We start from the raw sequence: 123,843 nt of genomic DNA on the forward strand, positions 1-123,843 counted from the left end.
TCCACGTTATCTCCAACACTTGTGTATTACTTGTCTTACTGATACTAGCCATTTTAACAGATGTGAGGTGGTGTCTCATAGTGATTTTGATTTGCATTTCCCTGATCAGTGATGCTGAGAATATTTTCTTCTTGGCCATCTGTATGTCTTCTTTGGAAAATTGTCTGTTCAGAGTTTCTGCCCATTTTTTAGAAAGAGTAGATATGGGTGATAAGATGAAGAGCATAATCTAAACACCTAAAGGTGTATTGGGACTTTGGTATATTTCCAGACTCGGTCAAAAAAGCTAATAGAGCAGGGAACGGTGAGATAAGAAAGAAGCGGTAATTGATGGGCCAAGAACTCACCCGAGACACTATTAAATGGAAGGGTTGCTGTTGCAAATAAGTTGGAATGGTTTTTCTGCAGAAACAAAAGGGAACAGTCAGAGGATAGCTGAAGATATGGAAACATTTTAGACTAGAAGGGAGAGGAATTGGAGGAAGTTCATGTAGGACAAAGTGAAATCGCTTAGAGGAGAAGGAGGCAGAGGTGGATTTACCATGAACCTAATGAAACTTAAAGCTTCAGAACCCCTTACTTTCATGGACCCCTGTATTTCCTAGCAATATGCTCACATGTTTCTATAAAATTTGCAAAAGTACGACATTTAAGCTGCAGTTAAGATTGCTGTCTCTTGTAACACTTTTTCTTCATGTGGATTGACCATGGAGTAGTGAGGACATTTTTGGGATCTGGCAAACAGGAAATTGAGTTGGAGACACATTTAATTTGGGTTTAGTGGGTTATGTTTATTTTGTTATCAGTCACTTCTGCATATAGTCAAGTCATTTCTAGCCAACTTGCTATAGGAATTGCTTCTGGGAACACTCTACTGCTCACTGAGCTTGACTTCACCTGGCATCGTGACGTGAAGGAACAGGGCAAAAGTCCATAACTCAACATGCACATTTTCTACAATGCTTGGCATCAGAAGTGTGTGAATAGTGGAGCAGAAACAAATTTGAAAAATAAGGAGTTATAAGCTAATCTGTGGGAATTTCTACCTTACAGCTTATAGATGAAAAAACTTAATAGTGGTTTTCCTAAATTTGACAATGGTCCTGAAAATTTACATGACATCACCAATAACAGAATTGGGAAATCGAAAAGAACTTTTCTAAAATATCAATGTAAAAAAACCTACAAATTTTGATCAACCATGCTAAGCGAGAGACAGAATTATCTCTCTGTTCTCTGTACAGAAAAATAATTATGATATTATAAAACCATTGTCATGTGAAGAGTTGATTAAAGGGTATGTAGTCAAAAAATGGTAAGAAAAAATATTATAGAGGTAGAGGTATGTCAGGCAGCTCATTACTAAAAATATTGTGCAATTTTTTTTTCTGTATATTATGACATTGTGGTATTTTCTAGCTACAAAATGTTTGTGCTTTGTGTTATTTCTTATGGATATAAAATATTGTATCATGATTTTGTATTTCTTTCCTTAAGGAATTTCTCTCCCCAAATTGTGTAAACTTCAGGCTTCACAAAACCTCCTAATAGGATGTTAGCTTATCTGTGCATTTGGAGGTGAGGGTGTGGGAGAGTGTGGTTTCTATTTGAGGGTGTGGGAGAGTGTGGTTTCTATTTGAGGGCTTAAGGAGAGTGGAAAAAGTCTGGCATGGTGATTGTAGAACTGGGCTGGAGAGTCAATCAAGGAAGAGAGTGAAGGGGCAGGAGAGCTGCCCTGGGGGTTCAACTGACGCTAGGTACCATGTCTTCATTTTTGATATGGAGAGCACTGGACAGGAATCCCTTGTAAAAAAGCATGGCACCATCATTATAGATTTTTGACTGAGCAGTGAAGATCAGTGTCATATTGAACATTTAAGAAAAGGATCTGACAGCTGATAGAATGACTATAGCTAACTCCTCTGGCAGAGTCTCATGAATCCTTTGATGACTTATGTGATCCTGAGATGATCTCATATTACATTGGGCTTTTCCTTGTCCATCTGATTTATCTCTTGTTGACGCACCTGTCCTTCGGTGATGGGATTCACAGTTTGTGAGCCATTCACCAATGTGTCCTCTGACACACATCTGTGTATAGCCTCCTCCAGGAGATAGGTCTCTTTTTTTCTCTTGGGATAATCTGAAGGCAGACTTGTGGTCTGACCTCGATTAGTGTTCTTGAAGCAATCTCATAGCTCGGGCAGCTTCTCTGTACTTGGACAGTTTCTCATCAAGTGTTTGGGACAAGACCTGAAGTGCTGATACTAGTGAGTAGAGAGGAAACAGTGTAGCCAGGCCTTTGCAGCTAGGCCTTTCCGACATCTAGGAAACTAACCCAGTGGATGGTCAAGTGGATAAGTGGCCTTTAAATGCAGAGGGGAGCTACTGCTTCAACAAGGCACCAATGAAGACTGATGACTGAACTCACAATCCATCCCTATTATTAATACATCTCTTGATATGGTAAACCCAGCTAATTCAGGATGGCTGGGTTCCAGGAGAAATTATATAAATGTTGCTTGATTTGATTAGGCTTCCATTCTAATTCTGTTTATACTATCTTACAGGTTTTCGTTTTTATTTTTTAACCAGAGAATTCAGAACATAAGCTGCTCTCCATACAGGCCCATGAAAACTTGACAGAAAGGAGAGTGGAAGAATTGGGTTGGATAAATATGGGATAAAGTAATAAAAGCATAGTTAAGATTTATTCAGTGGTTAATGCGTGCCAGACATTATGATAACTTGAATACTCTATCTATCTATCTATCTATCTATCTATCTATCTATCTATCTATCTATCTATCTATCATCTATCTATCTATCATCTATCTATCTATCATCTATCATTTCTACTTAATTTTTACAATGGCATATGAGGTGAATACTCTTATTATCTCCCTTTTACATATGAGAAAATTGAGTCTTAGAGAAACTTGGTAACCTGCCAAGGTCACACATTTAGTAAGTGGTAGAGCCAGGATGCAAATCCAAGTACGTCTGACTCTAGATTCCAGGCTCTTTACCCCAATGAGATGGGGAGAGGTTGGGAGATGAAGCAAGTGAGACTGGTTGTGGATAATAAACAATAGTAGTTGTGAAAAAGAACAAGTAGTCCTCATAGGGATGGAACAACAGGTATTGCTTCTGGTGACAGTTTGATATTAATTGCAAGTGATTTATGTTACTAATAATCTGCTATTAATAATGGCATGTTTGTGAATGACTTACATGAAAATAAATTAGAGCAAATTTTAATATCACTCTTACCTGGATTTTGCTGTGCTTCTCTTTAGTGAAAAAGAACGAAGTGGAGTTACAGATGGCTGCATTCCTACGGTGAGGAAGAGACCTAGGTGTGTACATCACTATCATGGGGGTGAGGTAGAAACAAGGTAAGAACCACTAAACTGAAGATGTTATGTACAGAAGGACGTCGCAACTCTTGTGTATACTACTCTTAAATTTCCTCTCCTTTGGTTCCCAGGCTGTTTGAATAGAGGTGGGAGATATTTATATCTGGGAGCAAACCTCTGTGCAGAAGGTAGGTGGGCCCGTATATAGGACTAAAGTAGACGCGGAGATCAGAAACAACCAAGTCAAACTGCTGCTCAGTAAGCTGTATGGCCCTGAGCAAATCACTTAGCTTTTGCCAGCTTTAGTTCCCCATCTATAAAGTGGGGATTGTCATATGTGGTATACGCACTTCACAGGCTTATTGTGACAACCAAAGGAGATTGTGCGTTGAGCTGTGATTACTATTTTGATAAATCAAAATAGTAACCAAGCAAGCAAGATCTTTAGTTTCAGTGCGCCAAAGGCCCTGGAAAGTGGCATCCTAATAGCATACCGGAATGCCCGTAACTCCTGTGTCCATTACTCCATCCTGTCACATCCAGACACACACTCTCGGTGACCCTTCCAGTCCTCCATTGCCCAAGCCTCTGCTTCTCAAGTGCTTGAACACACCACGTTCCAAACTATTAGGAACACTTAGAGATGCTGAGATCCCTGGGCCCCATTTTTGGTAAAATGTTGATAGAATGTTTGAGAATTAGTTCTGAAAGTCATTACTTTTCCCCTAAATGGATTTTTTCCTGAAAGGCCATAAAAATAGAAGGGATTAAAAACTTTACTAGGTTGATCGGGTTACACACAGCCTCTGGCCTGATACATCACAAACAAGAAAATAATAAAAGGCATTTAATCACAGTCTTTTTGCCAGGGGTCTTCTCAACACATCATAAAACATTAGGACATGACAAATAAGAGATTGGAATCAGCTGTGCTTATAAACTAGTGCTTGCTCAGCCTGTGCATTCAAGATGGAAGAAAACTTGAAGGGCACAAGGTATTGCCTAAACAGGAATTGTGAGCCAGCAGTAATGTACTCTGGACCCTCCTTCTTCCCTCAGCCTCTCTGGCTCTTTCAATGGCCTCCTATCAAGGAAAATTGGAGCCTAGTTTGATCATGGTTGCTCTGACCAGCAGCTGCAGGTCTCATTTCTTCCTAATACTGAGGGTATCCCAAATGCTGGGCATGACATTTTACCCAGGGCCTAAAGCTTTTTAAATTCAGTCGTTGAGAAGACAAGCCTAGAAGAGTGATGTTATAAATAAAAATAATGATTTCCAGGCGGCCGGTTGGCTCAGTGGTTAGAGCCCAGTGCTTATAACACCAATGTCGCTGGTTCGATTCCCACATGGGCCAGTGAGAGACAACGGCTTCAGCTTGGTGCTGAGCCCTGGTGGGCGGCCGGTTGGCTCAATAGTTAGAGCGCAGTGCTCATAACATCAAAGTCACAGGTTTGATTGCCACATGGGCCAGTGAGCTGCGCCCTCCACAGCTAGACTGAAGACAATGACTTGACCTGGAGCTGAGCTGCGTCCTCCACAACTAGCCTGAAAAAACAACGACTTGATGTGGAGCTGATGGGTTCTGGAAAAACACACTGTTCCCCAGTATTCCCCAATTAAAAGAAAATGTCAATTTCCTTTGGAGGAAGTTGAAAAGTTCAGATTGTGGCAATATTTCAGACATCATTCAGTTCCCATTTGCTGACTCTTATTCACAGTCCTTCCCTCTGTAACTGGATGGGGAGCTAGGACAGAGAGGGATCCTGCCTCCCATGCCCACTCAACTCTACTTTGCCCATATTTTTATCACAGAATTTACCATTGACTTGTCTCCTCCATCTAGACTGTAAATCTATTGAGTGAAAGATATATTAGGGTTCAATAAATATTTGCCTTTATATTCTCTACTTGACTAGGCTTATTAATTCCTCTAGATTTAAAAACCATCTTTTCATCGATGTAATTTCATTGCAAATTATATGAGCGCTTCTTGGCAATTATCCATTTGACATATTCATGGATCTCTCAAAGAAATCTCAAAGTCAAAATGTAAAATATGCCAACAGAATTTTATTCCCCACCAACCTGCCCTTCCCGACACCCATCTGCAAGTTTTCTCCATCTCAGTAAGTGACACCACATTTACTCAGTTATTCAAACTGGAAATGACAAAGCCACCTTTGGTTCTTCCCTTTCCTTGACCCAGACATTCTATTCACCATAGAGGCCATCCCCAAATACATCTCCAGTTCTTCCACTTTGCTTCATTGCTTTAATCTGGGTCACCATCACCTCTCATCTGAACATGGCAGTGGGGAGACCAAATGGTCTCCTTGTCTGCATTCTTGTTCCCACCAACTCATTCTCTCTTTCTCTACACAATAATCTGTTTTTCCCCTGCATCTATACTCACATCCATTTCTTACTTTCCTGTGTTAGCTTTAAGCAAATCTCAGACATCTTAGTATCTTTATCCATAACTATTGTACTCTATGTGTGTGTATATATAATATAGACATATTATATATGTAGATACATATGTACCTATGTATCTAAGTATATATTTGTTTGTACATGCATGTGCATATGTATATATTTACATGTATATGTATACATATGCACATACATATAGACACACTCCTTTTTGTTAAACATAACCACAACAGTATTAGTGTACTTTGTAATAATATTTAAAAATATCAAATTCTTTTGAGTCAGTATTCAAATTCTCAATTGTATCATAAATTTCATAGCTTAACAGTTTTTAAAATATCAGGATCCAAAAATATTCTTTGTGATTCTTTGATATGTCTCATAAGTCTATTTTAATTTATTTAATTAAATCTATTTTAATCTCTAGAGCCTTCCAACCTTTTTTTCCCCCCTTGAAATTTGTTAAAGAAATCAAGTTGTTTTTCATGAATGTCTCACAGTGTAGATTTTTGCTTATTGCATCTTTAGGATATATTTTGACATGTCCCTTTGTCCTTAGTATTTCTTGTAGATTGGTAGATGGATTAGAGCAGGGGTGTGCAAAATTTTTTCAACATTGTTTACCAAGGACCATATGCGGTAAAATACACAAACAGCCGGGCCACTCACTCGAGGCGAAGTACATATTTCCTCAGCTGGTTTATTTAAGTAAACTAAATATATTTTTGGAATTTGCTGCGGGCCAATTAACAATGGATTGCGGACCACAGTCGGCTGCAGTTTTGACACCCTTGGATTAGAGGCTTGATTAGGTTCAGATTTAAATTTTTTTTTTTTGACATGACTACTTCATAGTGGCATATGGTTTTCTATTAAGAGGCTTGTGATGTCTGGTCGTCTGTCCCTCTTTTCGTAATGTTGACAGCTATTAATTCAACACTTAGATTCATTACTTCATTAGGTGTTACACAACAATGATATTCTAGTTTTGTCATTCTTCATTAGTTAGATGGGCTACATCTATAAAGAGAAATATCCTCTCATCTACAATTTGGACAGCAATATTACTAAAAGGGAAAGGAATCTTCTGGCTTTGGTAATAACCCTCCCTCTGATGATAAGTTAAAAAGCTGGACAGAAAAAAAAAATAGCCTTAAAAGTAATAGTAAGGAAAAATAATAGTGAATAATTATGAGGTTGTGATCAGCTTGAGAAAGATAGTTCGGAGACATGAGCCTCAGTGGTTTTTGCACTGGAAGTGTTCAATGATTGGAACAGCTATACTTTTGGCAGGTTAGTGTGGGAAGGAGACTAGAATTGGAGTCTGGAGGTTGAGACCTTGAAGAATTGCACCATTCAAACCTATTTCTGCCCTGGAAGCATGCCTAGTCCAGGAAGAAGGATGAATGGTAGAACTATACTTTACCTTGGCAAGGGCAAAGAGTGGAGTCCAGCATAGTCTAAGGGAGGAAAAAGTGTTGAAACACTTTTGCTCAGATCTAAGACCACAACAGGACATGCCTTGAGAATTGGGAACTATACTTTGGTAGGTCATTTTGGTGACTCAGAAAACCCAAGAGCTAGGATCCTTAGGTTCCTGGTAGAAGGGAAAATAAATATCCCCCCTGAAGGAAGATAACACCATCTAAGGCCTCAAATTATTTCTGTAAGCAATTTAAAAAGAAAATGATCTGAAAACTATCAGAAACAATGAGATGCACCAAGAGATAAAACAACATAATCCGGAACCAGCAGAAAAAGTAGATCCACAGAGATATCAGATGTTAGAATTATCAGATATAAACTGGAGAACTATTATGCTTACTACATTCATGAAGATAAATTTGGAGCTTAAAAATTTCATCAGGGAACTAGATACTGTGAAGAGTGACATGTCAGGAACAAGAAAAAGATATTTACTCTTGTCACTCCTACTTATCATTGTACTGGAGGTTATAGCAAGGACTATTAGGAAAAATAAAGAAATAAATAAAAGGCATTCAGATTGGAAAGGAAAAAGCAAAACTATTTACAGATGGCATTGTTTATAGAAAATCCTAAGTAATTCACCAAGAAACTATTGGGACTAATAAACAAATTCAGCAAGGTTGCAGGCTATACTTGCAAAGGAAAAAAAAAAAAAAGACAGTTGAAGGGGCTAGAAATTAAAATAGATTTAATTAAAGAAATTAAAATGAGACAAAATTTGATATCAAAGCATCACAAAAATCCATTGCATTTTTATACAGAGCATTCTGAAAATGAAACTGAGAAAGGAATTCAATTTATAATGGCATAAAGAAGAATAAAATAATTGGATATAAATATAACAAAAGAAGTGTGAGAATTATACGTTGAAAACTATGACATCGGTGAAAGAAATGAAACAAAAATCTAAATAAATAGAAAAATATCCCATGTTCCTGGATTACAATACTTAATGTTGTCAGGATGGCAATATTCCCTAAATTTATATACAAATTTCCCCAAAACTTATCTACAAATTTGACACAACCCCTCTCAAAATCCTAGGCAACTTTTTTCCAGAAATGGATAAATTGATCTTAAAGTTCATGTGGGAATGCAAGGGACTCAGAAGAACCAAAAATAATGTTGAAAAAGAACAAAGTTGTAGGATTTATAGCTTTTCATTTTAAAACTTACTACAAAGCTATAGTTATTAAAATACTAGCACAAGATAGTGTGGTGTGGTACTAGCACAGGATAGACATATAGATCAATGGAATAGAATTGAAAGTACAAAAATAATACCTTACATTAGGATAAATTGATTTTGACAAGAGTCTCAAGACAATTCAATGGTAAAAGAATAGTCTTTTCAAAAAATGTTTTTGGGGCCATTGGAAATCCACAATCAAAAGAATGAATTTGAACCCTTACCTCACACCATACATGAATATTAACTTAAAATGGATCGTAAACCTCAATGTAAGAGCTAAAACTATAATACTCTTTGAAATAATAGGAATGAGTCTTCGTGGTTTTGAATTAAGCAATGTTTTTTTTAGACGTGACACTAAAACACAAGCAACAACAGAGAAAATGAGGGAAAAGGGGATCAAATACATGGTGATGGAAGGAGAAGTGACTCTGGGTAGTGAATACACGATGTAATATATAGATAATGTATTATAGAAATGTACACGTGAAACCTATATAATTTTACTAACCAATGTCACCCCAATAAATTTAATCATGTGTGAGTATGTACGTGGAAGTGATAGGGGAGGGAGAAAAGGGGGAACAGAGACAGATCTACTCACGAGAAACTCTGATATACGGCGAATTAAGAGAGGTGCTACTGAAAAAATAATAAAATGGGATGGAGAGGAGAGAAGGAGAGAGTAACTTGGGGAACATCAAGAGAAGCCCCAGGACAGAGATGCGCTAATGCTGGCTTTGGCTGATGAAAAAGACTGTAAGAGTGCCCATAGAGCTTTGAGGAGGGAGGGTAAAGAAAAGGCAGTATTGATAAGGGCATGAGCAAAAGTGGAAGGAAACAGGGAAGGTTCCAGAAATGGTCTGGACGTCAATATGGCCAAAACATCGGGGGGACAGGGAGCATTCTTCTCTGAGATAAGGTTGTAGAAAGCTAAGACATTTGGATTTTATTCTCTGTGATACTGAAGATTTATTGAGCAGGGCTATGATATGATTATTAATGTCTGTTGATAAAGAAAAACGGTTGAACAGAAGTTTGGAAGGAGTACAGAGTCAAGACAGAAATGATCTTATAGCATAGAGGAATCTCCCCACCAATCATCAATAAATAACTATTGCTGACAGAGGAGAGGAAAACAGAGCAGCATGTTTGAAAGACAAGAGGTGAATTGCTTTTAATACACTCTTGAGGCCTACTGTGTGCCTGGAGCCCAACTAATCCCTCTTTAGTAAAGATCTAGACTAGGGCAAACTTTCACTTTAATACTTTATTCATTGTTCCTGGGTTGCCTTTGTGACACTGTGAGTGGGACTCGGATGGGTTGGGTGGAGGTACATGCTTGTAGAGTATTTTGAGTTACACTCTCTATACACTGGAACAAGGTGATGAAGGCCCAGCTTATTCCTTTTTCCACTAGGTTGCAATGGTACAGAGGTATTTCGGAATCTCCTGCCTTTGTTGACTTTCGTAATTCAGGGCTCTCAGGGACTCAACACTTTCAGAACTAAAAGAAAGGAAGTGAGATTTAAAAGCAATCTAAAAGCAGTCTTTACATTGGTGTGTGTGTGTGTGTGTGTGTGTGTGTGTGTGTGTGTATGTGTGTGTGTGGTGTATAGAGAAACTCAGTTGGTAAGACTGTCAAGCACTGGAAAGGTTTTCTGTTTTGTCTTTCGTATGTTCCTGCCATGTTCTTATCTCTTGGATGATATTCCTCAGTTCACTGGTACTTGTTTTTCTGCCCACCTCCTAAGTGTTCCGCCATCAACATCTCTTCCTGCTTCCAAATTTTTCTGGTAGCCTCCATGGCTTCAAATTCCAATTACAGACTGATGACTCATAGATCTTTATTTTCAGCCATGACCCTCTCTGAAGCTTTACACCCCCCTTTTGCAACTGTATGCTCAGTATCTCCACCTGTGATTTTCCCTTAGGCACCTTGAAGCTAAGATGTCTCAAACACAATTCCTTATATCCCCTAAATCTGTGTCTTCTCCGTATTTCCATGAATGACACTGTCAACTTTATCCACCAATATAGAAACTTAAGACATATCTTTAGCTGTTGTTTTCCTCAACACAGTGGCAATGTGATGGAAAAGACGTGGGGAGAAATAGAGATGGGAAGTTTGACCGTTAAATCTTTCAGTAAGATTTACTGCAAAGGGAAGCAGGGAGGTGCTGAGTGGTGAGAGAAGTAGGCAGGGGCCAGTTCTCAAAGGGCCACATAAGAAATTTGGACTAGATTCTGGAGACATCAACAATCCATCCATTGGAGGGTTTTAGGATGGGGCATATATAAGTTTGGCGTTTTAGGAGACTTAATATGACTGCAGTGTGAAGAATGGATTGTAGGGGCTCACATTTGAGTCAGGAAGAATGTCAGGACCTGTATGCAGATGGGGAAATGATGAGAAGACAAAGAGGAGAAGATGAGGTCCAGAACAAGGACCAGGTGTGGGGGCCACAAGGTAAAGTTGGAGTTTTAGCTGAAGAAGAATCCTTGGAGGATGGCCACTTGGAGGGCTAGTCCTACCTCAGCTGGGAGACAGTGAAGTGGCCTGAGAGGGGAAGTCTGTGTGAGTGTGAGAACATTCAGGGATGAATAAACTGGCCCATGAGGATGAGGGCTGGTCTGGGCTCTGACTCATCTTTTCCCCTTAGCATGGTTAGAGTTTATTTTGTGTGCTGAGAATACAAGAGAAATAATTAGGGAATGATGAATAAAAGTAATTTTGGAATAAACTGCAGAGGACAGAACTTAAATATTACAAATTGGTGCACAACAGTTGAAATAGGAACTGAAAGCAAAGGATTATTTCCTTATGAAGTATAGTTGATTATTCACAAATCCTCAATGTCCTCTTCAAGAAAGTGGATCAATTTGGATTTCCAGCTGTTGTTTATGGCCCAGTTACACTGTACGTGGATACAAGTTGTTTTGTATTGCTCCCAAGCCTGTCTGTGAATCATTCCTTGAAGATAAAGGGTTTTTCCAAAGAGGTAATGTTAATAAATTCAGAATCCTCTTCTGCTTATAAAAGTGTGAAAGGAGAAACTGAAAAGTCAGGAAAGAGAAGTTGGTCATATAGAGTGTCTCTGCTATCAGAGACTTGGAATTACACCAACCAAGCAAAATGTGTCATTTTTGTTGGAATAATTAGAATAAGGGAGGAGAGAAAAGTTGATCTCTTTTTCAGTGTGATGTTGGGACTGATAAAGGAAAGTGTGATGTGGCAGAGAGTGCAAAGGTCAGTTTCCATTACGCTCTTTTATGTTCTAGAAAAAGTTTCTATATTACTATTTTTTTTTTTTGTGTTAACTAACTTTATTGTTGTTGTCATTTGCAATATATACATATGTCAGATCATTTGGGTTTATGCCTTAAACTTACACAATGTTATATGTCAATTATATCCCAATAAAGCTGGAAAACTTTAAAAAGAAATGTAGAGTTGAGAAGAGATGCACACAATTAGCTGTCATGAGAAAGTGCACAGGCTCCTTCACACAACTGATTCCAAAAACTTGGAATCTCCGCACATGTTATTTCCCAGATTTTAAATCTTAAATGCCCTTACATCATTCACCAGCTTTAAGAAGGTTGTTTTGCATTGTCGTTAGAAAAAACTTAGAAATCCGTACTTCTATTACCCTAACAATGTCTTCTGCCTACCTTGCCAACTTAGTCTTTTAATACCCTTTATCCTCTTTGATTCAATAGCACAAGCATTCTGATAGGTCCAGTAATTCATCAAACAATTCTTCCCTTATGCTTATGATATATCTGTTTCTTCTACCTGCATTAATTTCCTGAGGTTCTTCTCATAGTTGTCCCCTTCTTCGCCTTCAGGTCTAAACTTCATTGTCACCTCCTCAGAAACACCTTCTCTGACCTTGTTATACAAAGTTGAATTCTCCAGAGTACCTTTCTCAATCTATAATTATTATTATTTTTAATTTATTAAATTTATTGGTTAGTAAAATTATATAGGCTTCAAGTGTACATCTCTATAACAGATCATCTATATGTTGCATTGTGTGTTCACCATCCAAAGTCAGTTCTCCTTTTATCATCATATCTATATTACTATTTATGAAATTTAGATTACTGGGGTAGAGTTTGGAATATCTGCCCTCCTACTTTGTGTAGTAAAGTGGAGGCATTCCCCATTATCTTGGTTAAACAACAAGTTTTTCCTTAAAAAAAATCAATATAAAATTTAGCAACTTCTTTCTCCTCATAAAAAAACAACTCATTGAGGATTAAACTTCCTTTACAAACTCTTCCTCCTCACATACACGTATGATCCTCATCAGTGAACATCCAGACACATTTGCTTTGTTACATAGTTTCAGGCACTGAATTTAAGAATAATTTAGTCACTGAGCTCTTTATTGCCTCACCTGCTTTGCAGGTGCACTGCAAGAAATGGATCCTTAGTCTTAGGTGGTCGAGTCATTTCAGTAGCTGAGGTTGCTGCTTAAATTGCCCATAGGTATAAGCATTTAAAGGCAGCATTTTCATTTTTATATATTTGGTGCAATTGTTCAGAAGTATTCTTCTTAAGCAACCAAGCTTTCTATTTATTGACATGCCTTCCATAAATGCATCTAAGCAAACAGAAAAATAGATCTCAAAATTGTTTAGTCAGATGCTCTTGCTGTTTTTTTTTTTTTAAGTTTTTTTTTTTTTTTTTTTTATTGGGGAAGGGGTACAGGACTTTATTGGGGAACAGTGTGTACTTCCAGGACTTTTTTCCAAATCAAGTTGTTGTTCTTTCAGTCTTAGTTGTGGAGGGTGCCTTTCAGCTTCAAGTTGTTGTCCTTTCAGTTTTTTTTAGTTGTGGAGGGCGCAGCTCGGTTCCAGGTCCAGTTGCTGTTTCTAGTTGCAGGGGGCACAGCCCACCTGTAGGAGTCGAACTGGCAACCTTGTGGTTGAGAGTATGCGCTCCAACCAACTGAGCCATCTGGGAGCCAGTGGCAGCTGAGCTCAAGGTGCCGTGTTCAATCTTAGTTGCAGGGGGCACAGCCCACCATCCCTTGTGGGACTCGAGGAATTGAACTGGCAACCTTGTGGCTGAGAGCCCACTGGGCCATGTGGGAATCAAACTGGCAGCCTTCGGAGTTAGGAGCATGGGGCTCTAACCGCCTGAGCCACCGGGCCGGCCCTAGTCAGATGCTGTTGGATAACAAAAGAACACAATGATTTCCTAAGACGCAGAGGACCTAGGCTATAGCTAAATTTAAAGAGAGGATGGAATATCATTTAAAATGGGATCTTGACAGCTTCACTGAAGTACATAATTATGCTCACTATCATGCAGGGTGTCATGCGGGGTGTCAGCTCCCACTCCCCACATAAGAATGCAGGATATGGTGAGGCCAAAAAAGGAACACCCACGGAGCCATAAGTAGGTGAATCATATCACTATAGTCTCACTGTCGGCTGGGTTGGAGACACACTGTTCGCAACCCTCACTGCGCCGCTTGCAGGCTCAGCCACCATCTTCTTGCTAGCCCCCATTTTTTCTGCTAGCGTAGCCACAGCAGTTATATTAGTGGCCAATGGCTCACTGGTTACAGCTGACGGCCAACTAGCCACAGCTGATGGCCATCCAATCACAGTTGATGGCCTTTTACTACCCGAGCCAGCACCTTTCCACTTGAGGCCGAGAGCTGGGAAACTGCACTCCTGGCTCTGTCCCCACACTCACTTTTAAGTGAAGACTCATTTTATCGTATTAATGTCACAAATGTGGACAAAGTGTTCTCGAGATCTAGCCATCAAGCATTGCAAAGATCTAAATCTTAATGACTATATCTCTGAAATTCAGTTAAAAAAATCAATGATTGTCATTAACTTTGGGAGAGCAGGCCCTCAAATGTGTCTTCCCTGTACTTCTAAATCCTATTGCCGAGCCGTCTCAATTCTACTAATGTCTCATCCTAACATCGGAATTGCCCTTCATACATTTTTGTTCCTTCCCTTCCTAGTGTTCTAAAATTAATGAAAAAAGAAAAACTAAAGAAATGACCCTGAGTCAACAGGGCTGCTAGGTCTTGTTATTTTGTTAATTGAGAACCTAGCAGCTGGTACTGTTGCCTTTCATGGAAAGATCAGCAGGCTTAGGTGCAAATTTCCATTTCAAATACAATTTTCTAACATGAAAGTGGGATAATTTTTAACTTAATAAACTGTATTTTGTTTGAATGAAAGGAATATTGACACCCAGTTAATACTTTAAATCATGTCAGTACAATGAATAAGTCAGAGGGACGGTGTGAATTTTAATTTATGGTTTATTCCTGTAAGAATGGAAATTACTGCTTGTGTTGCTGAAATAAAGGAAAAAGGAAATGGCCTTCCTACCATTGGAAAATGTGGCGGCTCCCACAAGTTGCAGGTAGTGTAGTCAGTCTAGTGGATTTCAAGCTGGTGGATTTCAAGCTGGTTTGTTCCAGATGTTTGGTGGGTTGTTCAGTCTGTGTCAAAAGGTCAGATACAGGGAATCTTTTTGACCATTGTATTATTTTTGTATTATTACTATAACAAATTACTGCAAACTTGATATCTTAAGACAACACACATTTATTCTCTTACATTTCTGGAGGCAAAAATCTGAAATCAGTTTCACTGGCCCAAATCAAGCTGTTGTCAGGGCTGTACTCCACTCCCTCCAGAGGCTCATGGAATACTTTTCCTTGACTTTTCCAGCTTCTAGAGTGGCATTGCTTTCATTCCTTGGCAGGTGGTCCTTTCGTCTTTCTTGAAAGCCCACAGAGTAACATCAAATCTCTCTCTCTCTCTCTCTCTCTTTCACTCTCCTGAGGCCATCACCTTGCCTTTTCTGTAATAGAATCTCCCTCTGCCTGTCTCTTATAAGGATACATGTCATTATATTTAGAGCCCATGTCGTGCAGGAGACCCTGCTCACTGCGCCATTTGTCGCACAGGGTGGCCTGTGGGGTCTCTGGTCCCGCTTCCCACATAAGAACGCAGGACATGGTGAGGCCAAAAAGCAACACCTACAGAGCCATAGATGGGGAGTCACACCACTATAGTCTCTCTGGCGGCTGGGTTGGAGAAACAGGAAATAGGAGCCACGCAATCCACAACCCCCACTCTGCCGCTTGCTGGCTCAGCCACCATCTTCTTGCTAGTCCCCCATTGTTTGTTAGTGTAGCCACAGCAGTTATATTAGTGGCCAATGGCTCACTGGTTACAGCTGACGGCCAACTAGCCACAGCTGACGGTTATCTACTACTACCCGAGCCAGCACCTCTTCACATGAGGCCAAGAGCCTGGAAACTGCTCTCTGGGGCTCTGTCCCCACAGCCCACCTAAATAATCCAGGATAATCTCCCCATCTCAAGATTCTTAATCACATCTGCAAAGTCGCTGTTACCTTTTAAGGTAACATTCTAGGTTTAAGGAATTAGGACCTGTATTTCTTTGGGGTCATTTTGCAGTCTACTACAGTCACGAATCCTTCTGTCCTTCCTTTCCTTGACTGCCTATAATGTACCCAATGCTATGATGGTCCCTAAAGGCATATAGATTAATGAGAGTTTATCTCTACCCTCAAGAACGTCAGTTTAGATGGGGAGACATATATACATATAATAATGGCTGTAAGGCATAGACACCACTAGAGAGGTTTACAAGTAGGATTTTCATAATTTTGAGGAGGGATGATTAATTCTCAGTGAGAAACTGGGAAAGCTTTAGAGATTGTCCTATGAGAATATTTTAAGTGGAACACTGGCTCTGTAATCCAGAGAACGGTGATGAGGATGATAACATGAAAACTGCCATCTGAGGAATGATGAAATAACCTAGAAAAAAGAAAACTTGTTAGAGGATATTTATGGAAGGAGAATTGTTCTTACTTTCAGTTGCATGGGAGAGAAGAATCAGGATTAATGGGCAGAAACAATAGGGAAGCAGATTTGGCTCCACTTTAGAAAGTACTTCACAGCACTTCCCCACAAGATAGTGCATGCCCATCATCGAGGCAGGGCAGGGTGGTTGTCTGCCGGGATTGGGGCAGAGTGCACTTGTATTTTTTAAGGGAGTTTAGGATGGACATCCTCCAAGGAAGCTTTCTGAAATTACACAAATTAAGAAGATTTCAAAATAACCTGGAGCTCTCATAGGAATACTAAATCAGTCATGATATGCTACGATAACACAAACACTGCAAAATAGGTTTATTTCTTGCTCACGTTACGTATCCTTTCTAAGTTGATAAGTGGCTGATTTATATTGTCCCCAATCAGGAACCCAAGGTGACAGAGGCTCCGTTTGGAATGTTGCTGGTTGCTGAAGCAGGGAAGGGGTTTTATAGTGCCTCACACTGGCAAGCAATTAAATACTCCAGCCTTACGTCATTGCCCTATATTACATATGCTCCAAATTATTACCCAGAACCTACTGTATATCCTACCATATATCTTGAAGGGAGATAATTAGAAATATAGGTGAATAAAACTAATGTCTAATGTCTAAGTGTCCCACTTTCCGGACACTACATATTTGGTTCACTTTCTTCCTCCCCCACACAGAATGCCTCCATCCACTCCACAAGACACATTACCTCCAAACCAAGACTAGAGCCTCTGCAGGTAATCCTTATGTGGCTCTTGAGTGTGAAATTTATGAGCTAAAAACACAACTAATCTTCCGCCTGCCGCCTGCAACTTGACCTGAGTCCAGTGGTGGAATAGGGATAGCATAACCACAATAAACATTTCCATTCAGAAAAAGAAAAAAAAATGGGAACAGTAGATATTGATATGTAGCAATTCTGAAATCCACGTGGGTAGATATTTCTGAGAGCCCTTTACACAGTGGTCCGTAAAGACACAGAGATGAATGAGAGTTTGCACTTACCCTCAAGAAACTCAGTTTAGATGGGGAGACATGCACGCATATAGATGGCTGGCATGCAAGGGAGGTTTAAAAATAGTGTTTTGACAACCTCAAGGAAGAATGGTTAATTCTCAGTGAGAAACTTCGGAAAGCCTTAAAGATGTGTCTTATGAGACTGTTTTACGTGGAACATTCCTAGATTAGGCCCTAGTTAGGCTCTCTGGGAGGGCTGCATAGTCCAGTCACTGTAGCCCGTGGCCCCACCTGCAGGGAAGGTTCTTCCCTTGACATTAGTTTCATTGGCCACAGGTGAAATGAGCATTGGGAAAGGGTGTGACGGTTTTCTCAGACCACTTGCTGTCTCTCGCTATGTGGAGTCCTAGGGTTGTTATAAGCTATATATACACAATGAAATACTATTCTCCACAAGAAAAGATGAAATAGTACCATTTGAGACAATATGGATAGATCTTGAGATTATATTGCTAAGCGAAATAAGTCAGACAGAAAAAGTCAAGAACCATATGATTTCACTGATGTGTGGTATATAAAACCGAAAACAACAAAAGAAAAACAAATGAAGAAACAAAGCTCATAGACACAGATAATAGTCTACTGGTTACCAGAGGGTAAGGGGGGAGAGGGGTGGTAGATGAGGGTAAAGGGGATCAAATATATGATGATGGAAAGAGAACTGACTCTGGGTGGAACACACAATGTGATATATAGATGATGTAATACAGAATTGTACACCTGAGAGCTATGTAACTTTACTAACAATTGTCACCCCAATAAATTTTAACTTAAGAAAAATTTTTTACACAGTCAGTGACTCCTTCAGTCCAAGCCCATACTTCCTTTGATAGTTCAGATATCTCAAAAACATAGTAGTCTATCAATTTGATTAAAATGAGTCTCAAGTGCTAAATAGGCATATCTGTAGTTCCTTTTAAGATATAATTCTCAGATTTTCTATATTTGCTTTCTTATCCCGATATCTTAATTGCAATGGCATATACCTTGAGTTTCTTGGACTTCAGAGGGAGAACAACACTTTTAGCATATTTTCCCTGAGTTATTTTATCTAAATGAAAGAATTTCCTTGGTGGAACACCTATAATAGGATTATTTTGTTTGGGGTGCCTTAATCCATTCATAAGTGTTAACTCTCAGGTGTATGGCTCTTGATGTGATTCTTTCTTCGAGCCAGATTTTAATTGTTTGTTTCTCAAATTTTTCTTTACTGTTGGATTTGAGAAGCAGGTACCTTTTTCAATCCTGCTAGATTTCCAATATTTCCTTTTGTTCCAGTTTTGGGGAAAAAAGCCAATTCTTTCATGAGCTCATCTTTTTTGTTCTTTTTAAATTAAATGTATTGGGGTGACAGTGGTTAGTAAAATTATAGACGTTTCAAGTTTATATTTCTACAATGTGTCATCTATATATCACATTGTGTGTTCACCACCCAGAGTCAGTTCTCCTTCCATCACCTTATATTTGACCCTGTTTGTCCTCTTCTACCATCCTCCTCCCCACTTACCCTCTGGTAACCACTAAACTATTGTCTATGTCTACGGGTTTTTGTTTCTTTACTTGTGTGTCTTGTTCCTTTGTTGCTTTCAATTTTATATCCCACATATGAGTGACGTCATATGGCTCTTGACTTTTTCTGTCTGACTTATTTTGCTTAGCATAATAATCTCAAGATCCATTCATGTTGTCACAAATGACAATATTTTATCTTCTCTTATGGCTGAGTAGTATTCCACTGTGCATATATACCACATCTTCTTTATCCAGTCATCTAACAAAGGACACTTTAGTTGTTTCCATGTCTTGGCCACCATAAATAATGGTGCAATGAACATCAGGGTACATATATCTTTATAGATAAATGTCTTCAGATTTTTTGGGTGGATACCCAGGAGAGGGATTGCTGGGTTATATGGTAATTATATTTTTAATTTTTTGAGGAACCTCCATACTGTTTTTCATAGTGGCTATACCAATTTATATTCCCACCAACAGTGTATGAGGGTTCCTTTTTCTACACAACCTCTACAACACTTACTATTTGTCTTGTTGATGATAATCATTCTAACAGGTGTGAGGTGATGTCTCATTGTGGTTTTGATTTGCATTTCTCTAATAGCTAATGAAGTTGGAGCTTGTCTTTTTTTTGTAATTCTTTGTCAAAGCAGCAATAAACACATTCAATTCTTGTTCTGTTTTCAAATTCTACATACAAATTCACCAAGTACATGATTGCCTCCCAAGTTACTGTTAGCTACAGTTTTACCAAATGGTACACCACTAGGTAACTGAAGTCCCATCTTTCCAGCCTCCAGTATCAGTTTCCTCACTTCCCACTGCATGCTGTTTCACTCAAGGCCACAAATTTTAGATTATTGTTTAGTAACAACGTTTATCCCTTCTGTAATCAATATCTGTATCAGTCAAAATAGGTAGATTATGTTACAGCAATAAACTAGCCCTGAATCTCTGTGGCTTAAATCTATAAAAATTTACTTCTTGTTCTAGCAAAGTCCATTATGGGTTGGGAACTCTCCAGAACATGTCTTCTGTATGATGATTCAGCAACTCACCTCCATATCAACATTTGCCTCTATGATTACTCCACTAGTGGAACAATAGGGTGGAGTGTTGAGCCTTAGCAATTAAAAGCTTCCATGTGAAATTAAAATGTGTGACTTCTACTCTACATTTTTTTTGACTAAAGTAAGCCACATTTCACCTTAAGGAACTCAAGAAACATTTCTAGCTGAGAATAATGGGAACATGGAATGGATAGTGGAAGAAGGAAGGATCGGTTGTAGAAACTAGGACTCTAGTAGCTATGGATATTTTCTTCCGAAGTACCTCCAAAGTAGCTTCCATATCAGTTTCATTTTACAGATGAGGAAACTAAGGTAAACAGAATTTCAGTAACATGCCGAAATTCACAAAGCTGGCAAGTTGCTGAGCCACGCTCAAACAAGATCTAGCAGACTCCAAAGCCCATGTTTCTTCAATTATACTTAGAGGAAGACAAAGCAGGAATATAATTTCAAGGAAAGTGGGTAAATGATTGGTGTAAGGAAATGATGATATAAGAAAAAGTATTCATGTAGAGTTTCAGTTACCTGGAAAAATCAAGACAAAACTCAGTAGGATGATTTTGCCATAATTTCAAATCCTGTGGCAAGGAACACAGAAGTACTGCAAGGAAGGAGACTTTTAGCTGAGGAGCCTTCTAGCTTGAAGGGCAAATGAACCCATCACCCTTCCCTCCTCAGAAAACCATTTCTGTGCCTGTGGTTGTTAGGTAGGTAATGCTAGCATTGAGCCCAGCACCAATCCCACAGAACAACAAAGCCATGTGTCTTTCATGCACTTGGCAATACTCAAGTGTCATGCCGTTGCTAAGTGAGCAGGAGGCTAAATGCTTACTTGGGATATTGTGGGGTAAGAGACTTCAAGGGAATCTTAGGCACAATTTTGAAGTCTCTTCAATCTAGGATGGTGCTCAAAATGATCCAAGACCACAAAGAGCATTTTTGGGTCTCAGCCTAATCTGTTTGGAATTAAGGATGCTCCTGGTGCTCTGGAGAAGTTGGAGGGCACATCTGGAGGGTTGCCTGGCTGCTCAAAATGCCCAAGAAAGCTCTGCTGTTTTATCTTCCGAAAGCACTGCAGAAGAAGTTCCCAAGCTTGTGAACGGAGTGTCAATTCTAGGCTTTGTCCCTTTGGGACGGCGGAAATCTTTGAGCCTTCTTTAAAAACAGAAGATTCAGAGTCAAGAAACAGAAAAGCTTTAATATGTGAGGGAACTTCTCACAAAACGCCTCTTTCAGAATGGGAGACACTGGGTATTAACAATACTGAGGTGTTCTCATCAAACTCCTGTTGCTTTGTGTAAGGCCATATTTTGGTAGGTGCTCAGAGGAACTGGATAGAGTTAAGACAAGTATAAAAGGGAGTGCTCCAGGCCAGAAGACAGCAGCACCCACCGCTTTCCATCTCTCCTTCTGGGCTTTGCCCTTACAAATTGCCCCCGGGTTTTCAATTGGCTTGGGGAACTGCCACCATTGCATATATTCTCAGGACAGGGTTCCCTATAGAACACTCTTGGACCACCTGCATCACTGTCACCTGGAGGGGCACTCAAAAGGCAGATTCCTCATATCTAATCCAGACTCCCCATATCTAATCCAGACTCCCCTGGCATCTGTATTTAAAGAAGCTTCCCTGATGATATTACACATTAAAGTTGAGACCCACCTCTGCAGAGGCTTCTCCTTGTCACCCAGTAGTAGCAGTTACCATTTACTGAATGCTTATTATTATTATTATTATTTTAAATTTATTAGTTTCAGGTGTACACGACAAGGTAATACTTAGACATTCATCATTTATATCCCTCACACTGTGAACCCCCCTCCCCCCATCCATTATCCCTCCGACCTCGCACCGAGCCATCACATTATATATATAAAATTATAGTTGGCATTCATTATTGTTTAGCTTCTGGTGTACAATGCCATGATCAGGCATCTACAGTATCCCTGAGGTGGTCTCCCAAATGGGACACGTGTCCATCGAATACACAACAAAATCTTTACAACATTATTGATTACGTTCCCCAAGTTAATTTTCAAAAACCCTGAGGCCATCTTGTGGTTACCAACTGTTTCCTAATCCCTTCACCTTTCCCCTTATCCCCACCCCCCCGCCCATCTAAAAACTCTCAGTTTTTCCTTTTTGTCCCCCAAACTGTTTCTGATTAGTTCATTCACTTATTCTTTTTTTTAGATTCCGCATATTAGTGAGATCATATGGTACTTGTCTTTCTCTTTCTGACTTATTTCACTTAACATAATGTTCTCTAGATCCATCCATGTTGTTGCAAATGATAAGATTTCTTTTTTCTTTATGGCTGCGTAATATTCCATTGTATAAATGTACCACAGTTTCTTAATCCAGTCATCTACCAATGGGCATTTCGGTTGTTTCCATATCTTGTCTATTGTGTAAAGTGCTGCAATAAACATAGGAGTGCATACTGATTTTTGAATTGGAGTTTTGGATTTCTCCGGGTAGATGCCTAGGAGTGGAATTACTGGATCATAGGGTAGGTCCATTTTCAGATTCCTGAGATTCCTCCATACTGTTTTCCATAGTGGCTGCACTAATCTGCGATCCCACCAACACTATACTAGCGTTCCCTTTTCTCCACATCCGCACCAGCATTTGTTGTTTGTTGATTTATTGATGATAGCCACTGAATGCTTATTATTATTCTAAGAGCTTTATTCTAAGAGCTTTATCTGTATTATTTTATTTAATCTTGACTCTGTTCCTCAAGGTAAGAGCTATTATTACCTCCAGAATTATTATAGAAGCCAAACCTGAGGCACAGGGGAAATAATAAATAACGTGTTCCAGGTCACACAGTAATTAATGGAGTCAGGATTTGGACCCAGGGAGTCTAACGACAGAAAGCATGTTCTTAGTTATACCCTGTGAATTTATCCTTCTTTTCCTTACTTTGGGCAAGGCAAATAAAATGTTTTAAATATGAGCTTTTTTAAGAGATGAAGGGATACTGCATTTCCGAGGGGAATTTCTTTATCCTTACAAGACTGGGCATGGTTGGTTTGGTTGGCATAGCTTCCCTGGCACAAAGTCCCCATTCACTTCCTGCCCCTAACTTGGGAGGAGACGGGTTGCCCCCACTCTGCTCCAACCTGCCTTCCACCCTGACTTCCTGCTCCCTTGCAGGGACCCCAGCTCCAGGTTGGCAGGTCCACGTATCTCCTCATACGTACATCTTGGCCCAGTGTTTGCTTTGGTTTTCCCACCTAATGAAGGACAGTGGGTCCTTAGACAACCTTCAAGGACTGGCCAGCTCAAATCCTCCTTTCTCAGAGAAGCTACCAGGAAACCCACGAAGGACATTTCTCCTGAAAGTGTCAGGCCCACTTTTCAGCCCTGGACCAGCTTTCTGAGTTCTTCTTTTCTCTCCTGTGGCAGGTGGCAGCACTTAGTTACCTCTCTCTTAGAGCTTCTCTAACTGGAGAGGTTCAGTTCTCTTTATGACAAGTGGGGTGTAAGACTCAGTTTCCTCATTGGCCTAAAAGCAGAAACACAGCCCTTTTTCTCTGAAGAGTTTTAGTGCCAGTTGTTACACAAGCAGGGCAAAACGTGCGGTTAAGGAACCTTACTCTTATGTTGTTGTGCCTGGGGCACAGCTGTTCGTTCTCTTCCTGAGGTGGACTTCCGGCTCCCTGTTTCCCCTGAGGGTGAAGTCTCATCAGCCTCTCTCCAGCTCTTGTCAATATCAACAAGGTAAACACAGTGCAGGCTCCTTGCCAGGCAGTGCTCTGTGTCCCAAGCAGGGTGCTTGCATTCCAACTACTTTAAATCACGTTACCAAGCCGGTGTCCCACTCAGGAAGGACTGCTCTTGGACATTTGCTCTCAAAAGTCTTCCCTGCCCATTTCTTCCTGAGATGAACTTCTCAACTCTTAGGTCAGGTACGAGAGAACAGCCCTATTCTACTTTATCATCACTGTTACTGTAAGTGGGAGAGCTTCACTTAAATATTGTGATACTCTCATAATTAAAATTCTACAAAATTAAATAAGATAAATTTAATTAACCAATTAATTAAATTAATTCATTAAAATGAATAAAATTAAATTAAATTCTGTAAAATTAAAATCCTGACTATTTCCCTGAAAGAAGGCCAAGAGTACGGGAGAGGCTGGTGAGGCCACACCAGGGCTCATGATTGAGCCTTAGTGTCTTAACGGAAATTTCTCCAGGAAGGACAAGGGGGGAAACCTGCTACTGTTCTGGCTTGGGAGGTTAGTGAGTGGTGTGCGGTAGCAAAATCCTGGGGAAGATGGCGTGGGCCTTGGGGGGCACTGCAGCGTAGGGGCTAAAGAATGGACTCTGGAGTCAGACAAGCTGGATTTGAATCTGGCTGTCCCATTTAACTAGCTGTGGAAACTTAATGTGGACAAGTTCATGAATTGATGTGTCTCAGTGTTCTTATCTGTCGAAGGATAAAAATCATACCTACTTTGTCGGGTTATTGTAAAGACTAATGAGTTAATAGACGGGAAGTGCAAAGGGCGGTGCTTGGCATGTAGGAAGTGCTGCATGAATGCTAGCTGCCCGAAGGCCCCAGGGCCGGAGAGACGGATGCAACTGGAGAAGAAGACAGAACCTCTACAGTGGAAGGGCTTGTAGGACGATCGAAAAGCATCTGCTCAGCTGCTAGTGCGGAAAGCAGGAAAGGGTGCTTGGAGTCAGGGAGGAAAATGTCTATCTGGAGGAAGAAGGGGGCCAGGGACTCCTCTGAAAGGAATAAATGGACAGAGAAGTCATGTTGTACACCTTGCTGGTCCTGGAGGAGTATTGGGAGACCTACCAAAGAGAGAAAGGAGATACTGAGGATCTCATCAGACTTGCGTTTAAGTCAGCCAGAGCCCCTTTGGCTTGGGTATCCAGACACTTGCCCGAGGGTTCAAATTGATGGAGTGACAGAGCCTTAGGTGCCCAGGACACTGTGCCAGCCATGCCGAGTTTCAACCAGATTTATTACTTTAAGATGAAGAAACTCTGTTCAATAACATCTTTAGCATTTAGGAAGATATTTAAAATTTCCTCTTTTCCCTGGCAAATGAAAAAATTGCAGTCTGGTCTCAGCCAAAGTTCAGATTGTGAAGAGAAGCCACCTTGGTAGTGTTTCTTAGGTTTTGATATGCCCCAGAAACACCACTTCATCTGGGGTGGAACCTGGCAGCTGCATGTTTAAGGTGGTCCCACATGATTTGGCATTTACCAAAAAGTTTGGGAAACACCTCTCTCAGTGCTTCTCACTCTTGAGTGGACACATAAATCACCTAGGGGATCTTGTTAAAGTGCAGATTCTGGGGGTTTGAGGTGGGACCTGGGATTCTGCATTTCTAATGAGCAGGTGAGGCTGCTGTCTCTGGTCTGACAACCGAGTTTTGAATAACAAACTGAGGGCAGGTACCAAAGTCCAGGGAACATGCAAGGAAATCCTGAAAAGGTTGCAAGAGGAAATGAGGAATGGGAGAATTGGATGAGCTGCAGCTGCAAAATCACCTGACATACACAGATAGTTACAGAGTCCTGGTCCCACACTGGATTCACTGAATCAGAATGTCCAGGAGAGGATTTTGGGAGTCTGTGTTTTTTATAAGCATCCTAAGTGATCCGTGTCATTAGACAAGTTTAAACAATTAATTTTAATTAGACAATTAAAAACTAGTAAAAAAGATTCAGACTTTGATTTTATAATGGAAATCTGAAATATCAGGGAGGTTTTTCCAGTCACCTGTAATTGTTTTATTCATTGCCTGAAGGAATTTTCAATTTTACTGAATACTTGCTGAACAGTTTACAAGCAAATTCACATTGTATTATGGCTTTAAGTTCAGAAGATGATAGGAAAACTTTGGAGATGAGAGAAAGTGGTAACAAAATATTGGGACAAAATACCTTGGAAAAATGAGAGTTCCTGAGAAATGTGAGTTCCCAGAAAGAAAAGTGGCACTAACAAATGAAACATTAAATGCCTAGAGCGTGTTATATTAGGGAATCATTGAAACCCTGGGACGCTTTCAAAGTTGTGGCCTTTGAAAATCAGTGTTAAACGTTAAACACCAGGAAAATGTCTCCAGGGATGTTTTGCAAAGTTGAAAGCCTTGGTTAATGGGGTAGCCAATTACATCATGTTAGGGGCCACAGAGATGTTTATAAATGTGGTCCTGAGAAAAAATAAGGGAAAGGGAGGTTCTACATCAAAGAAGCTCCTCCACACCCAAGCTTAGAATGGAGAGTTGATCTGGTGAGGAAACGTGACTTTGAGTCTTCTGAGAATACTTGGTGTAGCTCAGTAAAGCTCAGCTAATGGTGTAGGCTCAAAGTTTCCAAACATTATCATCTTCCACTTTTTTTTTCTTATTTTGGTAAAATACACATAACATTTACTATCTTAACCATGTTTAAGTGTGTAATTCAGTGATAGTAAGTACATTTATACAGTAGTACAACCATCACCACCATCCATTTCCAGAACTCTTTGCCTCTTGCAATACTGAAACTGTTTCCATTAAACAATAACTCCTCATTTCCCCCTCCTTCCAGCCCCTGGCAACCACTATCCAACTTTCCATCTCTGTGATTTTTACTACTCTAAGTACCTCATATAAGTGGAATCATACAGTATTGGTCTTTGTGTGTCATCTTCATTTTTAAAAAAATTTGTCTTAACCCTAGTTTCTCTCTCTCGTGCTTCCCCCTCATGTATATGCTCCATGCTCTCACATATTCTTCTTTTTCATCTTACCACTCTTTTCTCTTCTGCAAAACTTTTCAGAATGTTGATACAAAACACACATTAAACACATTTTTGTTCTCACTAAACTGTCAAGGATTATCAATTGTAATGGATATTTTCTTAGTGGCCTGTTAATTTTTTTTTTAAGTTTCTGTTTTTTTTTTTTATTAGTTTCAGGCATACAAAACAATGTACTAGTTAGACATTTACCCTCCTCACAAAGTGATAATCCCCCTCCCCCAGTATACTACCCCTCTGACATCGTATATAACTGTTACAATTCCATTGACTCTACTCCATATGTACTCCACATCCTGTGACTATATATGTATTAAATTATAGTTGACATTCAGTATTATTCAGCATCAGCTTCAGGTGTACACTGCAGTGGCCAGGCATCTACACCACCCATGAAAAATATGGAATACTTCACAAATTTGCGTGTCATCATGGCTCAGGGGCCATGCTAAACTTCTCTGTATCGTTCCAATTTTAGTATATATGTGCTGCCGAAACAAGCACGGGAGGGGGAGAGGGGTGTTAATATTTTAACAGAAACAAATTCTTAGCAAAGAAATAAATCTCAGAGTTCAGTGAGTAAATGAAAGATATTTATGTTGGATGGGGAAATAAGGGTAAGGGTAACAATTCCAAGGCCCAGGCCACAACCCAGACCAATTAAATGAGAATCTTGAGAGTGGGTTCCAGGTATCAGTGTTTTTCCAGTTCCCTCAGTGACTTCAATGCGCAGCCAAGGTTGAGAGTCGCTGTCCAAAGTAGGCTCTAAGACAGTGACTCTCAGTGATGCCTGCACATAAGAATCAATTGGGGAGCTAAAAATATGCCCAGTACCTGAGCCTGTCTCAGACTAATTAAATCAGAATCTTTGGGGAACAGAGGCTGGACAATAGTATCTTTTTAAGAGTTCCCAAGTGATACTAATATATAGCCAGGATTGAGAACTACTGAAATAAAAGGTGGACATTTTGAGAAGTTAGTAATACATTCATCAATGTCTTTAAAGCAAGCCCTATAATTTAGTTTATGCATTAAAGTTTTCAACCTTAAAACAAAAAATAATTTTCATGCTTCATGTATAGTTTCTGCTTGTGGAAAAAAATGGAATGCTACTATAAAGCAAAGTGGTGAAAACAGTGTAATACTGGATTATAAAGGAAATATGGAGAAGTATCAGACTAGAAAACTCAGAAATCAGCCATATTTTATGTTAAAATTTTAGAAGTTCTTATTACAAAAGTAATTTGCTTTTAGTGCAGATCAAAAAATGGAAATAAACAAATGATAATAAAAGTGATCGTATATAACCATGGTTAATTTTTGGATGTGTATAATTTATTTCTTTCTAATTTTTATTTCCATATTTAAATGCATTAATATTGTACATAGTTAAAAAGAACTTTTTTGTGGGAATTTTGAACTCATACAAAAGCAGTCTGAATAGTATAATAATCCCCCATTTCCCAATCACTTCATTTCTAAAATTTTCAACTCATGGTCCATCTGGTTTTATCTAAACTGTCCCCACTTCATCCTCGCTTGTTTTTAAAGCAAATCCAAGACATTTTATCATTTAATCTATCAATAATCTTTTTCAGTTAAAATATTATAAATATTTTTTCATGTCACTAATTATTTTTCTATTACTCACTTTTAATGCCAGTATAGTATTTTATCCTATGACTGTATCATTATTTATTTGGACAAGCCCTTATTGTTGGACATTAAAATTGTTTCTAATGTTTTATTATTAAACAAACCTTTAATGAATATCCTAGTAAGTGAATCTTAGTGTACATTCTTGATTATTTAGCAAAATCAATTCTTAGAAGGGGAACTGGTGGCTCAAAAATTTTGCATGTTTTAAACATTTTTTGGCACATTTAATCAAATTGCCATATTCTGTTTGTTAGAAGTGAGTCATTAGGTCCAGCCTACACTCAGTGGAAAGGTATTACACAAGGAAAAGAATAATAGGAAGTGGGAATTATTGGGAGTCAATTTAGAAACTATCCATCACAAGTTCCATGTCAAAGTTTGAAGCTTGACTTATCTCTATGAACATGGTAAACATAGTTATTTTATAGTCTGTATCTAATATTTCTAAAATTTCTGTGGACCTTTTTATGTTGACTATTATTTCTGCTGGTTCCATCTCATGGCATCTTTTTTCCTTGCATGTCTGATTATCTTTGATTAAGTGGATTATCCTATTATTAAAAAAATATTTGTAGAAAGAATTTGAGGTCCAGGAAGATATTGTCATTTTCTAAAGAGAATTTTTAAAAATTTGGTTTTGTTACATTATGGTGGTATGGGGGAGAAATAGCAATTTGGATTCACCTTGATCGTAGTTCAGGGCTTGAGATTGTCATATTATCTAGATAGCTTGAAGCTGTTTTGCAGTCCATGTAAAGGCTTCTTTATTTCTAGTTTATTCTTCCTCCTAAAATGTAAGCTTTCAAGGTTTCAGTACAAGATGGGGGGTTGTTTCCCAAGGTCCTACTCCTTCTGTTCTAGATTCTGACATTTTTATTCTATTCTCTAAGGCATGACTCTGCCTTTCACTTACCACTTCCAGAGAGATGAATGTCCCCCGGACAAAAACAGTCCCAATTGCAGGAATCACCTTCTTAGATTTCTGTCTTCCTAGATCTTGGTCCAGTAATTACTCTACTCTCATGTTAGCTCTTTGATACTTAAAAAAAATAAATAAAAATATTTCACTACTTTTTAAAATCTGTCATCAGTGGAAGGGTTAGTCTGAATAATCCAGTCCATCATTCAGAAGTTGAGGTCCCAGGTTGCTTTTCTTTAAGTTTTACCACACAGGTTTGTATTTCTAAACAATGTATTAGTTAGGTTCCTTTTTTGAACTTATAAAAACTTTTCATATGGCATGTATTGTTCTGAACCTTGCTTTTTTTTACTCAGAATTGTTTCTCAACTGTCATCCATGTTGATGTGTGTAGCTCTAGTTCATTCATCTTCACCAAGGTACAGAGTTCTGTTGGGTTATTTTTTATTTTTTTCTATTATGAACAGGGCTACCGTCAAATTTATAACATTCAATGAAAATACTTTTAAAAGGATTTAAATAAATGGAGAGATATGTCGTGTTCATGGATAAGGCGATTCCATATTTGCAAACATGTCATTTTTCCCTGAATTGATTTTTTTAATAGATTCAATTTACTTCTAAAACCAACTAACAAATGAAAATCTCAACAAGCTCCCTCATTATTTAAAAGGGGCAGAGCATTTAAAATGGGCATCCTGAATTTAAAAGGGGCAGACCTAAGATTTCTTTGAACACTCTTTGGTTGACTTTAAAGTCCTTAGTTTTTCTTTGAGAAATAGTGGCTACATTGCGTTTGATATCAGCAAGCCACTTCATCTTGGGGAGAAGGAAACTGAAGCACTAAGGCAAGAAGTGAGTTGCTGAAAGCCATACAGAGAGTGATGGTGGGTCCAGGATGGATCCCAGCACCCTTAGGTCCTGTTTTGGGGTTCATTCTATCAAGCCATGCAGATGCTTGATTATGGTAGGAAAGAAAGATGCTCTGAGCCCATCGAGGTCTCCCGCACAGAGTTCTTCCTGGTGGAAATGCCCCCTGCGGAGGTTTGCACTCTGGACGGTTATGCACTTTTTGGCTGGCTTCCCTGACCAAACTCAAGCCCGAGTCTCTCTGCCATGATCTCAGATCTTTATATTACCCATCTCTTGTTTGCTACCTCTTACATGAGAATGACTAAGATAACTACACCAAAGCACACATTTATGAGTCAGCTCTTTACAGGAGGTTTTTAAAGAAGTTTCCCTTGAAATAGAAGTCAGGCTTTTTGTTTTAATGACTGACTATAAACACTTAGCTTGTACTCATTAATAAAGCAAAAGAGGGAGGTTGCCAGGCCAGGGCAGGGAATGTGGAGAGGTGACCACAGGTGACAAACGATTCAGTGGGCAGCAGGCTGTGTTCTTTGATCTGGTGAACCAAGGCAGTTCTCTTGGAGTCACGGTTGGTGCCCAGCAGCCTCAGGACACTGAAGGGAGCATGAATCTGCACAGTCCTCTTTCTCCTCCTCATCCCTGTTCCACAACCTCACAATGTTCTGGGAATATGCTCCGAGCTTTCTTCTTTCCACACCTTCTCTCATGAAGTCCCCTCTGTCAGGGATGCTTTTCCTGATTTTTCTCTGTAGTCAATTCCTATTCCTTCTCTAAAGTCAAGTTCAAATTCTCCTTCCTTTAAGACCAACTTTTCATCCCTCACATGGAGAATACCGCTCTCCTACTTCAGACCTCCCAGTGCTTGGTGTCTTACAATGTTCCACTAAACGTTGCCCTGTTTTGCATTGAGTTCTATGTCTGTCTTAGCTGCGGATCAGAAGTTCCTTAAGGACATGGGATCCTGTCATCTCACTTATCTTCCTCTAGTGCCCAGTACAATATTTTCCAGGGCAACATCAGTGGTTAAGGAACACCATGATGAACTCCCACAACTGGATCTCCAAACATTGGGCCCAGAATTAAAAACGCTTGGATGGCTTTCCACTACCTAATTTCTGAGTGCCTTCTATCTGAATAACATTATACTCTCCTCACAGTGCTCAGCTTCTTCCCTTCTTTCTATGGTTCTGCTTGAGGGAGAACCTTTTCATCTAGTGGCCATTTTATTTAAATGTTTTAAAATTGTATTTATTTTTATTATTTTTTTTCAATTACAGTTGGCATTCAATATTAGTTTCAGGTGTACAGCATAGTGATTAGACATTTATATAATTTACGAAGTGATCCCCCCTCAATAAGTCTAGTACCTACCTAGAACTATACATAGTGATTATTATTGACTATATTCCCTATGCTGTACTTTACATCTCCATGACTATTCTGCAACTGCCAATTTGTACTTCTTAATCCACTCACCTTTTTCACCCAGGCTCTCTAGTGGTCATTTTAGAGCACACGGCTGGTGCTGGAGCATAAAGAAATCCTTTTTCTTTCTTGGTCAAGATCTATCTGGGATCCTGGAAGAGTAACTTCTGTTCTCTGTTGACTTCAGGGTACTTGAACTTGTTTCTCACAGGGGGTTGTAGGATAACTGTATTTCTATGCCTGAAGCTATGGAACTGACCAACTTGGAGGGGAAGCAAAGACAACAGAATAAAGCACAAGAGGAGAGGAAAGAGAAGGGCTAGGTGCTCCTCCATCTTTCCTCCCTGAGGACAGTAGAATGGAGTCCTTGGAGACATGGTTGCAATGGGCTTCACCTGAAGCTGAAGCTGAACAGTAATGAATGTCAACTACAAGTTTATATATATGTGTATATATGTGTACATATACACATATATACATATATACATACATATATATGTTTACAAGAAGCGGAGTACAACATTAGGAATAGAGACAGTGGAAATGTAATGGCTCTGTGCGATGTCAGAGGGATAGTGGATGGGGGGAGGGGGGTTCACACAGTGTGAGGGATATAAATGATAAACGTCTAAGTATTACTTTGTCTTGTGCACCTGAAACTAATAAAAAAAATTAAAAAAAGAAAGAGTTCAGGAACTAGAGGATCCAGTTTAGAATAGCACTAATGGGAAGTCCCCAAATTATAGCTGTGCAGCAGTCCTAGTGAAGCAACCTATGCAGAGAAGCAAGAGGTTGGGAGACTCTGGAATGGTTGGGTGTGCTTGAAAGAGAGAGAGAGAATGGTACATATACAAGAGAGGCAAAGAAAATTCACTGTTTATGTAATTGGAGACCCTGAAAAAGAAAAACAAAACAATGAAGTAGATCTAATATATAAAAATTACAATTCAAGAAAAATCACTTGAAATAAAAGAAAACCTCCATTTATATATTAAAAGGACACGCCAGGACTTTGGGAAAATTTTTCCAATTATAATTAACTCTAGACATATCCTAATAAAACTGCTATATCTTAAAGATAAAGAAAAAAGTCCTCTGGGCCTCCAGGTAAGCAACCAAATCACTTACAAAGGGAATATTAGGGCTTCATCAGACTTCTCAACAGCCACATTCAATGCAGAAGTTGTTGAGGAACTTCTACATGAGGAAAGAAAGTGTGAGCTTGTGATTTTTATAGCTATCCAATTTATTCTTCAAGTATCAAGGATACATAAAAGCTGTTCTGAACTTGCAAGTACTTGTTATCTTATCCTCTGCAATCTACTAGAAGATAAGCTTCAGCCAACCAAGAGATGATTGGAGAAACTTAGGCCAAAGAATGGATCAGATGAGCATTGAATATATTCAATAGTAGACCTAAGACTAAATCAAAGGAGGAAATAAGAGTGGGAGAATGATATATAAATGTTATGTGTCTGATAAAGTATAAAAATAAAAGCAACCACAGGGATGTAAAGTACAGCATAGGGAATATAGTCAATAATATTGTAATAACTACGGAGGTCTGACAGTTCAGTTCACAAACTTGTTGCAATGATGTTGCTAACCTTTTTTTGATATCAGAGGGATTATTCATTATGAATTTGTACCAACCGGACAAACAGTTAACCAAGTTTACTATTTAGAAGTGCTGAAAAGGCTGCATGAAAAAGTTAGATGACTTGAACTTTTCACCAACAATTCATGGCTCTTGCATCACGACAACACATGGCACTGTCTGTGTTTTTAGGGAGTCTATTTTTAGTGTGTTTACTGGGAGTTTTTAGCCGGCAAACAAATAACTGTATTGGAACACCTTCCCTATTCACCTGATTTGGCCCCCAATGACTTCTTTCTTTACCTGAAGATAAAGGAAATATGGAAAGGAAGACATTTTGATAACTCAGGATATCAAGGGTAATATGACGACAGCTCTGATGGCCATTGCAGAAAAAGAGTTCCAAAATTGCTTTGAAGAGTGGGCTAGGTGGTGGCGTCGGTGCATAGCTTCCCAAAGGGAGTACTTCTAAGGTGACCGTGGTGATATTCAGCAATGAGGTACATAGCACTTTTTCTCGCATGAGATCATGAACTTAATTGTCAGACCTAGAATGTATAGTGTCAGATGGGTACTAAACTTACCGGGGGAATCAATTCATAAGTTATATAAACATCTAATCATTACGAGTATGTTGTACACCTGAAACTAATATAGTATTGTATGTCAACTATAATTGAAAAAAATATATATAAAAAAATGAAAACTATAAGAAACTATGAAAAGAAAGAGGAAAGAAGAGGGGAAGTAAAACAAGCTAAATGATTGCCACACAGTTTTAATTAAAGAATGTAATGTAAAGCTGTCAAATCCAATAGTAGAAGCCAAAATAATGTAAGCATGCTAAAATATGTACTAAAAATAGTCAATGCTCTCCTAGTAGAAGAGTTTCCCTAGTTTCCAGATTTTGGTTTCTTAGTACCATTTCTCACAAAAAGGCCAAAGACACCTTGGGGAGATGGCTGGTCTCAGGTCTGGAGCAGAGAATGTATAAGATAAGCTCAAAATAACTTATTTTGGGAAACCAAGTGAGCACTCGAAGAGTAATGGGATCGTGTCAAAAGGATACAGGCGCCTGGAGGGCTTCCACTGGCCAAAGTTGGGGCAATTTGAAAAACCAAAAAGTACAATGACTATAAATGATTAAAACATATTAAACATATACAAATCACTGAATCTCTAATCAAATTGAGAAAAATCCCAAACAAAGAAAACCTTGCTTACTAGCCATTGGAGTGGCTATGACAGCAACTTCTTACTCTGGACATTAGTCATGAGAGGGAAAGAGTCAAGCACAGATATAAGGGGCTTATATCAGGAAAACAACACTGATTGAGGTTTAAGGGGAAGAGCTTTCTTACTGAAGAATGCCTGCTAAAAAACACAATGAGTTGGGGAACTGGAGAGTCACAGAGGATCACTGCCCAGACTGGTTCCAAAGGGAAAAATATGAATTTACAGAGGTGGGATCTGGTAACCACCACCTTGCCCCAATGAGGAAATCAACATCCCAGTGGTGGGATAATCAGAGGCCATGTGCTCTCTCCAGATTTGATGCAGGTTGATGCACAATGTTTAATCTAATTAGATCTAAGAAATACAGGAAATAGAGAGGATACAAGAAAAAAATTTAAATAAAACCACAAGGAAACATAGACAAATCCAGAATGTGGCTGTTCTACAAGACAATTACTTTGGTCTCTTTAGTAAGAGGGAAAAAAAGGGAGGGGGTGGCTGTTCTCACTTAGAAGAGATTTCAGAGATACATTCACCAAATGCAATGTGTGGTACTTGACATTGGTGTGAATAAACCAGTTATATAAGGTTATTTTTTGGGGGGGGGTATAACTGGGGAATTTAAATATAGATTAGGTATTAGGTCATATTAGAGAATTATGAATTTTATTAGGTGTGAAAAATGCTATTGTGATTATGTAGAAACAGGTTCTTACTTTCCAGAGTTGCCCACTGAGATATTTAGGGGTGAGATAGTGAAATGTCTGTTATTTACTCGAAAATACTTTAGCAGAAGAAAACTAAAGGAAGCAAATATTGCAAAATATTAACAATTTAAAAATCTAGGTGATGGGTGTATGAGAGTTCATTATACCATTTTCTCTGCTCTTCTATATATTTGAAAGTTGCTATAATAAAATCTTTAAAAAATGTTTTGTAGCTAAGGGTGTCTGACAACTGAAATGTCTGGCTGCCTGAGCACGTTCCTGGTTTGTCTTTGAAATTAGTGGAGAGTTAACTTGAAGTTATTGACTTGAGTGATGGAATTGCTCCATCCCCAGCTGTGAGCTTGAGGCCCTTAATCACAAGGTTCAAAGGTGGCCAGCAGGACAGCTGGTTAGGACACAGGTCACAGGCTGGGACCAGGTGTTCAAGGACTTCTTCCTCTATTCCATCCTACCCTGAAGCTTCAAGTTCTGTCTCAGTGGGGGTCAAACTGTCCTGGACAGAGTTCCAGAAGCAGTGGAGCAGTCATTCAGATGGCATTTCACAGCTTGTGGCCCCTCCCTCTAGCCCATTAGGGAGATTCAACTGGGATCAATTATTTGTCTGTTACCCTGAGCCCCAAGAGTCATTTACCCTCCCATACTATGTCTCTGGCCCAATAGAAACTTGGGAGAAAGCATGGTGCCTTTATAGAACTAAATCACTCTCTTTCCCTGAAAACACTAGATTTGAGGGAAATAAAGACTTTGATATTTAAATAATTGACACTAATTTTTAACCTTAGTGGATTATATACAGATTCGCTGTAGTGTATACCTGAAAACTTGAGGTGATCCTTCCATTTAGAGATGAAGGTACGGAGAAAGTAAGAAGTTCATTGGTAGAGCTAGGGCCAGAACCCAGGTCTCTTCATTTTGAGTTCAAACTCTTCAACTTATCATACTTCCTACTCAGTTGCTTCAAATTCTTTGCCTCCCTCCAAATCCTTTCCTGGTGCTACAGAAATTTTTTTTAGATGTTTCTGTCCTCTTGTGCCTTGCAACCTACTTTGATAAACATTTAAAAGACCAGGCTGTGCTTTACTTGGAAAATTGGGGGAGTCACAACACCTGTAACTTGGGGCAGTGTATAGAGAGGGGTATGGGTGCTGATGTCAAAGAATGCTGCTGCAAAAAGGCACAGCGAGGCTGGTGGAGCCCTCGGGCAGTATCTTGGTGGGGTCCTCGAATTGTAGTCAGTCTTGTAGGGCAAGACATTTGGTTTTGTCCGTGTTTCCGAGAGTGCAAATGTGTCCAGGCCCAATCGACCCAACTGAAATTAGCAGTGTAGAACATTCTGTGTAAACCAGAATGCCATTTTTTTTTTTTTTTTTTTTTTTTTGTCAGAGGACGTGCCTATGTAGAGGCCCAAATATTTGTGTCTGCATTCAGGGCATTCTCTCCCAAAGGGACATAGAATCACAACAATCACCAGCATTTTGCCTGGTGAATTTTGAATCAGAGCACAGGATGTTGGGTAGCCTAGGAGGGCAGAGTAACTAATGTGACTGCGTCATCAACCCATCAAGTTCAATGCATTCACTCCTTTGAACCAGGTGGGATTAACATTTATCAAAACTTGCTCTTTGGTTCCTTTTGTTCACATATGTTAATACAATTGATTAGATAATAGTTTCCCCCCCCCCTTAAGTTTATTCATACTTTGATTTGATTTCTAGGTCATTCTTTCTGCTTTGATCAAGCAATCATCATGCCCCTTTAGGTAGAGATATCCATTTCATGAGACTTGCTAGTTCATCTTCTAGATCGTAACTTAGTTCAAATGCCAGGGGCATTTCACTGTAGTTGCCAGCCAGGCACCAAGAAAATGGGAAGGGCTCTAGGTTAGTGGTTCCCAGACAGGGACCCCAATTTGGACTACGAATATGAGAAAGTTCTCCCCAGTCAGAAGTCATTTAGGAAGGTCTGTCAAAGGCCTTGATGGCTCTGTCAGTCATTTCTCCATCACTGCTGCCAGTACTTCCATCTCTGAAGGACAATTTTGAATAGGACTCGCATGTCACCCATCACCTTGGCAGAGCTGTCTTCTCTCTAGGAGCCCATGTGGAGTAAAATGACCTATAAAAGGCCCATAGAATGTCATGCACATTTGGAGTAATGGCTATACCACCAGCAGGATTCTAGGTTTATTACTCCTACTGTATAGACAGCAAACTTGAGGCATGTAGATGTGAAGTGAGGTGAGATGGTGTGAGGTGATGATATCCAAATATAATATTATCACAAATCAATGGAGGAGCTGACACTAGAACTTAGAAACATATGCTACCATGTTTTCAACTCTAAATTACATTCCCAGAAGCTAGAAATAGCAAAGGAAAGAGTTGACAATTTTAAAGATTTCTCATGGTTAGTTTGCAGTCAGGAAGACGAAAGTTGAGGGCCAAAGCAGACCTATGTGAATTCAACTAAATAAACACCTGGGGAAGAGGAAAAACACCTCAATTTTGGCACAACAATGGCTTCCTCTTGTCTTCCCCATCCTGTTGCCCAGTGTCAGAGCCCACACAGCCTCTCAGGGGCTGTGCCAAAACTTCTGTTGGTCTGGCTGCCTCGCAAGCGGGTTCAATGAGATGCCAAAGAGTATTTGAAACAACCTTCAGCTTGTGGCCTCTGCAGATGCTCTCTCTGACTTGTCTTTCCCACCAGTCTATTGGCGGTATTTTGAAATCTTGCTTTCTGACAGAATCGCACTGTGAGACAATAGCTGCCTTTATGCTTTGATTGTACATTCCCTCTGGGTCCAAACTGGGCTATCTCTTTGGGGAGAGGAAGAGAGCATGAGTTACTTTCCAGGTAAGAACCATCTGACATCAAGCCCTTTCTGTGTCAGGTTCCACTTGAGGTTTGATCACACCCTGGATCCACAAATTCTGATTCACATCAAAGGTGGAAGGTTTAAGGAAATGACAGCACAACGAGGCCTACTGTTGAGGTCCAAAATGGCCACAGGCTTTTGTTTGAAGTAGCCAGAGACTTCTCCTGATGATAAAGCTAGTTCAGATTCCTGGTGTCAACCATGGCCCTGGGGCAATGAGCCAAGAATTTGAACTTGGTTCTGGAGCAAAGGTTCCAGCTGCTCACTTCCACCGTGCTAGTCCACGGTCACGTTTCCCTGGGCGGCCATGAAATGTCAGTGTCAGGTCATCAACTGTTCTTTATAGAATTGGAAAGACTTTTTAAATTCTATAATGGTATGTTCCATTATACTTTCTTGATTTCAAAATATTATTTTCTTGTATGAAATAGTTATGATGGAAAACGTTAGTTAACAAAATTGTATTCAATTAGCAAAGTAAAAATTCTTGGCTCGCAATTAAAAAAAATTAAGTATAGCTTGTGAAATTTTAAAGTGTAAGAACACTGTTTTTGTTCTTCCAATGAAAAATCATTTCCCCAGAAACTTGGGACTGGGAGTGCTTTTTAGAAGAGGTGGGTTTAAAGCTCATTGCTTCTAGATTCATTCAGCTCCTACTCCCCACATGAACTGTTCCTTTATTAGACTTTATCTGCCTGCAGCCTTGACCCAGATTTTTCCTTGCATGAACCTTCTTCTCCAAGAACACAATGAACTTGGCCCAGAAGAACTATGGTCTGTGTCCACCCCCATAGCGTATATCCTTTGATGTTTGTACTTCCCTTACTAATGGCCTGTCCATTCTCCTTCAGGACACAGAAGAGGATGTGTCCTGTTCTTTCTGATGATGCTTTTGGCTGATGACTAGGGAAAAGGATCACATTAATACATAAAATGTCCCATGAACAGAATCTAATTTGATGATATGATTTGATATGATTTGAATCAACCCTCAAATATCTTCCAAAAGGACCTGCTACCAGGTCTAAAATCCTCACCGAATCATTGTTTAGGGGTTTTCCAGGAAGAAAGTTAAAATTTTTTTGATGTTTGATATTACCTGGGAGTAGTAGCACATTTGCATAATTTAATAGAGCTCAATAGCCCACTATCATAAAAGAATTTACTTGATCAACACTTTCATATCTCATCTAGAATATCACAGGGCCCTGAGAGAATAGGATAGGGGCAGGTAGGTTCTGACGTAGGTTTGAGATGAAAAGTGCATCAGAGTTTTCTTTTCTAACTAGCTTATCTTTCCATTCTGGGTAGAGTAGTTTGCTGAAGAGGTGTATGTTATTCTGTGTGTGTGTATGTGTGTGTGTGTGTGTGTGTGTGTGTGTGTGTGTGTGTGTGTGTGAGAGAGAGAGAGAGAGACAGAGAGAGAGAGAGAGAGAGAGAGATGATTCATGAATAAAAGGACAGGAGCTGAAAGAAGTATTACATGCCCCCAAATGTATGGATTCAAAGCATTAGCTGCAAACTCTGCTTGCCTCACAATTCTGTCTGGGGCGTCCCTCGGGATGAGGAGCATTCCTAGTCCGAATATCTGTGGGGGTGGGTAGAGTCAAATTGAAGCACCAATTTTATATACCTAAATATTTAAAAGTTATAAATCAAGCCAATTGACTATTCAATAAAATATGTTCTTTCTTTCTAACTTGACAAATATATAGTTGATCCTCATTATTGTGGATTCTGTATTTTCAAATTTGCTTCCTCTCTGAACTTCACTTGTAATGTCCAAATCAATACTTGCAGCACTTTCACAATCATTTACAAACATGCACAGATGGTGAAAAATTTATGTTGCCCAATGTGTATGCTCCCAACTGAGGTCAAACAAGTCAACACTCTCCCCCCCTTTTTTTTAAATTGAGATATAATTGACTTATGGCATTATATTAGTTTCAGGTGTACAACGTTAGTGATTCCATATTTGTATATATTGTGATATGATTGTCATAAGTCTAGTTAACATCCATCACCACACATAGTTACAATTTTTTCTTGTAATGAGAATTTTTAAGATGTACTCTCTTAGTAACTTTCAAATATACAATGTAGTATTAACTATTGTGACCATACTGGACATTATATCCTTAGGAGTTATTTACTTATAACCGGAAGTTTGTACCTTTTGACCCCCTTCACCCATTTCACTCACCTTCCATCCCCTTTCCTCCAGCAATCACCAATCTGTTCTCTGTATCCATGAGTTCAGTTTTTCGTTTGTTTGTTTTTTAGATTCAACATATAAGTGAGATCATATGGTATTTGTCTTTCTCTGACTGACTTCACTAACTAGTGAAATTAATAATGCCCTCAAGGTCCATCAATGTTGTCACAATGGCAAGATTTCCTTTTTTCCCCTCTATCACTAAATAAAATTCCATTGTACCTATGTATGTATCACATTTTCCTTATCCATTTATCCATTGATACTTGAGTTGTTTCCATTATCATTCTTTTTAACATTATATACATTGTTTTAATTATAGAAAATTTCAAACATACAAAAAGGTAGCAGAGTATAATGAATTTCTATATTAATTAGTTATCAAGATTTTGGTAAGGGGGGAGGGGGCTGGTAGATGAGGGCAAATGGGGTCAAGTATATGGTAATGAAAGGAGAATTGACTCTGGGTGGTGAACATACAATTTGATATATAGATGATGTATTACAGAATTGTACATTTGAAACCTATGTAATTTTACTAACCATTGTCACCCCAATAAATTTTAATTGAAAAAAAGATTTTGTGACAGGTTTTAAAACAATCACTCTGTTTGCTGTCTTGAAACAGACCTTATGCAAAGGAGTAGACTCATGAACTCTAGAATGAGAGAAACCAGTTGGGAGGCTGTTGTGATAATCCATGCAAGAAAAATAGTGATGGTGGCTTTCCTTGGTGTTCTGGTGAAGGTTATAAGAATAGAGTTTCATTCTGATAGTAGAGGCCACAGGATTTGCTGAGTTGAGTGACTGTATATAGAGTGTGAGAGTACTCAGGATGATTTGTAGTCACTGTTTAGGTTATCTTGTTTTTTTGCTCTTACTCTCTCTTTGGTCTTAGTGTTGATTTATATGCATTAAATACATATGCTGCAACACTGCTTTACTTGAAAATTTCTGGGGGAAAGCTCTGAGGTTAAGGTCAGAGTGAGAGTTTTCATCTTCAAAATTGAAGAATGCTTAATTGAAGAATAGTCTGGTTCTTAGCCTCTCTCTGGAACTCTGCCTAGCTTGATTCCTTTCGATAGTGGGGATTTACTTTTATATTGCAGAGCATTGGTTAACTATGTGAAATGTTTGAAGTCAGTCTGGCTGTGCAGCAAGCGTAAAGGGTGGAGGCATGCTTTGTCCCATTTTTACCATGTAATCCATTTTATTTGGCTTTTGTCTTTCAAAGTTCAGGTGTTGAAATGATCTCTTGTGCTTTATTTATAGTTCCATGGGTGGCATGATCTTCCTCACTGTATTGTGGCTTTAGATTTCTGACATAGTGACCCAGAGGTCCAAGGGCAGTTGTTTCAAGTCCTGGAAGCAATATCACTTTTTATGATCTAGTCTCAGAAGTCACACAGGTTCCCTTATTCACACCATATTCTGTTGATTACCATTTAGCACAAATTCTTCCCAAATTCAAGACTTTGGGAGTAGCAAGATTCTTAGAAGAACACATGGAATGGGAGATACCACCATGGTCATCTTTAGAAAAGACAATCTGCTACAATCTCTTTGTAGAAAAGAATGATGTAATAAACATATTAAACACAACTTAATGGTTTGATAAGAGATGTGGATTTTGTGAACTTTAATTTTTTTCTCATTGTTTTCCCTTTTTGTATGTATGGCACTTAAATAGCAATTTCACTGAAAACCGTAGCACTTATTTTTCATTATTCTTCATAGGATCTCAGATTTCTTTTTTTTAAAGATTTTTATTAAAATATAGCTAACATACAATAATACTATACTATATACTATATACTATATATACTATATGCTATACTATATACTATATACTATAATATATACTATATGTATAACTAATATAAATACTATATTAGTTTCAGGTGTACATCATAGTTATTGAACAGTACCCACTTAGCACTATACAGAGTTATTACCCCATTATTGATTATATTCCCTACGCTAAAGAAGTGATCACCATGAGTCCAGCAATGATCTTACATTGTATCACTCTATTACAATATTATTGATCTTTTCCCCCCTTTTTTAAATTTTTCAAGTAGAGTTGACATTCAATATTAGTTTTTATTAGTTTAAAGTGTATAGCATAGTGGCTAGACATTTATGTAATTTAGGAAGTGATTCCCCTGACTACTGTGTTTCCCTGAAAATAAGACCTAGCCGGACCATCAGCTCTAATGCATCTTTTGGAGCAAAAATTAATATAAGACCTAGTCTTATTTTACTATAATATAAGACCGGGTCTTTAAAATAATATAATATAATATAATACTGGGTCTTATATTAATTTTTGCTCCAAAAGACTCATTAGAGCTGATGGTCCAGCTAAGTCTTATTTTCAGGGAAACACGGTAGTACCACCTGGCACTGTATATAGTTATTACCATATTATTGATTATATTCCCTATGCTTTACATCCCCATGACTATTTTGTAACTACCAATTTGTACTTTTTCATCCTGCCCCCAACCCCCCTCCCATCTATCACCCCAATAGATCTAGTACCCATCTGACACCATACATAGTTATTACAATATTATTGACTATATTCCTTATGCTATACCTTACATCCCCATGACAACTGTGTAACAACCAATTTGTACTTCTTAATCCCTTCTCCTTTTCACCCACCCCCAACCCCCTTCCATCTGGCAACCATCAAAATGTTCTCTATATCCATGAGTTTGTTTCTGTTTCGTTTGTTTATTTTGTTCTTTAGATTTCACTTATAAGTGAAATCATATGACATTTGTCTTTTGCTGTCTGACTTATGACACTCAGCAAAGTACCCTCTAGGTCCATGCATGTTGCATGTGGCAAGATTTCCTTCTTTTTTACAACTGAGTATTATTCCATTGTATATATGTACCACCTCTTCTTTATCCATTCATCCATTCAGGGACACCCAGGTTGCCTTCATATCTTGCCTTATGTAAATAATGCTGCGATGATCATATGAGTGAGCATGCCTCCTCGAAGTAGCATTTTGGGTTTGTTTGGATAAATACCCAGAAGTGGGATTACTGGGTCTCTTGTTATAGTCTTGTTTTAAAGTCTATTTTGTCTAAGTATTACTGTTACTACCCCAGCTTTTTGTTTATTTATTTCCATTTTCACAAAATATTTTTTTCCATCCCTTTACTTTCAGTCTGTGTGTGTCTTTTGATCTGAAGTGCATCTCTTATAGGCAGCATATGTAAGGGGCTGGTTTTCTTATCTATTCAGCTCCCCTATCTTTTGATTGGAGAATTTAATCCATTTCCATTGAAAGTAATTGTTGATAGGTATGTAGTTATTGCTATTTTATTATTCATATTTTTGATTTTTTTTTTATCTTAAAGAAGCACTTCTAAGATTCCTTCTAATACTGGTTTGGTGGTGATTAACTCCTTTAGCTTTTTCTTGTCTGGAAAGCTCTTTATCTGTCCTTTGACTCTAAAGATAGCTTTGCTGGGTAAAGTAGTCTTGGTTGTATGTTCTTGCTTTGGATCACTTTGAATATTTCATGCCACTCCCTTCTGGCCTGCAAAGTTTCTGTTGAGAAAACAGCTGACAGACTTATGGGAGCTCCCTTGTAGGTAACTATCTGCTTTTCTCTTGCTGCTTTTAAGATTCGCTCTTTGTATTTAACCTTTGGCATTTTAATTATGATGTGTCTTGGTTTGGACCTGTTTGGGTTCATGTTGTTTGGGACCGCAGTGCTTCCTGAGCTATTTCCTTATCTTGTTTGGGCCTCTGTGCTTCCTGGGCTTGTATTTCCATTTCCTTCACCAGGTTAGGGAAGTTTTCTGTCATTATTTCTTCAAGCAGGTTTCAATTCCTTGCTCTCTCTCTTCTCCTTCTGGTCTCCTATAATGTGAATGTTGCTATGTTTGACATTGTTCCATGAGCCCCTTAAATACTCCTCATTTTTGTGGATTCTTTTTTCTTTTTTTCTGGTTGGGTTGTTTCTGCTACCTTATCTTTTACAACGCTGGTTTGATTCTCTGCTTCATCTAATTTACTACTGATTCTTTGTAATATATTCTTCATTTCCATTATTGTATTCTTTATTTCTGACTGGTTCTTTTACATGTTTTCTATCTCCATTTTTATGTTTCCTACCTCTTTGTTGACGTTCTCCCTGAGATCATTGAGCCTCCTTATGTTTGGAACTCTGTGTCTGGTAGGTTGCTTGTCTCCATTTTGTTTAGTTCTTTCTCTGGAGCTTTGTTCTGTTCTTTTATTTGGGACATGTTTCTTTGTCTCCCCATTTTGGCTGCCTCCCTGTGTTTGTTTCCATGTATTAGGTAGGGCTGCTATGTCTTCTAGTCTTAGTAGAATGGCCTTGTATAGTAGGTGTTCAGTGGGGCTCAGGGGCACAGTCTTTCTGGTCATTTGAGCCATGTACTCCAGGTGTGTCCTGTATGTGTGTTGTGTTTGCCCTCTTCTTGTAGTTGAGCCTTGGTTGCTATTTGAACATCAATTGGAGGGATTGACCCTCAGTCTCATTGGTTGTGAGGACTGGCTGTGACTACAGTGAAGGAGTTGTGGTGCAGGGTCTGACCCTACAGAGCAGGATCTGTCTCATCAAGACTTTGGTGCCTTTCTAGTCTGCCCCTTGGGTGTATTCTTGGAGGTGGCTGAGTGATGTTCCAGCTCCTTTTGAAGCTGTCCAGTAGGGGTGCCAGCCCCAGGACCACCTTGGAGAGGATCTGCTGCAGATGAAATTCAGCGGCAGCCTGTGGCCCACCTGGGCCACAAATGGCTGCCAACTGTGCTGTGCTTGGAAGTGCCTCAGGAGGCCAAGCTGCAAACCAAGGCTGACTGTCATTAGTGCCAGACTTAGGGCTGCTCAACCAGAGGTACAGGACATGCTCAAGCCAGGTGCTGCTTGTCTGGGTGCCATGAACTTATGAGAGTCTTTGGGAAAATCTGTAGTATGAGCTAAGGCAGTCGGTTTGTTCAAAAAAGCCACTGGAAACAGCTTGGGTATGCCTGAAAGTTGTTGGGTGGGTTCTTGAATCACCAGGGTGTGGGAACAAATGGCTGAGACTCAGATATGGCAGCTGCCTGCGTCTACACACTGGGAGAAGGGAGGGATCAACAGAGAAACAATGGCCTTTGCCAGTTCTTCCATTCAGGAGAAAGCTGCCATGCCAGCTCCCATCCCAGGCCAGACAACGAAGTTCCCCATCATATGTCCCTGCTGTCTTTCCAGCTGTTGCCCCAGTACTGGAGCTCAGAGCAAGTCCTTGTGCGATACCTTTAAGAGAAGTGGCTGGGAATCCAGCTGCCCTCTGTCTCACTCAGTCACGTTCTCCACTGGTTTTCACAACCAGAAGTTATGGGGACTTCTCTCCCTGGCCCTGGAACCCTGGGCTAGGGTGGGACTGGGACCTCTTACTCCTGGGGGAAGGGACCTCCACAGCTGAGATACCCCTCTGAATTTTTAATGGTTACACACGGGTGTGGGACCAGCCTGTTCTGCATCTCTGCCCCTCCTACAAGTCTCAAGGTGGCTTCTACTGCATGTCCTTAATTGTAGGGCTTCGATTCAGCAAGATTTTAGGCGATTCTCAATGACAGTTGTTTTGTAGTTTAGCTGTAATTTTGATGTGGTAAGAGAAGGTATGCACAGCATTTACCTACTCTGCCATTTTGACTGCTGTTTCCATTATCTTGACAATTGTAAATAATGCTGCACTGAACATGGGGGTGCAGACATATATTCAATTTAGTGTTTTGGTTTTCTTTGAATAAATACCCAAAAGTGGAAATGCTGGATCATATGGTAGTTCTATTTTTTAAATTTTGAGAAATGTCCATGCTGTTTTCCATAGTGGTATCACCAATTTATATTCCCATCAACAGTGCGCAAGTGTTCCCTTTTCTTCACATCCTTGCTATCTCTTATCTTTTTTATAATAACCATTCCATCAGATGTGAGGTGATATCTCATATTGTGGTTTTGATTTACATTTCCCTGATGATTAGTGATGTTGAGCACCTTTGCATGTACCTGTTGTCCATCTGTATGCCTTCTTTGAAAAAATGTTTATTCAGATTCTTTGCTTAGATTTTAATCTGATTGTTTTATTTATTTATTTATTTATTTATTTATTTATTTATTTATTTATTTGCTATCGAGTTGTATGGGTTTTTACATATTTTGAATATTAACCCCTTCTTAGGTATACGATTTGCAAATATTTTCTCTCATTCAGTAGACTGCCTTTTTATTTTGTTGATGGTTTCCTTTGCTATGCAGAAGCTTTTTAGTTTTATGTAGTCCCTCCTTTTTATTTTTGCTTTAGCTGCCTTTGCTTTGGTGTCAGATCAAAAAAATTATTACCAATACTGATGTCAAGGAGATTACCATTATATTTTCCTCGAGGAGTTTTATGGCCTTAGGTATTACATTCAAGTTTTTAATCCATTTTGACTTAATTTTTATGTATGGTATAAGATAGAGGTCCAGTTTTATTCTTTTGCATGTGACTGTCCAGTTATTCCAACTGTCTGAGATTGTCTTTACCCCATTGTATATTCTTGGCTCCTTTCTTATAAATGAATTGACCATGTATGTATGGATTTATATCTGGACTCTCTATTTTATTGCCTTGATCTATGTGTCTATTTTTATACCAATACCGTACTACAACTTTGATTACTACAGCTTTGATTACTACAGCTTTGAGCATTATACCGCCAGCTTTGTTCTTCTTTTGTGGTTCCATAGAAATTTTAGGATTGTTTATTTCTTTGAAAAATACCATTGGAATTTTGGTAGAGATTGCGTTTAATCTGTAGATTGCTTTGGCTAGTATAGACAGTTTAACAATACTAATTCTTCCAATCTATACCCATGAAATATTTTTCCATTTAGTCTTGTCTTCTTCATTTTCTTTCATTAATGTCTTACAGTTTTCAGTGTACAGGTCTTTAAAATCCTTGGTTAAATTTGTTCCTAGGTATTTTATTATTTTGATGCAATTCTAAATGGTATTGTTTTCTTAATTTCTCTTCTTGATAGTTCATTATTAGTATATAGAAATGCAACTATTTTTTTGTATATTGATTCTATATCCTGCAACTTTACTGAATTCATTTATTAGTTCTAACAGTATTTTGGGTAGTTTTTAAGGTTTACTATATATAATAACATGTCAAATGAAAATAGTGACAGTTTTATTTCTTTCTTTCCAATTTGAATGCCTTGTATTTCTTTTTCTTGTCTAACTGTTCTGACTAGGACTTCCAATACTATGTTGCGTAAAAGTGTAGAAAGTGGGCATCCTTTTCTCATTCCTGATCGTAGAGGAAATGCTTTTAGTTTTTCACTGTTGAGTATGATGTTAGTTATGAACTTGTCATGTACGGCCTTTATTATGTTGAGGTACATTTTCTTCATACCCGCTTTGTTGACTTTTTCTCATAAGTGGATTTTGAATTTTGTCAGATGCTTTTTCTCCATCTATTGAGATGTTCATATGATTTAAAAAAAATTTAAATTAAAGTTTATTAGGTTGACAATTGTTAGTAAAGTTATATAGGGTGGTATATAAAACTGAAAACAACAAACGAACAAGACAAACAAATGAAGAAACAAAAATTCATAGGCACAGACAATAGTTTAGTGTTGACCATATGATTTTTATCCTTCATTTTATTAATGTGATTTATCACATTGATTGATTTGTGGATATTGTACCATCTTTGCTCCCTGGTATAAATCCCTCTTGATCATGGTGTGTGATCCTTTTACTATATCATTGAATTTTGCTTGCTAATATTTTTACATCTCTATTCAGCAGAGATATTGGCCTGTAATTTTCTTTTCTTGTGGCATTCTTATCTGGTTTTGGTATCAGGGTAATAATGCTGGCCTCATTAAATGTGTTTGGAAGTGTTCCTTCCTCTTCTATTTTTTATTAGAGTTTGAGAAAAATTGGTATTAATTCTTCTTTAAATGTTTGGTAGAATTCATCAGTGAAGCTATCTGGTCCTGGACTTTGTTTGTTGGGAAGTTTTTGATTATTAATTCAATCTTTTTACTAGTAATTGGTCTGTTCAGATTTTTTATTTTTATTCAATATTGGTAGGTTGTATGTCTCCAGGAATTGATTCTTTCTCTCAAAGTTATATAATTTGTTTGTATATAATTGTTCGTAGTAGTTTCTTATGGTCCTTTGTATATCTGTGATATTACTTGTAACACCTTCTCTTTCATTTCTGTTTATTTATTTGAATTTCCTCTTTTTTCTCTTGAGTCTAGATAAAGGTTGTCAGTTTTGTTTATCTTCTCAAAGAACAAGTTCTTAGTTTCATCGATCTCTTCTATTGTCTTTTCAGTCTCTATTTGATTTATTTCCACTCTGATCTTATTATTTCCTTCCTTCTACTAACTTTGTGCTTCTTTTATTAGTTTTCCAGTTTCTTGAAGCATAAAGTTAGATAGTTTATTTGAGATCTTTCTTGTTTCTTTTTTTCCCCAATTACAATCGACATACAATATTATGTTAATTTCAGGGGTACAACATAGTGATTAGATATTTATATACCTTAAAAAGTAATCACCCGGGGTGGCTGGATGGCTCAGTTGATAAGAGCATGAGCTCTTAACAACAAGGTTGCCAGTTCAATTCCCACATGGAATGGTGGGCTCCACAACTAGATTGAAAACGGTGACCGGCCTTGGAGCTGACCTGCTCCCTCCACAAGTAGGTTGAAGGACAACGACTTGACTTGGAGCTGATGGGTCCTGGATAAAACACACTGTTACCCCCCCCCCAAAAAAAAGTGATCACCCCATAAGTCCATTAGCCATCTGACACAATACATAGTTATTACAATGCCATTGACTATATTCCCTGTGTTGTACATTACATCCCCTTGACTATTTCTATAACTGGCAAGTTGTACTTCTTATCCCTTCACCTTTTCACCCATCCCCCAACCACCCTCCCATCTGGTGACCATCAATTTGTTTTCTGTATCTTGGTCCCTGCAGCCCCATGTCTTTCTTCTGTGTAATCCTTGCTGGTTTTCACAGCCAGATGATCTGGGGACTCATCTTCCTGACATTGGTGCCTCAAGCTGGGGAGCTCGGTGTGGGGCTGGAACACCTTGCTCATCGGGGAGACCTTTGCAGCCACGATATCCTTCCCAATTCTTAATCACCACACCATGGGTGTGGAACCTGCCATTCCCTGTCTGCCCCTCCTAGCAGTCTCAGTGTGGCTTCTTTTTATACTTCATTATAGAACTTTTGTTCAGCTAGTCTTCAGGTGGTTCTCAATGATGGTTGTTCCATAATTTAACTGTAATTTTGACATGATCATGAGAGGAGGCGAGCACAGAGTTTACCTACTCAGCCATCTTGACCAGCGGTCCAGCCTGTGTTATTCTTTAGCTATACATGGTGGTTGGCACTAATTCTAAAGAATTTCTTTAATTTTTAGCAGGGTAGTCATGACTTGTGCTTTCTTGTTAGCTTTGCAAATAGTTATTTTAAAGAAAATGTTGGTTCAGCCCAGTCCATTGGTTATTTTTCCCAGTTCAAGCATTCCAAAGATTTAAGGAATAAGATGTGCAAGGAAATTTCTCTAGGATGGCAGCTCCGGAAGTCCATTTTGAAATGGTTCTGTTTATATTATTTTTTACACCTTACACAGGTGAACCATTTTTTATCTTTTATACTATAATTTTACTGTACCATTTCTATGTTTAGATATGTTTAGATACACAAGTACAATTGTGTTACAATTACCTACAGCATTTAGTACAGTAATATGCAGTACAGATTTGTAACCTAGGAGCCATAGGCTATAACATTAATGCTTAAGTGTGTAGTAGCCTGTACCATTTAGATTTGTGAAAGTGTACACTATGATGTATGCACAGTGACAAAATTGCCTAATGACACATTTCTCAGAATCTATCTCTGCCGATAAGTGACACATGACTGAAATGGACTTGAGTGATTTTCTTTTCTCTTGAGAATGTGTTTCACTTCATTGATGCTTCCTATGCCAGGTAATTTTGGATTGGGTCCTGAACATTGTGAATGTTGAGTCATGGAGGTTATATGTTGTATTTGTATATTGTTTCCTTTGTTTTAGCAGGTAATTTCCTTGGCTGGGCTTGAACTTGAAACTCTGTTCTTATGTCTCTTATGTTCATAAACTTTGTGTTAAGCTGAATTACTTTCTGTCTGTTTTGCACATGTGCCATTCAGGATGTGGGTAGACAGAATTTGGGGGTTTTCCTCTTTGGCTTTTTCCTTTTCAGGAATATGGTAGCTTTTGTTGCCTTTTTTTTTTTTTTTAAACATGTGCCTCTGCTGCTGCTGTATGCACTATTCAGGCTGCACTTAGCCCAGGGTTAAAGTCTCCAAAAAGAGAAAATTATGCTTATAGCTGTCCATTTCCTCCCTCTGTGTGAATGTGAACTCCTCATCAGTATCTCCTTGTTGATGTTAATTTTCTAGTTCCTCCAGGTAACTTTTTTCCTCCCAGGTTTTATCAGTACTCTCTGCAGTGTGTGTGTGTGTGTGTGTGTGTGTGTGTGTGTGTGTGTGTGTTTGGAAGGGGGATCAGAATTTTAAACCATCATGCCTGGAAACAAAACTCACCTTTATTTTTGAAGGATATTTTCATTGGATATGAAATTCTTGGTTGAAAAAAATCTTCTTTCAGCACTTTAAATATATCATTTCATCGTCTTCTGGCTTGCATAGTTTCTGAGAAATCTGTTTTACTTACTATGTTTTTACCTCTGTCTTTTCTTTCCTGGCTGCTTTTAAGATTTTCTTCTTTTTTACCGGTTCTCAGCAATTTGATTATGATATGCCTTGGTGTGATTTGAGTATGTATGTTCTTTTTGCCTGGGGTTTATCAAAGTTCTTGGATCTGTAAGATGAAATTTTCTTCAAATTTGAAAAGTTTCCAAATATTCTTTCTTTGTGTGCTTTCTTTTGGATAGTTTTGATTACTATGTCTTCAAATTTCTAATCTTCTCTTGTACAGTGTCTAATCTATTGTTAATCAAATCTAGTGAATTTTTCATTTCAAACTTTTTTCATTGTTAGAGGCTCCATGTTTATATATTCCATTTCTTTCATTATGTTCAGTTTTTAATCTTTAAGCATATGGAGCATACTTAAAATAGGTATTTTAGAGTATTTGTCTGTTAATTCATCATCTCTGTCATTTCTAGTCGGTTTCTAGTGATTGATTTTCCTCTTGGTTATGTGTCACATTCTTCTGCTTCTTGATGTGTGTGGTGAAGAATTTACTTTAGCCAATGGGAGTTCAGGTTTTGTCCCAGCAACTTGAAGGATAGCCTGTAAACTGTTAGGATAAAGAATTTGTTGACCTTATCCCTAGTTCCTGGGAAATTGCTTCTAAATCCGTGGAATTTCCTGAGTTACAGGAGTATCTTGCTATTCATGGGATCCCTGATAGTTTATACTAACTAGATGACCCAGAATGGGAACTGGCTCTGCTGGAATGACAAACTATGTGATTAGAGGTTGGGGCTTTGACCAGTGTGATATCAACCTGGCCTATGGGGAGCAGAAGGATGCTGGAGATTGAGTTTAATCAGATGACCAATGATTCAATCAATTGTGCTTACATAATGAAACCTTAATAAAAACTCTAGGCGAGCTTTTCTGGTAGACAATACACTGCAAATTGCCACATATGACATGCTAGTGGATCCTGATTCCATAGGGAGAGGACAAGGAAGCTTCATGTTTGGAACCCTCCCAGACCTTACCTTATGCGTCTTTTCTTTTGGTTGGTTCTGATATGTTTCTTTTTTTGCTATAATAAAACTAATCATAAGTATAATGCTTTCTTGAGTTCTGTGAGTTGTTCTAATGAATTATTGAAACTGAAGTGTTACTGGGGTCCTTCAAATTTATAACCAGCTGTTTAGATGTGTATGTGGTCTGAAGACCCCTGAATTTGCTGGTGTCTGAAGTGAGAGCAATCTTGTGGAGGGCTGTGTCTTAAACCTGTGAAATTTGGCTCAACTACAGTAGCTGGTGTCAGAAGTCAATGCAACGTGTTTAGTAATTTGGGGGATGTTGGATACTGTAAAGGCTACATTGTTACTTGTCTGGTTTTAATTGTCTTCCTCTCAAGAGGGTTTGGCGTTGTTAAATCACTTGTGAATCATTTCAACCTCTTTGGGGGATTGATTTAACATTTTGTTAGGGGGCTAGCCTTCACTCTAAAAATTCCTACCACTAAAGCATGGCCTTCTGGGCTCGTTACTGAATGTTCCAGGTAAGTTCTCAATCTCTCTCTCTCTCTCTCTCTCTCTCTCTCTCTCTCTCTCTCTCTCTCTCTCTCTCTCGCACACACACACACACACACACACACACCACCACCATACCACAACACCTCTTGTACTGTTTCCCCAAAAATAAGACCTAGCCAGACTATCAGCTCTAATTCATTTTTTAGAGCAAAAATTAATATAAGACCTGGTCTTATTTTAATATAAGACCAGGTATAATATAATATAATACCATACCATTCCATACCATACAATATAATATAAATCAGTCTTATATTAATTTTTGCTCCAAAAGATACATTAGAGCTGATGGTCCAGCTAGGTCTTATTTTCGGGGAAATACAGTATCAATCCCCTACACACTGGACCACTATTCACCTGCCCTTATCCCAGAGCCAGGTCCCAGACAGCTGGAAATAGTCCCTAAAGTCAACAGCACATTGAAATTATTCAAACTAGCCAATCCTAAGCCTGCTGATCCTGCCTTGTCCATTTCTTCTGGTGGAAACCACAATAAAAGCTTTTGTCCATGTTTTCTTCTCACTCCCTCTGCCTCCTGACTGAGCCTGGTTCTTCCCTATGTGGGCTTACGTAGTGTACTATGCCTCCTATTTTAGGGATATGTGAGTTTAAACTTCATGACAGTCATTTCTGTGTCTGAATGTCTCACCACACCTGATTAAAACAAATCTCAGGCACCATTAAAACACACACAAAGAGTAAATACTATGTGATTAAATTTACACAAAGTTCAAAAGCAGGCATAACAAATTATGGTGTTAGAAAGCAGAGTAGTGGTTATTCTGGGAGGAGATGTAAGGAGGCATGAGGGGAGCTTTTGGTATGCTAACACACTAAGTGTTGGTGATAACATGTTCAGTTTGTGTAAATCAATCAAGTAATATGTTACAATTTGGGCGCTTTTTCTCTATATGTAATAAAAGTTGCATTATTGGTTCCTGTTCTCTCTCTCCCTTTATCCTGTCCTTTGCCCTGGAACTTCACAATACCTTCCCACTGTGATTCTGGAATCTCCCATGTAACTTAATTTGGCCAATAAAATGAACAGGAAGTAAGAGTGTACTAGTTCTTGATCTGAGCCTCCAGAGGTCTCCTGTGTTTCTTGTACTCTTGTGCATCTATTATCGAAATTATATAGACATGTTGACCAGCTCACTCATCCTAGGATAAGAGCCATGCGGAACAGAGCTGCCTCCGCTAAGATTCCCTGTCGAAACGCAGCCTGGAGTCGGGCTCTCAGTTACTCCCCAGATGAATGAGTGAGCAGTGAAGATAAGCCAAACCCAGCCCAGCTCAGCTGACGCCCATCTGATGCACAGATGCGTGAGCTGAAGGTCATCGGTCCTAGTAAGCTACTGACTTCTGGGGCAGTTCGTTATGTTGCCAAAGCTAACTGGAGCATTAGTGAAAAGTGATAATGAGGCCCCAATTGGGCAAAGTGAGGGGAAAGGAGAGGAGGGAGTTGAGACAGGAGAAATTTCATTTAAAAAGTTATTCCAGGGCCGGCCCGGTGGCTCAGGCGGTTAGAGCTCCATGCTCCTAACTCCGAAGGCTGCCGGTTCGATTCCCACATGGGCCAGTGGGCTCTCACCCACAAGGTTGCCGGTTCAATTCCTCCAGTCCTGCAAGGGATGGTGGGCTCCGCCCCCTGCAACTAAGATTGATCACGGCACTTTGGAATGGCTCAGTTGGTTGGAGCACATACTCTCAACCACAAGGTTGCCAGTTCGACTCCCACAAGGGATGGTGGGCAGCGCCCCCTGCAACTAAAATTGAACACAGCATCTTGAGCTGAGCTGCCGCTGAGCTCCCGGATAGCTTAGTTGGTTGGAGTGCATCCTCTCAACAACAAGGTTGCCGGTTCGACTCCCGCAAGGAATGGTGGGTTGTGCCCCCCTGCAACTCACAATGGCAACTGGACCTGGAGCTGAGCTGCGCCCTCCACAACTAAGACTGAAAGGACAACAACTTAAAGCTGAACAGCACCCTCCACAACTAGGATTGAAAGGACAACAACTGGACTTGGAAAAAAGGCCTGGAAGTACACACTGTTCACCAATAAAGTCCTGTTCCCCTTTCCCAATAAAATCTTTAAATAAATAAATAAATAAATAAATAAATAAATAAATAAATAAATAAATAAATAAAGAGTTATTCCATTGAGTTGGGTTTGAAATGTCACACTCCTCATTCTCCTGATATACATGGCATCAAGAACTCTATAGTTTCCTGCATCTACACGCCAGTGTCCCAGACTACGGCTACTGATGACAGAGAAGAGGTCACAACCAGGAATGCCAGAGAGAGGATGTGGATGGGGCATGGAGGGGAAGATAAGTTGGTTTAGCTTTGGGCAGGGTTGAATTGGAGGTCTCTGAAGGACATCCAGGTGGAGTTGTTCAGCAGGGAGGAAATGCAGATGAGAAGCTCAGGTCTTTGCTGGAGATCTAGATTTCGGCATTCTCAGCTGGCCGATGGTCACTGAGGAAGCCACACTGTAGAGCCAGGACAAAAACAACTTCAGGAAGCTGTGAGAGCCAATCCCTGGGGTTACTCCATGAAAAGTGCTTCAGTCAGTAGAGGTGTTTCTTCTATGGTCATCAATTGAACATTGAAGCATGATTACTATTCAATTTATAACTTAACGGGGAGACGATAACTACCTCTTGGTCAGCAAGCAGAGGATGCCCTGTTGCACTAACAGGTCACCAAACACCACATGTCCCAGAAATCAGTCATAATCCAAAACTGGGCAGATGGGGCAGCGGGCCTTTCATTGGAACAGCCAGCATAACAGGGCAGGAGTAACGGGGGACATATTGAGTGGGGTTCCAGAGAGACAGTGAGTTGGAACTAAGGGGGAAGAATGAAGAAGGCGCCCAAGAAAGGGGAGGGAGAGGACGGGAAGGACTGGAGTGGAGTCCGAAGTAGGGACCAGAGGAAAAAATTAATAGGGATAAAGTAATCAAGGGAGAAGAGACAAGATGTACAACAGCAGGTGGGCAAAGGAGGCCACCACTAAGGAGGAAGCCAGGTTAAAGAACGAAGGACGAGGGGAAAAGGAGCATAAACCACTGCAGGAGGGCAGCCAAAGAAATCTGGAGGCTGAATCAGAGAAGGCAAGAGGAAATAATGAACGAGGTAGGAAAGCGACGGGGTCGAGGATGAGAGAAGAGCGGCGAACAGAAGGAAGAGGGAAAGAACCACGTCTGGGTGTTTAGAGCGCAGCGGCATATCCAATGGCACCATCATATGGAACTCGTCTCAACCGCTTAGACGCTGGGAGAGGGCGTCTCACCGGAGAAGCCCTAGACGTCAGCCTGAACCCGGCCAGCTCCAGGAGTCCGCAGAGCAGAGGTTAGGGCGGGCGACAGGGTCACTATCTGGGCGGGAATCTGGGCTTCCACGCTCGCGCTCAGCGGACGAGCCTCTGTAACAGAGGCTGGAGGCCCAGGGGCGCGCTCAGCGATGCAGAGAGCGGAGGAATTCAAGCCCTGGAGAGGTTGATACCTGTCTGAGGGCAGGGTGGTGCACCGATGGCAGTAATGCTGAGAGTGGGAGTGCGGCTCCCCCTTCACGGGGCTGGTGGACACGGGAAGTGCCTAGAATCAGGGCCCCGGGTCGAAGGAAGAATGCAGAGTTGGGGGGAGGGAGCGGGCGGGGAGCGGCGGAGCACCAGGAACCGGAGGGTTGGGGCGATCCTGGCTTGGGGTTGTCGAGGGTAGGGGCTGCCTAGCGGGGGCGCGGAGGATAAGTATGGGGCGGGAGAAAGACCCCGGCTAAACCATCCCTGTGGTTTCTCTCTTGATTTCCTAGTCCCAGAAGTTGCAGCTTCAGAGGCTGATGGGTGAGGAACAAGTTTTTGACAGGCAGTCAAAGAGGGGACCAGTGGCAGGCGGCGGAGAGGGTGGCCTCGTGGGTGGAGGCGCCGATATGGGTTAGTCAAAGGCTCGGGGGCCCAGAACAGGTTTTCGAGCCCACGAAAGCTTCATCCTTCGCTCCACCCTGGCTGCTTCCCGAAGTGCCAGCCCCGCGAAAGGGGCTTTGCCATTGAAACGAGACAGGGCTGGCCGCGCCCAGGTGGGAGGCAGGATGGAGGGCGGGAGCCAGAGCTGAAGGGGCGGACACAGGGTGGTGTCTCGCGCTCCATAAAGGGGCCGTGGGGGCCGCGCTCTCCTCTGCTCACTGGTGGGGAACACGGCGCGATGCCCCTTCAGTGCCAGCAGAGCCCGGTGCTGGCAGGCAGTGTCGCATTGGCCGCCCTGGGGGCCCTGCTACTGTACTTGGGAGAGCCCTCCGGCTACGGGAAGTACACAGGGAGCCCCATGCCCACGGCTACCCATCTGCCCGCCCGCGCCGCCTGGTTCCTGCAGGAGCTGCCCTCCTTCGTGGTACCGGCGGGGATCCTCGTCGGGCAGCCCCGCGCTCTCTTTGGCCCGCCTGAGACTGCGCTTCTGGGCCTCTTCTGCGCGCATTACTTCCACAGGTAGCGTTTCCCCCGTGCTGACGCGGACTGCTGTGCACCGCCGGGCTCCGCAGGGCCCGGAGCGGGGAGCGGGGAGCGGGGAGCGGGGCTGCGGGCGGAAGGCGCGCGACTGGAGAAGCGCTCTCCGGGCAGACGCCTCCTTCACTGCCCGCGGCCGGTCGGCGTCCCGTTTCCCCTCCAAATCCTCTGACCGCTCCGGGGAAGGAGGTCGAGCGGGGCGGGAGGCGAGCCGGGAGCGCAGGCTGGGCAGAGCCGTTGACCTGGACAGTTCCCTCTCCTGGTCCGCGCTGCGCCGAGTCACCTGTGGCTTCTCTCCGCTCCTCCTACCTCCCACGCCGTCGCTTTCTTCTTTCCCCTTTCCTGGGCAGGGCAGGGGCAGGGACAGGCTGGTTCTGAGATCTTGAGAGGGTTTAAGTGTTGGCACCTCTCAAAAGAAACTCGGCTCAAAGGGACGGATCAACTTAATCTCTGCGAGTCTGAGGAGGGAGGTGGGCAGAGCCAGACGCGGACTTCATTGCGGGGAAAGAGAACTGATGGGAACCCACTGGTCTGAGCAAGAGACCCACTTCTCAGGCTCCACCCGAAAGGGACAGCTCTCACCACAAGCTCATCTACCTTTCCAGTTCCCCTGGGACATAAGTGTGCGTGGGCAGAAGTTAATTTAGAGCTCAAATGCTCTTCTAAGTTAAAAACCCCAAGTTGGGGAGAACTTTGCCATCTGGTCTGAGAAGGAAAGACAGGAAATAAACCAAGGGCTTTTAGGATTCAAATGACTGCCAACTGCCCCCCTCCCCCACACCCAAAGACGTACAGGGGAAGGGAGGAACACACAATGAAGTTACCTACCACGCCCAATCTTTCAGCATCTATTGTCTCATCTAACCCCAGTGGTAATTTTGTGAGATATGCGTTTATTACGTCTGATTTACAGACAAAGACAGTGAGGCTGAGTAAGGTTAAGTGACCGAATGAAGATGATAGATACCGTTAGTGTTCAGCCAGATTCAAATCTAAGCCTGTGAAACTCCATGGTTCAACACCTTTTCACCATGTTAAGCAGGCAGATACTCCATGCAAGGAGAAAGCAGAGTCCATAGACAGAGAAAGGTTACCAAACAAGGTCAAGAACTTATCTTTGGGTAGAGAATTACTAGGATCCAAAGAGCAAGGAAATCTAGATTAGAAATCAGGGTAAAGAATGTCTCTGGAAGCTGAAAGGCGAGCTTCTCTCTCTCTCTCTCTCTCTCTCTCTCTCTCTCTCTCTCTCACTCACAGGCGAAAAGTTGATGCCCCATCTCAGGAGAAGGAAGTATTAGAGAAACAATTTTCAACCTGTCTTTCCTTATAATCCTTTCTTATCCTCTGGATCTTTTTTATTGGTCACGATTTAATATTTGTGCAATTTTAACTGAATTCTCACTCTTTTAAAAAACAAGTTTTGGCAAGCAATAAAAACCACAATTTCATAAATGGGTGTCCTTTACAGATATTTACCAAAAGCCTATTATGGACAAAGTGTATGTCCAGTTATTAACCACTTTATTTTACCCAGATTGAGATGTTTTAATTTGCTCAGAAAGAAGGATGTTGGGTGCTGGCGATAAGAGGCCAGCTTTTTTTTTTTTTTTTTAATTACCACAGTTTATTCAGATTTCCTTAGTGTCTACATAATGTCTTTTTTTTTTCTGTTCTAAGATCCCATGTAGAATGCATTGTTAAATTTAGTCATGCTGTCTCCTGAGGTTTCTCTCCACTGGCAGTTTCTCAGAATCTTCTTGCTCTGGATGACTTTGTCCACACTTTCTGAGAGGGAATTACTCCTGATATCCTTCAGGAGATGCGTTTGCATATGTGACTTGAAATTCTTCTGCATGGGAATGGGTCTCTTCTCTCTCCATTTGTTTATTTATAATTTTTATTAGTTTCAGGTGTACAAAACAACATAATAGTTAGACAATTACACTCCTCACAAAGTGATAACCCCACTACCCAATCTACTACCCCTCTGATATCGTACATAGTTGTTACAATTCCATTGTCTCTATTCCCTATGTTGTACTGCACATCCTGTGACCATATATATATATATACATATGAAATTATAGTTGACATTCAGTATTATTCAGCTTCAGCTTTAGGTGTATAGTGCAGTGGTCAGGCATGTACACCGTCCATGAAGAAACCAACTTTTGATTTCACTGTTTTTGGAACAGACATTTGACAGAAAAATATGATTCCATCAGACAATTACTTTTATCTTCAAATTTACTACTGCCTGTTAGCACTATAAATAATATTTTTATGAAATCATTTCATCTTAATGATTAGTATTTTCTGAGAATCTTATTAACATAGTTTTTTTTTTTTTTTTTTTTTTTTTTTTTTTTTTTTAGTTTCAGGTGTACAAAAGAAGGTAATACTTAGACGTTCATCATTTATATCCCTCACACTGTGAACCCCCCTCCCCCCATCCATTATCCCTCCGACCTCACACCGAGCCATCACATTATATATATAAAATTATAGTTGGCATTCATTAATGTTTAGCTTCTGGTGTATAATGCCATGGTCAGGCATCCACATTATCTCTGAGGTGGTCTCCCAAATAGGACGCATGTCCATCGGATACCCAACAAAATCTTTACAGCATTATTGAATATTAACATAGTTTTTAGACTTGTTTTTAAAACCAAAAGGCACTTTGCACAATAAATTATGACTGGCACTTTAAAAATCCAAAGAAGTAATTATTACTTATGAAATGAATGTCAACATACGCTTCATCTTCTTCTGGGGAAAATCTGAAATATCAGAAAAGGATTTGCCTGAGGGAAATTGCCTGAGGGAAAATTGCCTACTGAAAACTCAACTCTGAGTTGTCCCTGAGGCATGAAGATATGATGTTTGCTCACCTTTCCATTTCTGTGAACTTTTCTTTTTTGTATGAAAGCACTGTAGTATTGGATCTGTTATCATTTTGAGTGCTTACGAGGTATTCTGCTCTGTGCTAAAGCTAAACACTCTACATGGATGACCTACTCATCCTAATTTTCACCCATTTAGGTGGGCACCAGCATCACTCCCCATTTTGCAGTTGGGAAACTGGGGCAAGCAAAAGTCACACAGTAACTTGGGAACCAGGATTCAGACCCAGAGAGTTTGATTCTAGAATTGAGGATCTTAGCTACCATGATAAACCGTTTTATACTTGTACTTGCTACCTTGTCCTTGCCTTTCAAAAACTGTACTTAGGCTTAAAATCTTTTTTTTTTTAATTCTAAAAATAATGAATGTTCACTAAGAATACAAAAAGTATAAAAACACCATAATTTCAACACCTAAGTTTATCAATGGTTAATGTTTGGAAACATTTCCATCAAGGCTTTTCTTTTTCTTTTTTAAACTTTATTTTTCAATTACGGTTGACATACAATATTATATTTTCAGGTGTACAACAATGATTAGGCATTTATATAATTCAAGAAGTGATCCCCCCAATTAGTCTAGCACCCCTCTGACACCACACATACCATGTTTCCCTGAAAATAAGACCTAGCTGGGCCATCAACTCTAATGAGTCTTTTGGAGCAAAAATTAATATAAGACCCAGTCTTATGTTACACTATATAAGACCGGGTCTGATATGATAGTAAAATAAGACCAGGTATTATTTTATATTATATTTATTATCCATATTATATTATGTTATGTTATATTATATTTATTATATTATATTTATTATATTACATTATATTACATTACATTATATTATATTGAAGACCAGGTCTTATATTATAGTAAAATAGGACCAGGTCTCATATTAATTTTTGCTCCAAAAGATACATTAGAGCTGACGGTCCGGCTAGGTCTTATTTTCGGGGAAACACAGTAGTTATTACAATATTATTTGACAATATTCTTTATGTTGTACTTTACATCCCCATGACTATTTTTATAACTGGCAATTTGTACTTTTAAATCCCTTTTACCTTTCTTACTCATCCTCCAATCCCCCTCCCATCTGTCAACCATCAGAAAGTTCTATGTATCTATGAGTTTGATTCTGTTTTGTTTGTTCATTTGTTTATTTATTTTTTTAGATTCCACCTATAAGTTAAAAATCATATGGTATTTGTCTTTCTCTGTCTGATTTATTTCATTTAGTATAATACCCACTAGGTCTATCCATGTTGTAATAAATGGTAAGATTTTATTCTTTTTTTATGACCATTTACTATTCCATTGAATATGTATATGTACCACATCTTCTTTATCCATTTGTTTATCACTGGACACTGAGGTTGCTTTCATATCTTGGCTATTGTAAATAATGCTGCTGTGAACATAGGGATGTGTACATCTTTTTAAATTTTTTTTTTTTGGATTTCTTCAGATGAATGCACAAAGGTAGAATTGCTGGGTTATAAGGTAGTTCTATTTTTAATTTTTTGAGGAAACTCCATACTGTTTTCCATAGTGGTTGCACCACTTTATAAACCCACCAACAGTGCATGAGGGTTCCATTTTCTTCACATCCTTGCAATACTTGTTTGTTGATTTATAAATGATAACATTCTGACAGGCATGAGGTTCGATCTTGTGGTTTCAATTTGCATTTCCCTGATGGTAAGTGATGTTGAGCATCCTTTCATATGCCTGTTGGCCATCTGTATGTCCTCTTTGGAGAAATGTCTGTTCAGGTCCTCTGCTGATTTTTTTTTAATGTCGTCACATTTTTATTTTAAAAATCATCACCGTATCTATCTATCTATCTATCTATCTATCTATCTATCTATCTATCTATCTAGATAGACTCTATAATAATATACACCATTATGACTGAATCAAAAAGTGATTCAGAGGAAATGGACTGTGAATGTGAAACAGTTTTATAAATATCTTTATAAATATCTACCAATGTATCTTGTTGATATTTTCCTTTTACGTATATACAAAGAATAACATAATAAAAACTGATGGCTAAAAGCCTCTAAAATTATCTTTTCAATAAGTATAAAAATAAAATTCTACACGACATTGTATGATAGTTCAATGGCAGTTTTGTTTTTGCTTTTGTGTTCTTTAGAGATACATAAAAATTAGTGTCTAATAATTGATAATTTTGTACGTTTCATGAAATACGGTACATCTAGATTGAACAACTGCAGCAATATATATATATTTTGAAAGCTCATAAGAGTTTATTTGAGCTGTACTGACAATAATTGTCGGGAAGCAAAGTCTCAACAGATTGAGAAAATACTCCGCAAAAAATGCAGCAATATTTTAACTGGTCTCTTTATCTCCTTCCAATTCATCTCATCTATTCACTGCAGATTTACCTTCTAAAGCACCAACCTAGTAATTCTATTTGCCTTTTCAGAGAATGTCAGGGCTTCTCCTTTAAGTACAGGTTGAGATCTGTTATGGACTGAATGTTTGCATTCCCCTAAAATGTGTATATTGAAGCCCTAACCCTCAATCTCAATGTGATGGTATTCAGCAGTGGGGCCTTTGGTAGGTAATTAGATTTAGATGAGGTCTTGAGGGTGAGGTCCCCAAGATGGGATTAGCGTTTTTATAAGAAAGAGGAGAGGCACCAGAGCGCGCTCTCTCCCTTCCTTTCTCTCTCTTTCTCTCTTTCTCTCTCTCTCTCCCATGTAAGGGTACAGCAAGAATATGGCTGCAAATAAGGAAGAGGGCTCTCACCAGGGAATTGGCTGGCACCTTCATATTGGAATGCCCAGCCTCCAGAACTGTGAGGAATAAATTCTGTTGTTTAAGCCATCCAGTCAATGGTACTTTATTATAGCAGCATGAGCTAAAATGAGATTATGAACTCTTTCAACAGGACAGAAGGGGCCCTCCGAGATGGAAACTTTATGAATTCCATTCAACACGTACCCAGCACACCTACCATTCTGTATCCAATTCCCTCAACATCCGCTGCACCCATCCACCTCTATTCCTTTATTTATATTACTCTGTCTACTCAGATTGTTCCTCTTGACCTACACCCTGGTCTTTGCCTGAGGAAATCCCACTCCTGTTTCAAAATCACCACCTCCATGAGGCTTTTAAGATTGTCTTATTTATAAATGAATTGTCATTTTACTGGGAAAACATCATCAGACATTGATTATAGCACTTATAAAAATTAGTCACATCCAATTGTTCATTTTGAACACATCTGTGTCTAAATCATAGCTTATTTAGTTATCTCTTCTCTACCTTTTCACCTGTCCAGGATATTGTGTACAACACCAAGCAGGTACATAAGAAATTTTGTTAAATAAGTATTGGATTTATTAAACTCTTCTATCAGAGTTCAAAACCCAATGTTAAAATATATTTAAATATATTTAGAAACAGTTTTCTCCACAAAGCTAACACAGTTTGAACCTTCAAACTCCTTCATTTCAACATGAGAATCTCTGAACTTGGTTGGATACAGGTTACTAACAACAAAACCACAATAGCAATCATAACGACTAACTGTGTACCAGGCCCTGAGCTGAACATTTTACAGGCATCAGGGCATGTAATCCAATAAGAATTCTATTCTGTATATTAGGACTTGCATTTTATTGGTGAGGAAACAGGCTTTGAGGGGTCAAGAAATTGACCCATGGTCACCTAGAGAGAAGTAACAGAGTCAGCTGTCAAACCCAAATCTGTTTGAATTTAGTTTGTACTCTCAGCCTCCAAACTATATTGCCTCTTAATACATGTTTTTCTTTAATGTTTTACTCAGCCTTTATGAAACATAAAAATAAAAAAACAAATGGCCACATTTGGAGCTAGGCATTACAGAAGCACAATCCTCATTATATCTATTTGATTAGACTTGGCCCTTCTTGGATTATGAGTGTCTCTGACTATAGCATGGAATGATTTTTCCGCAATGCTGTGATGTTCTCTGATTAAATATACCATCATAAGAAAGATACATAGGCATGTCTTCACTTTCTGCAATTATTGCATAAATCCGATTTCCCACTGATTTCAACTTCCTTAAAAATGTTTCACCTAAGACTGTTTCATGTAGATAATTGTGAAATTTTCAGGTGAAAAAATCAAAACTTAAATCTTAGACTTGGATGACAGTGCCTTTAAAGATATTTAAAGACCGAAAAAAAAAAGTCCATGTACCATTAAACTAAATCAGATGAAATTTAAACAAATGAATAACACATTCCACAATAGAGAGGAAAATGTAGGAGTTTCTGTAAAGGCATATTCAGAGAAGCAGGGTGATGCCCAGCACTTTTGCAAAAGCATCTCACCTGCACAGGTATGTCGATGCCTGCACCTCCACCCTAACACTCAGGTTCACCCTGTACCTCAGGGCTGAACTACTATGCTGTACACCTGAAACTAACATAATATTGTATATCAACTGCAATTGAAAAATAAATAAAAATTAAATTAGAAAAAAAAGACCAGGGTGTCTTTGTCTCCCGCAGCCCTTCGTCTTTCTTGGAGACAATCCCTTCTGGATTCACAGCCAGATGTTGCGGGGACTCTTCTTCCCAGCACTGGTGCTTGGGGCTGGAGAGCTTGGTGTGGGGCTGGGCCCCGTCACCCCTCAGGGGGGACCTCCGCCGTCAAGATATCCAGCTTGATTCTTTTTTTAAAAAATCTTTTTGTGTTTTATTTTTATTTTTTATTAGTTTCATGTGTACAAAACACTGTAATAGACATTTCTCATTTATACCCCTCACAAAGTGGTAACCCCCCTCCCCCAATCTACTACCCCTCTGACATCTCACACAGTCGTTACAATTCCACTGTCTCTATACCTTATGCTGTACTCCACTTCTTGTGACTATATATTAAATTATAGTTGACATTCATTATTATTCAGCTTCAGCTTCAGGTATACACTGCAGTGATCAGGCATCTACATCATCCCTGAGGTGGTCTCCCTAATGAGACAAGTGTCCATTGGATACCCTACAAAATCTCTACAACATTATTGGTTATGTTCCCCAAATTGACTTTCGTATCCCCGTGGCAATCCCTCTTGACTCTTAATTGCCATACCATGGATGTGGGACCTGCCCCTTCCACGTCTCCACCCCTCCTACCAGTCTCGTGTGACTTCTTCTTTATATCTTTAGTTATAGGACTTCTATTTAGCTAGACTTCAGGTGGTTCTCAGTGATAGTTGTTCTATAATTCAGTTGTATTTTCAATATGATCATAGGGGAGGCGAGCACAGAGTTTACCCACTCCACTATCTTGACTTGAAGTCAAGGCTTTTAGATGTTTTTTTTAAAGTGGATTTTCACACATGCTTGTTATATTGAATGTATATAGGCTTTCTTTCTGCTTGATTACAAAACAGTTTATAATAAGTATTTTCACACATTATCATAGAGTTTTGCTAAATATAATCTTAACGGCTGCTTGTGATTTCATCTCATGAAAAAATGATAACTTAACCTGCCCATTAATTTATAGTTTGACATTCAATTTTCCCCTTTTTTTGGTAGGAGAGGAGGAGCTTGGTTAAATCAACCCATGGTGTGCATTTTTGCCCCTAAATTATTTTCAGAAGTCTCACTATCTTCTTAGTCTTGATTCCCAGAAGTGGTTCCAAGTCTATGAGCATTTTTGCTTTGAGGCCTTAGGAGTCATGTGGCTTGATAATGAGGGTATGTTAAGGAAACAGCATCAGGCTGCCTTGGCTTTACCCTGTCCTGTACATAGCTATGACACAGAATCAGATGGAGGGACAAGGGCTCAGGAAGAAAGTTGGCACAGGTGTGGTTTAGACGAGACTCTTTTGCAAAATGTCCTCTGGGGACTGTTCAGAACAACAACGTATCCTGTTAGATAGAAGTTAAAACTCTTTCCACTTTTCTCCATACAAGGGTGGTAAACTGGAATGCAAGTTCCACAAGGGAAAAGGATTTTGTCTTATTTTTTGGCTGTGTCCTGAGTGTACAGAAAAGTGCTTATACATAATTCATCCTCACTAAAATTTGTTGAATGCATGAATGATTGCTGCTTCTGACATCAGTCCAAGCAGTTAGAACTGTGGGAGAGCTGGCAATTACTTAGGAGTCAGTGCTGAGGCTGCATCGCAGAGTCAACTCAGATAATTCCCCTCCCTTCAGAATCTATTGTTGTGGATGTCTGAATGGTTTAGCCACATGAAAAACGATAGCTGGAAGCATGTTGCCTAATCCTACTGCCAAGATAGTTTGAAGTTCGAGTTATCTCACCTCTCATTGACCTTGATTACAATCCTGGAATGATCCTTTGTCCACTGTCTCTGACTATTTTCATTTCCCCCAGAAAGCTTCGTGTCCCATGCAATGGTTGTCATATCACCTATACCTATAGCAGCTGACGTTTATTCAAGACTTGACTATAACCTTGGTATTTGCATGAAAAAGAAAAAGAAATCTCTTTTCACCAAAAGGTGATTGTATTGTGAAAGGTTGCTGGGCAGTGTGGCCTTCCATAATATACATGCAGAAGCAGAGTGGAATACATATGTTAGAATTTGTTTGAATTTAGAGAGATCTTTCTTGGGCTTTAGATGCTTGAACCTGACGACATTTTCTAATCAGCTACATAAAACAATGGCTTCAATAAGATACCTTCTGCTTTATTCATCAGTTCATTCTCCAGCAGCATGAATTCTTTCCCATCCTTCAAGACTCAGATCAGGTACCACTTCCTCCAAGAAGCTTTCCCTGAATCGTTTTTCCTCTGTAGATCCCACTGTGATGCTTTTCCTTGGGCTTGTATAGCAGCAAGGTGGCCTTCCATGAGCTGCTTCACACACTGGATCATAATGATCTATTTTAAGGAACGTTATCCTCATCTGTCCAGCCTGCCCATTTTACAGAAGCAAAGCACCAAAAGGTTTAATCAATTAGAGGCAAAGAGGGGCCTGGAACTTCAGTCTCCTGATGTGCCCTGCCAATGTTTTCCCAATTTCATAAGAGGTGAAAAAAATCTCAAACATTCAGAAATAATCAAACATCACAAAGGAAATTACTCATTGGCTGAGAACCAAAATGATGATTAACGCCACCATTGGAAATCATCTAGACAAATCACCCATCCTACCGATTGAGAGGAAAGGCCCAGGCAGGGTAAGCCAAATTGTTCTGGTCACTTAATCATGTGTTAAGGACATTCATGAGGCATCATTTTGATTAATGAAGATTAACTGAAGGCTCCTTTGGAATGGAGGTCAGCAAATTTTGTAAAAAGCCAAATAGTAACCATTTTAGGCTTTGCAGCCATAGAATCTCTGTCACAACTACTAAAATCTGCTTTTATAGCATGAAAGCAATCACAGATGATATGTAAAAAATGAGTGTGATTGTGTTGCAATAAAACTTTATTTATAAAAACAGGCAGAGGGCCATAGTTTGCCAGCCCCTCCTTAAGAAAACTACAAATAATATAGCTTTATATTCAGTGCTCTGGTAATTCTATAATAAAATTTTGTTAAATTCTATAGTAAAGCAGTGGGCATATTTTCAAAAATTTCAGCTACATTTAAGTAGGAATTTGGTAGTAGACATAATTTTTTGGGAATTTGTGGGTTCCAAGTCCTTTATTTGAACATTGTGGGAAACAGTAGGCATCTTGGGGTTTACATTGTAAATAGGATAACATCTTAAGCACATCTGAAAAATATAGAGCTATGTTTGCCAAAAATGCAAACAAGCGTTAGAGATCTTGACCATTTCACTTTTACCACATTGAAGAAGGAATCAACTTATTGCTCATTTAAAATATACCTCAATGTCTCTTAAAAAGAACAAACAGGATAAGGAAACAGTGATCCAAACTGGCCAAGTGATATGTACAAATTCACATGGCAAGGAAGGGGCAGAGTTCAGAGGGGCTTGAACCCAGGTGTCCTGATTCTTTTTCAGAACTCCACACGTTCAGAATTGTGCTAAGTCCTGTGGGAGACACAAAAGAAGGACAACACCTAGTGCTAGCACTGCTGGAGGAAGGCAGAAAGCACCATCATTGCGTCTCTATCACTCTTTCTGGTGTGAAAGTTGGGTGGCAGCAATGTCAGTCTGAGAGGCCCAGAATGGTGGGAAAATGCAGACTGAGGGACACGAGGACATATGGGAGACTGCAGTCATGCCATTGAACATGCTAAAGTCTTTGGTGCCTGTCTGTGTGTGAGTATGCATGGCAAATGGGTGGGTGGGCTTTGAGGGAGCCCAATAAATGGCATCCCTCTTCCCCACCCAAGTTCAGAATCAACTGAGAGATAGACCTAGGAATTAGACAATTAGAGACAAATGACTACCCTTATTAGTAGTGAAGCTGGTTTGGGAGAATGTGTATTGCATTTCAGATCATGTGGGCCTCCTAACACTGTACCTCAAAAATACTCATCAGCAGCCATGGTTGAACAACCTACAGGCCTTTCCCATGGGGCCTACCTGTCTGAAAAGAGCAGAATGAGAAAAGGGCTGAGCTGTGCCTTTGAGAGGCCATGCTTTCAAACTTACCCATCAGGCAATTAATTTACTGCTTCCCTGAGGAGGAATGGGTGAGGGATGGTGGAAAGGCCAAGAGGGGTGCTCTAATGAGGGACCCTCAACAAGCAGGAAGGGGAGCATAAATGTATTCTGATAGAGATAGGATACAAATGTGGTCTACCTATTGATTTTTTTCAGAGCCTGGCGACTGGGTTCTGGCAGCTCCCTGTTCTGCTTTTTGACTCCCCACGCATGGCAATGGGGACATCCAAGTTCGGACTCAAGTTGTTTTAAAAGTTTCTATGCTCAACCCAGGAGTCTTGAATGAGCGTCAGTTCAGCATACAAGCTCTAAATTTTAAAACCCTCTGAACTGGGGCCAACAGTGCAATTTGCCTTCCATTTGGTAATGGAAGGGAATAAAGGAAGGGGGAACCATGATTTATTGAGCTCTGGGTGTTCCAGGAATTATGTTACGTGTTTTACATTGGTTATTTCACTTTGCCCTTGACACAATTGCTAATATTAATCCTACTTCACAAGTGACGTACTGTATCTCATTCCTGTGATTAGTGGCACTGAGTGGGAATGATGGGCAAGCACTTGAATTGGTCCTCAGGAGATGGTCTGTTCCAAGATTAGTGGGTGGGAATGTGATATTCAGTCAGTTTAGCCTGTTTGGTGGTCTGTGACTCTATATGCTCTGTTTTGGAATCTTTCCTCTTTAATTTCAAAGAATCTTTTGTATCTATGCCATAACATTCAATTCTACAAGCCATAAATCAAGCTCGGGCCATTTTCTAAATTCTTCCGTTATGTTGACCCTTTGAGTTATGATGTTGAAGATCCCTTAAAATGCAATCATGTTACTTGGTAAAGTGTCAACACACAGATGTGTGTATCCTTTAAGTATCTGTAGAATCCATGGGGATGTCACCTGCCTCATTCTTGGTAATGGTATTTTATGTCTTCTAACTTATTTTCCTGATCTGTCTAGCTAGAGCTTTATCAATTTTATTGATCTCAAGGAACCAGATTTTTGTTTTAATGAGCTTCTCTATTGGGTTTTCTGTTTCCTATTTATTGTCTCTCTATTTAATCTTTATTATTTCCTTCCTTCTGCTTATTTTGGTTTTGCTTTCCATTTTCTGTTTCTTGAGGTAGAAGCTCATGCTATAAATTGAGACCTTTTCCTTTTTCTAACGTAGGCATTTATTGCTATAAATTTCACCCTAAATACTGCTTTATGGCACTCGAAAATTTTATGTTGTTTTCATTTTACTTCGTTTAAAATATTCTAATTTCTCTTTTGGATATTAGATTCTTCTAATGGATTAGATTGGACATGGATTAGATTCTTCTCTAATCCCTGGGTTATTTGGAAAGGTGTTAGTTTCCAAATATTTGGGGATTTTTCAGATATTTTCTGTTATTAATTTCTGATTTAATTCCATTGTGGACAGAGAACCTATTTTGTATGACTTAAGTCCTTTTAAACATTTGGAATTAAAACTTGTTTTGTGATCCAGAGCTAGGCCTATGTAATATATCCCTTATAAACTAGAAAAGAATGTATATTCTGCTGTAAGAGTGTGCTAAAAATACCCAAAGGTTAATTTGACTGAGTGCTTTTCAAATCTTCTATATCCTGATGATTTTTCTGTCTAATTGTAGTATCAATTATTGAGAAAGGAGTATTGCAATGTGTGATTAAAACTGTGGACTTGCCCATTTCTCCTTATAATTCTATCAGCTTTTGCTTCATGTATTTTGAAGCTCTGTTATTAGGTACATACACATTTAGGATTTTTATGTCTTCAATGAATTGGTCATTTTATCATGATGAAATAATCTTTATCCTGGTTATATTCTCTGCTGTGAAATCTACTTTTGTCTGATATTAATTCAGTCAATTTAGCTTTTTTTTTATTAGGGTCAACATGGTATATATATTATAACATTTTACTATTAATCTTTTTCTGTCTTTAAATTTAATATGTGTTTTCTGAAGGCAGCATGTAGTTGAGTTTTGCTTTTTGCTCAACTTTGACAATCTCTGCTTTATAATTGGGGATGTTAGAATGTTTATTACATAGTTTGGTTTAAATCTATCATATTGCTATTTGTTTCTATTTGTCCCTCTGTTATTTGTTTCCATTTTCTCCTTATCTTCCATCTTTTGGATTGAGTGTTATTTTATTCCATTTTATATCTTTTGTTAGCTTATTAGCTATAATTCTTTCCTTTGCTAACTTGCTTAGAGTTTTATAGAATGCATACTAAATATACCACATTCTACCTTCAAGTGATATTACACTACGTCATCTATAGTATAGGAATATGAAGTAATATACTTCCATTTCTCCCCTCTTGATGTTTATGTTTTTGTCATTTGTTTTATTTATACACATGCTATAAAACCTTTAAAATATTGCCATTATTTTTGTTAATAGTTAATTATCTTTTAAAGAGATTTAAGTAATAATAAACATATTTACCTATGTAGTTGCCATTTCTGATGTCCTTCACTTTTAAGGGTTAATCTATATTTTTCTCTGGTATTATTTTTTTCTTTTACCGGAAGAACTTTACTTCTTTTAGAACACTTCTTTCAATTATTGCATATCTAAAAATATCGTTATGTCGCCTTTGTTTTTGAAGATACGTAATAGAGTATAGTATTCTAGATTGACAGCTGCTTTCCTTCAGTACTTTAAAGATGTTGCTCCACTCTCACCTTGAGTGCATTATTTCTAACAAGAAAACTGCTGTCCTCTTTTTCTTTGTTCCTCTGTACATCTATCTTCTCTCACTACTTTTAACATTTTCTTATCAATGGTTTTGAGCAATTTGATTATTATATTCCTTGGTGTAATTTTTTTTTCACATTTCTTATGCTGAGGTTCTTTAAACTTCTTGGATATGTGGGTTTAAGATTTTCATCAACTTTGGATTGTTTGGTACATTAGTCCTGATTTTCCCCCCTTTTCTTCTATTGTTCAGAGACTTTATTTACATATTTTTGAGGCCAATGTACATATGAAGCTGTCTCACAGCTCACTGATGTTCTTTTCATTTCTTCAGATTCTTCTTTTTTTTTCTGTGTGTTTCATTTTGGATAGCTTCTATTGCTATGTCTTCAAGTTCACCATCTTTTCTTCTGCAATGTCCTACTTATCTATTGTTAATTTAATCTGGAGTCTTTTCATCTCAGACATTGTAGTTTTCAATCTCTAGAAATTTGATTTTTTTTGATATCTGCGATGTCTCTATGTAATTTATGAATATATGGAAGGCAGTTATAATAGCTATTTTCATGTCATTGTTTTCTAATTCTAACATCTGTGTCATTTCTATGTCAGTTTTGATTGATTAGTTTTCTCAAATGGACAGTGTTTTTCTTCTTCTTTGCATGCCTAGTAATCATTGATTGGATGATCAGACCTGTACTTTGTTAGGTGTTGGATATTTTTGTATTCCTATAAATATTCTTGAGCTTTGTTCTAGAATAAAGTTTCTTGCAAATAATTCGATCCTTTTAGGTCTAGATCTGATTGGTTGGGTGGTTCCCGAAGAGTGCTAGTGCGAAGCTAATTAGTCCCCTCTTTTTGAGGTAAGGCCTTTCTGAGTATTCTACCCAATGCCCCATATTTTATGAGTTTTCCTGTCTGGTGGGAACAGGCTGTATTCCTAGCCACATGTGAGCACTGGGCACTGTTCCTTTTAGTCATTTTGAGTGATCCTTTTCTCACATAAGAGCACTAAGTAATACTTTGCTGAATATGTGGGGAGGACCCTCTGCAGGTCTCTGTACAGCTCGCTTTTTTTCAGTACTCTGTCCTGATAATTCTAGATGTTTTGATCTACTGAAATCTAAGTTCTGTTTACTCAGCTCAGGAAATCTTCTACCTTCTGTCTGGGATCTCCTTCTATGGAAAGGAAAATTCTCTCAAAACACTAAGCTAGGATATCTATAAGGCTCACTTATTTATTTTTTAAATTTTCTGTCAGGGATACTTGTCCTTCATTGCTTGATGTCTAGTGTCTTGTAAATCATTATTTCATGTAATTTGTCTTGTTGTTTTATATTTTTGTTTTTCACCCTGGAGGGTTAATATCTAGTCCCTGTTATTCTATCTTGACTGGAAGCAACAAGGTCTGGTTCTGGTGAGGTACCTCTTCTGGGTTGCAGATGTCTGACTTTTTGTTATATTCTCACAGGGTGAAATGAGAATGAGTTAGCTTTCTGGCCTCTTCTTATAAGGGTATTGATTCCATTCGTGAAGGCTCCACCCTCATGACCTAATTACTTCCCCAAAACCCTACCTCCAAATACATTGGGGATTAGATTTCAACACATAAATTTTGGGGGGACACAGCCATTCATTCCATAATAGTCTCCTTTTTTGCATTGTAACCCTATTACCTTTTCCATTCTCAGCCTTAATATGCAATGACCTTTGGGTTCCATGTTACAAGTTCTACTTGTGGAGAGCTAAGCAGGATAGGAGAATGGTAGCTTCCTTTACTCAAGTCCTGTGGCTCCATGTAGCTATGGCTGGCAAGGTGGTCCTAAGGTTATATAGTAGGGGATAGAGTGTGGGAGATATCAGCAGATGCTTATGAATGACAGGTCTGAAAATTTCATATAGCAAATTCTGCTACAGTGACCTCAGAAAATGCTTTTCCTTTCTCTCTCTCTCTCTCTCTCTCTCTCTCTCTCTCTCTCTCTCTCTCTGTCAAAGTGAACAATGGAATAGTGATATAGGAGGGAGATATGCTGAGGCAGATCTATCTTTGAATGTTGTGCCCATTCATTAAGGCTACTGAGTTCAGGACAATATTTAAATGAAGATAGAAACGTCTTAAAAGTTCTCAGAATAATGGCAACATGTAGGCCTCATTGCTGCATAGCTGTACAGAGCTGTTAGTTTCCAAATGCAATCAGAAGCCATGAAAACCTGGGATAGAATATGAAGCCAAACAGCTGGAATTAGGAAGCCATGACTTTTTTGCAAACAATAAGAAATAAAGGAGACAAAATTGCAGGTTAGAGAAATGATGTGTTTGCATTCCACAGTGAATGTGCCTTCTCCTCAGCCTGCGTTAATAGGCTTGCTGAACTTGGTACTTCGAGCTAAAAACCACCCATGTCGCCATTTATAATTTATTAGCTTGGTCATGACCAGTTAGCATGAATGGCTGGAGCAGGTATGCTTACACAATACCAAAACCCACAACAAATGTATCAACTTAAAGAAAAAGAAAAGAAACTAGTTAATCAAATGAATTCATAGTTACTTAGGCCAAGAGGTTGACCAATCTTCTTTTTATACTCAGATTTTGATCTTCTAGGGTATGTATAAACAAGCAAAGAAGTAAATAAATAAATACATAAATAAGGTCAGCGGTCAGTAGCCTGTTTTAGGTAGAAAGTAGTATCTCAATGATGATTACATTTCCATTACTCAGAGAAATCCTGTTTTTTTTTTAATTATTTTTTTATTATTATTATTTTTTATTTATTAGTTTTAGGTGTACAAGACAAGGTAATACTTAGACGTTCATCATTTATATCCCTCACACTGTGAACCCCCCTCCCCCCATCCACTATCCCTCCGACCTCACACTGAACCATCACATTATATATATAAAATTATAGTTGGCATTCATTAATGTTTAGCTTCTGGTGTACAATGCCATGATCAGGTATCCACAGTATCCCTGAGAAATCCTCTGTTTCTTAAAACCTTGGTAACTCATTAGATGTTCAGATTGAACTTTTATTTTGAGATAGAAGCAGGAAGAAAAAGGATAAATGAGTGAGTGAGCAGTTTCAGGGTGTCCCAATACTACCAGAACACAACATCCGATCAAACAAACATCCGATCAAAGCCAATTTGAAAAAATTAGTTAAATCTGCCATTGGAGGTTATTATGTCTGTTGTTTTTAACTCCGCACATTTGAATCATGTGGGGGAACTTTTAAATGCTACTAAGGCTCAACATCCAATGTCTAAAATTCTGATTAACTTGTCTTCAGTGTGCTTCTTTTCTTTTAGTGTTTCTAAAGCCCCTCAGGTGATTTGATTGTGCAAGCAGTGGTGAGAGCCTGTGATGTAGACAAACGCCCATGCAACCGCTTCGTTTTTCTCACACAGTGACTCAATAACATCACCTCTGGCAGTAGCAGCTCCACCCGGACTTGAATCCCAGCTTTGATATTTCATAGCTGTGTGACCTTGGGCCAAGTTAATCTCACTGTGCCTCAGTTTCTTATTTGTAAAATGGGGATGATAATAATACCTATTGCCTAGGGTTATTATAAAGATTAAATGACCTAACATATGCAGAATACTTAGCATATTACTTGGAACACAGTAAACACTATATAAATATTAGCTTTCTATGGTCCTTTGCTGGTATTTCCTTTACTGGGCGTCTGAACTAAAATTAATATTTCAATGGTGCAATATTACTCTAAGGAGGTATATTAGTTCCCTGCAGATGCTGTAATTCATTACCACAAACTGGGTGGCTTAAAACAACAGAACATTTTCTCTCATCATTCTGGAGGCCCAACGTCTCAAATCAAGTTGTCCGTAAGACTGTGCTCCCTCTGGAAACTCTAAAGGAAAATCTGTCCCTTTCCTCTGTCAGCTCTGGTGGCCCTTAGCCTTCCTTGCCTTGTGGTTGTATCTCTGTGCTGTTTTCATCTTGCTTTTTCCTCTGTAGGTCTTTCGTCCCCTCTTCTGTCCCTTTCCTGTGTAAGGAAACATGTGACTGCGTCTAGGGCCCACCCACAGGACCCAGGACAACTTCTTTTCAAGATCCTTGATTTAATCACACCTTTTGTCATATAATAGTCACTTTTTTGCTATAATAAAGTGATATTCACAAATTCTTGGGAGTAGAGTGTGGGCATATCTTGTTTGAGGGCCACCTCGCCACCGACCACCCGAGGTCATAACACACAGTAAGCAGATGGGTTCATTCTGTGTTTAATCACCTGTGCATTGGCCTGTGCACCCCACTCTCTAATGTGTCCAGAGCCATTATTTACAACAGATATGATCTGAGCATACAAACAGGGGACTCAGTGTTTGTTATTTCTTGGGGAGGACTCAGGAAAGTGGGCCAAGGGCTCAGAGGACTCGGTTGGCCCAGTGCCCTTTGGCATACAGAGAGGCTCCTACCAGGAAAGACATCTTGATGGGTTCTGCTCCAAAGGGAATAATTTGGGGGAAACTCTATTTTATGATTAAATGCAACCTAAAACCCTCACCAATTCTGGCTTTAAACTTGGAAAAGTTTGATGCTTATTTCAAAAGAGAGCAGTATGATAGTGCATTTCATCAGGACTCTCATACCAAGTGACAGAAAAATCAATTCAGATAGGCTTAAGTAAAACCTGAACTTATTAACTCTTATATCTGGAAAATTACGACTTCAGGTCCAGATTGCTGCTTTGGTTCCAAAGATACCATCAGGGCCTGGCTTTTTCTCCAAGTCTTGGCTCTACTTTTTTACTGGCTCTATTCTCAGAAAGGCTAACCTTTGGTTGTAGTAAGACAACTGTAGCATCTAAGAGCTTACTCGCATGTCCTGTGGGCATTTGAAAAGAATGTTGTGTATTCTGCTGTTGTTGAGTAGAGTGTAATATAAATGTGGATCATATCCTGTTGATTGATGATGTTGTTTAGTTTTCTATATCCTGATTTTATAGCTTTTCTAGTTGTCCAATATATTGTTGAGAGAGGGGTGTTGAAGTCTTCAACTATAATTGTGGATTTGTCTGTTTTTTCCTTTCAGTTCTCTCAGTTTTGCTTCACATAACTTGCAGCTTTGTTTTCTGGCAATACACATTGAGGATTACTATATCTTCATGGTGGATTTACACTCCCTTATCATTATATAATGTCTCTCTTGGCTTCTAGTAATTTTCTATACTTTGAAGTACGTTTTATTTAAAATTAGTAGAGCTATTGCTGCTTTCTTTGAATTTATGTTTACATGATATATCTTTTTCTACCTTTTTACTTTCAACCTATCTATGTTGTTATATTTGGAGTGATTTGTTGTAGATAGCATATAGGTTAGTCATACTCTAGCCAATTCTGTCTTTTTTTATTTTTAATTAAAGTTTACTGGGGTGACAATTGTTAATAAAGTTACATAGATTTCAGGTGTACAATTCGTAATGCATCATCTATCATCACATTTGTGTTCACCACCCAGAGTCAGTTCTCTTTTCATCACCATACATTTGATCCCTTTTACCCTCATCTACCACACCACTCCCCCCTTACCCTCTGGTAACCACTAAACTACTGTCTGTACCTATGAGTTTTTCTTTCTTCATTTGTTTGTCATGTTCCTTAGTTGTTTTCAGTTTTATATGCCACATATCAGTGAAATCATAGGGCTCTTGACTTTTTTGTTTGACTTATTTTGCTTAGCATTATAATCTCAAGATCCATCCATGTTGTTGCAAATGGTACTATTTCATCTTTTCTTACGGCAGAATAGTATTCTGTTGTCTATATATACCACAACTTTTTTATCCATTCATATATCGAAGGACATTTTGGTTGTTTCCATGTCTTGACCACCGTAAATACAGCTGCAATGAACATTGGAGCACACGTGTCTTTATGTATAAATGTTTTCAGATTTTTTTGGTAGATACCTAGGAGAGGAATTGCTGGATCATAAGGTAATTCTATTCTTAATTTTTTTTTTATTTATTTATTTATTTTTTTTTATTAATTAATTTATTTATTAGTTCTATTCTTAATTTTTTGAGGAACCTCCACACTGCCTTCCATAGTGGCTGCACCAGTCTGCATTCCCACTAACAGTGTATGAGGGTTCCTTTTTCTCCACAGCCTCTCCAACACTTGTTACTATTTGTCTTGTTGATGATAGCCATTCTGACTGGGGTGAGGTGATATCTCATTGTGGTTTTTATTTGCATTTCTCTGATGATTAGCGATGTTGAGCATTTTTTCATATGACAATTTGCCATTTGTATGTCCTCTTTTGAGAAATGTCTCTTCAGATCCTCTGCCCATTTTTCAACTGGATTGTTTATTTTGTTGTTGTTGTTGAGTTGTATGAGTTCCTTATAATTTTGGATATTATCCCTTTATCAGAGGCATTGTTTGCAAAAATCTTTTCCCATTCTGTTGGTTGCCTCTTTATTTTGTTGATGGTTTCTTTTGCTGTGCAGAAGCTTTTTAGTTTGATATAGTCCCATTAATTTATTTTAGCTTTTACTTTCCTTGCCTTTGGAGCAACTCTGTCTTTTAACTGGTATATTTAGATGATTTAAATTTAATGTAATTACTGATATATTAAAGCTTAAGCCTGACATTTTATTTTGTTTGTTCTATTTTCCATCTCTGCTTTCTTTTCCCTGCTTCTTGTAGATTACTTGAATTTTTAAAAAAATCCAACTTGACTTTTCAATTACATTTATTATTTATTTTTATTTAAAAATACACAGAGCATGTCCCAAAAATGTATACACATTTTAAGATAGGAAAACTGTATTAAAATTTTAATACTCAACATATACTGATAACAAAAGATAAATAAAAGTCACGTTTGACTTCTGCAATTACAAGAGGTGCTCAAAGTGGTTTCCATCACTGTCCAGACACTTCTGATTACGGCAAACTACTGCTTGAGCAACATTGACCAAAGTGTCCACTGGTATATATATTTTTGGCACCCCCAGTATTCCCAGCTTTATTGAAATATAATTGACACATAACATTGTACAATTTTAGGATGTACAATGTGATTATTTAATATATGCATATATTGTGAAATAATGACCACAATAAAATTAGTTAGCACATCTATCACTTCACATAGTTGCCATTTTTTTGTGTGTGTGGTGAGAACTTCTAAGATCAACTCTTTTAGTAATTTTCTGTAATATGGTATAATATTGTTAACTGTAGTCACCATGCTGTACATTAGATCCCCAGAACTCCTTCATCTTATAATAGGAAGTTTGTAGCCTTTGACCACCTTCACCTATTCCTTCCCCCACCCACATCCCCAGCAAGCACCAATATTTTCTCTTTTTCTATGAGTTCTTTTTTTTTTTAAGCGTCTACATATAAATAAGATCATACAGTATTTGTCTTTTTCTGTCTGACTTACGAGGTTGGACAATTCGCAATTCGCAATTCGCAAACTCATCCTAGAAAAAGTGCTACATAGCTCATTGCTGAATATCACTATGGTCACCTTTGAAGTGCTCCCTTTGGGAAGCTATGCACTGAAGCCAGTGCCTAGTCCACCCTTCAAAGCAATTCTGGAGCTCTTTTTCTGGAATGGCCATCAGAGTTGTTGTCATAATACCCTTGATGTCCTGAATGTCTTCAAAATGTCTTCCTTTCAATATTTCCTTTATCTTTGAATAAAGAAAGAAGTCATTGGGGACCAGATCAGGTGAGAAGGGTGGGTGTTCCAGTACAGTTATTTGTTTACTGCCTTAAAATTCCTTCACAGACAGTGCTGTGTGAGCTGGTGCATTGTCATGATGCAAGAGCTATGAATTGTTGGTGAAAAGTTCAGGTAATCTCTTTCACGCAGTTTTTTCAGCACTTCTAAATAGTAAACATGGTTAACTATTTGCCCAGTTGATATGAATTCATAATGAATAATCCCTCTGATATCAAAAAAGGTTAGCAACATCATTGCAATAAGTTTGAGAACATAATTGTCAGAACTTGTATTTCACTTAATATAATACTCTCAAGGTTCATCCATATTGTCAAAAATGTCAGGGTTTCCTTTTTTCTCATGGCTGGAAAAAATATATATATACATACATACATATATATATATATATATATATATATATATATATATATATATATAAAACACATATCACCTTTTTAAAAAATCTTCCAAGATCAGACGAGATCGGGCGCGTTCAGGCTGGTATGGCCGTAGACCTTTTTAAAAAATCTATTCCACCATCAGTGGATATGTAGATTGCTTTCATATCTTGGCTATTGTAAATAATGCTGCAATAGCAATAAACATGAGGGTGCATATATCTTTTGATAGCCTGTTTACATTTCCTTTGAATGTATACTCCAAAGTGGGAATGCTGGATCATAAAGTAATTATACTTTTAATTTTGGGGGGACCTCCATAGTGTTTTCCATAGTGGCTGCACCAATTTACATTCCTATCAATAGTGCACAAGGGTTCCCCTTGTTCTACATCATTGCCAACACTTATCAATTATCTTTTTTGACAATAGCCAAATGAGGTGATAGCCAGTGAGGTGATATGTCATTGTGATTTTGACTTTCATTTTCCTGAAGATTAGTTATATTGAGCACCTTTCCCTCTACCTGTTGGCCATTTGGATATCTTTGGAAAAATGTGTATTCAGTTCCTCTGCCCATTTTTAAATTGGATTATTATTATTATTAGCTGTTGAGTTATATGAATTCCTTATGTACTTTAGATATTAACCTCTTATGAAATATATAGTTTGCAAATATTTTTTTCCTATTCTGTAGATTACCCTGTGCAGATGACGTTTAGTTTGATGTAGTCCCACTTGTTGATATTTGCTTTTGTTGCTTGAGCTTTTGATACATATCCAAAACATTATTGCCAATATCTCATGTCAAGGAGCTTTTTTTCCCTTGTGTGTGTGTGTGTGTGTTTAAGGAGTTTTAAGTTTTTAATTCTTACATTTAAGTCTTTAGTCCAGTTTGAGTTGATTTTTGTGAGTGGTATAAGATAGGTGTCCAGTTTTACTGCTTTGGACGTGGATATACAGTTTACCCAAACCATTTATTGAAGAGACTATCTTTTCCCCATTGAATATTCTTGGATTATCTGATATTAGTTGGTGTATACATGTGAATTTATTTCTGGGTTCTAGATTCTGTTCCATTGGTCTACATATCTGTTTTTATGACAGTACCATACTGTTTTTATTACTATAGCTTTGTAATATAGTTTGAAATCAGTAAATGTGATGCCTCCAGCTTTGTTCTTTTTGAGGATTGCTTTGGCTCTTCAGGGTCTTTTGTGGTTTCATACAAATTTATATGCTCTTTTTTCTATTTCTATAAAAATGACATTGGAATTTTGATAGGGATTGAATTGAATTTAAAGATGGCTCTGGATATTATGCACATTTTAACAATAGGAATTCTTATCCATGAATATGGAATATCTTCCCATTTGTTTGTCTTCTTCAATTTCTTTCATCTTACAGTTTTCAGCATATAGCTCTTTCTCCTCATTGATTAAATTTATTTTTATGTATTTTTTTAAAGATTTTATTGGGGAATGGGAACAGAACTTTATTGGGGAACAGTGTGTACTTCCAGGACTTCTTTTTCCAAGTCAAATTGTTGTCCTTTCAATCTTAGTTGTAGAGGGTGCCGTTCAGCTTCAAGTGTTGTCCTTTCAATCTTAGTTGTGGAGGGTGCAACTCAGCTCCAGGTCCAGTTGCCATTGTGAGTTGCAGGGGGGCACAACCCACCATTCCTTGCGGGAGTCGAACCGGCAACCTTGTTGTTGAGAGGATGCACTCCAACCAACTAAGCTATCCGGGAGCTCAGCGGCAGCTCAGCTCAAGATGCTGTGTTCAATTTTAGTTGCAGGGGGCGCTGCCCACCATCCCTTCGAGGAATTGAACTGGCAACCTTGTGGTTGAGAGCCTGTGCTCCAACCAACTGAGCCATCTGGGAGCTCAGCGGCAGCTCGGCTCCAGGTGCCGTGTTCAATCTTAGTTGCAGGGGGCGCTGCCCACCATCCCTTGCGGGACTCGAGTAGTTGAACTGGCAACCTTATGATTGAGAGTCCACTGGCCCATGTGGGAATCGAATCGGCAGCCTTCGGAGTTAGGAGCACGGAGCTCTAATCGCCTGAGCCATTGGGCCGGCCCCTGTATTTTATTTTTTTGATGGTATTGTAAATTATGTTGTTTTCTTTATTTCTTTTCCAGATAGTTCATTGTTAGTGTATAGAAGTACATCTGACTTTTGTATGTTGATATTGCATCCTGCAACATTACTGAATTCATTTGTAGTTCTCACTTATTAGGCTCCCTATTGATCTTTGCTGGTATGTGTATGGGGTGGGATGGGGCTGGTGTCACTGATTTTTTTCTGTGGTGTTTGGCTGTAGTAGAACAGATATTTTCTTAAAGTTTTCATCTTGCCATGTTGCTCCTTTTCCTGGTTACTAGACTAGAGAAAGTAGGCTTTGTTGGGGTTTTGTGTGTGTGTGTCCGTTGGCACTTAGTGGTTGCCAGCTTCTTCAGCTCCAACTCTAGGATATATGAGGCAAAAAGAAAACCCAGAAAACTGACTGCCAGATTGTTCTTCAAAGTCCAAGATCTCTAGTCTGTGTGACATCTTTTCTCTACCTTTTGCAGTCTTCTTATGTTTATTTTACAGACAATGTGCAGGGAATTAGTTGTATTCCTGTAAATGAAGTTATGATGCATATTTTATATGCATGGTATAGTATCTGAAGATTTGTATGACATAATATAAACTGTTTAAAGCATATGATAGATTCTTTCATTCATTCAATATTTATTCTAGGCCTACTCTGTGCCAGGCACTGTTCAAGGCACTGAAGATACAGTGGTGAACAGAATAGATAACATTCTTTTCCTTAGGTAGAGCATGCATTCTTGTGAGAGGGGACAGACAATTAGGGAACAAAACATAGTTTGTTACATTTGAATAGTGCTATTGGAATAAGGAAAATGGGTTTAGTAGGACAATGAGTGCTAGAGGCATTGGAGGTTTGGAGGGTGGTCAGTAAAAATAACATTTGAACAGAGACATGAGAAAAAAAAGTGAGACCTGTGTATATCTGGGGAAGAGCTCTTCAAGTAAGTGACAATGATCTAAGGTGGCACATGCTAGTCCTGTTCAGGTAACAGCAGGGAGGCCAGAGTGGCTGGAGTGACGTGGGCAAAGGGAAAAGTGAAATGAGGTCAGAGATATAGTTGGGGAACCAGACTGTAGGCCCTTAAAGGCAATCATAAGGATTTGGGCTTTTCCTTAGCTATGAGGGGGGTTTTCAGAGAAAAATAGTTTGATCTAGCATACAGCTTTACTTTATCTGCTTTGTGGAGGACAGGCTACAATGAAGGAAGTACAGGTCAAGTGAGGCAGCTTTTGCAATTATCCAGGAGAGGTTTAACGATGGCTTGGACACAGTTGGTGAGATGTGGCCAGATTCTGGAAATATTTTGAAGGTAGAGCTGAGCTTCAAAAGAATTTGCTAACAGATTTTATGTGGAGGATGAGAAATAGATAGATAGAAAAGTCAATGATGGTTTAAGGTCCTTGGTGTGAGTAATTGGAAGAATGAAATTGCCATTTTCTGAGATGGGGTGGACTCAGGGAGGTACAGGTTTTGGGGAGTATGGGCAATGAGGGGCTTGGGTTTGGATGTAAAAAATTGAAGATATTCTTTAAACTGGACGTCTAGTAGGAAGTCGGCCATAAGAGTCTGAGTTCAAGCACTGCAGACATCCTGACTGGAGACAAAAATTTGGGAGTTGTCATTCTACACATGATATTTAAAGATATGAGACTAGACATGATTATATATACAGTGGCTATAAATAAAGAAGAAAAAAGAGTCCTGAACCCTGGGGCACTCCAATGTTTAGAGATCAAGGGAATGAAGAGAAACCAGCAAAGGAAAATGAGGAGAAATCAGTGAAGTAGGAGAAGAACCAATGGAAAGTGGTGTGCTGGACGCTGGACAAAGACAGTGTTTCCAGAAGGATGGAGTGATTACCTTGTCAAATGAAAAGAGAGCTGAAAATTGACTCTTGGATTTGGAAATGTGGAGGTCTCTGGTGGTCTCCCCAAGATGAGTTTTTATGTGGAGGAGGGAGGGAGGAAAGAAGAAGAGGAGAAGACTTAGAAATGGCAGGGGTAGACAACTCTTTAGAGACATTTTGCTGTAATGGAAAAAAGAAAAAAGGGGGGAGGTGGATGAATGTGGAGATAGGGCTGAGGAAGGAGTTATTACTATATGTAACAAGTAAATATATACATAGAAACCTTGCATTTAGATATAGACTTTTTTTGATTGACAAGCCTAACATTTCATATAGTGGAAAGTCTTCAATAGGCTCGATAATCTTAGTAATAGCATTTCTATTTGAAGAAGACTTAGTTAAATATGAGTTGGTCTATGCAAGAAGTGTAATTTTAAAGGTTGTTTCTTTGGTTTAAATTGGATTTGCAATTTCAGTTAACCCTTTCCAATGAGTCCCACCCCTCCATGAATATTTACTTAGCAGTGATAGAAAAGTTTAGATCGACAGAGTACTTATTAGTCTCTGTATCAGAACAAACACAAAAGAATGAAAATTTACATTAGAAATGTAAGAGGGATTAAAGCGAAGTGGTCTCAAATCAGGGAAACTGAGGCTCAGGTGCTATGTTGGCCATGGGATCTGAAGGTGTAACTCACCTACAACCCTTCACAGTACTAATTTCAGCCTCCTGGGCTACTTTACTCTCTTCCCCTTCCTCTTCATTGTTTGTATTGCTTTTTACATTGAAACATTGATTTTGAACTGCTTCCAGCTTTCCAACATCAAAATCATTCAGGTCAGAAGAATTTTATTTGTTTTCCAGGACGCCTGGCTTTCCAGAGCCTTGCCCCTGTGCTGTGTGTTCACTAACCTCCTCTTTTTCCTGCTGGGAAATCCAGCAAGGCTGCATTTCCTAGGCTCCTCTGCAGTTGGGTGGGGCCAAAGGAATGAGGGTGGGAGTGATGCACGCCCCTTCCAGCCAGCAGCCGGCCCTTAAGATAACCTCACACAATCCTCTATGCTCTCTCTCTTCCTTTGTCTGCCCGCCAGAGGGTGGAAGGTACCCTGGAAGAGCCTGGCTCCGGAATGATGGAATGATTGCGGGGCAGATTGATAAGCACATCTAAACAGCTGTGTACTGTGGCCCGAGCAGGAAATGAGCTTTTATTACGCGTAGCCTCTGATACTTGGAGTTGTTTATTATACTCGCGAGCCTGTCCTGATTAATACCTACTCTTTTGGATGAGACACGATAAGTATTGACTCTGTATTCAGATTTAGACAGTCCAGAGGGTGGGAGTGGGGTGGATTCATGATTTAATTTGAAAGCATGGCTACATGCACTATGTCGTGGGTTTTTGGAATGCAGGGACTTTATCGTTTGGGCATGTTTTGGGGCATTGTTGGCATGAACAGGGCCACATTGGGAGGTAAGCAACTATTTTATAATAGCCTTTCTGTAGTCTTTCCCTCAAGGAACTTAAACCACTTTTAGGCCCTCAAAACTCTCATAGAGTATAAGTGGGAGGAGAAACAAATTATTCGGCAATTATCCTGTGTCAGGCATTTTTTTTTCTTGCATTATCTTATTAAATTTTACAAGAATCCAATGAGGTAGTCACAATTAACCTTAGTTTATAGATGTTTATAATCAACTATAGTCATTATTCTTTTTGACACTCAGTCACAAATTTGGCCAGTGGAACTCCTTTCCAGTTGACATTTATGGAAATTTGACAACCCCTGTCTGCGCTTTAATCTTCAGTTGTTGCTTTGCTTTCCAACACAACAAACTGACTCACATTGGACTTTTCCTGTCTCTGATCTGAAATGAGCTATTTCTCCATGGTTCCCACTTCCTTTAGGGAATGGTATTGGCAAAAGACCGGGTTGCCCAGTGTTCTTGTTGCTACCATGTGTCATGATGCCTCTGTCTTTGAGTGGGCCAGTTTTAAAAGTCATGAATCCATCTTGGTATTTTCAATTCAAATTTAACATTACAACTTTTCATTTGATTTTATGGTTGTATCTTTTTCTTTTACGCTGAAAATCTTAGTTCTTCATCACAATAGCATGTTTACTTGTTTGCTCTATGGCTAATACTCATTAAATAATGTGTAAGCTACAATACCATTATTACTGATAAAGAAAAAATAAAGTTTATTATTTCTATACCAATCTTTCTTTCTTTAGAATGTGTTCCTCTAGGATATATAATCAGAATACTGTGTTCAAAAGTCACTTGAAAGATTGTTTGTGTGTGTGTGCTGGTGTTACCAATTTTACATACAATTGGGTTCATGTTTCAGTTCATTTTCAATTTTACAACTTGCTCTTTCTTCTCTTTTTGATATGGTTTTATTTTTTAAATATGTAAAGGCGTTTACATATGGTCCATATTTCAAAACCATATAAAAAGGTAAGTTCAGTGAGGTTTTACTCCATCTCAAGCTAATATTTTCCACCCTTTATCTTCGCCCCTCCTTCTGCCCTCTATAGCGAACATCCTTTAAAATTAGTTTCTCATTTATCCTCTTAGTGTTTTCTTTTTGGCAAAAGTAAGCAAGTATGGCCACTTTGGTAAACAGTTTGTCCACAGTGTGCCAATACCTTAAAATGTTAACATAACTGTAAGACCCAGAAATTCCACTCCCAGGTATCTTCCCAAGAGAAATGAAAGCATACATTCACATAAACCTTAGACATGAATGTTCATAGCAGCATTATCATAGTAGCTAAAAAGTCGAAACAATCCAAATTTCTACCAACTGACAAATGGGTAAATGTGGCGTACCCATGCAATTGAATATTATTCAGGGATAAGAAGCAATGAAGTACTAATGGATACTGGAATATGAATGAACCTTGAAAACATTATGCTAAGTGAAAGAAGTCAGTCACAAAAGACCACATATTATGTGATTCCATTAGTAAGAAATCTTCAGAATAGGCAAATACTTATAGACAGAAAGTAGATTAGTGTTTGCTAGGGACTGGGGGACAGGTGACATTGGGAACTACATATGAAGTTTCTTTCTGGAGTGATGAAAATGTTCTGGAATTGGATAGTGGTGATGGCTGCACAACTTTGTAAATATACTAAAAACCACTGCATTGTGCACTTTTAAAAGGGTGAATTTTACCTCAATAAAGCAAATGATACATGTATATATGTATACATATATTCTTATTTCCTTTTCTTGATTACGAGAAGGTGGCAAATTATAGATAACTATTTTGCAGCTTTCTTTTTTCACTTACAAATATATCTTGGAATGTGGGTGAATCTTGATGGAATTAAGCTGAGTGAGAAAAACCAATTTCAAAAGATTACGTATATATTATTTTATTTGCACAATCTTTTTGAAATGACAAAACTGTGGAAAGGGAGACCAGATCAGTGATTACCAGGGACGGGGAGAGGGTAGGCATATGGCTATGGCTGTGAAAGGACAGCACAGAGGGCTCTGATGATGTTGTAATAAGAAAATATACTGAGTTTAAAAGTTTCATAAAGTATTGTCTTCTCAGCCTTATACAAATACATTTAAACACTCGAATGATATTTGTGATTTTCTATAAAAACTTAAATTTTACAGAATTTATCAGGAAGCCACAGAAGGCATCTAAATAAATTCATTACCATGAGAGAAATAGAGATATTATCAATAATACTAACAACCCCTCCTTTCAATAATGCAATCCTAGATAGATTTCACAAAGGGCTTCTACCAAATGTTTAAAGGCTGGGTAACTACTAATGCTATTTATGCCATTCTAGAGCATGGTCAAAGAATGAAGTCTTCCAGATTTACATAAGGAGAGTGTAACATTATTTGCAGATGCTGATATACCTGGTATGTCCAGGAAAATGTACTGAAAAACTATTATAAATAATAAGGGAATTCAGGAGATGGCTAGGAACAAAATTAATATTTAAAAAAAAATCAAAGGCCTTCTAAATTAGGAGATGTAATTAAAAAATAGTCATGGGGATGTGTAGTACAGCATGGGAAATACAGTCAATAATGTTTTAATAACTATGTATAGTGTTGGGTGGGTAGTAGACTTGTTGGGGTTATCACATTGTGAGTTCTGTAAATGTCTGATCACTATGTTCTATATGCCTGAAACAAAACAAAAACAAAAACAAAAAAAGAAAGAAGACTCTGTGTGTGTATGTGTGTGTGTGTGTGTGTATGAAAAAAAGATGTAAATGGAAAAATCCCATTTATAGTAACACACACAGATTTTTAAAAACCTTTGGATTAAATGAATAAAAAATGTGCAAAATCTATAAGAAGAAACTTAAAAATCTACTGAGGGACACACACAAAAATACCTGAATGAGTGGAAAGGAACCACCTGCACCTGAATATAAAGGTAATGTTAACAACAACTTTATAAAGATAATGTTAACAAAAACACATTTACTGAATTCTTATCATTTGTCCTGTTCTAAGCACTTTGTATAATACTTGTACTGACTCACTTAATCCTCACACCCCTATGAGATGGGCAGATAAGGAAACAAACACAGCCACACTACTTAAGTGACAAGGTCATACCGCTAGTCAGTGGAAGAGGCCTGCAATTTAACCTCTATGCAACACAGTCTGAATTCTTCTTAATGAACTTAAAAAAATATTAAAGTATACAATTCAGTGGTTTTTAGTATATCGAAAAAGTTGTGCACTATCACCACTGTTTAATTCTAGAATATTCTTATGATGCCACTCCCCCCTCTCCAAAAAAATCCTGTGTCTAATAATAGTCACTCCCCACTCTTCCATCTCCCATCTGCTGGCAACCACCAATCTACTTTCTGTTGCTAAGGATTTGCCTGTTCTGGACATTTCATATAAATAGAATCATGTGATATGAGGCCTTGTGTCACTAGCTTCTTTCACCTAAGATATTGTTTTTAAGGTTCATCCATGTTGTAGCATATATCACTACTTCATTCCATTTTATGGTTTAATAATATGCCATTGTATAGATCTACAACATTTTGTTTATCCATTGGTTGATGGACATTGGGTTGTTTCCATTTTTTTGGCAGATATGAATAATGTTCTATGCACATTTGTGTATAAGTTTTTGTATTAACATATGTTTTCATTTCTCTTGGGTAGATAGATACCTAGGAGTGGGATTTCTGGGTCATATGGCAACTCTGTTTAACTTTCTGAGGAACTGCCAGACTGTCTTTCATAGTGGCTGCACCATTTTATATTCCCACCAGCAATGTATAACGGTTCTAATTTCTCCACATTCTTACCAACACTTGTCATTGTTTTTATGATAGTCTTCTAGTTGGCTTGAAGTAGTGTATCATTATAGTTTTGATTGACATTATTGATGCTGAATATCTTTTCATGGGCTTATTGGACATTTGTTTATCTTTTTAGGAGTAATGTCTATTAAAGTCCATTTCCCTTTTAATTGGGTTCTTTGTTTCTTTGTTGTTGAGTTGTAGGAGTTCTTTATATATTTGGATATTAAATTGTTATCACAAATGATTTGCAAATATTTTCTCCCATTCTGTAGATTGTCTGTTTACTTTCTTGATAGTGTTCTTTTTGCACTAAAGTTCTGAATTTTGAAAAAAGTCTAACATATCTATTTTTCTCTCTCCATAACTAATGAAGGAGTCCCTCTAGTGAGTTTTTCATTTCAGTTATACCTTTCAACTCCAGATTTCCATTTGGTTCTATTAACCTAAAAATAAATAGCCAAATGAGAGGCAATAAGTGTTTATTTGAGATTCAAAGAATAGCTATTTAAGAAGCAGATTCAGGCAGAAACCCAAATAGTCTCCCAATTAAGGGGTGAAAGCAGGGTTTTTTACGAGAAAGGGAAGAGGAATAATTACATGAATAGGAGGAAGGAATTTCTATTGGTGTTAATAAGTCAAGGAAGGAACTTCTGTAGATGCAAATAAAGAAGTTATTCTTTACCTGTGCATGGTGGTGCTAATTCTAACGACTATCTTTAATTTTCAATTTGGTAGCCAGGATGTCTACTTTCCTGTTAGCTTTGGAATTTATTTGCAAGTACAGACAAAAATATTTGCAGTGGTTGAAATACAATGTTGGTTTTGCCCAGTTCAAGTTGTTTTGCCCAATTCAAACATTCCAAAGGTTTGAGGAGTAAGATGTGCAAAGCAGTTCCTCTGGAATGGCTGCCCTAGGTCTATTTTAAAATGGCTCCACTTAGGTCAACTTTTCACAGTTCCTTTATATAATTTCTAACTCTGCATTGATATTTTCTACTTGATGAGACATCATTCTTATACTTTAGTTCTTTAGACAGGGTTTAAACTCTTTGAACATATATTCTTTGAATATATTTAATGTAGTTCATTTGAAGTTTTTGTCTAGTAAATCCAATGTCTGGGGTTCTCAAGCACAGTGTCTATTGATTGCGTTTTTCCTGATATGTGAGTCATACATACTCTTTTGTTTCTTTGCATGTCCCATAGTTGTTTAAACTAAGTGTTTCAAATAATATAATGTGGCAACTCTGAGAATCATATTCTCGCTGATTCCCAGGATTTGTTGTTGTTGCTGCCTGTTGTAGTTTGCTTAGTGACTTTTCTGATCTCATTCTGTGACGTCTGTGTCTTTGTTGTTGTAGCCCCTGAAGTCTCTACTTGGTTAGCTTAATGATCAGTTAATGATTGGACAGAGATTTCCTTAAACACCTGGGACCAATACGTCCCCCAGTCTTTGCCAACGGCCTTTGTGTGCATGTTAGGGAACTCCTTCAACAACCACCTTGTAGTTTACAACTCTGCTATATGCTCACTTGCTACCTGTGCAGACCTCAAGGTGAACCAGAGATGAGAGCTTAGGACATTTTCAGGTCCTTTTGGAGCATGTGCATGGCTATCTAGATTCCCAGGAATATATTTGACCTTTTCAAAGCTTCTGTGTGCATCTCATTCCTCAGCCTTTCCTTCTAAAATTTTGATTAGTCTGTAATATGCCCCACTTATGATGCATCATCTCAGGCCACTTTGCTGTTAAGACAGTCGAAAAATATCCTTCTTTCCCCCCAGAAACTTTCCACACTGGGTAAGTCTGAGGTGGAATAAAGACAAGCCTTTGAGTGGAGCCTTCCAAGGGACCACGAGACAGGTAAAAGGATGACTTCTCTTTGGGAATGAGGCTTTGAAAGAGTTCCTGCCCTGTTTTAATCCCCCCAATTCTGGAAACACGGGTTGTTACTTTTCGAGGTATGTAGAGCTGGAAAGTGGGAGATGGGACAGGGTAAATTAAAATGCCACAAATTTATTGCCTTTACTGAGATTCAGGCATTTTCTTGTCTAAATGCTCCACAGGTTGCTGCAAGCCTTTGGCTAATATTCAGAGTTCTGAAAAAAAACCTGATCCTGACTTTTATTTTTGCCAGTTTTTTTCTTTACTTTTATGAAGGAGTGATCTCTTGGAGGTTCTCCTTCTGCCATTTTGTTTCCTTAACTAATTTTTAAATTTAAGAGTCATTCTAAAATTTGGGTGTTCGTAAATTGGTTTTAAGTTCACATGAACAAATAAACAATCAAGAGTAAACCGAAAAATCCTCAGAAAGTTTAATGATGTAAAAATGGCCTCAACCAGTATTAAGACATATTTTAAAAGTACAATTATTAAAACAGTGTAGTTTTGGCAATAGAGAGCTCAGTGGAACGGAATCAAGGTTCCAGAAGAAGAACCAATATATATAATTTAGTGTATAATACCATGTCAGTGAGAAAGAGATATTTAGTAAATTTACTAGCATTGGGAAAAAAATTGGTTGGATTCTTATCTAACTTCTTACAACAAAATAAATTCCAGATGTATCAAAGGCTTAAACATAAAAAAATCATTAGAATGGGAAAATTGGGAGTTAAACAAAAATTATGTCTGAGTGGGTACAACACTCTAGAAATAACCCAAGTATCTGTCAAAGTAAAACAGATAAATACATATGGTATATTCTTACATGAGAATAATATACAGCAATAAAACAAAATGAACGATAGCTATGCACAGCAACGTGCTTGAGTCTCAGAAACACAATAATGAGTTAAAGAAATAAGACATTAAAGAATGTGCTAAGTGTCATAGAGTATGATTCAATTTACATGGAATTAAAAATGAGCAAAATAAACTATATTTTTAGGGATGCATACAAATGTGGTAAAATTATACAAAAGCAAAAGGAAAGGATTTTTATAAAAATCAGGATGGTGGGTATGGTGCTGTGACCAGGGAGGGACCCACAGGAGGCTTTGGGGGTGATGACCATGTTCTATTTCTTGACTTGGTAAGAGACTATATGGACATTTATTTGATGGTCATTCGTTAAAGTATTTATACAGTTTTATGAACTTTTCTGTATGACTGTTACATTGCACCATAAAAGAATAAAAATTATAAAGAGGATGTATAGTGAGGTCTAGAATTTAGCATTATACCTGGGGCAATATTTTGAGGCTATTGACATTTTTTAAGTTCCTTTCCCTAGATTCCTCTAGATTCGTAATTCCTAACATTGAGATAAGTTTCTATTTTCTGAAGGGATTCTGCAGCCATTTTATAGGGAATGTTACAATATCAGCAATTAGATCATATAAGAGAGACATGGACAGCCATATGGTCAAGTGGCTGATATCAAAATGCCATTCCATTACCAGGCGGGGTAAGCCAGGCTTTATTTTTCTTCCTGTATAATCTGGATTTCACTTCTTACTTATAGAAACCATCAGCATCCAATCCTGAGCTCCTAGGATTAAATTTATTGACTTTTGGAATGTGCATGACATTTACCTTTCAAAGCTATTGTAAAAATAAAATAAGACAATAAATGGATTTTAATGAAACAAAACAAATAATATCATAAATGCTTCTTTTAGAGCCAGGTAATCATGTTCTTTCATTGCAGAAATCTAAGGGAAAATGGTTTTTTAAAATCGGTTTGATGTGATTATCTGTTTGTAATGTTTTCCTCTTATTGATTTTTTTTTTTAACCAACGGATCCTGACTTGACCCTTCTCCCCCATATCCCAGGACATTTGTTTACTCATTCCTCACTAGAGGGAGGCCTTTTCCAGTCGTGTTACTTTTCAAAGGCTTCATCTTCTGCATGGGGAATGGACTCCTGCAAGGCTACTGTCTGACTTACTGCGCTGAATACCCTGCTGAGTGGTACACAGACATACGATTTAGCCTGGGTAAGTAAACCTGACCACTTTCCACCCAACACCACTCCCCACAGTGTAAATCACCATCACTTCTTCCCACCCTATTACAGTAAACTTTCAGTGATTCCATTCTTCGCCTCTCTCATCCCTTCTCTGGTCTTTTCTCCGTACAGCAGCCTGAGAGAGCTTTGAAAAACATCATGTCATTCTCCATCTCAAACCTCTCCAGTGGATTTCATTCAGGATGAAATCCATATCCCTCACCACTGCCTATGAAACCCAAATGTCCTTGGCTCAGCCCGATGTCCCGACCTCCTTTCCTGCCTCCATCCACCTTATTTTATGTGCTGTAGCTTCAGTGGCCTTCCTGCTGGGCCTGAAATGGTCAAGCTTGTCCTGGCCCAGAGCTTTTGTGCAGACCACTCCCTCTGCTTAGCATGCTCTGTCCCTATATATTAATGGAGCTTGGTCCCTCTCTTTATTGAGGTCTCTATTAATTATGCCTCCTCAAATAGACTTTTCCTGACCACCTACCTAAAATCGTAGAAAATGCTGACTGTTGAATTTGTTTCCTTATCTGCGAGAGGAACTGAAGTCCAGGAAGGTTCCACTGTTTGTACATGATTTTGGCTCAGGCCAGAAATATGGCGATTATCCCCATTTCCTCTTTTTGCATTGCACATCACATTCTGTCCATCATGTGGCACTGCTGCCTCTAGTTCCAAAACATGTGCCAACTGGGCTCACTTCTTCCAAACTGCACTCACTTCCTCCTAGTCCAAGCCACATGACCTCTTGCCTGGACCACCACAGTGACCTTCAACCTACACTTTCTGGCCTCCAATAACCAACCACTTCTCCACACAACAGTCAGAGTGAACATTTGAAAATATAAACAACCAGAGGATTAATTGTGTGAAGGCTAATACATATGCACCAAGAAGTATTCTGGAACCACAAAAACAAACAAAGCAAAATAAAAACAAGAAGTGTCTCCGTGTGCTCGTGGAGAGATCTCTAGAAATGTGGTTAAATAAAAATAAAGTGTGAACAACGTAGCTAGCATGCGACATTTTATGTAAAAAGAGGAGAGAAAGAAAATGTGTGTGTATCTGTGTGTAAAATTGGAAAAGGAAATACTGGATTAATAAAAAAGGAAACTAATAATAATTAATAAAAGGTTACTGTAGGGTTTAGGGTTAAAAGAATGGGATGGTAGGCAGAGTTCTTCTTTCAATATAGCTTTGTCATTTGAATCGTGAAACTTCATAACTTAGTTAAAAAATCTAAATGGAAGAAAGGTCCCTAAAATTGAGAACAAACAAAATAAATGTACCTAACTGTATATTAAACTGGTAACATAACCATACAGGAAAATGATTTATGCCGATTTATAGGAAATACAGGGAATAAAGAAATAAGTTAAACACCATCCTGAGGAAGTAAGACAGTTTTATCTAGAAAGGAGGGAATTCTGAGGGACAACTGTGTGGTCTCTTCAAGAAGTCAGTGTCTCCCTCTCCCCTCAAGGCAGGGATTTGCGCTAGATTAAAAGAGCCTTAAAGGACATAACCATACACTAGATGTGGTACTATATTGGATCTTGGTTGGCACAAACCAGCTCTAAGAGGTATTTGGGGGACACCTGAGGAAATTGGACTATGGCTTAGATATTATATAAGATGAAAATCTTGAAAGGTATGCACTGAAGTCTTTAATGGTGATAATTTCTGGGTGGTAGGAATAAGGTGTCTTGGTTTTCTTAGTTTTGCTGATCAATGTTTAATCTTCCACACAGCATATGTATTTCTTTTGTGATAATAGCAAACAGAAATAAGATCCTATTTCTCTCCTGCTTAAAACCTGCCAGTGGTTTCCTATTGCACTTAAAAATCCAAAGTTCTCACCATGGCCTGTAATGCTTGATGTCACTTTTTACTTCGCATTCTTCTCCCTTACCTTATAGCTTCAACTGCAGTGCCTTTCTTCTGTTTCTTAGACCTTCTAACACTATTCTAACCTCAGGGCCTTTGCACCTGCTGATGGCTCTACCAGATTGCTCTCCCTGAGATCTTTGCATTTTCATTTTTCAAATCACAGGGCAAATGCCAAATCTTCAGAAAAGCTTTCCCCAGTTCATTTAACGTAGAAACACCTCCACCCTACCCCAATTCACTCTCAATCTCATGATCCTACTTTGACTTTCTGTTTTACAGTAATAATCATGTGATTTTTGATCTGTAAATTATTGAAATCCATTTCTGTGTTCCTCCACTATAATTTAAGCTCCATGACAAGAGGCACGTTGACTGTTTTTCTCACTATTGTATCTCTGGTGTTTAGGACAGTGCTTGTACATAGTAAGTCCTCATTAAATATTAGTTGAATGAATGAATAAATGAACACATGAATTAGTCTCATACCATCCTTGTGAGATAGGTACTATTAGAATCTACATTTTACAGATGAGAAAACTGAGGCCGAGAGAGGTTGTGACTTGCCTAAGTACACACAGATATCTAGTCCAAGGTTCCTACTTTTTCCACTGCTGTACGTGCTACTACCCTCTCTCTCTCCACCTTTACTCCCTCACCACTGGCATCCCTCCCCAGGGTCCCTTTCTCTTAGGCCAATGATCTTTCGACTAGACAAGATTGAAAATCATTGTTTCATTTCATAGCAATTGAGGTGATAGTAGATCTGACTGTTTTTATTCAACTGTTCTTGCTTTTTGCCTCATGTATTTTGATCAGCACAAAGACACTTTGTTGAGAGGTGAGGTTGGGCATCCGTGTGGAACCGTGATTCTGGTCTGTAATGATATGGCGGTTGGGATGCAGGACCAGCATCCCTGATCCTGGCTTGTCTCACCTCAGACCAGAGCCCTTTCTGTACCAGTGAATGGGAGGAGAATGTGTGTGTCATTTGGCAGTAGTGGAAACCAGTTTGCTGGGTGTCAAGCTCTCCAGTCTAGCTCACAGTACTTTCATAAGAGTGGATATTATCAGTCAGGAATGCTCTCAGCAATGTGTCACAGAAAATCAACTCATGGTGACTTAAAGAATTAAGAATATGTATTTCTTCCATAAGAAGAATGTTCAAAGGTAGTTGGCTTCGGCATTCCTTTAGTTGCTTGCTGATGTCACCCAGTACCTGGGATCTTAATGACATCTGCTCTACTATTCTTAGCCTGTTCACCTCTGGTCCTCATGACAGTCACTGCACGATTACCTGACAGGTAAGGCATCACATCTGGCAATGAAGGAGGAGGAAGCCAGTAGAGGAACTGGCTCCATCTGCCCCTTTTATCAGAAAAGCAAAAGATTTCCAAGGAAGCCCCCAGAAGACTTCTCTTTACATCTTCTCATCAGAACTAGGTCACAAGACCACCTTTCAGCCTTCTGGCCTCTACAGTGAAGATGGAAAAGGAGAAGGGGGTGGAATGGGCTGTTGAATTATAGTCAATCAAATCAAAACTGTGATTTGACTATTTGTCAACGAACCAAAGGCTTGCTATTTATTCATTCATTTACTTGCTTATTTAAGAATTGGACAGTGGTGCTGCCTCCTTCTTTCCTCTCCCACCTGTCTCCATCACGTGACACTATGCACTTCCAGTTTTTTGGCCTATGCAACAGCACAGCCTCTCCACTCAGATTTGGGACCAGCACTTATTGCTTCTCCCGCCTACCTTTTTTTTTTTTTGCCATATCTTAGTAACATTCTAAGATATGAATTAGTAGAATTCATATTAGTAGAATTAGTAGAATTCTACTAATTCTTTGAATTAGTAGAATTCAAAATCAAACCTCTTCCCTTCATTTTTAGGAAAAAAACTTAGCTTGTGAGAAACACACCAAAATCAGGGTACATTTTTAACTTCCTTCCTCTCTCTTCTTTGCCAGGCATCTTCCTATTTATTTTGGGAATGGGAATCAACATTCATAGTGACTATATATTGCGCCGCCTCAGGAAGCCTGGAGAAATCATCTATAAGATTCCACAAGGTAACATCTCCCTTGCCCTCCAGATTCCCACTCTTCCTTGGGAGTTTGTCTTAGGGATTTACTATGAGTAATAAATGACACGATGTATCCTGCTTTGCCCCAGAATCCTCCACATCCCATCCCACCCCACAACACACTTGAATTTCTGATCTGAATCCACAAGTTCAAGAGCGGTATAAGAGTTCTCAGGAAGGTGCAAGATCACAATACCCTGAAGATGAGGGGGGATGTGAGGCTGGGGCAGGAAAGAGGCTGCGACCTCACTGTGATAGGTAACATTATCATATGCTATATTAGGGTTCTCCAGAGAAACAGAACCAATAAGATGATAGATAGATAGATAGATAGATAGATAGATAGATAGATAGATAGATAAACAGACAGACAGATAGATAGAGACATAGATATAGATATAACTATAGAGGTATAAAATGATTTATTATGAGGAATTGGCTCATGTGATCATGGAGGCTGAGAGGTCCCATGTTCTGCTATCTGCAAGCTGGTGACCCAGGAGAGCTGGTGGTGTAAGGTCCAGTCTAAGTGCCGGAGAAGACCAAAGTCCCAGCTCAAAGACAGTCAAGCAGGGAGAGTGAATTTTCCCTTACTCCACCTTTTTGTTCTGTTCAGGCCTTCAATGGATTAGACAAGACCCACCCACCTTGGAGAGGGCAATCTGCTTTTCTCAGTCTATCAATTCAAATGTTGATCTCATCCAGAAACACCCTCATGGACATAATCAGAAATAATATTTTACCAAATATCTGGGCACCCTGTGGCCCATTCGAATTGACATAAAAGATGAATCATCGTGTACACGCAGAGTGTCAGCCTTTCCTAGATTAAGAAATAGAGCTGAATCATACATGACCAGCAAATTTGTCCTCTCCAAAGAGTCTCACTAGACTTATCTAGTGAGTAGTCAGGGGTAATAAGTGTGAGTTTCCTGACACTTGTATTTCTTAAAGGTGTAGAGAACAATATTTACTTAATCAAAAATTTGGAAGGGAGGTGTTACAAGTACAGTGCATTTTCAGAGATAAAGGCACAGAAAATTTGAAATCCTAACTGCTCCCAAAAAACCAGGGTATGAGTTGACAAATACAAGCAGTTGGGAGTGAATCAGTCCAAGTAATCTTTCGATATTTTTAGGTGAGTATTTGTATTAGTGGCTCCCATCCTTTTTCGTGTACATATTAGGTTGGTGCAAAAGTAATTGCAGTTTAAAAGGTTAAAAATTATTGAAAAAAACCGCAATTACTTTTGCACCAGCCTAATAGAACCCTTTACATTAAAAAATTTCCTAAATTGAACATGATGTTAGTGCAGATTGACATTCATTGATTAAGAAAATTATGACAAAGCTACTATGAATTCAAAAGCACATTTAAATGAACGTAAATGTTGCTAACATCCTAACAGTATATCAAACAAAAATAATACCATAGGTTGAAATATATACGCATTTGCCATATTCAGAGACAATTTATAGACCCTTTGCAATACATCAGTGGTTTCTACCAGGGTCTGGGGAATGATAGGTTGGAAACCACTTTTGCAATGTCATCCTTAAGGAACTTTAGGGGTGTCAATTTTTTAGATCTTCACTTAATAACTAGACAAAGAAGAGCAGAGAAAGCTCTTAAAATGTAGATTGCCAAGGTTAGTTTCCAACTATTGAGTTATGTTAGAGAATGATTTAAAAACAAAATATTCTTTATATAACAATGGAATGAAGAGTATTTGTGTTAAGTGAACTTTCCCAATTTAGTGTGGGACAGAAATTTTGAGTGTAGATATATTTACTATGATTAGAAATGTGTTGATTTCTAATGTAGTTCTGATATCAAAATACCCGGTCTTATTGTAATATAATATAAGACCGGGAATATCATATCATATCATATCATATATAATATAGGGTCTAACATAATATAATACCGAGTCTTATGTTAATTTTTGCTCCAAAAGTTGCATTAGAGCTGATGGTCTGGTGAGGTCTTATTTTTGGAGAAACACGGTACTGCTTTGCAGAGGTGGGAGGGCAGATGCCAAAGGAGAATCAAATTACTTCTCATATCAATTCAGGTTTTTATTACTGTTTTCATATAGTGTGCTGTTTTGCCCTACTGTGAATGTGAAATATGCTGACCAGCTGTGTGGGTGTCCAGGGAAAGAGTGAGAAGTTGACAAGTGGCCTGGAAATGTTACTTAATAAAATGAAACAAAACCTGGACCTCCTGCCCCTCATCCTCATCCTGTCCGGAGCCAGTGGTTCAGCAGTTGTTAAATATTTGCATGGAGCCCATCAAGCAGTTGGTGCCACTCCTCACGCTTCCAGGATATTCTGCTGTTGTTTTGTTTTCCTTTCTCCCCAAGAAGATTCCATCACCCTGTGATGATTGGGAAGAGAATCTCCAGCCTCACATTCGTTCTAGCTGCCCTTACATATTTCAGAACAAAGCAGAGGGGCTTTCATGTCACAATGATCCATGTCTGTTGATTGACTTTTTGATTCTTCTGCACGCAGGTGGCTTGTTCGCATACGTTTCTGGAGCCAATTTCCTTGGCGAGATCATTGAATGGATCGGCTTTGCCCTGGCCAGTTGGTCCCTCCCAGCACTTGCATTTGCGTTTTTCTCATTTTGTTTCCTTGGGCTGAGAGCTTTTCACCACCACAGGTAAACTTTTCAATCAAGTTGGCAACATCCACTTAGCTTTCTTCTCCAAACAGGCTTTTAGCACCGAGTCAGATGTAGAAACCTAAGACATTTTGCTTTATAAGGTAAAGTAGATGGGATAATATCAGGACTGGCGAATCTGACCTCTTGGGCTTTCACTGCAGTAGGAATTTAGCTGGATGACAGTAGCAGTAGCAGTAACACATTTTTTTTTTCTATGAGCGAAAATGAACCTGTACAGACAAAGGCACTCCAGGGAAGGTACCCTGTTGAAGAAGGCTTCCCAGAGGGAAGTGCCTTGTATCCATATGAGTTAGTTGTCCCAGGAGGCTCTGTGCCCTCCTAGCAGGCCTCGCTGGCAACGGCTACTGGTTGGTAGTGGGCTACATGTAAGAGTCTAGAGATACAAGAAGGAGCTTCCATTTCCATGCTTCACGTCAACTCACTTTCGCCACATCTCTCAAAGTATGTTCCGTGGGTAAGACCATGGGCAGCAATTTCCAGAGCTTCACAGATCATTCTGAGGTACAGCCACGATAGAGAACCCCCGGGGAAAAGCACTAGATCTGTGTCGAGTGTGGCTGCTATTTTTAATTCTAGGTATGGTGCTAAGATTTCAGGTAATCACAGAGCCCTGGAAACTCCAGGATCATTTCTCCTATCTCACAGGAATCTGCGTAATCTCAGGGTTTATTTTGGTACTGTCCTCCTTTCCCTATTCCCACCCCCACTAAATCATAGCCAAGGTCATTGCTGGTTTCCTGGGAAGATAGAGTAACCAATTACTCTTGTGTAATTTCAGGACTGTCCCATCACCTGGAAAATGCCACGAATTTGCAGGGTTTTAGAACCTTTCCTCTGTAGGTGTAGCCTAAAGCTTTCCAAAGTCCCACCTTCCTCCAACCCCTGCACCTAGATGGGGTGGGAATAAAATTGAACTAAAAGTATCACTGCAGAGAAAGGCTAACGTGCTAAATTGTTATCAGGCTTTAAATGCGAATTTCAGATCCTTTCTCTAAAATGGCTTTTGTAGTTGGAGGAAAGAGAAAGCCCATGGTAGAGAGAGAGAAGGGGGGGAGGAGTGAGTGAGTGAGAGAGAGAGAGAGAGAGAGAGAGAGAGAGAGAGAGAGAGAGAGAATATCCAGAGGGAATGGATTTGGAACCAGGACCCAGGGGGAACCCCTTAAGCTCCTGCACAGGTGTTTTAGTCCAGCTAATAATTAATTTCATAGTCTTGAAGGTTATACTAAGAATGGGTTCTTTTCCCCAGAGTGGACAAGCAGAGACTTGTCAGAAATGAAAGAAACAACAGCTCTCCTCATAACTTATTTCTGCCACCTCCTTAGCATTGAGGTGGGGGAGGGTGCCCAGCCTGTAAAACAGTCAGTGTAACGGTTGTCCCCACTTCAGGCAGAGGCCGAGGGGGAGTGGGGACAAGAGGGCATTGGCCAGCAGTTGGAGGGTCCCTGAGAAGCATGGACTCAGTTGGGCTTGCTCAGGGGAGGGACAGCAATTCCACCCAGAGGGTTCCAGCTGGTGCAACAATAAAATCCAAATTGAGGCTCTGTCCTGCTATGTCAGCCTCCCCAGAGGGAGGGGCAGAAGGCTTCTTTTTCATAGGGCTAACTGGGCTTTACGAGAGGGAGCTCACCAAACCTCTCTAATCCAGACACCTCTTGTAACATATTACTACTATTTGTCTCCCAGTTCAAACTAAGGTACCTAGAGTGTTATCATCTTGATTATAACTTGAGAGCTACCAGCTTCAACTAGTTAAGAGGACTGCCTGTTCACTTAGGAGAAAGCCTTTTTATAAGACATATTAGTCTCCCAGGGCTACCTGAAACAGATGACCACACCCTGTGTGGCTTAAAACAACAGAAGTTTATTCTCTCATAGATCTAGGGGCAGAAGTCTGAAATCAAGGTGTGGGCAGAAGCATGCATGCTCTCTTTGCTGGCTCTGGGGAAGAATCCTTCCTTGTCTCCTCCTAGCTTCTCGTGCAGGCTGGCAATCCTTCGTGTTCCATGATTTATGGCTGCATCACTCCAATCTCTGCCTCTGTCTTCACATGACCTTCTTTCCTACATGTCTGTCTCTGAGTCTCTTCCCTTCTTCTTATGAGGTCATTATCTTGCTTTAAAGGCCCACCCTGCTCCACTGTGACCTCGTTTCGACTTAATAAGTCATAACTGCAATGACCCTGTTTCCAAAATAAGGTCACATTCTCGGGTCCTGGGGGTTAGGACTTCAGCATATATTTGGGGGGAACACACTTCAACTCATAATACAAGATAACATTTTCTCAGCATTCCCAAGCCTCAGGAAGAGATATTTTTGGGGGAACATTTTTCTAGAGTTAACCTTGCCCATAGCTTTTGAGGGTCTCTGCTTTCCTGTATTTTCCAGTTGAATCCATTGAGTACTTCTTTCTAGTTATTACATTATTTGTGGTAAAATATACATAGCACACAATTGATCATTTTAAGTGTATAATTCAGTGGCATTCAGTACATTCATAATGTTGGGCAACCATCACCACTGTTCTCTGGTTATTTTTATTTCTGAATACAAGAAACTTCAACATTTATAAGAGATAGGATGCAGCAGACAGAAAGAAGATGGACAAATGGCCGTCAGGAAGAGTCAGGCTCTGAATAAGTGTAGGTTGATTTGTAAGAAGGATTTCAGACACAGCAAATCTCAACTATTGACCTTGATTATATTTATATTTACTTGTCTTTTAGGTTCTACCTCAAGATCTTTGAGGACTACCCCAAATCTCGTAAAGCCCTCATTCCATTCATCTTTTAAAGAAACCAAAAAAAAAAAAAAAAAAAAAAAAGGAACAAAGCTCCCACGATACTGTAAAACCATCAAGTTGCTTAACCTGTAACGTTTAAGGTTCCAACATGTACATACATACATATACATGTACATAATAGTAGGCCTCTTGCCGTCTGACAGCTGGCCCGGAGAATCTGCATGGAACCCACTTAGGGTGTACTCTCACCCTCCCAGGGTTCTCTATCCTGACCTCCTGTGGAAGCTTCAACAAGGCCCTTAGCTACTTCTCCTAGTGCGTGCAAAGCTTCCTTATGTATTTTGTCTTTGTGTGATCCAAGTGCATGTGGCTTTATACCTGCTCTCTACCCATGTAAGACAGCTCTGTAGTCAAGAAAGGTTGGGGTTGAAGGCAGTGTGTATAGAATTTATGCAAGATACATATTTTACACCTATACAAATTAGCAGAGATTTAAATTCTGAAGCTGCACGGCCCCAGAGAAAATCTACGGCCAAATGAAAACACAGTCCCACCTTCATTTTCTTTAGTTAATGGTGAGAGATGTGACATGATGAGGTAGACTTTTAATAGAGGAGTCCTCTCTTCATATAGCTGTAAATGTCACCACCCATTGACCCCATTTTAAACTTGCACGTTGTCTTAGTGCCTCCGCCTTCCGGAAGATATTTCATCATCCCTGTCAGAGAAATCATAGCCTGACTCAGAAAACTAGTGTGGGTTTTATTGAAGGTCAGGCTTTAATGACCACAAAGAAAAAGACTTGACAGCCGATGGCTACTGAGAGAGTAAAGAAGTGTTTTAGAGTAGCTACTGGGAGCTCTCATATCCTTGGAAACTGGTGGAAATATCCAAACAATGAGGAAGTGGTCAATAAGGAAATTTCTGAGTAAGATCAGCTGTTACTTGCCTCACCAGTGACCATGAAGCACATCAGAAGCACCCAGCGACTTTTCTCTTCTGGAATTTCTTCACCACAGTCCTCAGGATCTGATCAAGAAGGTGTATCTTGAGCAGTCGTCCTTAAAGGTCCGAAGAGCGGAGGCTGAAAGCTGCAACCAGAGGCAGGAACCTGGGCAGAAAACCTGTTTTATTTGGCTTAGACAGTGTTTCACACGTAGTTGGATTTTCTTTTCGTTACATTCAAAGTTTCCAAAACTTAAACATGAGGAGGTTTCTACATTCTAGTTTCCTTTTAAAAACTGGGGGATCTGGGCCCATGGAGCCTGCTACGAAGTGGGACAGACCAGTTAGTTCGTGTTAGAATTTGCAACCTCTGTGGGGGGAATTAGCCTATTATGAGTGCTGAAACATTGGGGTCTAGAAGGAAAGGGCTAAAAACTCAGAATCAGAAGATATGAAGATATCTGTCTTCCTTTGGCCTAGGTCTGTAGCAAGCAGCAGTAATATTTAGTAAGCTCTTTTGAGAAATGAGCACCAGTTTTATCAGATGTGCTACCTGCAGAAATTCATTATATGACACATAGGTGGGGAGCACACAATGTGATATATATATGAGGTATTATAGGACATTCCAAGATCTGAAGATAATGTAGATTACTGAAAAATACAAATTGTAAATATATAAATGTTTTTGCTATTCATTAAATGTCTCTCAAATCATGGATGCTATCTAATTTTGTTTGAATTAAAAGACCCCTGGACTCAGGAAGATTTTTATAAGGTACTGAGCTGCGTTTTTTTCCCCCTTCTTTTTTTTTTTTTAAAGTGTTGCTTCTCTCTTCATTTTGCCAACTTGAAATTAGGGGCTTTGAGCTGAAAATAAAAAAGAAAAATGACTTACAGAGTTTCTCCACCGCAGTTCAGAATTCCAAGGAGGTACGATAAAAATTCAGGAAAATGTGCTAAGGTTAGCTGCCAGCCCTAGTGTTCAGGAATACACTGGGGTGGCGGGGCAGACACATTCTGTGAAATGAATCTTAAAGTGTAACCTGAGCTCTGTGAAATAGGACGTCCAGTTTTCTCCATGACATTGAAAACTGCCTCTTAAATCCTTTGTCTTACAACCATACAAAACTTCCAGGCCAGTCCTTGAAATGTAATAAGTGCTCAATAAATGGCAGTATTATTTGCCCAGTACCTGTAATCTCAGGACAAAACTGCTATTTAGTAATTGTGTTTTTTTTGTTTGTTTTGTTGTTTTTTTTGCCACTAAAGGGTGCTCTCTAGAATTTTATTTTGGTCAACCCTGATTTAATAAGGTAACTTACGTGTTTGGAAATTAAAAAAAGAAAACCCTATTGTCATTTCAAGTTAATGTTATCATAGGCCTTCTTAAATTAAATATAGTGTATAATTAACTCTGTGTAATCTTAAATCCTCCCTTGATAACCAAGGTATTAGTGCTCTACAACCATTGTTTTCAATCCCATTTTTCTATGCTTAGGGTGAGGGTATGTATGTAGATTGAATACAATAAAGTCTGAATGAATGCATGCTTATCACTCAATGTATTTTTCATTTCTCCTAAAAATAGTTCAACAAATATAGGTTAATTTAGGTTTCTGTGGGGTGGTTTTTGGTTAAAATAATATGACAGTGTCTTAGCTAACAAGATACTTTGTTTTGCTCTTGTGAAACTTTCATGGAGTACGTTTTCCTGCTGACCATGTAGAAGGTGTTGTGTGTTTTTCAGAATTAAAGCACACTTTAGACTTCAGCTAGTCCCACTCTTTCTATTTTAGGTGGAGACACTGAGATACACAGAGTAAAATGCCTCCCAAAGTCACATAGCTGGTCAGAGCAGCCATCTTATCATGTACTTTTAAGGATCAGAAGTCTTTCTTCTCAAGGCATATCAGGCTTTTCATAAGACAGACCCAGCAGAGCCCACACAGATGGTTGTAGATTTAAGGCCTGAACACACTTATTCACTCAATGAACATTTACTGAGTATTTGAAATAGGAAACATGGTAAGGGGTGGGAAGATATTATTGAATTAGACATGATTCTTGCTCTTTAGGCATTGTCATTTAGGTTTCTGGAGAAGTCATACAGAGAAAAATAGCCAGAGTGTCGGTGCTGTGCCACAGTTCAGATATCCACTGACTGTCATGCCCCTTGTGTGGAACCTGTTCTCACTCTGTATGGAGGATCAGGCTGATGCTCTTATCATGAACCTGTCTGGTAAAATGAAGGTATAATAGAGATCTCAGTGCAGTAGAGATGACATTTGTGTTCAGTCTGGACAAGGTTTCAAGTCACAAATTCCCCTTACCCCCAAAAGTTACCTTCATAAGGAGCAACATTGGCTCTGCTGTAATCCTGAAGGAGAAAAGACCTCTAATGTGAAATTTGCAATTACACAGTGATTTAGGTGGTTTAAACCCTTTTAGAAACAAATAAATAAACCTACGATTTTATTGCCCTGTAGTCTTGCAATAGCTGTCCTGACTTCGTGTGGTAACCTCATGGTCGTCACACCAAAAAGCAAGGGAGAAAGCTCTTGGCACTGAAGGAATGGACTCATGAAGAGCCATTTCTTTTCGTGCTGGCCTTTTGATTCTCAAATAGGCTGTGGGCTGAGGTCCAGGCATGGCAAATAAGCATAGTAACAATAAATGTAAAGCAAAACCTTCTAGAGAAGGCTGTTGATCGTTTTATAGCATCTACACTATCCCATGATAAAATAAAAGGCATGACGCCAGATGGTAATGTGGGTGCTTGGACGATTTAATAGCCATTGAGTGCATTTGATATCTAAGAGATTTTATCATTCTCTGTATAAGTCCCCTGAGTTGTGATCTTAAAAGTTTCTATATTATTTGTATTGCTTCTCATGTCTTCCCACCAACCATAGCTTGGAATTTGGATGAATGAAATACGTTATTGGGGAAGGTTAAAGTATGTAGTAAGCTGTGTTAGTTCCTTTTGTCCCAACCTTCTTGGGTTCAGGGTTTGGCTTTGCTCAGTGTAATCAGAGTCTAGGTGAAGGATATCCAATATGCCTCCCATATGGCAGGTTGGTTGGGAGGAAGAGGAGAACGGAGGGAGAAAGTGGAAGAAGCTGGGGAGTTATGTGAGAGGAGCAGATGTGGGATGGGGGAGGGTTGACAATAAGGTAAGGCAAAGGGCCTTGGGAGAGAGTACCTCCCACTGACAGAGTGGGCTTCTTCCCTTTTCCTTGTGTCCAGCCTGATCCCTTCCTTATCCTCCCAAAGAAAAAAGTCCGAGAGAGAAAGAGAGAGAGAGAGAGAGAGAGAGAGAGAGAGAGAGAGAGAGAGAGAATAAGTTCTTCTTATAGCTCATTTTGCATAAGGGAAGAATCTGAGTTTGTTAAACACAAGCCAGATGGCTGTGCCTCACAATAAAAAATGTAACTGTCTACTCACCTCATAAAGATGGTCTTCTGTCTGTGCATCAGTGACACTTGTGAGGAAGATTTGAAGGAATTTTTCTGAGAAGTGTATACAGTATCCAAGTTTGGTGAAGCCAATAGGGAGATGAGAGCATCCAGAGAAATAAGCATCCATCAGGGTTTTCCCTTTTCATGGTCTTTATTTTCTTTTACTCCAGAGGCCCCAAAGAAAATGATCCTTCCTTACAGGGATGCATTCGTTTTTCAGCATTGACTGGAAAGCAAGTACCATAAGATCAATTAAGTTTCATTAACTCATTCATTAATGCATTAATACATTGATTCATTAATGTAAGTGTCTTATACCATATAGATAGAGGTGTAAATTTGAATATAAATTCTATTAAGTTGTACAACTCAACACTAAAAAAACAATTCAAATAAAATATGGGCAGAGGACCTGAAGAGACATTTCTCCAAAGAGGACATACAGATGGCCAACAGGCATATGAAAAGATGTGCAACATCACTAATCATCAGAGAAATGCAAATAAAAACAACAATGAAATACTACCTCACTCCTGTCAGAATGGATATCATCAATAAATCAGCAAGTGTTGGTGAGGATGTGGAGAAAAGGGAACCCTCGTGCACTGTTGGTAGGATTGCAGAGTGGTGCAGCCATTATGGAAAACAGTATGGAGTTTCCTCAAAAAATTGAAAATGGAACTACCTTATGACCCAGCAATTCCACATCTGGGTATCTATCCAAAGAAATCCAAAACACCAATTTGAAAAAAACGTATGCACCCCTATGTTTATTGCATCACTATTCACAATAGCCAAGATATGGAAACAGCTGAAATGCCCACTGATAGACGATTGGATAAAGAAATTGTGGTACATTTATATAATGAAGTATTACTTGGCAATAAAGAAGAATAAAATCTTACCATTTGCAACAACATGAATAGACCTAGAGGATATTATGCTAAGTGAAATAAGTCACACTGAGAAAGACAAATACCATATGATCTCACTTATATGTGGAATCTAAAGAACAGAATAAACGAGCAAATAAAACAGAAATAGACTCATAAATACAGAGAACAAACTGATGGTTGCTAGATGGGATGGAGGTTGGGGGATGGGTGAGAAAGGAGAAGGGATTAGGAAGTACAAATTGGTAGCCATAAAATAGTCACAGGTATCTAAAATACAGTATGGGGAATATAATCAATAATGTTGTAAAGACCACAGGTAGGACAATTAAGTTTGCGAAATCCTAGAAAAAGTGCTGCATAACTCATTGCTGAATATCACTACGGTCACCTTTGAAATATTCCCCTTGGGAAGCTATGCATTGATGCCAGCACCTAGTCCACTCTTCAAAGCAATTTTGGAACTCTTTTTCTGGAATGGCCATCAGAACTGTCATCGTATTGCTCTTGATGTCCTGAATGTCATCAAAATGTCTTTCTTTCAATATTTCCTTTATTTTTGGGTAAAGAAAGACATCATTGGGGCCATATCTGGTGAGTAGGGAGGGTGTTCCAAATACAGTTATTTGTTTACTGGCTAAAAACTCCCTCACAGACAGTGCCATGGGAACTGGTGTATTGTCGTGATGCCAAGAGCCATGAATTGTTGGTGAAAAGTTCAGGTTGTCTACAAAGAAATCCGCAGTTGTTCTTTGCCTGTACTAAACTTGGAGGTGTGTGGGAGAGGCCACAATGTGAATCGAGGATGTGGGCTACCAGTATGAGGCCTGGGGTAACTGCAAAAAGCCAGGACACCCAGAGGCCTGCTGCCACCTACCGGCTCCCTTAAGGTTCAGCCACTAATAAAGTCTCATTTGGTACCTGAGTTAAGTGAGGCAGGATCTCTGGGAGTCACTAGTGTGGGAAGAGTTGTGGTTACCAGGTTAATGTAGACTGTTTTTTGCCAGTGTTGAGCCTCAAGTGACTCAGCAAAAGTCTCAGAGAACACAGAGGCTGGTCTCTGCCCACCTGGGGCCTGTGGACTCTGATAGATTTCCACGAAAGAATGCAATGAGGGAGGGGCTGGCTGCACACGGAGAAAGTGCCTCTGGGGGTGCATTTGGGTGGGGCAGGGTCCCAGCTGAGTCAACAGGGCGGAGATTTGGCCTGAGGGGGCGGGATCAACATAGGAAAGATGGCGCCTGCCTGCCAGCTGCATGGGAAGAGGACCTCTCAGAGGGAAAATGCCGACTGTCCTCCAGTCCTCTCCCTGAAGCTACGCTCCTCATTCTGCACCCCGTATGTCTCTGAGGCCTCCCAAGTCACCGTCCTCTGCTGGAGCCCAAGGTGAGTACCTGCCAGCGAGTGAGTCTGTGCACAGGCCATTTAAGAGGACGTCTGGGTTTCCCATAGCCTTTCATCTCACCCAAACAGTTGGAATTACCACTGTTTTTCTCAGCTAGATATTGTGAAGGCTCTTCTTTTGGCCCCAGTACTCCAGGCTGGGGAGCCTGATGTGAGGCTGGTGTCCCTTGTTTCTCCAGGCAAACCTCTGCAGCTGAGGTATCCCTCCTGATTCTCAACCACCACAGGGAGGTTTGGGGCCTGTTCCACGTCTCTGCCACTCCTACCAATCTCGACGTAGCTTCTTTTTTTTATTTTCAGTTATAGGACTTCTGTTCAGCTAGACTTCAGATGGTTCTCCAGGTTGAATGTTCTATAATTTAGTTGTAATTTTAATGTGTTCACGGAAGGACACAGGCACAGATTTTATCTACTCCACCATTTTGGATCTCCCAGACAAAGTAGATTTTAGAGCAAGAAATATTAAGAGTGATAAAGAGAGATATTGCATCATGGTAAATGAGCCAATTCATCAAGAAGATAAACCAAAATTTGTATGCACCCCAAAAAATAACAGAGCTTCAAAATATATAAGATAGAAACTTATATAACTGAAAGGAGAAATGAATAAATCTCTAATTGTAGTTGAATTTCAACACTCCTCTCTGTGATATTATCCATACCCTTTCAAATAACCTATATGTCAAAGAAGAAATCACAAGATAAATTAGAAAATATCTTGAATTAAATCAAAATGAAAAACATTATATATCAAAAATTGTGACTCAGAGTGTCCACAACGGGTCCTGATGTAGTAATTAGGACTGTATTGATTACTAAGATACCAGAAAAAAAAAAGAAACAATGTTCATATGTTGGACAATAGACAGTGAATGACAGTGGTTTCTGAAAAAAAGGGACATAAGCAAGGTGAGCCCGCAATTTCCTCAGCTTATTGACTAGAGAAAATTTGTAAGCCACAGCACAGGGAAGGGAAACCTAAACAGAGGCCATGGTCTCCCTGATGTGACAGTACTGAGTTGGGGATTTGGGAAAACCAGTGAAGCTAGAATTCTGAGGGCAGGGCTATCTGGAGGAGTCTGGGAAGTATTCAGAGAGGCAGTCCTGGGCCCTCGTGTTCATTATGAAACTAGAGATGAATTTTGAAGATGGACAAATCTCCCAATGTGTTTAATTGAAAATTTGGGGCAGAATTTTTTTTTTTTAAATGAAAACAAGCCTTGTAGTCTTCTATGCAGTAGTTATTTGGATTCTAGGGGCTCTGTCTAATCCTTATCTGGTCTTCTCAATTCACTGGATGTCTACTCTTCCCTGCAAATGAAGAATTCCTCTTCTCAAATTCATAGGTGCTAGGAATACTCTAACCCTCCCATCCCCCACTTGGCTACTAGCAAAATTCTAGCAGTGCATAACGTGGCTGAAATGCCAACACATTTTGTCAACAGTTCTAATGCACTTTCTTCTTCATTCTAAAAGACTTGGAAATATATTAGGTAAGAGCATATTGGTTCTTTTGATACCAGTTTAATAGATTTATTATTTTCCTTTAGTCTATAATAACTGTAGCAAAAACCTAGCTGCCTGGTAGTCTCTGAAGACAAGTCATATCAAACTTTCAATTCATTAAGCAAATTTATATTGAGACAACTGGATAGGCACATGCAGGAGAGATATGAGATGTGAGCCCCTGTCTCACACAATAAACAAAAATTAACACAAAGTGAATCATAAAGATTCACTTTATGTCTGGAAGTTGTTATTGCGGGTCCTTTATGTTTAAGAATTACAAACCCCGTAATGCAAGACCCTAGTGGAAGACTCATGTGAAAGAAGGAGGCTATGAGAAAATTCCTCCTGTGTTAGACCCTTGACTCCTCCAACCCAAGGCACTATCTGTTATGAAATCGTCAAGGAGAGGGGCATGGGACCGTCTAGTCTCTTTCCTTTCTGTAAAGCTTTGGGATAAGTCTCAACTCCTCTCCATTTCTCTTAATAACCCTGAAGGACTTGTCAAACTGAAGCTTACCTATTCTGTACCTGTTTTACTATACAGGTGAAATTCGGTAAATCAATAATGTAATTAGACTTAGCTAGTTTGCAGTTAGATCTGCCCTGATATGTTAGATCTGCCCTGATATTCAGCTATTTCCTCCTTGTTTCTCCCCTCACTGATTAACTAAAGAACTCTGTTTTGTTCCCTTTCGCAAGACTACCCATACCTTGTTAATCCATTTAATTAACAAAATCATAACCTGGAAAGAGCAATTTCTTAATCCTCAGGCGCCCAGACACCGGAATACACATAATGCCCCAGGCCTTGGTGGTCCAATCTGAGTCCCGAGTCCAGAGATAGCATTATCTTAAAACAGACCAGACCCCAGGAAGGCTGTCAGCCCTTTGACCTGCCTGACTGACTCCCCCTTTCCTTTGTTCTTCTTGTGTACCTATAAAACCTTCTGTCCCATCAAGGAATGGGGAGGTGGCCTTTGGACAGGAGTCCACCATCCTCCCGAATGCTGGCATTCGGAATAAACCTGCTTTTCTTCCTAAAAAAAAAAAGATTCACTTTATGATTATGTAAGAACTAAAATTATAAAACTCATAGATGCAAACATAGAAATAAGTCTTTGTGATGTTGGGTTAGTCAATGATTTCTTAAGCTACAAGACCAAAAATACAAGCAATAAAGGAAAGGTTTTGTTGGTCTTTATCAAATTTGAAAACTTAGTACTTCCAAGGACATCACCAAAAAAGCAAAATGGCAACCCACAGACTGAAAATATTTGCAAATCATATAACTGATAAGGGACTTACATCCAGAATATATAAAGAACTCTTACAACTCAATAAAAAAAAGACAACCCAATTAAAAATGGACAAAGGATTTGAATAGACATTTCTTCAAAGAATACAGACAAATGTCCAATAAGGACATAAAAAGATGCTCGATATCATTAATCATTAGGGAAATGCAAATCAAAACCACAATGAGATACAACTTCACACCCACTAGAATGACTATAATTGAAGATACAGACAATAAAGAGGATTGATGAGGATGTGAAGAAATCAGAACCCTCATACATTACTGGCGGGAATATTAAATGGTGCAGCGTCTTTGGAAAACAGTTTGGCAATTCTTGAAAATGTTAAATATAGGGTTACCATATAACCCAGCAGTTCTACTTCTAGGTATCTACCTGATTTTAGTTGGGTTAAAGAACCAAGTGACCTGAAATGGCATTTTAATTAAATATATCTTGGCAAGGATTAGTTTGTCTGGCGAACCCCTTGTCACAAGGCAGAGCAGGATGACGAAATGAAATCAGAGGAGGTGAGAGACTGAGCAGAGCTTGGCATGCCCTCTGGTGGGAACTACCTAGATGTGCAGAAAGGGCTGTGGTCAGTGAGAACTCGGGGAACCCCAGGGACAGGTGAGAGAGGCCGAAAATGAAATAAAAAGTAAACTTCAGGGGAGAGGGATTTGATTAACAATAAGGAAAACAAAGCTGGCTGTGAGTTCCCAATCACTGGAGTATTCAAGAAGAGGCTGGAAGATGAGTTGTTGGGGAAGGTCAGGTTGAATGTCATTAAAGAACATTATAAAAATATTAAGAAAAGAAACAGACACACACACACACACTCAAAACTGTTGACTGTAGCCAACTTTTCCTGAGTTTTCTGTGGTATCATTTACCTTCAACCGAAAGAACTCACTGTAACATTTCTTGTAGTTCAAGTGTGGTGGCAACAAATACCCTTGGTCTTCCATAGTTTGAAAACATCTTTATTTCACTTTCATTCTTGAAAGATGTTTTTGGGAGATACAAACTTAGTTGACTGTTGTTGTTTTTTTTCCTGTCAGTGTTTCTCTGTATTTTGGCCCCCTTGGTTTCTGAGGAGAATATGTGCTCATTCAAATAGTTGTTGAATGTAATGTCGTTTTCTCAGAAATTAGATTTTATAATTTTTTGTCTTTGGTTTTCAACTGTTTGAGGTATAGTTCTAGTTTATTCTGGATAGGGTTTATAGAACTACAGAATCAGTAAATTTAAGTCATTAACCACATTTTGGAAGTTTTGAGTCATTATTTCTACAAATATTTTTCCTGCCTTCTTCCCTTTCCCTCCTCCTTGTTTAACTAATTTACACATACGTGAGACTTTTTGAAATCGTTCCCCATATCCATGAGGCTCTGGTCATTTTTTTCTTGTTGTTCAGATCATATACTTTATATTGATCCATCTTCAAGCTACTGCCTTCAGAGGAAAGCCACAAAAATGGAAAATCAATGTGTTCCTTGCTGCAAATTTCAACTCTCCTCCAAAAATTGCCTGCTTTTGTTTTGTCTCCAGAGTCTGAGGTAGTTGTTTTTATCTTTTGTCTAGATATTATAACTCTTATTTACAGCAAAATCGGGATTTTAATGTTCACTTTCCCAACACAGTAAGTAGAAACTAAGTAATATTTTACCTTGAAGTTAGAACAGATTTAACTTAATCCCTTACCATTTACACAATCTTATTCACAAGCAGTTCTTGATGAATTAATAATCATAATGACTTAAAAATGTCTATAAAAAATTAAAGAAAGGTTAAAAACTGTTCATTACATCACACTTATTCATGAAGAAAAGAACTCATACATTTACAACATTTTTCATTGATTGCTCTTAGTTAACTAGAAAGACTTTTCAAAGACCTTTCAATGCCTTGGTTTCCTTATCAGTTAAAAAAAAGAATTAGACTATATTAGCCTGTCCTGAAAAATATTCTACAATGATATGTGATGTTGCTTGCAAAAGGGTTGTGTTGTTAAATATATTTGGAATCTGTAGGATTAAACAAAGTTGACTAGGGTTCTTTTCTGTAGTATTTTTATTTTTTTATTATTAGTTTCAGGTATACAAAACATGATTAGACATTTATACACCTCACAAAGTGATAACCCCAACAAGTCTACTACCCTTCTGACACAATACCACTGACTATATTCCCTATGCTGTGCTTTATATATATTCAATTACAGTTGACATTCAATATTATTATTGTATTAGTTTTGGTGTACAGCACAGTGGATGGGCATTTATATGATTTATGAAGTGGTTCCCCCGGTAAATCTAGCGCCCATCTAGATTTCTGCATTTCACATCCCCATGATGCAGTCTTGTTCAAAGCCTTTAATATGCTGATACATGTATGAGTTTCCAAAAAGAGGGCAAGATTGATATTACTTTATTTTTGCTTTTGTCTCAGGCTTTAATATGGGTCATCACGTTACTGGTCCTGTCTTTATTTAAAATCTTGGTATTTTGTTCATCATGGATTTTGTTTTACATGAATTTATCTTTTAAATGCTGTGTTAGAATATTATTTATCTTGATTACTGAGTTTTTTGGTGCCTCCTTAAATTTTGCATTAGAGGCAAGTGCCTCATTCTCCTCACTCCAGTCGTGGTGCTGACAGCCGCTGAACTGATGGATTTATTAATACAGCTTTGTATTTCTTAAAGTATGAAGTTAAATAAATCATCAACTTACAAGACCTTTTGTGGCTTAGCTCCTATCTTATGAACCCCAATCTTCTCTCTTTCTCTACTTTACATGAATATTCTGTCACATGAATATTCTGCAATCAACCCCTTACACCCAAGCTTTGTTCCTTTTCCACCCAAACCAAGACTGTCTCCCCATCCCCATTTCTTCTCTTCAACTAATCCAAGTTCTTCCTCTACATTCTGCTCAAGTCTCACTTCCCCTTTACAAGCTCCCCTGACCTCCAGAGGGAGGCCAGACTCCCCTCGTTTTGCTGATTTTGCATTTCCCAGTGGTCCCACACAACTTGGTCCTGAGTTATATGCTCCCTAGGATGATTTCTTCATCATTTTATATGTGCACGTCTTGTCCCCTCTATGGTCCAGAGCACATCTCTCACTTTTCTGTATCCTTTTAGCACAAAGCTTGTGTTAAGTCACACAGGACTCACTAACTGCTGTTGACTTGATAGATTGCTCCAGAATTCCCTCAACTCACTCTTGTTCCCTAGAGTCTTTGCTCTTCTTTTGTTCTTATCCACAAATCTGTGAAGATCCATAATCTCAGGTTCATTTGGTTTCAGACTAAACCTATCCTCATGAGCTTTGAACTGAACTCTAAATTCTAGGTGTCAACATGAGGCAAAATTTTGAAGGCATTCCCCCCGAAGAATGTGCAAGTTCATGAACACTTTCCGGCAAACGCTCCTCAACTCCCCACGTGTAGATCGAATGCCTGTGCTGGTTGGGGTCCCAATCTGCCTCCCACAGGTATAAACAGCAGAACTTTTCCTTCTGGAAAATGTACTTATGTAACCAAGGATGTACGTGATGGAGTAGTGGGTAGGGTGGTGTGTGCTCTTTCAACACTTCTCTCTATTCTATAATCTAAGCTATTGGTGAGAACCTAACACCATGCCAGGCCTCCTGCCCCTCATGCTTATATCTGTACCAAGTGACTGTCTACCTTATCTGCGTAAAATGTAACGAGGAGCGAATTGATATGTGAAGGGCTCTTAATAGCTTACTGAAGGTTTTCTCCAGCAAACAAACATCTGAAGCTTAGGTGGAGAGCAAAGGGCTCTGGAACCAAGAGATCTAATAAAGGGAAATCTGATGTAATTCCTCTCAGGCGTCTTTCTATTAAGTTGGTCTTCAATACCAGAAACAGAGCCATATTTTGTGCTAAGAAAATCATAATCAATAGGACAGCTAATTGAGTCTCTGAGTCTTTCTTTTGACTCTATTCCTTTTATTAATAAGTGCCTCATCCTTCTGTAGCTTGGAATAAAGCAGAATAGTCTAATGCTGGTTTGCTAACTAATTGATCCTCTTCAGAAGGGCCAGTTCAGGGCCTTTTGAACTGGCAAGCGACTGCCAAAGCTGATGTCTCTGGGATGGGCAAGAGTAAGAAAATGCCTGGGGAAGGTTGGACTGCTGTGAGCTGCTTGTCATGCTGGTTTTGTCCTGATGGTGCCTGTATTGTTGTAAAAACACCCGTCTTGGAAATGAGATTTCCTATGTCAGCTGTTTGTTCAACTGAGCTGACCTTTTGCAAGCTCCCAAGATCCCACAAGATTAATCACTATGGCCACAATAGGCTCCCCAGGGAGTTACACAGAGGAAACACTCCAGGCTAAAGTACAGTTTTATTGCAGTTTCCCTTTAAATACTTAGTAGGGTAGCTGACCACTCCGTTTCAGACTGGGTTAATATTGACAACAAAAGCAGTAGAGGGGCCATTTGATCCCCTTGCTCTGGGCCACTCCGTGTTCTTAGCCTCCCAGGTGAGGAAAGGTGAAGAGAGGTAAAAATCAAGGAAAAGTCCATCAAAAACTAAAGGAGGAAGGGGTTTTCCTGCTAAAGTCTGGCTCAGTGATCACCTAAGTCAATTTATATGTGCCTCTCACTATGGTGCCCAAAACTTCACAGCTGGGCAGGGATTTTCCAAACAAGAGGAAACACCCAAATGATCTTACAAGTCATCCAAAAATGACTCATAAGAAAATGAATGCTAAAGCCCTAGAGAGATCAGTAGAAATAGGGGGTGGGAATCCTAGGCTACTGAGCATGTGCCCAACCAGTTGCACCTGCTAACACAGATTCACACAAGATGTACATATATGGACAGATTAATCCATGGTCTTGTGTGTGTCAGCAATGCATTATTTTCTGTTGTTTTATTAAATAAGTAGTATTTCATGCTATGAATATACCACAAATTATTTATCTCCTTTCACATATTGAGACACTTGGGTTGTTTTCATTTTTGGCTATTATGAAAAAAGCTATTACTGATATTTTTGGAAAAGACATTTTGTGGACATATGTTTGCATTTCTCTTAGGTGTATACATGAAAGTAGAAATTCTAGATAATAAGGTAGCAGTATGTTCATCTTTATTAGAAACTGCCAAAGAGTTATCCAAAGTGAATGTACCATTTTATACTCACACAACAATGTGTGAAAATTTTAATTGCTCCACATCTTTGCAATTGTATTGTCAATTTTTTAAACATTAATTGTCCCAAAGGGTTAGAAGTGGTATCTTATGGTATTTTTAAAAAATAAGCTTATGAAGGTATAATTTACACACCATAAAGTATGCCTATTTTTAGCTGTACAGTTGATGAGTTTTAAAAGTTTACACACTTACATAACTATCACCACAACCCATATATAGTACACAGAGGGTGCAAAAAAAATGTCCACACATTTTAAGAAAGCAAAACTGTATCAAAATTGTAATACTCAATATATACCGATAACAAAAGATGAATACAAGTCATATTTGATTTCTGCAATTACAAGAGGTGCTCAAAGTGGTTACCATCAGCGTCCAGACACTTCTGATTATGGTGAACTACTGCTTGAGCAACGTTGACCAAAGTGTCCACTTATATATATTTTTTGACATCCTCGGTATATACTGTAATATATAGGATATTTCCATCATGTGGAAATTGTGCCCCCTTTCAGTCAGTAATGATTCCACCCTCATCTCAACTTCACATAACAACTGCAGTGTTTTTGTCCCTGTTGATTAGTTTGTCCTTTCTAAAATTTCATATGAATAAAATCATAGTATGTACTCTTTTTTTTTTTTTAAATTCAGCATGACGTTTTTGAGTTATGGCCATGCTGCTGTGTGTATCAATAGGTTTTTTTTTTTTTTTTAACTGAGTAGTATTCCATTGAGTGAATGTGCCACAATGCATAAATGTTACTCATTCACTTGTTAATGGACATTTGGATTGTTTCCAGATTTTGGCTGTACAAATAAAGCTGCTACTAATATTTGTGTACAAGTCCTTGTGTGGACATAGAAGCAAGGGAATAATAAAGACAGGTAGTAATGAATTATGAAAATAAAAATATTTTAGATAGGCTCAACATAATAAAAATTAGTTCTTTGGAGAGAAAAACTAGACAAACCTCAAACAAGATTGATTGTGGGGGGTGGTGAAGAAGGTATATATATATTTTTAATAAAAACGGGAGACATAATTATAGATAGAAAAGCAATAGAACAAATAACAAAATCTTTATGTCAATAAATATGAACATTTTTTCTAAAAGTATAATAAAACAAATATACAAGAAGAAAAAAGATTAAATAAATGAATAATAATAAAAAACTTTAGAAGTAGGTACAGATGATTAAACTAGGACCCAGAGAGATGAAAAGGTTACATGGTTTGTAATAACCAGTATCTATACACTAGTGATGATGATTATGAAAATGAATTGGTTAAAAATTGCCACACCCAAAAGAAGAAAGATTTACAGGTAGGTTTTACTGAACTTTTTTAAAAAAAGATTTTAATTAAAATATAGCTAACATACAATATTATATTAGTTTCAGGTGTGCACCACTGTTATTCAACATTTATATACTTAAAGAAGTGATCACCATAAATCCAGCAACCATCTGACACCATACCACACTATCACAATATTATTATTATTTTTTATTATTAGTTTCAGGTGTACAAAACAGTGTAATAGACATTTATACTCCTCACAAAGTGATAACCCCTTCTCCTACTCTACTACCCCTCTGACATTGCACACAGCTGTTACATTTCCACTCCTCTCTTAACTTGACAAATAATGTTTTAGAAATACTATAACAAGTGTCATATTTACTAGCTAAAACCCAGGAATAATAAAAGTGTGCTTACCTTTACAATTCATAACCCAGAAGAGGGTTCTCACCAGGAATTAAACTGGCTGGCACTTTGATTTTTGACTCCCCAGTTTCCAGAATTGTGCGAAATCAGTTTCTAAGTTTCATGTATTTTTTATATTTATATTCTACCCAGACTAAGGTGTTTTTGTTACAGTAGCCCAAACTGACTAAGCCACCAAGTAAGAGGTTTTGCCTCTGTGTAGGATTTTCCTCAGCTGACCACTCACTCCCTAACCCCCTTTTCTCTTTTGGTGTTTGTGATTTTCCCTTCTTGGTTTTCCTCCTCCTTGGATCGTTAATTCTCAGTCTCTGCTCCTCTTTCTCCTCATTTTTGCCTCATAAATATTGGTGAATTCCCCAAGAGAATATCCTCAGGTCCCTGATTTCCTCTCCCAAACTTGGTAGCCCTAAACTTAACTCACAACCCTCCTTTCACGCCTTGTCCTCCTGTAGTCACCACATCAGTGACTGGTCTTAGACTTCAACTGCTCCCCAACATCAGGAATCTCAGCAATGTTAGAATGATTGGCTGAATTAGAGTTAGCAAACCATGGAGACTCAGGAATATTTTGCTGGCTTAAACTAAGTAGCGTTTTCAATAAATGAAAAATAACACAAATTCAGGTTTTCATCTACTCTTGAAACCTGAATTTCCACTTGACAGCAATTAGTGGAAGCTGAATGGCAGCTACCCCCTTTATTCGAGGTATGTGCCATCCAATCTACTGTGCAGTTTGCTATGGTCCCCACTACTGCCTGTTTTTCTTCAACAAGATACATGGCATACTTTGCTTTTTTTATTACCTGCACAGACTTTGTACTAAGGTATGCCATAAATTTGTCTGGAAACATGCTGGTGATTTTTTTTTTAAATAGTGCTGAATTATTCATTGCATGTATAAAAAAATATAGATACTATTGCAATAGTATAGGAAATGTAGACTGTACATTTCTCCAGCTCAACCTTTATATAAAGGAAAATGAAGTCAAGTTCCTTTTAGTATCTGTAGTGGCTGCTGTCTGCCCCAGCTGTAATTAATTATAAACATGGCAAGTAAGCTGCCAGATTAGTTTGTGCTTGTACAGCATTTAAAAGGAGAACTTAGAATATATTTGGCACAAGGACCATCGTAACGCCCCACTACCCCCATCCTGCCACCGCTGCTGAGCTCAATGATCAAGTTACCCAAATTTGCTCAGTGATTTCTTGGTCGGATTCATTTATTTGAGTCCAGTGGGTTGTTGCTGAGTAAAGGTCTCAAGGTCATCAGTTTTAACAGGAGCTATGTGTCACTTTTCTATACCACAGAGTCCATCCAGTGAGGGTGAAGTCAGGCCCTCAGGAAGCTGGACAGTCACTCAATTTTCTTGGAGTTGCAACTACTTCCTGAGCTGTGCCTCCTGGAAAAGATGGTGCCAGGCTTTGGAAACACCGGGTCAAGGTTTGGTAGCCCGGGTCCATGCAACAGGGATGCCAAGGGCATACACCTGAGTCTGAAGAACTGTTTCTTTATAACAAAACAGAAAATGATGTTTTTGAAAACTCCAAACAAAAATTTATTGTATTATTAAACGAGGGATAGATAATAGAATAGATTATAAACAAAGAAAATGGCTACCAAGTGATAGATGGTTTGTTTAATCCATTTCAGTTCCCTGATAACATTTTGTAGGTGTAATCAGGTTCTGCTCAGCTAACACTAGGCCACAAATCATACTGTATGCTAGTAGTTTGCTAGTTATATTTACAATCATATTTTCCCACATATAAATATCTCTAGGAACCTAATTGTTTCAGGGGTCTTTACTCCCTCAAAAAAGTTTTTGTGTCACTCTCCCTTTCCTCTCATAAAACAAAGGACATGTTTTAAGACTAGATTTCTTTTAAAAGGTCTGCATATAATATTTTTTTCACTATACTAAGTTATGTTACATAAAAGTTTGTTATGAGCCAAATACACTCATATTTCAACAAAATAGTTTCTCTGCAGGCACTGAGATTTTAGTATCCTATTAAATGAAATCAGCTCCACACTGAAATCTCCCCCACCAAGCCACCATGTTTCTGAGATCTTACTACTTTTGGCAACAGAAAAAACTGGTCACTCTTTCAGTAATTCGGGCTGGACAGGTAGGGAAGTAAAACCTGGTCTCCTCAACTCAAGCCAAAGAATTAAGTTAGTCTCAAACAGCATGACTTGCTGCTTTAACCTGAGAGTCTTACTTTATGCCATGAAAGGTAGGGTTTGAGAATATCAAAAAAACTTGGCCACCTGCTTCAACTTCCATTTGATCTCGGCAGATCTCCTTTAGCAAAGTGTGTACAAAGTTGACTCTTGATTCAAGAAGAAAGCAGAGTAAAATTTTAAAAAAGATAGGGAAAGTAAGCAAATATTGGGAGAAGGGACTTGGAAAGGAAACATTTACTGAAAACTGACTATATAGCCAGGCATTTTGTGTATTTTACCTGATTTAATGTCATAAAACCCTGATAAGTAGGTTTTGTGTCCATACTATTGATGAAAGATATGAGTCTTTGAGGGACTGACTGGCTTACTCCCAAGCCCATTCTTTCTGTTACTACATGGAGAATGAGGAAAAGTGAGAAGAAACAAGTTTGAAGGATTATGATCCATTCACTTTGGGGATTTATTGAGAAACTGGTGCAAGGGAGATGGTAGGGCTTGAGGGACTAATACAAGGGTGACAGGCTAAGAAGTATCACTTTAAAAGGCTGAGAATAAAAAAACCAAAAAAAAGGCCCAGGGATATCTGGCAAACCTCCCAAAGGCACAGGCTTATGTTTTGATGGCTTGGGAGTGTTTGGAAGGTTTTTGTGATTCCTTGATTTAGCCTGATATGAATGGTGAGCGGTACAATATGTTCTCTTCATGTAAAAGAAGGAAGTAGACAGGTGCCAGACATAATTTGACTTGAGTGTTAAAAAAATGACTCTGCTTGCTTTGTGGAGAACAGATAATAAGGGCTCAAATATAGAACTAAGCAAACCAGCCTGGAGGCTAGTGCAGTCAATGGTCTAGGCAAGACAGGGTGGTGGCAAGAAACAGTGTGGTAGTGATAAAGAGGGATAGGTGGTTGGGTTTACATTATATTTTGCAGGTAGAGCTAATATCATGGCTGATAGATTGGAGATAATATGTGAGACGAAGATAAGTCAAGGATAATGCCAAGATGGCTTTTTTTGGCCTGAGCATCGATTGAAACTGTGATGGGGGACTATCAGAGCAGAAACATTTTTGAAGAGGTAGAAGAGGAATTAAGTCCAGTTGATATAATAACTTTGAAATATCTATTAGCCATTCAAGTGAAATTTTTGGAAAGACAGTTGGATATACAAATCTGAGGATACTCTATGAGTTGGATATCAGGGCTAGAGGTATACACAGAACTAAGGCATTTAAATCCATGAGATTGGGTGAAATCGCTGTGGGAGTGAAGATAGAGATGGAAAAAAAGAGGTCTATGGACCAAGGGCCACTCTGGTTTTTGTGTTAAGAATAGCCACTGATCCACCTTGGAGCCATCCAGTCTCTCTCTCTCTTATATCCTGCTTCCCATTCATCAACAAATCCCTCTTCTAACCACTCCCACAGCCATCACTTTGATGCCAGCTGCCACAATCACTCCCTTTGATGACTGCAGTAGCTTTCTAACTTTGTTATGGCAGCCCAAGCTGACTAATACAGATGGTAGTGACTTCTTGCAGTGCCTGATCTCTGGGTAATAGGACCCCTCTCCCCTGTCCCTACTTTGATCCTCTAGTCCTTTTAATGCTTTTAAACAATATCTTCTGTATAAAATTTCTATGTGCTTAAAATACCTAAGGTGATTTCCATTTTTCTGACTAAATCCTGACTGGTAACACTATTTGCTACCAAGTATAAGGGCACATCATGTTGGATCAAACTGCTTTTATTGATAGGGGTGCAATTGCCAAAGATTTTGAAATCTCTGTGTTATCTTGAATAGTTGCAGTGGTTACTATCAGTTTGCTTGTTTAGTTTACTGAAATCTGGGCGTGGCAATGGCCTAATTCAATGAAGTTGAGGTGTCAAAAGCTCTTTGGTGCAACAAAAAGGAAGAAATCCAAAGACTTAGAGAGAGGAAGGTAGAATACATTTTTTAGGTGTGACCCTCCCACATTCCACTATGTCCCCAAGAAGACCTAAAGCACTGAGCAATGCACTGATGAAGGAAAACCATAATTCCATCTATCTCTTGCTAGCTGGGGATAAAATTGATAGATGCCACTTTGTAATACACCCCCAAAATGGCTGAGACCAACAGGCAGCACTTAATTGCCTGATACAACATGGGCCCAGTTACTGAAATGGTCAGTAGGGGTGGAACAGCAATCTGAATGTGGTGACTTATTGTGGCTATTTGATCAGTGTCCTTAGGGCTGCTTTATGGGCAACCAACTATAGCAATAAACATAACCAGAAACATTTGAGATCTGGAAAAGAGACAATGAACTTGTGTCACCACAATAGAATTGTGTCTTCTCACCTTGATCCCAGACTCAAGGCAGTTCAGTGACTTGAAGCCTCTTGAATGAAGGAGAGACTGGGCATCCTTGAAGAAGGAGCCTGTGATACTCTTACAATTATAAATAAATATTCCTCTAAGATTTCCCTAAAGGACCTGCACCCATATGTCAGGATGACAGTGAACTGAGGATATAGAAATAACAATACCTTTAGGAATTGTAGACAATTAATGTGAATCCCTGGGGACTTGAAATACATCTACAGCCTGCCAGAGTGGGAGCTTATGGAATTTTGGGTAATAAATAGAGTTTTAGTCTAAATCCATCTCATAGTGGGCCTAGAAAGCCTTTGAATTTACCTCAGGTCACTTCCTAAGTTCCTGAATCCATGATTGGAATAGACCCACTGGTAACTGGTAGAATCACCATGTTGGTTTCCTGACTTATGTACAAAGGGCTATTAAGGTAGGAAGATCCAAGCACAAGCCACTGGGATTTCCTCTCCCTACCAATACCTGGGTGCATTGCAATAGTTAATGCCACCATTAAAGACGTGAAAGATGCAGGGATGGTGATTCCTTTCATATTCCCATTTAATTTGCCTGTTGGCCTGGCTAGAAGACAGACAGATTTTGGAGAATGACTGTGCATTTTTGGAAATGTAATCAGATGTGATTGCAATTGCAGCAACGATGTAGCTGGAGTAGGTGCCATGGGAGACTGAGCCACCTGTTCATCCAATTTACTTATGTTTTGGAACCATTTCTACTCAGTTATGGCATGACGTTGTACATGCCGAGTGCTGTAAATTAGGATTCATAAAATACCCAT

At 38.9% G+C, this 123,843-nt stretch overlaps 1 protein-coding gene across 1 annotated transcript; it reads left to right on the plus strand.

Annotated features, from left to right (window-relative positions):
* Window positions 1-56,827: 56,827 nt before the first annotated feature.
* On the plus strand, window positions 56,828-104,568 carry SRD5A2 (steroid 5 alpha-reductase 2; the record flags this gene model as incomplete). Its single annotated transcript, XM_081068743.1, has 5 exons — window positions 56,828-57,108; window positions 92,490-92,653; window positions 96,529-96,630; window positions 99,161-99,311; window positions 102,059-104,568. 5 exons carry the CDS (start codon window positions 56,828-56,830, stop codon window positions 102,123-102,125), a joined length of 765 nt encoding a protein of 254 aa, XP_080924869.1. The 3' UTR covers window positions 102,126-104,568.
* Window positions 104,569-123,843: the final 19,275 nt, after the last annotated feature.

Source organism: Rhinolophus hipposideros, assembly GCF_964194185.1.
Source record: "Rhinolophus hipposideros genome assembly, chromosome: 12".
NCBI lineage: Eukaryota > Metazoa > Chordata > Mammalia > Chiroptera > Rhinolophidae > Rhinolophus > Rhinolophus hipposideros.